Source organism: Ceratosolen solmsi, unplaced genomic scaffold, assembly GCF_000503995.2.
Source record: "Ceratosolen solmsi marchali unplaced genomic scaffold, CerSol_1.0 scaffold2, whole genome shotgun sequence".
Lineage (NCBI taxonomy): Eukaryota > Metazoa > Arthropoda > Insecta > Hymenoptera > Agaonidae > Ceratosolen > Ceratosolen solmsi.
Genome location: NW_011948422.1, coordinates 6,777,953 through 6,922,131, shown reverse-complemented (window position 1 = coordinate 6,922,131; position 144,179 = coordinate 6,777,953). Strand labels below are relative to the sequence as shown.

Sequence of the window (144,179 nt, the reverse complement as noted above, 5' to 3'; positions counted from 1 at the left end):
ATGGGCGCGAACTCACTCCCTCATGGCTTCGCTCCCATTTCGCCGACGACGTAGACGATCTTGTTAAAGAGCCCACCGATATTGCGGCTTTTACGAGCGAGCGCTCAGCTTGCATATCGATACGTCACTCTCTGGCCTTTCTCATCGAGCTCATCCCCCTCCATCCCTCCCTCCCTCCCCATCCCACCGGCAACCCCCATCCCACCGGCAACCTCGACGTCGCCGTCGCCGTCACCCCAACCCCGGCCAACGCGTTCTTTTATCGCTCGCCTCTTTGCGAGAGTGGCGGACCTTATGTGCTGCTGGTGGGGAATTCGCGGCTGGGACAATATGCGCGACTCGAGTCCACGATCCGAGACTCGATAACTGTTTGGATAGATCATACGAGCCTCGAAGAAGAGCTCGTCAAGCATCCTACGCGATGCACCTCCTTCAATCTCTTCCGCGATTTTCTATTACGATTACGCTTTATGCCCGAGTCATTCTCCAGCCGCACTTGCCTCCTCGTCGTTGTTGTATTCGTCTTTTTTCTCTCTTTTTTTTTCTTTTTTTTTTCTTGTTTTTTTCTTTTTTTTTTTGTCGTCGTAGTCGTCCTAGTCGTCGTAGTCGTCGTAGTCGTCGTCATAGTCGTCGTCGTCATAGCACAACGACACAACACTTTTGGCTCCTCCGTTACGCTCTTCTCACTTTTAATGATAAGAATTTGGTTCTGAACGGCTGCCAATTCACGAGCAAGTATTCCTGTAAAGTAGTAATCGTATTTTTATTTTTTTTTTTCTCTCTCCCCTCGATAATAGAAGACGTCGTAGAGTATAAGTATTTTCACGTGCAGTTTAATGGGAAATAATAATTTAATCTAATACGTGTTTTAGTACTTTTCAAAACGAGCTAGTTCTACAATAGTTATGGTTTGTTTAAATCCCCTTATCCGTTACAACTTCGTCTCAAGTTCAAACAATACCGTGGCAAGGGAGCGATACCATAGAAACTATAAAATATATGCTCATTTACTGTGAAATTATCAAAAAGAAAGAAAAGAAAAAAAAACGAATTAATACAAATGCCTTACGACCCTTCATTAAACATAATGTTATATTCCATTAGCATTTATGTTTGTTAGTTTATTAATCTATTACTTTAACAACTTAATTAATTGCTTTTATTGAAATAAAGTCTTTAAACAAACTATGGACATTCTAATTTTTAGATAATTATGTAACTTTATAGGAATTTATACGGCAATTTTTCACCAACTGTCTCCAAAAACAAAACAAAAACAAAAACAAAAAAAAAACAGAAAAAACAGAAAAAACAGTAGAATTAATATAAAACTACAGTAGGTAAACAAAAGTGCTACTTTGCTTTAAGCCGCCAAATACATTATTAATATTACGACTTTTAATATACTAGAATTTATAATGAAAATTTTTAATATACATTGAAAGAAAATTAAAAGTACGTAGATTATAAAATTAAAAGAACAAATGGGCAAATGTTATTATTATAGAGGATGCTTTAATTTACATAATTATTTAATATTAAATTTGCGCACGTCATTCATAAATTAAAGTATATGTTATTATGATGGTTATAAATTTCGGTGCTATTTAACCAACAATATAATTTACTCGAGAAAAGTTTGTAAGTTAAATTGCAAATTTATTTAGAGGGTGACATACCAATGTCGCTTTATACAGAAACGAGCACCATTTAATTTCATAATTATAATGGCAACAAACACAGCCATTGGCATAACACATTACACATTATTTGACGACTTTTTCGTTATAAAAGCTCATATTATAATATTACCTATTCGTATTTTGTTTAATTCAAAGTATTGTTAATGATTTTAGAATAATGTTTGCTTACAGTATGTTTGCTTTGTCGAGTGGATAGTTCCCCGGTGAAATATGCTAATGTGTTTATCGATGTCATTAGCATCCGAATGATTAATTTATTATAATTTGCAAGAAAAATAACTGCGATTGATTGTTAAATTGTACGTATAATTGGAATGAAATATTATAAAATTCTTTATTTTCCTTAAGCATAAATTATAACGAGTTCATTTTTACGATAATAATAATAGTGTAAGTCATGCGAAATTTTTCTAATTATAGTGGCACGACACTAACGAACCATTTACATTGATTTACCTAAATAATAAATATCGAATATAAATAATAATTGATAAAAGCTCATTTCTCTGCGAATGCTGCACTTGGAATACATAAGCCAAGATCGCACCAATCACAATGTTTTCTGAATACTAATAATTAATATTAAATGTCGCCGGCAGTTTTGCATCATAAAAGCGCGTCACAAATGAATTTCCCTTACGAGCATATAGTTAAAAATAATGACAAAAGTCAATTACGCAAAAAGGCTTCGAATTTGAAAAATTCAGCCAGTAAATAAAGTAGAACGACCGCGTTAATATTGATGGGCAATGACAGTGACTCGGCTCTTATCTGGCACGCGGATAGTTTGTCATTGCTCTAACGAGGTCATTATGCATCCATTAATCATCGATATTTATATTAGAGCGTCATTGAATATCAAATAGATCTTCGGACGTCATTTATGTAAGGCGAAACTCGTTGTGACTTTTCCGAGTGGAGACACAGCTTTACGAACGCGTACTCAAAGTATCGAGGGATGAAAATTTATTACAAGGACAACCGAGGACTCGTCCAATGAAAAGGATCCCAATTAGTCTCTATTCGCATTAAGATAGCTCCTGTGTTGCTTTAAAGACAACTATCCTTAATTACCAAATTAATTCGTTAAGAATGGGATTGAATGTTATCTTGAAGCGAGTATGATACAAATTCTGAATCAAAATAATCAATAAATAACTGTTATTAAGCCAATGTATATTTAATGTACGTGCATTTTTAAAATGTGGAATAATTTTCATTGCCATTTAATTATTAAATTTTACATTATGAAAATTCATACCAGATTACGACAAACAATTAAGAAAATTGATAATAAGCATGAAAGTAATGGTATTGTTGGAAGTAAAATATGTGAATAAGCTTGTATTTCAGGTAAATAATTTCACATGCGAATAAAAATAATGTTGACTTTGATTCATTAATTACATTTAGGATAATTACATGTAGGAAATAGTTGGTAAAGTCGCAAATCTATTTATTAAATTATATAACCTGATGTTAACGAAGGTGACTTTTATTTTCATTACAACTCTTTTTATTTATTCGATTCAATCGATCGGTATTAATTATGTTGGAGTGTTTGTAGTTGTTGTTTGATTTGATATTTTTATTTCGTATAAATTTATGGTTATATTTAACGTATATATATATATATATATATATATATATATTGTAACACAAAAACCGATGTGCTTACGAATAATTTATGCTAATTTTCAATTTATAAATCATTATTATACTTTTGTATAAATTATGATTGCCACAAGAAATGAAATTGTTTGAACAATTAAACATATATATATATATATATATATATTTAAGTATGCGTGTTGCAGTGTTTGTCCATTCTACGAGTACTATTATTATTTTCTTGTCTGCGAAGAAATGTTTCCAATTACGATCACTTTTAACTTTAAACAAAAAAACAAAAAAAAAACAAATAGATATATTTGATATAATCATAACTTATATTTATTCCGTATTAAAATAAGTCGGATAAACAATTGGTAGGAATTTTTAATTTAATTGTCTTTATTAGGTATTGATTATAGTGTTACAGAATATCGTACTATTGATTAATAATGCAAAAAACGGCTAGATGTACAATAAGTTTGAATGTAATTTAAGTTAATTACATATGTTAACGTCGTTTGATTACTCTGTGTTAAGTAATAATTAAACTTCATACAAATCTTTCAACACATTGGAAAATGACAAGAAAATGAAAAGAACATTGACGTGTGTTAATAATAATAAATTAAACAATGATTTTCCCATTGTAGTTGATAAATCATTGTTCAGGAAAGCCTACATAAATTTATGAATCGTGTATCATATAAGATAAGTAGATAATGCAGTGCATAACGTTCGATTTGTTTTATGAGCTCGTAACAGCTTCGCTAAAAATTCTATAACTTGGCGAATAAAATTTTTTTATGTCTTTCAACTGATCCCAAGTAATTTCAAGCGAAAATTAATAAACACAAAATACTCCGAATTCTCATCAGTTATGAGAAATAAACAATAAGCAACTTTATCCGCTTTCGTGTTAAATCTTATCTTATAAAGAATTGTATATACGTAATGTAATCGTGCGTATGAGAAAATTTTGCAACAACTTTTACGGCTGCCATACGGAACAAGAACTTGACGCCCTCGCTGAATTCAATATCGATTCGTCGTCCGTAATGTAACAGTCATTCCTCGTCTCCCACAATAAAGCACCTAATACAGAGACGACGTACTCGAGGAAATAAAAAAAAAAAGAAGAAGAAGAATCTAAGAGAGTCTCGTAGACTTGAGCACCAACACACGTCCAAGTAAGCTCCGCGAATCCTCCTCCTCCTCATCCCCCCCCCACCAATCCACCCGGCGAATCGCCGAGCAAATGACGAAGTTTATCGACGAGCGGCGCGGCTGTCAGTGCTCGTAATCATAAACAATTGCATATGCTCAAAGGCGGAACGAGAGATCGTCGCTTTTCGCGTACGCATCTTACCAAAACGTCTTATCCACCCTCGCGCATTCGATTCCTCCTCTATCTCCCACTCATTCGGCTCCATTTCCGGGAGCGCGCGACTCCACGCGAGTTTATGTCGAGTTGAGCTTACGAATTGCCACGACTTCTTACACTCGCTTCGGTGATTACAGATCCCTCGCATATTACTGCAATGCCGAGCGCAGATAATAAGAGAGCGGCGCGGTGGGTGGGTGTGGTGTTGCTTGGGGTGGGGGGGGGGGGGTCGGTTACGTGGATGGCGAATGGTGCAGGGGAAGAGTATGGAGGCCGGAGACGAAGCCCATAACCGTAACGCAACGCAGAAGGTCGCTTTAGTTCGGACGTGCACAAATCTTCCGTAATGACAAATAGATGTCGAGTCACCCTTCGACGCCCGTACATACACGCGCGCCATACCCTCACACGTACAGATATTTGTTCGCCTTGTCGCTATCACATCGCTCGCATATTATGTGCTTGTGGTGTTGGCTCCGGGAGCGGCTAAATATGACGGGGTTTCGGTGAGGTTCGGTGAGGCTCGGTGAGGCTCGGTGAGGCTCGGTGAGGCTCGGTGAGGCTCGGTGAGGCTATTGACTGCACCGATTAAATCCGACTCACTCGCTCTTTCTTATTTTCCCTCTTATCTATTTTTGTTTACCTTATACGAAGACCAAATTTAATTAAGAATTTTCGTCGTTCTGACTCAATTGCCCGGGTTAATGAGTAGAATATACGCGGAAGAGAATAACACAATGCCATCGTTGGCAAATACATTAACTTTTATCGCAACATACAGAATTTTGCTGCACCCGTATATCTGCCCATTATTTCAATTATTATTTTGCCATTACGCGAGCGCGCGTCTCTAAATGAGACCTTAAAATAAAATTGAAAGCTAGCTTGATACTTTTATAATTGCTATTAATAATAATCATTATTATTATTGTTAAAACGAAGAAACAGTAAAAATTATCAGATGAAGAGAGTAAATTTACATTGGAAAATAATCATATTGTGTACAAAGATTACAGATACTGTTTTGAGTTGGAATAGTCAGGATATTTCGATAATCGATTGACTTAAAGGATCAAAGCGATAGTAGAAGAAGCGGATGGATAAATAATGATTTAAAAAGCTAAAGTTAAAAATTTAATAATGGGGCATCTTCTGTTCAAGGCGCCATGAAAGGTATTGTTGGCTTAGAAAATAATCGTAGTAAAAATTCATGAATTGCAGTAGTGCGAATTAATTAATTGCGCACCGCTAGACACATTAAATATAATATGCAATGATTTTTTTTTTTGTTTCCAAAGCTCAAGATTCAATTAGGAGAGCTAAAATTTTCACAAAATGAATCGATGATACTATTCATAGATGTTGATTTACAGATAATTATATTGTATATGTTGAAAAATTCAGATATTTTTGTTTGAAACTTAAGGATTGCGAAATTCGAGTGAATAACATGAATCCTGCATTTTTTTTTTATAATTTGAAACTTCTTGAACTACACTCGCATTCAATTAAATGTGAAATGTATTACAAAAAAATTATAAACGTCCTGTATAATGTAGAATATATTAGGATAATAATCTAATTGGCGCACTATACAAAAATCTCCTTGAAACATGAGAAAAAAGTGTAATAATGAGTATATAATAATTATTTTTTCATATACAAAACTTCTTTAAAAGTAATTTGTAATTATTTAAAAATAAATAATATAAATTTAAAAAGAATAAAATTGTTTCGATAAGAATCCTCTTTGTCCGAATAAAATTTCCCGATAAACTTATTTGTATATATATATATATATATATATATATATATATATATATATATATAAATTTGAATATGTTCGTATAATTTAATGAATAAAATTATTCTTTAATTTATAATCGTTTCCATAATAAAATACTCACTATTTTAATGTATTTAATTTTTAATCAATTAGAAATTTATATTTTATTCATTTTAAATATTATATATTTCCATACGTTATTACAAAAGACTTAAAACTATAGGTACGGAACATTATAAAAGAAAAATTAAAAATTAAAAAAGCGAATATGTGATCATTGAGAGACAAAAGGTAAATAATTTTTATGTATTAGCCATAAATCCTTTAATATTTTATTAAATTATACGCATTCAAAATAAAATTAGATTTATCTAATTTATTATTCAATTAATGGCAACAATACATTGGAATATATATATATATATATATATATATGAATATTAATTATACTGAATTGACAATTAATTGAGATATATAAAAACGTTACTAATAATGAAATATAAATATTTGTGCAACTATTTAACATTATTAAATTTTAATTATTGGATTTAAATTTTCATAGCATACACATTGTTAATAAGAGATTATTGCGATGTAAATAATAGAATTTTTTACATATTTTGCATTGAACAAAACGTGGGTTTTGTAATATGTATGAAAGAAAATATTATCGAACAGTTGTTAAAATAAAATTAATTATATGTCAGTGAGTCCTCATTAATTTGTAAAATATTGAAACAGCTTAATAAATTTATTGTTAAAAAACCACTGATTAACGATTAAATATTATCATAACACTTAAATAATGAAAGATAATAATGAATATTGAATGCGATACCTTAAATTAATCCGGACAATCTAAAAATATTTATTTAACTCAATGCCTTCCAAACATGAATGGCCTCAACCAAATACACATCGCCCTTGAGAAAGAATATTCATACAATTAAAATATGTACTTTAGTAAAGTGCAGCTTGGTGAAAATCATATATTCTAAAATTTAATAATTAACAATAATGTGAATTAACAACGGCGATAATAGCGAACATTTATATCAATCGAAAAGCCCTATAATTAAGTTGAACATTCATTTGTAAAAAATGTTGCAAATGTAATAATACTGAGTAGCATTTGAAAAAGAATGTAAAAAAAAATCGACTACGTATTTAAAATCTCAATATAAAAATTATTAGCTTCAGTAATACATAAATACATTTACGACAATAAGTTAATATAAAACAATTGAAGTTTGCTCATTAAAAAGCATCGTTTGTTACTTAAAAATGGAGTGTTGGTTAATGATGGTTGATTGGAAGCTCGTCACGTAGCAATGACTTGTGATCGAAAGAAAACAAACTTACCTTATACCGAAATATATACGACACAAGTTTCCCCGATGAGAAAATAGAAGGAGTAAGTGGAATGAGGCATCCTCGCGCCTCGGTGTTGCCTCAAGATCAGAGGACTGTTTTAATAGTGCCAGGGAGGCACAGGAAGACGTCAAAGTGCGCCGGAAGGAGTAAGCAAGTCCGGGGATTAGATCCGCGGCTTTATAGGGTCGACGAGATCGTAATCTCTTTCCAAAGGTACTTTCCAAAGGGATTACGGGGACTGGTGACGGAGAGAACGAGTAGGACAAAGTCGATGACTACGTGACGCCTCCTCCACTAATTAATATGCGATCATGCCTTATCAATTTCAAGCCATTCATCAATCATTAATATTCCACGACTACTTTATGAGCGTCGCAATTTCTTTTCTTTACATTTCTTTAATTATCTTAATATAAGGTGTATTGTCTATGTATGAGAGCTCAGTCGCAATTATTGTACTGTTAAGCAAATTTCCGTATGGCGTCGCTATGTACAACACTAATAAATTTCTTGCAATCGTGCTTCCTTCGGGAGGGGACTTTATTTAAATTGCTTTGATTTTATTTACATTACGTATGACTCGTATTCTTACGTATAATAATATTTTTATTCGTTTACGAACATATGAACAATGCCAAATTCACCTCTTAAAAATAACTGATCCTTGCGTTATTCCGAAGTTACTTTTTAAAGTTTTAAACTACATTTGTAATATTCACAAGTTATTTAAAATTTTAGGCTTCGAATTTTTTATTAAAATAACTAACATAAACAATACTGATTCTTCTTGTAATAATAATAATAATAATAATAATAATAATAATAATAATAATAATAATAATGATGATGATGATGATAATAATAATAATGATAATAATAATGATAATGATAATGATAATGATAATAATGATAATAATAATAATAATAACAATAATAATAATAATAATAATAATAATAATAATAAACAATAATTGAAGATTATAATAATGAAAGAAATATAAAAGTAGGTGGCGAATTTCTTACGTCTAATCACACTATAAATGACGTTTGTAAATGAGATTCTATAATCATTTTACAGAAGCTTTTCAAGTTAATAATTGTGGATACGCATTTGGGATACAAAGGAAAGCTGCGAATATACAAATAAATAATTGCGACTAGCTAATAGAGAGCAAGTGTAGATGCGACTACCCTGGATTAGTAAAGTTAGGTCATCCGCACCGAGTCCAAATGAGCTTAAACGTAATTTGGAGTAACGATTTCCTTCGGATAAAATATTTATCCAAATTTAACTACTACTTAAGAACATTTGTCTACGTGTATTAATTGTTTTCTTTTTAGATATAAATTTTTTGAAAAATATATAACTATTTCTTATTAAAAATTCATTTATCCTTATCAATAAACAATTTTCCTTGAAATATTAACGTACGTTAAATTTGGACTGTGAAAAAATAAATAATTAAATAATAATAATCGTATTTTATGTGTGAAAAGAATTCATTCGACTCAACATTCATTCTATCATAGCGATATATTTATAAAAGAAAATTTTTTTTTAACATATAGTTCATATAAAATTGTTCATATACAAATAGATTTAAATTAATCGTTGATTATCATCAATGTTGCGTGAATTTACATGATCTCTATCCTATAACTTTCACATGAAGGATACTCATATAATCTCTAGTGCTAAGCTATAGAAACAGCATTTCTTGGGATATAAAATAACAGAGACAACACGAAAATCCTATCGCTTGAGGCGTTTGTGTGGTGTCTACGATTTCATGAATAATAATAGCACTTTCATAACCTAGACATGGAAAGTACTCAAAGCTGATATTTCCGAACCCATTGATTCAATAAAAATTGATAATATAACTATTATAGGGCTTTTCTCATAAAATATTGAGTAAATATGGTGAGTCAGGAGAATAGTGGGCTATCAGAATAATAATACAATATTGTACATTTTTATTGTATTTCATTGCGGGAAACAAAAGAAAGAAAAAAAGAAAAAGAAAAAGAAAAAGAAAAAACTAAAAGAAAAGAATCGCTACGTTGTTATCAATTTTATTATAATCAATTCTAAAGGACTATTGATTGGAATAGAGGCACTCTTACTTTCTTATATTTACATTTTTTTTTCTTTCTCTCTCGTATAACATTATATTGTCGTTATTATCGTTATACCGGTATCTTCGGTAGATAATACATTAATTAACGATGGTATTTCGTAATTTAATTATCCTATTAAAATTGAGAAAATTTAAAAAATTTCGAAAAATTGACAGTCTTAGACAATGTAAAAATAATTCTATCAAAATGATATGATAAAGTTTGTCCGCATGGAGTGTTTTATTTCGTTATTTCTACATTACATTTAAATAAACTTTTAATATGTTTAATTTTAATACGTTTGTATTTATGAATTTGCACTGCGCCCTCTTTCTCATGTAAAACTTGTCCCCTTAAAGAGCCGTAGAGTCCAAAAAAGTAAATACATGTAAAAATATCTCTCCCAAATGTCATATATTTTATTAGAAAAAAAAAAAAAAAAAAAAAAGGAAAAAGAAAAAAGAAAGAAAAGCGAATAAACAAGAAAAGAATAAAAAAGGATTTTTAAGTATCGAGGGGAAGGGGTGAAGAACTTTATTACGTGCGAAGGGTAAAAAGTGCGGCGCTTTCACGCGAATCGTTTAATTAATTCATCGACGCTGGCCGTCTGCGCGAAATGAGTTGTGAAACGTGATTGAAGAGCGTAATCGAAAAGTAAAGTTTCGCGGCGAATGTCCGTGAGCCGACTAACGATACAGCGATTGAGTGAGAGAGAGAGAGAGAGAGAGAGAGAGAGAGGAGTGCCCCCCCCCCCCACGTAATAGAAGACCAAGCGCAAATATTTTCATCGCGTGTAGATGAGTGGAAATCGGAAGGACTTTAGCCAACAGCGAGCGTTAAATAACACCCGTCTTCCTTCCTTTTTTCGCCATCCCGCCCCACAATCCATGGTCATTCTTTTTTCGCCCCCCTCAGGCCAGATTGACCATTTGACCATATTAATTCCAATCATACGAGCTACTGGATCTTAATTACCAATAAAAATACCGGGTAAACGGAGTGGGCGGATGATTCGGGACGAAATGTAATCGTCGGGATCGCGAGCGGGTGGTCCAGGCGGCTCCGCTTCATTTTACGGATCGCTTCCTAAATTTTCTTTTGCTCCCGGTTCCAAGAGCTCTATTCAAGTCGCGAAATAATTTTTCAAACGCCCCACGCGCCCTTCCACCATGGCTAATTATTGTCCGAGATTCTGCAATCTTGTGCTTGGCTGACGTTGTTAATAAATATCGCGTTGATAGAACGGAGATGCTGTCGATTTCATAAAGTAACGCGTGAATCGTGTTTAATTAAATATAAGGGATACGCGACATCAATTAAAGTCTTCGTTATTTCACATTCACATTCACGGATTCGCATTCAAAAATGAAAATAAAAAAATTCCCTTTTCTCTATTTTGCAATTTAAAAAATATGTATTTGAAGCGAAAATTCCCCCCCCCCGTGCAAATCGATATAAAATGTAATAATAAATTCCGTGTTTTTATTTTAGTTTAAGATAAATTATTTATCGAACATATCTAAATCCCAACGAATAAAAATATCTCGGTACGTTTATAAAAACATTATTATAATATTTATTGTACAATTCTAATAAGCGAATAGTTCTTTATTCATTCTTATTCCATACATAAGACAAATAACTCTGTTTTTTAATTTTATTTATTCCTAATGGTAAAATCATTGGCCAAATCCACATTTTTACCAACCCTAACATAGCAATTATAAGTATATTTCCATTTTATACGCTAATATAATTTGTGCTATAAAAATTATAATAAAATGAATATTTAACTTAACATAAATCCACGCGCGCACGCACAAACACACACACGCGCGCGCGTGCAGAAACAAGTAGACATAAGTGCCGGTTAAAATTAGAAATATTAATTTATTTATAGACCAAATGAATATCAAGATTTCATTTAAATGAAAATAATTTGAAATGAATTTTAAAATACCCACTTAGGTAATCACTTCGTTGAGACGTTAAAAATGTTATACTATAGCAAAAAGAGAGAAATAAACGTTTTTTATCCTCCCTAATGTACACAAACGTGGACGAACATATTTGCCAACAGCCTGATGAACTATAAAGCACCGGTGAGATTCGCGTATCATACTGGCGATTTTTCCCAAGGGAAAAATGGATATTCGACCAATTTTCAAAGATAAACATATAAAAAGTCCAAAAAAAAAAAAAAAAGTAGAAAAAAGAACTTTAACATAATGAATGATCATTACGGTAAAAAAAAGAATTATATCCATAACTAATTTTCATTAACTATTAAAGGATTTTTCAATAGCCGAAAAATAATTTTATCTTTAAAAATTGAGTAACAATGATTAATTATGCATTTAAGGTGAAATATAATGTATGTTGCACCGGTTGAAGAGATCTCTGTTGATCTTCAATTGTCAGCAAATACGTCATTTATGATAAAGCATGAGAAACTTCCCTTTTGCCTCCTCGCCGCAAATTTTGTTTACTTAAAAGCCATCATTATTAACATAAATTGTTTTACGCGGCTGTACGATACAGCGCCATAAAGCTTTAAACGAGAAATTCTAAATTCTCTTGTTCGCACGAATCGGCAGATTGTCTCGACAATTTACCGACGACGGGAATTAAAGATTGAAATAACAGTTGCCGCATAAATTTTAGACTTCGACATAACGCAATCTTAGCCTTGCTGACTCCCATAACCCCACACCACTCGCTACCGATACTCGACTCGATAACGACCATAGCTGTATCTAGTTTAGATACGCGTCTGGTAAAATGCCAAAGAGTACTTGGTGAAGGCTAAAGTATTCTCAGCCTCGTGGAAAAGTGCGCTGTCATCGCATACTACCTCCATAACCTACTCGTGATGTCATTTCCGACTCCCGTCACTTATATCGATGCCTCTCGAGCTGCATTCAATTGGTCGATGAAGTGCGGGAGGTGCGATACCCGCTCAATGTATAGGGCCAACCGAAGCTACATACACGCTTTTTCGCTTTGTTCATTTCCGAGGCTTTAATCCGGAATAAGTCATCTGTTTATCTCGATCTCCTCTTCCAAGTGCTACACTTCACTTTACGAAAAAAAAAAAAAAAAAAAATATGTTCCATCGAACTTTGACTTATTGTTGGCTGTTATTTCACTACGTATATTTTTATTTTATGTACAGTGAGATTCCACTTCCCTATAAACATTGTTTCCGATTCTTTTCTTCGATATTCCTATTTTTATTATTATTTTTTTTTTTTTGATACGTAGTATTCTTAACCTCTTGATTTGTTCAAATAAATTTTACTTTGCATTCCATTTAATATTCGCTTATAATAATTATGCAATTGGATAAATTGATTTTTGATGGGACCGTAATTATTTAATAATAATATATCAAGGGGAAGAAAACTGTTTAAACGAGCATAAAGATATTTTTACTTTATACGATTTTACGTTTAATCTATTTTTTTTTTTTTTTTTTTTTTTTTTTGCAAAATTATTTGTACTAATATTATTTGTAAAAGAAACAATGCAAAGGTAAAACCATCAGACATATCTAAACTTTCTTTACCTTGAATTTATAAAATTCATTTTTGAATTAATTATATATCATCTGCTGGTGATTACTTTTATTGAACATAATTTGAGAAACTGATGATAAATATAATGTCAATTATTGCGCTCAATAATAATTGATGCACAATCGATCATCTATTATTTATAAACAAGTAAAGTAAGACAATCTAACGATAAGAAAAAAATTTTAAACGAATGGAATATTATACAGGCAGAAAAGAATTTTTTGTAAGTTAAGACGAGCTCTGATTGAATATAAACTCCCTCGAGTGTACGAAAAATTCAAAATAATAAAAAAAAGGGAAAAAAGTTCACATGAATCCAAAATACCATGGTAATGCCTGATCGTTCGGAGCGATTACTCCTTTTCGTGAAACCAGTCGCACTTGGCACGATATTTGTCAGCCTCTCGCGTCACGTCGTTCCCCTCCCTTCGATGAAAAAAAAAAAAAAAAAAAAAAAAAAAGAAGAAGAAAAAAAAAAGAAGAAGAAGAAGAAAAAGAAGAAGAAAATCTCCTTTATCTCGATAAACGATTTCATAACTTATCTGAAATTAACTCGGCGCCTCGCAGCTTCATCACATTTTCCAATAACCGCAGCGGTATATCTCCTGCTGGGCTCGAGAGAAGGCCAAATAATTCCGGAAAACGAAGAAGAGAAAAATAGGAAAAGCCGGCGGGCGCGGCGGCAATCTCGATTTACGAACCGAAGAAAATTCGACACGCTTGCAGAAAGGGGCGCGCAAACGCATGCCGATTTCGCCATGTCCTGCCCCCCCCCCCTTCACACGCGCGCACGCACGCGCGTACATAAACATACGCGCGTGTATGCACGTGGATCGATTGTGAAATAACGGAAAAGACGTCGCTCGGCGCGACAAAGATCTTTCTGCTCTCGTGCAAGTGGTGGCGTCGCGACGAGCCGGCAAAATGCGAAAAGGGGAAAAACCAACGAGAGCCAGAGCCCCGAGGGTTCGTGGTTGAGTTGGGGGAAGGTGCCGCGAGGGAGGTGATCTTTATTTTTTTTTTGGGCAGAATTTCGTCAGGATGGTTTGGAGCTTTAATAGTTCTAAAAATACGGACGGTGCGGGTGAAAGAAGAGCGCGAACAAATGGCGTCTGTCCTTGTATAAATGAGAAAATCTATCTTGCGCGCGAGAGCTAATTTTACCTTGATTTGTTGAATCGAAGAGCGTACGTGTGCTGCATAAACTAATATTAACCGTACTAATTGAGCAGTATCTTTCCGTGTACATGGTTTTGTAAAAAATAATTTATCTTAAAGCTCACGTACTTAATCAGAGTTTGGGTTAACTAGAAACTTGATTAAGCTGTGTTGATGCAAAAGTGTGTAAAAAAAAAATCTTCCCTTACATTGCTAATAATTCTAATAGATATTTTATCTAAATTAATTTCGATGATTATACGTACTATTTATGTACAATTACCTTTCTTAACATGAACTTTAGTAATTACTTAAAGAAACAAACACTATATAGTTAGAATCGTGAATTAAAAATCCTATTATACAATGAATTATATTAATATAATAAATTTCACTTTATATGAATAATTATTAATTGACAAAATTGATTATAAGATACTTTATACTTGTAAATATCTCAAGACATTATAACGGCCAATAACACATAATAACTTATGATCTAATTTCAATAAAAACTATCGCTTATAATAATATATAATCTGTACTTTCGATATCTGTGCAAACGGATATTTACTTTAGTCTCCTTAATTCTCTTCCAAGTTTTATGTATTATGGCATAATAAGTGTATATATATATATATATATATATATATATATCATATTATTTTTTAATTTTCCCTCTTACTTTGCAACAAAATTTCGAATACTTTGCTACGATTGCCTATTGAATAAAAATTTTTCCATTTTTACTACTATTTCATATAATAATTTAAAATAAAGTTTGGCTATATTTCAAAATAATAGCGAATTTTAGATTCGTTCGGCAAGTAGTTACTTAGCCTCGGCCAATATGCACAAACATGCTCTCATATTGAAGCATCCATTTCTGAATATTTCATAATAAACAGCAATCAACTAGACAAATAACTAATTTATAGCATCAACGACTTTTCTCTCTGTGAAAATTCAGCGTCTTTTTAAAAGTTTCAAAGGCATGAAATTGGAGCAGTCGCAATGAATTCAACTAAAATTGAATTGAATCGCATTTAATGCATGTATATATATATGTGTGTGTGTGTGTGTGTGTGTGTGTGTGTGTGTGTGTGTATATATACATACATACATACATACATACATACATACATACATACATACATAGGCTATCCTCGTAAATAATAAAATCATTAAAAAAATAATATTATTAAAATACTAAACTTTTAAAGTGAGACGATAAATATTATTTGAAAGAAAAAAACATAATTTTAAAATATGTTGGCCACCAATTGCACGATATGAATAACAGAAATTTTCATTCGCAAATTTGCAATACTTTTAACGTGGCTTTTAAATTGCTGGTAGATGAAAAATTAGATTATCCGTTAAAAATACTTTTTCGCAAACAAGTGTATTTACTTATCATTGAAGCCAAGTTCATGCGAAAAAGAAAAAGAATACGAATCCCTTTTTTACGTGGCCCACCAATAACTTCTAAACAGTGCCGAAAAAATATATACTTCGAACCCAGACAATACATCGTAAGGTTATCCCGGCTCGGGCTTGGCCGTAAATTTCATTGGAAAATTCACTTCGCTCACACGTACATTACAGATATGGCAGGCTGAGCTACAAAGAAAAAGTAGCAACAGCCGAGTTGCGAATGCGCGCCGAGGCCGTGGGAGTTATTTCAATAAAGCGAATGAAAGGGTTGTCGCGGAGCATTGGGGTGGGGCGAGAGGGGATCGTCGCAATCGAGGGAGGTTTCGCGACGCTATCTCCCGTCGTCCGTGTCAAAAAAGAGAGGACGGGAGAGCGCGCGCGTATTTTGTCGCGCGGCTTGGCTCTATGTCGGCCGGGTCGGGTCCGAGTAGAGTAAGCTGAGGGGGGCTGGGCTGGTGAGCGAGCCGGGCGGAACGTGGCGAGGGGGCGAGGGAGTGCACGCGTACACATGAGCCGCCGTACCTACGCATCATGATCCACGCATCATCGACATTGACGACCTCCGTCCGCTCTTTTGGGCGTCGTCTCCGCGACCCCTAGGACGATGTCGCGCGCGATTTTACGAGTCCGGTGGCGAGGGTAAGCGAGCGACGAGGCACGCAAGCGGGGAAACCTTCTCTCTGCGGCCGTTGGAAGAAGGTGAGGAGGCTAAAGAGGTCACCAAGAGGCATCCATGGATGGATGAGAAAATTATATAAGGCTGGACGAGAGGTGGATGGGGCAAAATAGCATTGATGGTGGTGGCGCGCTCTAGTGGCGATACCGATGAGGAAATGAATAATTAGCTTTGGAAGAATTTGGGGATAGAAGGGATTCTTGAGGAATCGCTCGTTTTCCTGTAAATGCGTTGTGGGAATTAATTAGAAGCAGAATGCGGGCACAAATATATTTGATATGTAAAAATATAAACGGGTAAAAAGCTATTAAATATTCATAGGCCAAATGTTTATTGTGTAAGTGAAAGTGATAATCAATCTTTATTATTTGCGAAAACTTTCTCGTCGTTGCGAGTGTAATAAATGCTATTCCTATAAATTTCCAATACTTCTAGACAAATACTTGCTAAAACAAAACTCTTTGAAATTCTTTTTAAGTAAAGTTCCTAATTTATACATAAGTATGACCATTTTTATTCACAATTGATGTTATTTGAAATATTCTGCGTACTACCATAGAGATTAAAAATTTTAGATTTTAAATTCATGCTGATGAACGATACGTGTAGATATTTATATACAATTCATATAATAGACATGGTAACGATAAAATTAATAGTTATGGAAAATGGATTGTACCTATAAATAGTATTAACGCCGATAGTAAGTACAAATAAATATAATTTAATGTACGAATAATATAATGAATATGATTACGTTAAGAGAAAACGAAATTAAATTTGTTGTAATAATAACAAATTTAATGCATTCGCGAGCTATATAAAACTACACGGTATATTCCAAAATGTAATATATTTTTTTATTAATATACTTATATTTAATAAATGGAATATTGATGTTTAACGACGAATTTTAATTATACAAACTGTAATTTTTATTTAAAATTTGAAGAAAAAAAATTGTATTATTTAAGTATCGGGAGTTATTCGTGATCCAGAATATAATAAAAAATACAAAATTTGATTATTTGAATATTTATTGTGTTTCTTCATTATATCAATATTACTATTAAATGAGTTTATATGTTTAATTTGATGGACTCCGGCTTATATAGTGCTGGGAAAAATCGTTGCAAATAATAAATAATTATCAGTGTTAACGTACAATTATAATGAAATGTAGTCATTAAATTCATTAAATCATTATAATAAATTGTACTTCTAATTAAGCTTTGGATGTATTATATCATTATATATGTATGATATGTACTATATGTATTATTTTATATGTTCTATTCGTCATAAAGAAAATTTGCAATTTTATAAGAATAAAAGAAGAAAAGAAGAAAAGAAAAGACAATTCTATGAGTTATAAAATAAATAAATATTATATAGAAAATAGTAAAACAACGCCGAAGCAAATTGAGTCTAAAATTTCTAAAACTGATTTAACTAATTCAAACTCTATCATCGTCTGTTACACAAAAGATTTGCTAACTCATGCAGGTTTCGATAAAAATCTACAATGTCCAATCAGTAATGAAGGATCAAGCATTTTTAACCACCTCACAGGTAGTTTATTAACCATTCCATTACAAATACATAAAAGTGACTATGCTTGGCAGGTGGTAAGAATCCAATTCGCAATGGCATATGTTCGTTTAGTGAATCATAGCATAATGTAACATAATTAATGCACCACCCAATGTTAATTATGTATTTTAGGGTCGCATTAGGTATGTAAAACGGAAGTCTGTCACGCATATAATAAAATCAATTTCTCCAGTATTTTTCCTATTCGAAGTGAATAAACTCTTCACGTGATGTGATGTCTATTATTATTGCATCTACTGTATAGTTTCTTGTGATGTATATATAATTTTTATTCGCAAAACTAACATTAAATATTAATTCTTAAATAATAATTAGCCTTATACTGAATATTATGATTAATTACATCAATTTATAATTAATGAGTTAAATATTATTGCGTGTAAATTAGTAATTGTGAAGATTGCACGAAGTGAAATTGTATCTTATAAAACATTAATCCGTGTAAAAATTTCTTAATTATCCTATACAATCCTTCCATCCTAAAAATCCTTCCTAAAACTCTTAATTAGATATTAAGAATAACTAATTCGAAATATTGTAAATAATTCTGTATAAATAATTTTATCTTAAACGATTCACTTATGCTCTTTGTTGCAATAAAATTTCATACATACAGATTTAACATTGGCTTCAATTGTATAAAATAATATTAAAGTTAATTCAACAATTATGTTTACCAAGTTCTCAAATTTGATTGATTTTACCATACACATTTCATTAGTGTACTTGAGAAATAATACAATAAATAATAAAAGGTAAATGAAATTAATATATATATATATATATATATATATATATAAAGGAATTATATATACAAGTGAAAAGCCAACTGATCTTATGAACAACATAATTCATCAATCGAAAAATTTATTTTATCACTAAATTCAGTATTAATAAATTAATAGAAAATGAATTTCAATCTAATGAGTAAAAAATATTTAACTACTTGAGTCAAGAATAAATTTGCGTAAAAATATAGAATATAAATAATTTATTCAAAGAATTTTTTTTCTTCTTTTTTTTTTTTTTTTTGAAAATAAGATATAAAAATAAATATAAAACATACAATTTTTGTAATAGTAGAATTTAAAGTAAAAAAAAAAAAAACTACGCAAGTTTTATCTGTAATTGGAAATAGATAAATTCATGACATTGAAGCATTTCTTTAATAAATAAACGAATAACTTCAATTTTACAAATAACAGAGTATTATTACTATTTTGTATATAACGTAATTTCTCTTTTTATATAAATTCATTAAAGAATTATTTGAGAAATTCTTCAAGTATAATTCGATTTCGATTTTAGCACTAAACTTGATTAAAATATAATTATAAAAACTAACAGTCTGAGGCTATAATAAAATAATAAGATTATTTATGTGTTATTATTAAAGTCTGTATAAAAGTAATGAACACTATTATCACTACTTGCTAGTTTTAAATTAGTTTACATGTGGTAATCTTTTCATTGCTTTCAAAATGAATTTAACGAAGGTAAACCAAGAATAAGTATAGAAAGGCATAAGTGACAAATTAAAACTTTCAAGTATACTGTAGCTCTTTAGAACTTAAATAATAGTGAAGATACGATGAACTCAAAACTATGAACATCAAACGAATGATAAAAATGTGTATAAAATTTACGATAAATTTTGATAAATAACGTAAAAACCAACCTTAATTTAGCAAAGAAAATAAAAAAATAAAGTGCGACATAAAGTGAAAATAAAAACACAAAATAATATAGGTAAAGTGAAAAAGAAGACACATTACAGAACAAATAAAAATATATGAACCTGGTTTTTATGGACAAAATACGAATATGGAAAAGACACAATGTTATAATAAAAAAAAAAAAGAAAGATATAAAAATTATTACAAGACTCCATATACGATGAAATGTAATAATAAAATGATTACTAACAACTATTAACTTATTAGCAAAATGAAAATAATCTATACGACCACAACTTGAATAAATTATAATATAATAAAGACAAAATTCATCAACATTCGAATAATTAAATATTATTATCATAAATAATTTAATCGCCGAAAAAAGATCTAATAGTCTCCTCTTTATCGATCTCTTAGTTCTAAAACAACACTTTTCCCGCTAACTGTAAGCTCCTGTACGTGCGAAGGAGGCCACGAGAACTAACAAAACTCACAGGAAATAAGCCTGAAAAAATCGATAGATGCAGCAGAGACTTACGTAATAAAATAACAGAGAAGCTGTTATGTTTCTTAAAAATACCAATCATTGCGACAGTATTAATTAGAATTTTATGCAATAATGCTTAATAAACTAAAGAGTCTTTTGTATATCCATCTTCATAATACGTATATATACATATATATATATATATATATATATATATATATATATATTTATTTATATTTATATATAGAAAATTATGAAAACGTATGTAGCTTCGGTAAAAGATCTGGAATAACACTCTGAAGAAAGTGCATTTTATGGTGAGGAATATAAAACGGACTAATAGTATAAAAATAAAATATGAAATATCAATTTGAAAATGAATAATAAAATAAAGGGTTAAAATAACGAATAGAAACATTTTCAAACAATTATTTTTATAATAGGACTTGCAATTCTCAAATACTAATAAGCTTTATTATTTTTGCTTTAATGTTATTTTAGATTGTCATTGGTATTATACAAATTGTATGAGATTGATATCTATTTTGACGGAGCCAATAAAAGAAAAAGCTTTAAATCAAGATTGCTTACATTTTTATGATTTTGTTCACTCTCTCCCAACTCTCTCAACAATGAATTTTTGCTCAATTTCTTATCTATTTTGAACCTTGCATATAGTTAATCAAGGTTCTTGCGTGTCAATCTAGATTCTTAGTCAGCCTTGTAATCTAGATCGTATAACGCCCCATGAAATCAATCTTTCTTTCACTCATTAAAAACTTCACAAATTTCCCTTAGTAAGTATAAAGTTCACTTAAACACACATCAACTGTAAATAAAAAAATCTGTATTTTTCATTATCACTTATAAACTAGAATAGGAATTAATATATATATATATATATATATATATATTGAAACGATAAAATAAATTTAATCTTTTATTTTCTAGTAAAAGTCACTAGTAATACGAGCCAAGTCTCTCTTTTTATGTTCAATTCAACAAATTTGTAAATTATTTAATTTACTTAAATTATTTAACTTTGCAATATTAAAAATATATTAATTTCATACGATTCTCCTTAGGTATTTAAAAAATATTATTTTCACATTTGATGATTCAATCGAAAAGACATTTTTACTAAATATTAAAAAATTAAATATTGTTACAAAAACTTTAACTTTATTCAAATGATAAAATAGATTTACATATATGTATATTGATAAGTACACATCAACTATGACGTCTAATGGTCGATATTAGGATTTACGATTATAAATCGCACATTGAATATAATATTTAAGCCACATACTATGCAATTTATTATACTGGACTCGGAAAAATTGTAATTATGAAACTAATTATTGTTATTGAACTAAAATTTAATTTTTCATATTCAATTTGACGTCAATCAGAAAAAATTATATCATGGCCATGAGATTAAAGATTTGATATTGTAAAATGTATGAAATGATATCATTCATAATCAAATTCTAGATGATAAAAAATAACATCTTATCAAATAATGTCGTTCTATTATTAAAATACCCGAGTATGTATCTAAAGTAAAAATCATAAATTAATATAGAAATTAAATTTAAATAGTACTTCGATTTACTTTGATATTCTTTTAATAGTAAGAATAATCATAATAGGTACATTTTATAAACAAAAGGAAGATAAAACAATTCGATAAAAATCTATATTAATTACTAAAGAAAATTATTTTAATTTCTAATCTAAATGGACATATATATTGTCGACATTTTGTACACAGTCTAGAGAGAGAGAGAGAGAGAGAGAGACAAAACACACGTACAAGCTTATCGAGTAAGTCCCGTTATGCATGTCAGCTTTAACTTAGAATACAAACCTGCGATACAATTATACGATAAATGTTAAAAGATAAAAGCGATTCTTTCCGTTTAATTTTAATTTCAATCACGACATCCAATACTATGATTTAATATATTAATAAGATTATTTTTATTTATATGATCGTTCGTGTTCTTTACTGCAGCTCAATTAATTAGTTAATTCTCTGATATAAAAACATGTAATGACTATATAATTTGTATAATTTTTTATTCTATCGTATGTTGCTTTCGTAAAATTACGTTTATTAATATTTTTATTAATTATTATACTAACTATCAAATGATAGTAAATATATACGCCTGTATCATCAATAAATGCGATGATCAAATAATTAAAAGATTCAAAATAACTTTTAATTAGAGAATGACAAAAAAAAAAAAGAAATAGAATGATAAACAGGGGTCAAACTATTTAAAATTATATTTTGATAAAAGATTCGTTCTCATCTATTGTACTTTTCAATTTATAGTTCATTTCATATTAGTTACTTGGACTAACAAACTTTGTTAAAAATAAATATATTAAATATTGATAAACAAGTCAAACTTTAAATTTTAATTGCGAAAGCTCCGTCCGTATTTGATCAACATTCATTATCTTTTCCGTCAAAGTACTTCTTGGATTTCATTTATTATCAGCTATACATATGTGTGTGTGTGTGTGTGTGTGTGTGTGTGTGTGTGTGTGTGTGTGTGTCTGTGTGTGTATATATAGTAAAATACTAAAATAAAACAAAAATTAACAGCAAATAAAGTGTACCTAGTTTTTATCAAGAAATATTAAAAAGCCATACGTTTCTGCTTTCGCGTGCTTACGAAATAATTGCCGCCCATACAGGAACTGACGAATGTGCACTGATACATAGATGAATGAACATGTACGGTATAATTAACAACACATTCGACTTTTCAATCTCCCGGAAAAACTGGACGACTATTCATGATAGCGCTTCCATGAATCGATGAACAATAGAATAATAGAAGAATAGATTAACAAATTTGAAGTAAAAATAATTATGATTCGCATTCATTATTATAATTATAAATACTATTACTGAAAGTAACTTGCAATACTTTCATAAATGAATCTTGAAATTTTCATAACAAGCTCAAAACCATAAAAATGTTATCTTCCATATGAAATTTCGTACGAAATAATGGAGAGATGTTAAAAAGAAAAAAAAAAAAAAAAAGAAGAAAAAAACTTTTATTCAGCATTAATATCCCCATTAACTCTATAAAAATAACAAAATCGACGAGACGGTATACATAATAAAATATAGGCATTTTTCATTATCTTTATATAATATTAATGAATATATTATAGTATAAATATATTAAATATATTAAAGATACTGATTTTAAATTAATAATAAAGCAAAATATAATATCTTAAGTTCAAGAATATTATCCTTATAATAGTATGAAATTATTGCAATAACGAATACTGCAAAATATACTGTGTATTCAGAATAAATACATTTAATGATAATTTTAATTAAAACTCTATTATAAATATAAAAATATTCCAAGTCAATTATTCGTTTTAATTAATTGGAAGCATTTTCACAAAGAGAAAAATCTTAATATAACTGTTATTATAGTGTGCGATTACTCTGGCCTTTCCCGACAAATAAACTTTAACTTTGCTGCAAACTTGCTCCACGCAACAACAGAGCAAACTTCATAAAAGTTAAGTATAAGTAAATTTTATATGTCACGTATACATACAAGAATTATACTAATAGAATTAAATTTTTACTTGCTTTTATGAATCCTACTCAGCCATTCTAGAAATAATCATCTCAAGATCTTCTCAAACTTTTAAGTCAATCAGTTCAAAACTAAATTCACGATTCTCCGCTCCATGAAAATGGATACTAAAATTTTCGATTTAACATTTCAAAGAATTATGATACAGCCAAATGAGACGAATGCTCCCGCAAACTCTTAAGACACTCGGATAGTAATAACATTAAAAATTGATCATCGAGTGATTAGTTATATATTTTATATTGAATATTAACGTTTAACATACAACTTCTACTCCCCCATAATATGTAATTCAATTGCAATTATCATCTTGTCATATCGTTCGTATCGCTACGTTGTTTATTAGTGAAGGCCCGTAAAAACTTTTAATTTCTTAATATAAAAGAAATATGGTTTATAATGTTATCAAACTCAATAAATAAAATATTGTAATAATCCAACGTACAGGGCTTAACTTTACGTGTATCGCATCACTTATTCAAACGATAATTGTTATCTTTAATTCAGCTCGTACTTTTTAGACTAAAGCCTGAAAATATGAATCCTATGTTTTTAAGGCTTTTGTCCGGCATATAAAATTGAGTGGAAAGGCCGCGTATGCAGTGAGGACGTTAAAAACAATTACGACTCCATTTATTTTTAACGAAGACGCTGTTTTCGAGATTCTTTTTTCTCCCTGCGCGCATAGCGATTTTATGATTGTTCGACAATAAAACGAGTAAGCTGCGCTCGTTCGACCTGATAAGCAAGTCGTTACTACACGGGATTTACGATTCTCCTACCGGTTTTTGTGCTGTCAAGATTTACGGCGAGGTATACTCGCAAATTAGTATAACGCGCGCGTATGCGTTCCTACATACATAGGTAATGTATCGTGGAGGACCATCATTTTACATTTGTCGCCATACTTTTTCGAAACATGTCGTATCTGCGAAATGTCTGAGAAATGTATGCAAATGTACGCGAGAATTACAATGAAATTATTACGAATGCAAATATCTATCTGTTTCAAAGCAACGTGCCAATCGCCATTAGCTAGCTTAAGCGTACTCTAGTAGATAATAATTTTATTATAAACAACAACGTTGAATTAATCGCGATTTTTTTCTTCATCAAATCTCCTCGGCTTCTACGTACCTTGAATTTTTATAAATAATCGAATAAATATCGATGGAAGCGTTAACTATAAGCATATACTACACTGATATAACGTCTTATTCAATTTTACAATGATTTTATTAGCACTTCTATTCCTTAATAACACCAACGTAAGTTTTTATAAATATCAATGTATAAATTTCATAAAAATCAATATTAAAGATAAAAAAAAAAAATAAATAAATAAAAAAATAGAAAATAAAAAATTTAAATTATCGGAAATGACACTGGCTAATAATGGCACTATGTATAAGTATTTCCATTGGAAATGCCATTCAATGTAATAATACTTATTGATTTTCAAAAAATTAAAAGAAAATTATAGCTCGATCATTCGTGGATCATTTTTGCACTCGCTCTCTCTCTCTCTCTCTCTCTCTCTCTCTCTCTCTCTCTCTTTATATAACACCAAATAAACTTTATAAATGCTAATAAAATCGTAATATTTCTTTTACGTAAAGTAAATCAATAATCATAATTTTCGCGCTGTAATTGTTAATGGAAATACTTTGACGATCACAAATCAATTTAAGCTTTACCTTTTAATTGTCAAGTATATGATATCAGTAGGCAAAAGATGAGCAAAATATCACAGTCTCCCTCGATTCACTTCTCATGAGCTTTTCCATGTCTTGCGAAGTCTGCCTACCTGAAAAAGCTCTTTAACCCTCAAGTATTTGCAAAACGGAGCGAAAAAAATTGGCTACCACGAGAGTACGCGATCCCTTTTTCTTGCCAACGTGAATCGGCATGCATGAAAATTCAATTAAAATATTTTGTCCCCGTGGAAAAGCGGCTCCGGAGGCAACAGCGCCCGCGGCAAACCGAAGACCGAAAGACAGGGAGGGGAAAAATTGGGCACTACGCCGGCAAACGATTTAATTGCCAAATTCTATGTATTGGCACGTTAACACGTTGCTGGACTTTCATTCGCAACCCGCCGGGCATTTCACTAGACACACGCGAACGTTTGGTTCTCATCCTCTACCAATCGAATCCCTCGCCCCAATAACCCCTCATCCACCTCCTCTTCCTCATCCTCATCCTCATCCTCATCCTCATCCTCATCCACGTCATCATCCTAATCCACCACCACCTCCCGCCATTCAATCCCTAGGAGTTGCGCAACTCTACCCATAGTCAAGTTCTTTACACGTGGCCACTATTTTTCTATCGCATTGGCCGCGCTGCGTGACCGTCGGGGCGATGCAAATTCGCTCGTCCACGCGAAATTTACCCGAGTCGCAAAGGAGAAAGTCCATACAATAGCGTCCTTCGTTAAATTAGCAATCTTCGTAAAATTAGTAATAATTAGTAAAAAGTAATCGTTAAATTCTCATGGACCTTTACAACTACGCTCTAATCAAGTCGAAAGTGATATAAAAGATCTTTGCACAAGATTAATTCGTCGCTCGAAATTCAAATAATAATTCGAATTACCGAACGAAATCGAACGAGCTAACTTATGAAGAAAAAGGAAAACCTTAATTTCGAAGGACAATTTTATTATATTTCAGCATCCTATAATCGAGCGTTAAACATCTAGATGAATTACTCTGATATACGCTATATTTCTCACCTTTTGTGCACGGTTTGTAATTTTTGGCCTCGAGACGACACGCGACTCCGAGGCTTAAATTTGTATTCACATATATAACATTACGTGATCTTTAATAAAAAATTAAATTAAATTAATTTTTGAAATTCTTTTAAAAAGTACATTTTTAATATTTTTAACGTACAATTATTTTAAAAATACAAGCTTTTTAAAAAGTACATTGAAGGGTTACGCGATCTTTTATCGTATTCACTGAATAATCACCCTTCGTGCAAACATATTTCGTACGATAATATGTTTTTTTTTTTTTTTTTTTTTTTTTTTTTTTTTTTAATAATTTTGTTATTTACCGAAACGTAATGAATAGCTCGTGAAGTAAAATTAGCGCGGATATTGCGTAGAGTGAAAATAATCTATATATAAGAGTTTCATATTTTTAATAATTTCATCGATTTTACTGATAACTTAAATTTGTAAAACAATGAAATATCAATTACAGAAGCACTTGACTGTAAACCGTTGTTTTAAACATTCGCCGTTTATCCGGAATCTTAAATTTCAAATATATCGCCAGTAAAAAAAGTCGCGGGCGTGAAAATTGTCATTGGTATAGAATGACAATTAGCAATTAACAATAGTGCTTTTCCGCGATATCCATAGATGATGGAAATAATCCATTATTGCTAAAGCACTATTTAAAATACAAAAATAGTATTTAAAGGACGTACAATTAGGTGCAATAATTTACATCAGTCGATTGCTCAATATCACCTCTTTGCACTCGTTAAATGGAAAACAAAATGGAAGCGGATGGAAAATTGTCGACAAATGTAGCTACAAATAGCACATCCAACGACTTGCCGATTATCGCCTCGAGAAACCGAATCTCGTTAATTCGGCCATTTTATTTATTTATTACGTCTTTCGGCGCGATCGCTCATAATAACGTGCAATTGCATAACGCCGTTACAACGTCTGCGCTTCTTCCGTCGAGCGACCCTCTCGTACTGTCTCTCGTCGTCTGACCTATTCTCGCGGGTTTATATCGCGTGTTGGCGCGAATGTAAAGAAAAGCCGTCACGTGCGCTACATGCACGCGTAATTAATGAAACCAATAAAGCCGAGACTATTACTACTACTGTCGCTATTGCCACTGCGCCGCTACTCTGCTCCTGCAAACGGCCACCCTCGTCCGCTCGAAATTCGTTAAATTTAATTGGACGCGAGCAATTCAGCGGACGGTGCGACGACTTCGTGTGCGTACACTGGCTCTCGATCCTTATTCCGACCTTGTCGTCGAAGCCTCGACCTTTCGATCCAAACTCTTCGACTTAGCTTTACTTATTTATTTTCTATTGATTTTGTTTTGTTTTGTTTTGTTTTGCTTTGTTTTGCTTTTTTTCTCTTTTTTTTTTTGTTTTTTTTTTTTATTTTGGCCGCCTCTTTCGAAGGCAGAAGAAGAAAGCGAATCGTTAGAAAGTAGAAGATGTTCGACGACGCGTTGATGACACGAAACAGCTCAACAAGAAAATCCAACGACATAACACTTGGAAGAGTTTTGATTTTACTTCCTGGCAAAGACTAAACGAATTCCATCATTATTGTGGATTGTTTATCGCGTCCTACCAAAGCAAATTCCATAATTTTGTTAAATTTACCGTTAATCTGTCGATTTATTTTTGTCATTGTTTTTTTGTTTTTGGTCTTTGGTTTTTGGTTTTTGGTTTTTCTTAATGCAATTAAATCCTTACACAAGGGTATATGAATGCTTTTTACATAAACGAGAGCTTCTTTCTTTGCGCAGAACTAAAGGTAAAATTGATTAAAGCCTTTACAGCTTGACTAAATGTCATTTCAATGTACAGAAAAGGTAATTAAACTGCTTTTATTCAACGGGAGGATACATTGAATTGAAAATGTACCTAAGCTCTTACGGAAAAAACACTCAACTTGAGAGTCATTTCAGATGCTTCAATATCGTAAAACTTTATTAACGCGGCAATTTTAGCCGAGTGTCCAAAGTGACACGTAACTTGAATTTTCTTTTCGTAAGTGAACCCAGCACATTAAAATGTCCGAATTAAAATTTTTATTTGCCATATACAAAGGAAATTTCACGGACCATTATTTTTAAGGATTATAAAAATAAAGTACAGTATTAGAAGACGTAATGGATGATTTAAAATAAATATTTCACTTATCATCTTCCAAATGTCAATTCTTCATATACGTTACAAACAACAACAACAACAACAACAACAACAACAACAACAACAACAATTAGAAAAATATATTATTTTAAAAAGATTGGACGTTGTTCTTTATAAAAATAACGAATAAAATGATTTGCCTATGCATAGGTGAATTAATGCGTTTAGAAACATGACACCATCGAGGCTAATGGAGTTAACGCCACAAATCAATAATACGTATTAATGTTTGTAATGCGAGAAAGTTTATCTCAAGTAATCAATAAGCTTAAAAATATAATATTAGTTTTGTCAAGCGTCGCGCTTTATTCAATCGCCACAATTCAATATAATTGTAATGAAAATCGTAATTGAAAAGAAGATAGAAGACTTTGAAATAAGTATAACATTTCTCGTTTAACAATGAGCGAATTAAAAATGAATTAAAAGAAAGGCCGTCGACTTTTCTCCTTTTTTTTCTTCTCTCTCTCTCTCTCTCTCTCTCTCTCTCTCTCTCTCCTTTTTTCCCTTTTATAAGGGAAGAACAAACTATCGAGCTTGAAGGTAACCTGCGAGTTAATCCTTTAAATTATCTCTCTTCGCGCGAGTGCTTAGACTTTCAAGTAGCTCACACACTCTTATTTTGATACGATTTCACCACGCGATACGGTAATTCCGCAAAATCCATCTCGTCGCCCGATTCTTCGTATATATATATATATATATATATATATATATTATCTTAAAATCCTTTCGTTTAAACGCGCTATTGATGGCGCCAAGCCTCCCGAGGATCCATCGCTTCGTCCCAAGTGCTTAAGTCAACTCGAATCTAATTTTAGATTATACTTGGGCATAATGCAATTGCCCATCGTTAAAATGTCTCTAATCCAGCATTCGATTAGGCGATTCCCAAAGCCCTGGCGACCTCTTCCCCAAACCCATTAGAAAGAATATCGAATATACGGACTTGGGCAAACTGCCGAATGTCGCGAGGGTTGTTAACGGCGACCCGATGCACCGTCGTGCCTCGCTCGACAAAGCCGTTAATGTAGCCGCGGGTCAGGGGATGGAAAGCCGGCGCCGCGCGCGTCGTAATATCGCGCCATTGAAAATGTGGCCACAAATTCGCCGCGAGGTAACACGCAACGTGAAGTCTCGTGTCCCCGTCGTGTTCCTGTCGTCATAGACGTAGCCGAGGGGTCAGAGGGCGGTGGTGAAAGAGAGGAGAGAGGCGTTGAGATAGCCGAGCCTTTCGAAGCCGTGCGCGCTTATATCTGCACTCGGCTGAACTGAACGAAATCAAACCTAATTCCAACCGTGGCCGAGGGCGCGTCTTTGTGTACGTGCTGGGCCGCTGCATTAGCGGATTAATGCACTCTATTCCTGGTGGACCGAGAAACGGGAGAGATAGGTAGATGGACGTACGTACGGTCGGACGGACGAACGGACGAACGGACGAACGGATGGACGGATGGACAGTAATACTGAAAGTGAGAGAGTGAGAGCGAGCGAGGGCGCGGGAGGGGCGGGAGGGACGGGTAAGGGAGGTATATTGTATATTTGCATGGTATTAGCCCTCGAGGTCCTTCCTATAATACCACTTTATCCCTTTGATTATATGAGCTAGCGACAATTGCATTATTGGCCGCGCGCGCGACCTGCTTCCATACTGCAATGACGACGACAATGGATAGCTGGAGGCGGGTACTTAGAATGCATTACAACGCGCTCCTTACATTTTCTTTTCTTTTTTTTCTTTCTCTTTTTTTTTACAGCCACTTTTGAAGCTCGCGACTTCCAAGTTCCAAGTCATGAGAATGTGGAGGAATTGGGGTTTGAATCGATCCACTGCTTATTGTGCGACTAAGTAGGAATGCGTCTTGAAGTGAAGTAGGAAATGGTGGTAAGCTCGGGAAGAGAAGAATTGCGATAGGTTTTAAACGAGAAAATTCTTGTCTCTTGATACCAATAATATATCGTTGGAAGAATAATAATCGAACTATTCGATCAATGCAGACCGAAGAAAGCATATTACGATTCGTATAATTTGTAGATATTGGTGGGGGAGTGTATGCGTGTTGCGAAAATCGCTCTGTCCGCGGTTCATTAGAGCGTGAAAAATCTGGCGTGAAAGACCTATCGTTAAAAAATGTTCTAGTACTCTCATAATGATGGTGGGGTAGGCCAATTAACGGGGCGTTGGATCACGCGCAATTAGCATTGTTACAACTTGTTTAAATCGACGCTAATAAAGTCCCGTAGATTTCTTGAAATGTAACAACGAGCGCGCGCGTCCGAGCGCTTCTGTGCAAACACATTTACATCTACGAATGCGCGGGTAGTGCACTTCGCTTACGGGGTCAGTTTCCTTTTGTGTGATTATGCCCCCAAGGTTTTCATGCTATCGGCTACACGTCGTGGAATTTTCAGCTTTGTGTGAACGGATTTAATTAATTCCGCTGTTGGGGCTACGAATTAATTTATATATGATCGATATGAAGATAATTGAAATTGCGATGCTTTTTTTTTTTTTTTTTTTTTTACGAGAGAGAGAGAGAGAGAGAGAATGACCCTGATGATTTGATCGATAGAGAAAGGAGGCGTGTAATACTCGTGATATATTTATAAATTACAATACAATTTGGCCTTTACTACGATTTTAACGAAAAAGAAAATTATTATCTTGTATACTCGAGACGTAAATTAACGCTATTATCGTTATTTTGGTATTTTGTGTCCCTCCTCCCACTACATTATAATTTTTTTTCCTTTTCCTTTAGTTTTTGTTAATCAAATAATTACACGACACTAGCCGAACCTGCGCACTAAAGCAGCTCGATACGAGAGTTGCAAAGCACTGTGATTCACACTATTCGAGCGTCCTACCAACCAATATTGCGTAGAAAAAGTCCTGGTGGCTTTTTAACATGAAATCGTTGTGAAATTCATGTGCGCGCGGACGAACTCGAGTGGCCAATGATTTTTTACAAACTAGGATTTGCATTGTAATTAAATTGATTAATAAATCACATTATCTGATAAAAGTCCGTTTAATAATCTCCTGCGCTGATCAATGTGGAAGAGAAAGCGATAGAAAATATGAAAATCAATTCGATGTAGGGAATGTCGCAGGACATTATAAAAGAGATGGGATATCCCCGTCCATTCGTAATGCTCTCTAATTCGGCTCTTAGTTTATTCCTTAAAAGGCTAAAATAAGACGATGGCCAATTCGTTTGCAAGCTAAATGCAAATCAACTCTTGCCGAATCGATTCTACTTCTCCAACCTCTATTCCCCGACCGGAAATTCTACTCCAACGAATCCCACCAACACAGCGGGCGTTAAATGAAGAGAGCGCTGAAAGGGTCGAGGTAAAGTACCTTTCATACACTCGAAGCAATAATATCCGCTTCTCGCAAGCACTTTGAGTTAAGAGAATAGTTGGAAAGTTGTGTGTATCCCCGTGGTGCTTCGTCCTCCTGCGAAACTGTCGTCTGGTCGTCGGCCTCGACGTCGCGACCGCGTCTCCGATGTATACACCTAATTTCTCGCGCGTATCGATCCGGAAGCCGCTGTCACCTATGGGCTCCTCCTACACCTCTCGCGCGCCACTTGTCTCGACGTACACTCCCTATACCCCTCCCCCAATCCCCCCAATCCCCACCCGACGGGTACCATCGATTGATCCCCGCTGAATATCTGCGGCCTCGAAATTATGTAATCCCGGCCGTTTGATAGGGCGCCTATTAAGACGATACGCTTTAATTAGATATCGACGGAATCGATCAATCGCTAGTGTCGAGTTGCAAAGCCAGAGATTTCATCAGAGGCTCGAATGATCCCGTAGCCATAGAATGTACAAATGTACCAAGGTCGTGTTTTATGCGTACAATCGTTGCGCGCGTTCCTCGACTTTTACGGGATATTAACAACGATAGCTCATGTTAATGCAACTCGGCCACATTTTCCTTACTCGTCTAAGCCCTGTCGCTCACCTATCCAACCTAGAGCTTAAATTATTATCGATTTATGGCTTACCGCTGCCCGCGTTAATTATTACGTTAATTATACGGCAGCTTGTTAAATGACGATTGCTTGTTTTGAGATCTTTATACTAAATTCAATAATTAATGGAGTCCTGATGCATCCCCTAACTTACGTTTGCACGCTCCGCGACGATTAATCTTTCATTGACTTTAATTATTTAACTGATAATTGATTCTATCATTTATAATTAATTAAGAGCCGAGCTTGTATATTAATCTTAGAGCAATTGTTTGCAATGTTGTATTAGAGACATACGCTTACGAAAATTGACGAAGGTAATAAAAAAAAATAAATAAATAAATAAATAAAATAAATAAAACAATTATTTATGACTGAAAACCATTTTACAGTAACATTTAGTTATAAATTTATCATCTAAATGATCTGATTCAAAGGAGTTTAGTCAATTTTATCATACAACTCCTCGACAATATATGGATTTTTATTAAATTTCAATTTTTATTTAATTTAAATACTCTCTGCACTGAAAGATATGAATATTAAAATTCAAAATTTGCTAATACAACATTACTCCGCTATCACTGAATCGCGTACGTGCGAAAGTTCACTCGATTAAAGATGATTTAATTACATGAGTATTGCTTATCATGTAAAATAGCGTTTAACACGGACAATGAAAAATCAAAGACTTCAGCTAAAGATAGACTTTTCTCTAAAGATAGACTGACAGAAATTTTGCATTTATATTTGCAATATTAACAAATCTCTAGCTTTACACTGAGATTATAAATAAAAAACAAAAAAAAACAAAAAAAAAAAAACAAAAAAAACAAAAGATAAATACTTTAACAACAATTACGTTAAACAAGAACAATTAGGTATAACTAATTGTTGAATCTGTATTGAACTAATTTTGTCATACACGATTACAAAATCCGCTCAATTTTTAAAAATTATATTTTATCGCATGTAACTCAAAGAGAGAGCAAATATCTTATTCTTTATCTACTCAGTTTTTAGTCTGAAATCTTTTGTTTTATCCATTCGATATTTTATTCATTCTGGAATTAAGCTTAAAAAAAAAAAAAAAAACAAAAAAAAAAACCAAAAAATCTTTCTTACCATATACATTATGTATGCATTATTTAAACTTTAAAGTGCTACTTTTTTCATTCGCCTGCCTAACTAATTTCACTGCAGATTAAAGAGAATCTATGATTTAGCATTATATGGTGGAAAAGGTGGCGCATATCCCACTAATTACATCAGGGGAAGAATTGAGTTGGCTTCCCTAAAAAAAGTAAAAAGGTAAAACAAAAAATTAAAACAAAAAAAAACTTGCAACCGGAGCGCAACGAAGGGCTCGCTTACACGCAATATGCAAATCCGCGAAAAGCACAGGAGATAAAGTGCACGAGCCACATTGGCAATCCAATGTATTCCATACTCGTAAATCACATGCTGAAGGAGCGTTGTAAAACGCCATTGTTCCCAATCCAATCGCGTGCTTTTCCTTTCGCGCTACTTACGTATAATTAAAGAGACACGAGATCGAGAATACAATACTGATTCGAGAGATATAATAAAATTACTTTTACTTTCTCGCCACATATTTCTCAAAATTGGAGGCAAATTAATTTCTTGTTTCCACTACGATTCTTTGATAAACAAATATAAACATCCAGCGCTATATAACTGTTTGAAATGTTTATTATATTTTAAAGTCCTGAAATGAAACTAAGCCGTGAATTTATAAAGTCCAATAAGTTCGGTAAAATGAAAAGCAATTTTCAATATCATAATAATTATAATTTAACAAATATACTGTAAAATATTCGTGAAAAATACAATGTATATATATATATATATATATATATGCGTGTGCGTGCGCGCGTATGTACAAACATATTTTAAAAATATATAAAATAATGTAACAGAAAAACAAATACATTGATGAATTCAATTTTGAAAAATATTATTTTATAAATTTACATGATACTGTAGAGTATTGAAATTTTTAAAATTTATTTAGGAAGAAATAGTACAATTATTTTATTATCAGTGCCTACTTGAAAAAAAAATTTGAATCAAATGAGATATTATAATTTAAATACATTAACTTAAAAGCAAAAAAATTAAATATGTCAAATACATAATTTAAATACACGATTTCCTATCAAATTTTCCTATAGTCATTTGAATGATTCAATAACATTTACATTTTAATTATTTCCAATATATGATTTTTCCTCATTTTTTCTGATATCCCTAAATACACTATAATAACGACTTAAGAAAAAAATATTACGAATGCATATCGTTGCACATCTTATTAAAATATCTGTTTCGCGATTTCCACGTAAATAAAAGTAAGACTAAAAATAGTTTAAATATAAGTAGATGATTTAGCAATATATAAAAACATTGTATAGCTTAACTAGTTGTAATAACAAATTAAAAAACAGTATTACATTAATAAGAATTACATTTATAACTTATATAAAAATGATACTACAAAATTCAACAAACTACATATCTTATGGCTTTATAAATTTTATAAATATTTCGCAGAAACATATTTAATTACAACCAATCCTTTTCATAAATTTTAAAAAAACTTTGATAATATTAATTTAAAGGAAAAATTTTCTTCGACTAGTTTCCATTTGATGTCGTCTACCTTGAATAGTCCATTCGTAATCACCATATTTACTATCAAATGTTCCATGTTGCAAATACCTTAACTTTAAGGTAAATCTTGGTCCCAATTCTCGTAATCTTGGCTTACCTGTTTTCTTGTTAAATTCATATCTAAAATTAATAACATTGTTATTAAAATTATTGTTAATAACTTTATACTTAATATGAATTCAAGAGAAAAGGAATGCGGTATAATAGATTAACAAATTTAATCTCCAACATTAAGATGACAACGGCAATTCTAATTGTAATCTTTAACATAAAAAATTAATATTTTCCATATTCACATTGTAATACTTATGTAATAAATTCTAACATAACGTTTAAGAATGCTTTTTCTAAACAATTAACTTATAATTTAGATTCGAAATTTGAAATTGTTCATCGATAAATGGTCGACATATTTGTTTCATAAAAATTTCATTGCATTAAAAACAAATTTATATCGAATATACCTATGATGTCTGAAAAAAATATAATCACGTTGATTATGAAATGTTACAACTCTTCGTCCTTTAAATTCAGGCTGGTAGTGAAAGAGAGCTCCAAACATTCTTGAGACCGTGTGGCCCAGTCGAGTTGTAAAATTATTTAATATAACTTCTGGACGATGTTCGGTTATTTCTTTGTGACTTCGTCTTAATTCAGGAGTAATTTTTACATTGCTTAATTTGCAGTTTATTGTAGGACCATCGGGCAAATGAATTATTAACATACCATCTTGACATATATTAAGGAAAATGTTAACTTTGATATTAACTTAATGGTCATTGATATAAATTGAAATAAATTTCAATTATCAAAAATATAATCTTAAACTTTTGTAATATAATTTTTCTAATCTTAAATAACATTTATAATATGAAAAGTTAAGTTATTGTTGAAAAATTAAATAAAAATTTAATAAAGATAAAATTTTTCTTCTAATTTTGAAGGTGAAAGATAGTCAATGTGTATTGCAAAATAATTAATACCTATTATAACAAATTGATTGAAATTTCTGTTTAAAAAGGATACTTGGTTTACACTGATTTTCATTGATAACAATTATATCTGTAAAATTTTTCTGTACACAACTTTTAACTATTTTTTTTATTCCGGAACGATTTCTATATAACGACGTTGAATTTGGTATGATTCTAGTCAACTCTCTTCCAAATATTCTCGTCTTTGTATGAGGATTGTCCGAATAAGTAATTAAAACCTTAGGCTCATATTCCTGCCTATAATAGGCAGCAAATTCATCATGTTCCATATCAATTCTAACTTCTTCATTTTCTTCACTATTGATATCTCCATAGATCATAGTCTCATCTTTTTCCCTTAAACTTTCTATTGTATGCGGAACTTGTTTCGGCTCATTTGCTTCTATTCTTGCTTTTCTCCTCAACTTTTTGATTTTTTTCTTTTCCCTTTGTAGTTCCTCATTCTTTTTTAGCCTAATGGCTTTACATTTTATGTGATTGATACCAGTTTCACGAGGCAATATAACCTCTTGGGACGTTCCTTCATCGTTTTCATCCTTTATTCTTTTTTGTTTAACACGTTTCAAAGGATTAAGCACTAAATTATTCAGCTTCATTTTGAACTTTTCTTTTTCTTTTCTTTTCCTTTTCTTTTAAAACAATAATTCCATAATAATTCTGAAAATAAGCGAATAAGTTAATATCTTAAATACGCAAAGGCAGCAATGTATCGTTAAATAGTACGCGAGACACTTTGTAATATCTTACATTAAAGCTTACAATCTATATATATATATATATATATATATATATATTCATTATAATAATAAACAATAATAATAACAATAAAAAATAATATTTATTTACAAATATTTTATCAAAACGTCAATTTTGCGTTATGGAATCACGAACACGTTGTTGGATTTTCACTTTTACCTTTGGAGTAGAAATGGGCATATGGATATTCGATAAGGTAATGGAATAAAGAACAAATTATAAGAATTAAGGAATAGAGCGTTAAAAGTGAACTTATCACTAATTATTGGTACCCTTTGTGTACCAATAATAAAACTTATGATGATACTAAATCCATAATATAAATGTGATATAATATTTTATTAACTAAATGCAAAGTAATTGTAATTTAATAAAATATCGAGATAACATTAGAAAGTAAAAAATTCATTCACATTCAAATTGTTAATTGCGATGTTTTATTTTCATAAATTTTCCTATTTTCATGTGTCATTTTACGCAAACATTATTTAAATGTACAGTTCTTTTTTTTCAATTTAAAAATTTATTTGTAATCCAATATCTGATGACCATGATAATTATTAATCTTTTATTATGGATTATTAATTGCCATATCAGGTTCTTTGATTCAAAAAGTGTTTATTCAAATATGAACGATAAAACATTGTTATTTATTTATTTATTTTTTTTTTTTTTTCAATAAATCTCGATTTGAGACTTATTATATATTTAATACAATAGTATTTCTTCAGTTTTAATATTAAAAATTATATTTAATTAATATTTAACTGTTAATGATAATAGCTATAAGCGCATTTAAATTATATGGCTTAAAATACTTTGAATAATTTGATATTTAAGGTTGTTTAGAAACATAATTGTATTATTTAAAATAAAATTCTTGTAAGAAATTCCATAACTCATTGTTGATAGAAATATCCAAATTTAGTATATACGAATAAATTACTTACTGCTTTATTATTTATGGAAATAAAAATCATTATATTTGTAATATGATAAAGAGAACAAATTGTTTAAAAATAAATAATAACATCGTGAATATTATACTTTGTTTTGAAAATTAGCCTTTTCAATGACGTATATTGTAATTGGAGTTATTCCATATTTGCATATTTTATTTATTATTTATACATTATGGTTTTTACTCGATAAAATCTATAAATATCTTACGACTTCGAATATTTCGTATGATCAAAATATTAATGCATATAAGTAAGAAATTATAGATAACAATTAAAATTAAGCAATGATGTGATGATCGCATATAAATATGTTTAAATTGTCAAAAGAATAATCATAAGCTTACTTTAAAATTTTTGAAAATTTACTTGTAACATTTTTTTCAAAAATAGTCGTCTTAGACTCAAGTTCACTCATATAATTGATTAACAATTGCATATAAATAAACAAATTAATAAAGGAATAGAATCAATGATAGAAATTAACGAAAATTACGTGAAATATTTATAATTTCTAAAGATATGTACTTTGAAAGGGTGTATAATGCAATATTGGCGTTACATCGTTTGAAGGGAAAAAATCAAATTAAAGGAAATATTCTCAATTGATCATATTATTTTTTGAAGTCTAATTGATAAAGTTAAATAAATAACAAATATAGATTATTGTTAATCTTGATTAAAACTATTTTTAAAGTATGACGGTAAATAAACAAGCTGTATAAAATAAGTAACTATAGAAAATATTGTGTGATTAAGATTTAAAAGTAGAATTTGGTTTTTGTCTAGCAATTTTTTCATAACATTAAACATTTTTATAAGAATTAAACTTTTTATAATGAAACATCTAATATGAAAAACATTTTATGTGAAAATGTCTTATATTATTCACTCGCGCTTAACTTTTAACACCGATTGTTTAAAACCACCAATACATTTTATCTACGAAGCTTGGCATTGCATCTTTCCATTGTTGAAAAAATACAGCAATGATTAAAAAATCATAACTTAATTTTTATTTTTTATTCCTTATAGGTCTTATTTCTGTTTTTTTTTTCTTAGCTTTGGGAAAGCTGCAATATATACGAAATACAAATAACTACATAACAGAATCGTTCAAATTTTCGCGCCCCAGTTTATATTAAAATGAATATGAAATTTATTTATATTTTAATAAAAAAAAAAAAAAAAACAATGCTTATTAAATACATTCTGTTTATTTAGTTTTAATTATGTATTGATATACAAACTGCACCTTTCCAGTTTCATTATAATTTTATTCTTTTTCGTTGTTGACATTCTGTGTGACACTTTAATTTATTATTACCGTTAATTGCAATATTAAGGGTATACAAAAATTATGTAAAAAAATACTTATTTATTCAAATTCATGATTTATTCTTTCAACTAATATATTTTACTTTTTAACCAAAATCTAATATTATTAGTTGCTCTTATAAGATAATCTTATTAAAAATGGAAATATTTATATTGTAATAAAATAGCCAATGACGAATAAAATATTTCCTTATATTTAAATTTTTATATTTTATTATTTTTTAATTGTTTTAGATTTTCGTTTTTTTTTTTTTCAATTTTCAATTGCTTTTCAAAGCAAAAAATCATGGGATTGAAGAAAAGTTAAGAAGTACGTATATAATATAAAGAAACCTTTAAAAATATTTACAAATGTCTGAAAGACTAAAATAGTCTTAATCCTAAAGGCAATAGGAAATCTTTATTTCATTTTTCTTTAATTAGATAATAATTAAGCTTCTATTTGTTTATATTTGATTGTTTGCGCATGCGCATAACGTGAATTTTAATTATTGACGCTGTATGTATATAATTATATGTTAATTTATGTTTTAAAACAGATTAACTATTTCCTATTTATGATGATAATATACACAAATTGCCTTGTAATTCGCTAATTCATCGGACTAATAAATATAACTATTAACCAAACTTTCGAAATGCGAAATCAATAATACTTTTGACTCCAGGTTATACTCAATTGTATATTTAGTTTTTAAGGTAAATATTGCAAAGTTTATCTATGCAAAATGTAATAATATTCTAATACTGTTTACTCGTATCGAAACATTCGGTCACACGGGGGCGGTACGGGGGGTAGGAAAGATAAAGAAAGTAAAGAGTGCATGACAAATTATTTTTGTTGACAATTAAAATAAAACGAATAGCCGTTTTTTTAAATGATAATTTATTTCAACCACGCATCAATAAATATAGGAAATGTGCAAAACTACGGAAATTATTGAAAAGAATCAAGCACACAATCACTTACAATTGTATCCACCCATCCCCACCCAGCCATCCACCCCACATACACATACGGACACGCGCCAGCAAATGTATGCGCCAATATTTCATATATACGTGCCTATTGACATATAATATAATGTGTGAGTTACTTACGCACACGTATGCATCAGTATGCAGTGCATGCATGGCATATGGGCACATATGGGCGCTGGCGTGTACGTGTGCATATGCAGAGAATATCTGAAGGAGCCGGTGCAATTTCTTGTTCTTTCGCTTGGAATAGTGAGGGCGAGGGCGAGGGTGAGTGAGTAAGAGGAAGATAGAGAGAGAGAGAGAGAGAGAGAGAGAGAGAGAGTGACAGTGTATAGGAGAGTGGGAGTGAGGGAGAGAGAGAGAGAGAGAGAGAGAGAGAGAGTGAGAAAGACTGAGAGTGGGAGAAAGAGGGAGAGTTTGATCGTGAGGGAGGAAGGGAGAGAGCGAGACCGCGAGCGCGAGCCAAGCGCAGTTGGCCGCCACAGCCATGCGAATGTGATAGAAACGGGAGTCGCGAAAATACGCGCATGGACGCAGTCTAAGTCCGAGAGTTGTATGCAAATTATGCGAAAGCGTTATACATGAATGTGCATATAGTGAAGGGAGGAGGGCGCATGCAGTAGGTACAACGAGAAAGAAGTGGTGAGCAGGTCGTGAGTCGTAAGCGGCGAGAGTGCGAGACGGACAACGGCTACGGGACGCTGCAGCCGTTCGTGTCTCTCCCCGCAAAACCTTGAGTGTGCGCGCTTGCTGGCAATGTCGGGAAGTGACAGCCCAACCTTCTTTCACGGCCAGCCCTGGTCTAGCTGGATCGAGAAAATTGGCCGTGACAAACCCTTGAGTAAGTCGCCCCTTACGTGGACATTCCACCTACTTTATAATCGAGCGGCTCCTGTGCAATTTTTGGCATACGGTGATAACATAACCTCCACAAACCAGCTTCGAGCCTTTCTTCCCTCTCTTTCGCTCTCTCGCTCTCTCTCTCTCTCTCTCTCTCTCTCTATCTATCTATCTCTATCGCTCTCTTGTTCCCGGCCTTCCATTTCCTCCACCTCACCTCATCTCACCGTACCCTACCACACCATACCACACCCCACCACTCCGCACCGCACCTTACCTCACCGTACCTCATCGTACCTTACCGTACCTCAGCATACCTCGTCTTACTTTACCATACCTTATTATACCTCGTCATACCTCGTCATACCCCATCATATCTCATAATATCGTATCGTACCTCGCCTCGCCTTCCTCGTCTAGCTTTGCCTCCCTCGCCGCGCTTCTCCTCGCCGCGCTTCGCCTTGCCTCGCTTCATCGAGTAGCACCACATCCCACCTCACCCTACCCCACCCTACCCCTTCCCATCCCATCCCATCCCATCCCATCTCATCCCAACCCAACGCTCTCTTATCTCACGTGTATCTATAAAAATGAGTGTGCAAATGATGGGAGCACACCCCTTATATTCATCATCGTACATATGTAGATATACTCACGTACATGCCCATATCAGTCTATATATATATATATAAATGACAATGCGCATATGTATGCATGCGCGTGTACATAAGTATGATGCATGTATATGCGACGTAGAGCGAGAGGGAGCTTGAGGGAGGAATGGTTTATAGGTCGTTTCTCAGATGCGTATACACGCACACAAACACACACACACGCATACACATTATGAATGATGGTTAAGTGTAACCGAAGTTGAGAGTTCCGTATACAATTTTTTTTATATCACGGACGAACGATTTTATACAAAACGATTATTTCGATTCCAATGCAAATTACACATGCGACCTCATTATTCCATTTTTTTTTCTTCACCACATTTTCCATGTTTGCATCTATTTGTCTTCTTTTAATTTTAAATTAATTAGCATTGTTTCTACTGTTAGATGATTTTTCCAATTATTTTCTTTATACATATGTAAATCATTCGGTTATAAAATAGATTAAATTTTTTCATCAATGCTTTCTTCTTATCAAATTCATTTTTTCATATAAATTTCCAGTCACATGTTTTCATATTGTATAAATCAACAGTAAACATGAAATATTAAACTTTTTTTAATCACTATATAACATCATATTACTCATTACAGTAGTAAGTCGATTCCATTTTAATTGATAAAAATATTATTACGGCTTATAAATGAAATAATTAACGTGAAATTTTAGGTGATGATGAACCAGACACAGAGCCTGCAAGTTCAGTTATGCGTCTTTCCGTTGATGGTAAATTGCTTTTATCAATAAAAATTATAATATTACTTTACTTTATAAAGTTGACGATAATTTATTATTTACTTTATAAGCTTTATTATAGACTACTAAATCATATTTACTATACTTTTCAGATATTGACTTATATGGATTTTGCCCCGAAAGGGATACTTTTTATGGAGTTGTATGTGAAATATGCAATTCTATTGTCAAACCGCAAGCTTTAATACAGCACATGGGTACGTTAATTAATTTTATTAAAAAATTCTTTAGATATTTAATGCTTTTATGTATAATATGATGATTAATAACCTATTAACTATTACTTTATTTTTCTTAGTAAAAAATTGTGAAATTTTTAATGCAGTTTTGTAAATTATTGATATATCTATGTACAAAGTAATTATTCTGCAGTTTTTACTTTTCATCTAATATCTTTACTGAATGCTAACTTTCAATAAAAAATGGGGTATCCAAGGTACTTCGATATAAAATCTGTCTGGAAAGTTTCACATGCGCCAGCTGAATTTTATGCAAATTGTAGCATGACTTACCCCATTAACGTACTATCCCATTTTCAACAAAGCTTATTTATTTTTCTTATAATTTATGCACATTTATATTCATTTTAGATACATTGTATTTTTCATTCATTATAATATGTTAGATAGATAAAAATTATCTTGTTTATTTAATAGTTAATCGATCAAGAACTCTACAATAAGATTTTATTAACAAAATGAATGCCACAAATGAAATGAGGCAAGCATATTCTAACTAAATTACATAACTATTGTACATTATTAAACATTTTTTACTAAATGATATTTTAAACAATAAAAAAAGTAATTGTTTAACCCTTCAAAGTTCAATTGTAAAAATATTATTAAAAATAGTTTGTATTCATAAAATTTTAATCATAAAAATATCTTTGGCTTTCTCTGGAAATTCATATAGTCTTATAAATTTCTAACTAATTACATTCTTTATCAATACTCTGTCAACAATACATTTTAACAATAAAAAAATATATTATATGCACTTTTAAACATTATAGTAGTTCAGTTTTGCTTTGCTTATTTCAATTACTTCTATGAAAATTTGTAATTTCTATTAGTTTTATATTTTTCTAATCTCACCTTTAAATGGGAAAATATTATTTAAAAATATTCAAACTTTTGCAGTTTGAATATTTTTTATTAAAAAATGTTTAAACCTGAATCCCATCATAAATATATAATGCAATAAATTATAGACAATGGAAAAAATAAATGAATCGATCAGTAACTGACGATACTAACGATATCAGTAAATGAATGTTTGTGCTTTTAATTACCAAACAAGGAATTATCAAATGTTAGCCACGTAAACGTAAATTAAACGAGTAAAATGAAACGTGATATTGCAGAAAGCCGACACCCTTCCGGCAGCACGAATCTTCCACCGCCTTCAAATTCGGCAACGAAGCCGTCTATGAAGACACCCTACTGCAAACTGTCAAAACTGAAGAAAAGTCAATCCTCGGGTCAGCTCGCCGCCGCCGCCGCCGCCGCCGCCGCCGCCGCCGCCGCTACTGCCGCTGCCGCTGCCGCTGCTGCTGCCAACAACACCAACAACAATTGTAACAGCAACAGCAACAATAGCAACAACAACAACAATAACAACGGCAGTAATTCAGCCGGGAGTGGCGGTGGCGGTGGCGGCGGCGGCGGCGGCGGCGGCGGCGGCGGCGGTGGCAGCAGTGGCGGGGGTGGCGGCGGCAGCGGAGGCGCTAACAGTACCAGCGGTCCTGGAGTTGGCCTCGGCATCGGCGGCAATACCAGCAACGGCAACAATCACACTTCGGTCAAGCAGCGGACTATCGAGCAACAGCCGACCCTTCACTCGGGCGTCTCTGGCACCTCGCCACGATCTCCCCTCGAGCCGTCCGGGGGCCTCGGCTGCGTCCAATCGTCCGGCGGCCTGGCGAGCACCCTTGGCTCCTCAGGCAGCCCCGTCAAAAGCCCCGGGAGTCAGCAGCCCAAGCGAAAAAGGCTCAAAACCGAGCGCTCGCTACTCAAGGATCGGGAGTACGACCCGGACCGGCACTGCGGCGTCTGGAACGAGGAGACCGGCAAGCCTTGCACGCGCTCTCTTACCTGCAAGGCCCATACGGTCTCGCTGCGTCGAACCGTCGCCGGCAGGAGCAAGACCTTCGACAAACTGCTCGCCGAGCACAGGGCCGCGAAGGAACTCCCGAGCGCGAGGGCGCCGACGAAAATAACCGGGTCCACGGCCGCGAGCGCACTCACGGGCGCCCTCGGTCTCGGCAACTCGGACCCGAGCCTCGGCGGAACATTGGAGTCCAGCGTCGCACCCGGCCTGGCCACAGCCACGGCCCAACCCGACCTCGAGGCCCCGAGCTCGCCGCCGGTTCTCTCGCTTCCGGATACTTACCCGCTACCACAGGTAATCACAGGGTTATCCCATCCCCCCTCCCCCCGCCTGGTGGCCACTCTCGCTCTTTCTCTCGATATCACCACACCGCCGCCGACCCCACCCCCAACCCGGGAGACTCAGCTCCTCTACTGGCTCACGAGATCTTTCCTTCTCTGAAGCTCTCGAGAATATTTCTCATGATATTGCGGCACTGGTGTCATTCGTCATCGTACGCTGTGCCGATTAAATAATTTTCTTTGCGAATTACGTTGAAAGCCTGATTTCGATAAAGCTAAAGCACCGCTTGAAGAACATATATTTTACGCTACATTAACAAAAGCACTTTAAACGAAACTTCACCATTTTATATCTATTTTATTATTGTTCCTTTTTTCTTTTACAATTGTCGCCTGTATTGCAGTATTGTGAGTTTTTAAAAGTGACGCATCGTTAGACTTGAGGATTTTTCTACTTGAATTTATGTCTAAAAAGTAATGCAGAAACTATATAACCATTATGTATATATGCATATGCATATATATATATATATATATATATATATCATTTGGGCCAATTTTAAAATAAGGAAAAAACTTGTTCAGTCGATAAAATTTGAAATATTGCATTCCTCGAAAGCAGTCGCTTACGTTTTTGGATTTATTGTCAAGATCGCTACAACTTTCATAATTATAATAACGATCGTCTCTAATTTAATTAGATTTTAAAAGTATTAATGTTTTTCGAAATAAAGCATTAATGATCATGTAAATGTATACATAGGTAATTCAATAAATTCTTGAAACTTGTATATTGTACTGATAGTTTGAAAATAGTACGGAAGCGTACATATCACTAATCTAAATAAAATGCCCAAAAATCATGAATTTTAAGATAACAATTGCAAACAATGTTGTGAAGCCTGGCTGTTTTTTCTTATCGTCGTTGGCATTTGTATGAATATTTTCAGAGTTAGATGATATTATCGAAAATTTTCACCGTTTCTCTTTTGTTTCGGAAAGTACATTTTGAATTCTTAACACAAAGAGCTTTATTAAATGATGCCCTTCAAGTTTATTCATCGATTACCTTACCTATTATGCAATAATCCAACCATTAGATTGAAAAATTGATTTAAAAAGTCATATATATATATATATATATATATATATATATATATATATATATATATATATATATATATAAATAAATATTGATATTATTTAATTACTTAATTTCAACTAGTTAAACGACGCAATTTTATGAATATTTGCCCTAAGCTATGTTTCATATCGGATTGCACATTGTGCCAAGACCTTTGAAATTAAAATATAAATAAACATTCAGAACGTTTAAAAATAAATTCATAAATTCAGTGGCCACCATGGTTTTTAAAAATTATTTTAAACAAATATGTCGTGTTGCTAAGAAAGAGTTTTTTTTTTTTATTATTATTATTTTTTTTTTTATTTACCATAAAGCCATACAATACATAATAATAAATACTTGAATGCTATACATCAGATTTTAGAGTTAAATTATTTGTAGGAGTCTTGACCTTTTTTTATCTTTCAATTTAGCTTTGTCCGTTTGAAGAAGCCATGAATTCAATTGTACATATTGAAGGAGTAAGAAAAATGTGTTTATATCGTACGTTGTCTTATTTATGTTTAGCATTCTTTATTAAAATATATTCAGTTAATATATAATTTGCATGTTTATCTAAATTCTATAAAAATAAATTTTTTTTTATTTTTATTTTGCTTATTTGATTAATTTTCGATTGGAAAGTATATTTGGTGTCGATTTGTGATAGTAAAATACCGTTGAAGGCTTATAAAGCATAATAATAATAATAATAATAAAACTCCTATCAATTCCTAGATATAGTAAATGAAATGCCAGCTGTGAATATTAATAATAAAAATTATTATAACTACACCAATTTATTAAAAGTTTATTTTTTAAGTGTAAAATTATTATATTACTGCAATACATATTTCTCATTTATTACTCTCGATAAGATCGTCATTTTATGAATTTCAAGAATTTCATCCTAATATTGTGAAAATAATACAAAAGTTGTTCTTCATACATTCGTCATTTCCTTAATAATTATTATCTTTTGATTTATATAATTAATTTATATGAATTACCTATTGATGGATCTTTATAAAAATGATATATTTTATTACCTTCAATTTACATACACAGTATGATATTAATTAAATTATAAATTCTACCTACACGAAAGCATTTTTTTCAACATGAAAATTAAATAAAATAAAACAAATCTGTACTTCGGTCCTTATTGATTATATAAAATTTTGATTTGTACACACACAATTTCGAAGACTATGTTTTTAACAGTTCGTTTTTAATTCGGAAGATTACGCGTGTACTACTGCTTTTTATCATCAAACAAATTAAGAATTTAAAATAATACTGCATTAAGTTAACAGAGAAATTGTTTTATCAAATATACTCTACACAATCCTAACGACTATTGTAACTTTAGAAGTCTCTCGAAAACCATACTTGTTGAAAATTATATTTTAAATTTTGAGTTTCACTTAGTGTTATACCATTAATATAATAAAACTCTGTTCTCTTCGTATTTGTGATAATTTAGTTAGTCGGTAAAAAAAAAAAAAAAATTATTAAGGCTTCGAAGTGTACTAAAGCTTAATTTGCGTCTCAATAATTTTTACTCAGCTTTCATGGATAACGTTTTTATAAAAACTTAAAAATTAATGAAAACAGATCTTTTGACGTTTGATTATAAAGTAAAAACAAAAACAAAAAACAAAAAACAAAAACTATAAAAGGATTTATCTTCGTAAATAGTTTGAGATTAGACTTGGTATTAATGATTTGAATGATAATTATTCACAAATTGCTATGAAAGAATAATATTTTTCATATTTTTTTCTCATATTTTTCCTGGGAAGATGTTTATATTAATAAATAATTAAATGATCTTCGAGTTATCTCTCATGAGCCAAAGGATTCAATCCAAGAGTATACGAGAAAAGGCTTTTGGTTGATACGTGTTTTTTCTTTTTTATTATTACAGGCTGTTGATTTGCTTTATCGATGTCTGGCCCCGCATGGCTCCAATAAACCTGTAAGGCATGGTTTCTTTGAGTTCTCGCAATCGTTATCAAATGAAGGCTCTCTCAATCTCCATTATCAAAAATTTTCTTGTATTTTTTAGACGAAACTGGAAGAGGACTTTGCCAACGAGCTGGAATCTAATGGAAGAATCGAGTCGTCGGTGGTGAGCGGCGTCGGGGGCGTCGGCGGTGGTGGAGCCGGAGGCGGCGGTGGCGTGGGCAGCGGTGGCGTTGTCGGCGGTGTCAACAGTGGCATAAACGTCGGGGGCAGCGCCATTGGCGGTGGGAGCAACAACGGCACTGGTACCGTAACCGGCAATGGCGCCTCCACTATGGCACCCATCTCCGTGGTCCTGCCCTCGCTCTCGCCCATAGCGACGGGCGGCATGTCGCCCCAGGCCTCCCTCTTCCAGTACAATCGCGGCCCCGGCTCGTCCTCGCCCCTCGGCGTCGAGCACATGGGCATGAGCAAACAGTCGCCGGTCTCGGGCTCGGTGGCGCCGGCACTTCTCCCGGTCAGCCACCAGTCCGGCCCGGCATCGACGAGCCTCGCCCTCGAGGCCAAAACCGCGCCCCTCGAGATCGACGCCGGCCAGAGCCTAGCCATGTACGCCTCCTCGCCCGCGTACAAAGACAAATCCCAGGTCACCGTCCAGATATCGCGCGCGAGCATGATGTCCCAGTCGCCGATACCGAGCAGCTATCCGAGCCTCTTCGACTCGGGCCTCGAGCATCACCACCACCATCATCACCATCACCACCACCATCACCACCAGCATCACGCGACTCAGGATGCCGCGCGGACCGCCAGCCACGCGATGACCAACGGTAAGCGCATCGGCGGCCATCACGCCCAGCTCGGCAGGCCGAAGCACGAATTCCCCCAGGAGTACTCGACCGCGATACAGCTCGAGGCTACCGCCGCCTCCACACCCTACGCGAACTTCAACGACATATCCTGGTCGAGCTGCCACCCCGAGCCCCTTGCCGTAAGTAGGTGGTTGCGCATCACTTCTAGCCGTAAGCAGTACAACTTCAATATTCACTGACACAACGCTCTGCCCACTCCAGGCTGAGGACACTGCGCGCCACCTTCCAAACCCGGGAAAACAAAATTGTTCACCCCTGTCTTTGATTATATACGATTTTTCTGGCGGAGTGGCGAATTATTAACGTTAATTTATCATTTAACTCGTATTGGCCTTTCGTAGCCGACTATTTAGCTTCGCCCGATTGATAATCCATTTCTGCCAATACTTGTCACCTTCTGCTCATGGGAATGAGCACCTTCACCTTTCACCTGACTTTTAACGCCACTTTATCATATATATATACATCCAACGAAATCAGATCCAAACTTTCCCAGAACTGAGTCCGCATAGAGTACGCGTTACATTGCATCAGAATGTGTATATAATTTTTTTATTCTTTTTCTCGGGCACTTACCTACCTCTCGTTTTATTTGTTAATTATTTTATGTCAACAGCCTGTCGAGAAGGGATACATAATTTTGCGTAACTTTCATTTATCTACGTATGCTTACGCATATGGTTGTGCGAATGTATGCGTCCACGCGTGTGTACGCGCCCGAGCGTGAAAGAAAGCATGAGAGAGAGAGAGAGAGAGAGAGAGAGAGAGAGAGAGAGTGATACATTATATAGGAATTCTACTCACAAAGATTTTTCAGCCAATCGGTGCCCATCATTATACATATACTTCTATAAAAAAGAAAATGTGTAAATTATGCCATGGATCGAGGCACCAAACCTGATACCTGAGATTTTTATTTTAACTCTCCAAAGTATCCAATACTTAATTAGATAGAGCATCGAATTATTTATTTTTTTATCATTTCTTCATCTAGAATAAGTTGGGTTTTTGTTTTCGTTTTTTTTTTTTATAATTTGTTTAATTTTTTTTTATTTTTTATGTCCAATAACAAACAAATTCTTTCACCACAATGCATGGCAAGGCGAACGTCTATGTTCAAGAACTGAAACAATTAAGTCTGAGCACTACAAACTGTGGTAATTTCTTTTAAATTGGCTTGAAAAATTAACACTACGTATCAATACTTAAAATATTCATTTTCTACGCTTCCTTAATTTATTTTGGTATTTCACAATTCAATAAATTAACATTAGCCCCATAAGGCTGATCTCACGTTTATAAGTTAAAGAATGCATTTAGTCGTTGAGTTTGCTTAATTAACGAACTGTAGATTTATAACTGTATATATTCAATTTTTAATAACTTAAGGAATTGATTTTAGTAGACTTTCAATTAATTAAATTATACTTTTTACGCTAATATTAAAAATTGCTTTTATTGATTTATTACGTTTCAAATGTCTTAATAAGCTTAAAACAATATATTTACGTGCTCTTTCTTTCAATTTTTACAATAAAAAAAGTTTAAAAACTTAATTTTTTTTGTGTTTTTAAAGTCTTATGAATTATTTAATAAAATGTAATAAAATTTTACGTACACTAAATATCAAAATTCCATTTTTTTTATTTTATGCTAATATGTATATGCGAGTGTGCATGTGCGTGCGTGTATGCATGTAGGTATGTGTGCAAGTGTGTCTGTATGTCTGTATGTCTGCATATATATATATATATATATTTATATTTATATATATTATGAAAGTATAAATTTAAAAGTCACAAATAATTCGATTGTTATAATTTTTGTTTATACATAATTTAAAAAATACGACTCAAAAAGGAAATTGCGTAAAAACTCGCGGTTGAATGAAAATATTTCGTTTCATAATTGTATATAAATAATTTTTGTATTTTACGTAATGATAAATTTATAGATCCAAATGAGAATTTTATAGAACCACACGTTGAAATTAATTTCAAATAATGTATTATCCATCTGTTAATGTTTAAAATAAGAAATTATCTTTTCCATGATAAAATTAAAAAAAAAAAAAAAAAAAAAAATAATAAAAAACCATGTAGATATAACAAAAAGTTTACGCATAGAAATGCGTGTAGCGTCACATACTATGTGAAGCTCTCGTCTTACACAATTAAATCACAAAAACTAGAACTGTAACCCCACACATCTCAGGGATATGATTTCAAAAGTCTGTTAAGGCAATATCAGAATAAAGCTTACATATTATGGTGTATGACAGGGCTGAAGCTAAAATTGCAAAACTCATTCCATCGTCAGAAAATGAAAAAGTAAGATTATTTTTAATCCGAAAAGATTACCATTGAGTTCGCATTGAGAATAATTGTTGATCCAGAGCAAATGAGCTTTATATACCGAATGTTGTTAATTTTTAGTTGATCAATTTCAAGTCGGCAGTCATTGTTATTGAAGATATCTTGTGCTATCGGGTTTACTCGGAAGGAAAATACGAGAATATTTTAAAATGTTTGTTAGAACAAACCGCGATTATTTCAATTTGTCTCCAATAGCAAAACAATAACTTTCCAATTTTGATACGCGCGATATTATCGAGCGCTACATGCAAATTTTAGCACGATTGGAATACACAATAAATGAAGAAGATAAAATCTTGGTCTCATTGTTCTTGGCATGTGTGGTCTCCATAAATGAAATATGAAAACTGACGTTTTAAAGCAATGTGCCGACTAGATTAAAATTTGAAGATTATTTATCTTTAATTATCTACTTGTTCGATATTGAATCACCGAGCTCCATAATATATAATATTATATTACTATATCTATCATATACTCTATCTTGGAGTATAGATTTTCTTGCTAATAATGCCATAAGAGGAGCATCCAAGGCCTTAAAATGTCTGATACGGGTTAAACAATTATAATTTTACCAATAATCTACTCAAGAATAATAGGATAGTTCAATTTCGATGACATTTTTGGTTGTTCTAATTCTAATAATTGGTACATCGAAGGGAACTAATGGGCCTAAATAGCATCCCTGATAATTAATTAATTGACAAGCAATGACTGCTTTATCCATAAATAATATATATATATATATATATATATATATATATATATTAATTTTTAACATATTAACTGTATAATATTTACGGTGTTAATATTGGACTCTTCGTTACTATCAGAAATATCCTATCAGTCTTTGGAGACGATCAAATTTGTTAATCACTAAATCGATTTCAAAAGTATACAATAGAGCATTGATCGCATGTAAAAGTACAATATACGACATTTCGGGCTGCATATTCTTTTAATTAACTCGATGAAAGACGAGTTTTCGTAAATTTTTATACTTTAACCTTTACCTATACTCTTGATCCTTCATTATTTATATACGTCACTCACGGGTGTATATTTCACGGACGTGTATCTTATTTCTACTCACTAACTTGGTATTCGAGGACAACCATCTTTATTATTCCACGATTGCGATCGATTATTATGAGACTACTTATGATAATTGTCAAATATCTGCAGTGATGAGAGATATTGTTATTTGAGGTCAACTTCCTATCCTCCTGTTTTGTAATACCCAATATCGACTAATATAACCAGTCATGCGCGGTACGTCCACCGGTAAATTAATTGTGACGAGAAGTACATGAGAGGCAACTTCTTATTTTACTTATAATAAAAATCACTAACCAATTATTTGAAATTACTTACAATATGTGATTATATAAGTTATTTAAGACATATATATTAACATGTAACATTGCACAAAATTTACATTTGAAAACGGTGAATTATTTAAATAATTCAATCAGCTCGTGTGAATAACTGCAAAATTTTTAATTTGTCAACGATAAATCGCAAATAATTATTTCGAAAAAAAATTAACAATCAGTTGGGGAAAAAAATGCCTAAAAGTATTAAAACTTAAAGTAAATTAAGATTACACAAACAATTGATAATGTAAATCGTATATAATCTTATATATAAACGTAAGAAACTGAAAAAATGAAGAAAAAGCGAAACCCAAAAAAAGTAATATCGAAGCTCTAAGAAATATGTAATAATAACACGTGTTAACGACAATACTGACAGTTTAGGAATTGTAATAAATCATCTACACGCGTTTGCGTAATTACTCATAAATTAATCGTATAATCACAAATAACCTGTTCCATATAAAACAAAAACAAAAGAAACAAAAAGCAATGAAAAACACCCAATATAAGGAATAATGAAGAATTGTTATTGTTCAAGGCAATTGAAAAATCGACTTCGTTTTACGAAATTCCTTTTTGGTAAGGTAATTGTTAAAAATATATTTTTAACATACTCTATATAATTATTATGCATTGTTTCTATTTGAAAAACTCATCGATATTTATAAAGAAAGAACGAGCGAAAGAACGAGCGAAAGAACGAAAGAATGAACGAAAGGAAGAAAGGAAGAAAGAAAGAACGAAAGAAAGAAAGAAAGAAAGAAAGAAAGAAAAATTACCGTGAGATGTTTAATAATCAGTATTAATGTTCATCTATTTATACAAAAATTTTTTAATAAGTTCTTTTTTATTACCAAGTCTGCATTATTCATCTCAAATATTAGTTTTGGATGGGTTATTGAATTCAGTATGTGTGCGTATGCGCGCGTGTGCTTTTGAGGGAATGTCACGTCGAACATTACAAAGTTATGACTTCTCATCATAGATTGTGATATTTAATATGTAAATGTACATTTTATGCATATGTAGGTTTATGAAAAGTGGTATGTCGTACGCCACTGTTTTAAATGATGTCGCAGCCTAATTGCCGCGACAGTATTACGGATTTTTGTTCCGTTTAAAAACGCTTATACACATTACTTATAGAAGAAGAAGAAAAAAATCATGTATTGTTCGATTCACTTTGGAATATGTAAAAATAAAAAAGAATAGAAAAGAATTCCTGCATTTCCTTATGCCAATGCAATTTAAGAATCAAACCAACATCTGTATACGTTTTCTTTCAAATTCAATTATAAACGAGTACACTTCCTCATAATTGTAATTATAAAAGTAAGTGTAGGAAAATTGCATCTTATAGATTGTGTATGTATTCTCATAATTTATATGTACTTAGATTTTCGTAAATAAAAGACTATGATTTTAAATGAAGCATTGACTTGTGGCGTTTATTGTGTAATGTAATGCTTAAAATTTTAGACATCTTAAAGATTTTATAAGCACTCTGTTATAGAATTTATCCAAATGGAGACAGCGAAGGCTCCTGCGTCGATATTTTTTAAATATTCTCCTTGTTTTACGTAACTCGCTCGCCCAATCCTAAAAATAAACGATAAAGCGTATTAATTAAAATAGTTTTGCACCCGTACGTAGGTGTGGAAATTTTTTAATTACTTGGGAATCATATTTTTCGTTTCCTCGGCCGATTTGGTAGCCACTTTGGCCACTTGCACTGCCGCTTTTTTATAAGGAAGCGTTAAGTCCTTTTCCAGCTCATTTAACGAAGGATATAAAACGTCAATCTGCAAATGTATTTTAGCACCGTAAATTAAATTACATTCGCGTAATTACCATTGCGCACAACATGAATTCTTACGCATACACGCGTGTGTATGTAATCAATGAATTGATTGACGAATAAATGCATGCACTAATAGATTACACATTACCATTAAAAATACTTACTATACCATTAGTATTTATAATATTAAAAACGCTCGCTGCGAATGAATACGAGTTCATTGCCATGAACATATTTTAAAATAAGCGCTTTAACAACAAAGGATTCGGCGATATGAACTTATTTTTTTTTCCATCATATTTAATATCATGATTTTCGTTATGAATTTTATTTTATTATTCATTATTAGCCATTTTATTATTCAGCTCACCATTGTTTTATCTCCTGGTACAGCTTTACTATATTTCATAATGCCATTAATTCCTGCACGCCAAGCTCGAGCCCAAATTTCAAGCCAACTTTCCGTATTATCACTATTAGACAAAGCAGACCCGGCGGCTGTGAACATCAAACTGTATAGAGCACCCGATGTACCTCCCATTCGTTCTTCAGCAATATTCGCTAACTCGGACATTAACGAGGATGGGTGAGATACGATTAATTTATCAATTGCCGCTAGCACTCCTGAGAAGAACGAAAAAGTCCTATTTAATTATCATGACATTGGTATTCCCGATTGATTTCAATATAAATCTCTTGCATTATTACATTCAAATGTATTATCAAAATAAAATAAATTTTCTTTTCAGACAACTTTATGAAAAGTGGATTGATTCGTATATCGGACCCTATGTTCCAAGGAATTAATGCAAAATCTTATCCACATTATCGACCACCAAGTTGTCCAATATTAATGATTTTAACAAATAGGGAATTCTATTTTATATTGTTCATTAGTTTCGAAACATTATCATTCTTATAGCATACCTGCAATTTATTTAATTCGACATGTAGATTTAGATTTATCTTCATAATATGTGTAGAATACTTCGGTACGTGAATCGACGAATAAATAAATGATTTAATATTTATAACAAATGCTTGAGCAATCACATCAAATTTATATTTGCACTAGTTGTTGTTATTATTAATAATAACATAATAAGCTCAAAGTAATGCACAAGCAAACAATTACAAATAGAAATGGTTTATTCGACAGTAATGTCTCTCACACTTCGTATTATCGTTGTACTTGACAATTCAGTCAATTAATTAAAATATAAATATTTATATGAGAGAGTGAATTAAGTTATTGGATAAATTAATTTATTTTGTGTTTTTAAGAGTAGCAATGGAAGTAATGGGAATGTTTAAAATTAAAATAGTTTCTCTGAAGAAATAAATAATTTTTTTTTTTTTTTTTTTTTTTTTTTTTTTTTCTTTTTTTTTTTTTGTTCATTATTATAAAATTATCTCAATTTAATTATAGATAATAATGCTTAAAAAGAAATTTTACATTAACAAAATTGATATTATAAATTACCTTCGCCAAGATTTTTAAGTGTTGTACCGCAATCCCCGTCACCGCAACCGCTATCTAACTCATTAATACTCCGTTCTTTCTCAATAATTGCTTTACAACTTTTTTGCAAACAGGCCCTTAATAGTTGCTCCTGGTAATTATTTAATGATGGTCCAACCTTCATTTGACTCATTTTTTCCTGCACGATCATTATATCTTGATGATTCGAGAGTGCAATACTATAAGAACAACCTGGCCATCCAGGAGCTTCTGTTTTTTCGTCAAGAAAATATAAAATTGACTTTATATCATTTTCCGGAAGCTTCAGAATAGATAGATGCACGCCTGCACTGTCTAAAGATGTCATTAGGAGTCCGGAATAAACTCGAACAGGAATTATTTCCATTTTCTCTATATAAAATTGTATGAAATTATATGAAATTTATTCATTAATCAAATCATTAATCGCAGACCATTCAATCTTTATTTTAGTTTTCTCATTTAGTGTATTAGAAAAATATATATCACTCAAATTTCTTTGATATATAATAAATAAGAATCATTGTAAAAATATTATTAAAAATACTCGAAATTTTAATAATAAAAATAGTAAAAAATATAGACTACTTTGAGTATTTTCAATCGCATCGGAACATTAAAAAAGTATAGATATCTTCTGTCAATAAATTTTCCGATTTCTTATTAAATTCTGAAATTCGCTAATGCATTAAAATAAAGTCCATTAATATCATGTTCTATTACGAACAAATATTTTATGTTTAATAAAAATGCGTGGATCTTCAAATTTTTCGAAACTTCATTTCTAATTAAAATGGCTGCGTTATAAGTTTTTAATTAATGTCCGCTATCTATTGCTCTGAACGTCCCGGGCATACGAATTAATACTAAAATTTGCTCCATGTGGCAGCCATAACTACAAAAGAAAGCGAATTATGTAAAGCTCATTATCTTTTAAGCTCTTCAAGCATCTGTTAAAATATTTCAATGGCCTTTATTAAAAACCCCGCGAGTTGACGTAAATATTTAAAAATTTGTTCCCTAAAATTTTTAGGAGAAAAAAAATTTACCTCGAGTCTCTTTAAAATACGCGACATTACTATATATGATACCCTTACGATCTTATTACTCAGAAAAGTATTTATGATTAATTAGAGTATTGGTAAATAAATAGTTGGAAAAACAGATTCTGTATATATATTTTTGCAATTAAGCATTCGATAATACATACTAAGTATGGTAAGTATTGATTTGAATTACAAAAATTCTTTTTACTTTGAATTAACATTATCGCCCTTATACTTCATAATACTTAAATTTTTATGTAAGAGACATATAAAAAAAAAAGGAATTTATAATGCGAGGTATAGTTTTTATATAAAAAATAAGAATAAATAAGAATAATAAAAAATATATGAGAATATAAAAAAAGTAAGTATAAGAATATCAAAAATATTGAAAATTATTTGGAACAAATATTTTAAATAATAAAAATATTATTTATATATTACCCAATGGCTAATATTAGTATAACATTAATGCTACTATATATTTAATGAAAACTTGCGTGAAAAAAAGTATATCATTTAATAAATAATACAATAAAACTAAAAATAAATTTATATATTAATTAAGAAAAAGAAAAAAAAACTATTTATTAATTAAATTAATAATGTACGTCAAGTAGCTATGTGTATTAGAATGTTTTAATGTTTTAATGGTGATACATTCTACATTTTGTTTAACATGTGAAACTGTTGCATATTCATTTTAATAGAATATCAACGTATGTCGTATTTAAATTTTAACACAATGACCAGTGAACGAATGATTTGACATTATTATAATCGCAATAAATACCAATGATTAAACGCAAATAGCTACTTTTCTTATGATAAAGAAAAATTTCAATAATGACAATCAGCGTAGAGGAGTGTTAGCATACAAATGATAGAATATGAGTGAGAAAGATGTCTCATATCTCCAGGACCATAGCTCGTAAAATAAACTAATGTTGTATCCTGATAACTGGACTCTACCCCTACTACTTCCTCATATTCAATCCAATCATAATCTGCAATATATTTGCAAATGGGACGAGGTAATCCTTATTCAAATTAATGTATCGTTACCATTATTGACAAAGCCGCTTTCACTGCTTTTCTATTACTAATCATGAATTTTCCTCATCTATACGCAATATAAAGGAAAGTAAAAGCTTCGTTAGCCGGATAAATTAAAGATGCAATAGCATTCGAGCAATTTATCACATCCTTTACTTTCTATTCATACGTCTTCTGCCTTCAATAATAGAAAAACTTTTCTTTCTGCCTGCTCGTCTGATTGTTGCTTTTAAATATTGATAATTTCCCAACCGAAGCAACATTGTGCGCTGCCAGTGTGCGTCGAATTAAATTGCTTGACCCAATCGATACCTACTCATTACTGTTTTATATTTAGTTTATTTGTAAACTAGCTCGCCTCTTACTAAGTAATTGCAGCTTACCCTCGCATATTTAATAACATTATAAAATTATAAACTTTAATTTAATATGTAGTTTGCCAATGTTTTAGGTTTTTTTTTTTTTTTCTTCCAAATTTATTACAACTTGTTATTGACCCAGAAATTCTTTCTAAAAATACATTATGCTCGAAGGTTTTTACTTTACTTCACCGATGCTTTCACAATCGTATCTAACGTATTTCACATAGTTTATAACTTTTTACTTCTTCATGCTCATTTATATTGCCTAGTATGCAATATATCCTATCCCCACCAACTATATAATCATATCCCCACCAATTATATAACACATAATATATACATAAAAATGTGATTTAAATTACTAACCCCCATCCCCACCCACATGCACAGTAATTCATTTCACTAAATGGAAAGATTTATTAAATAGCTAAGCTTTTTATATAATTTTAATGATTCCGTACTTTTAAATATTTGACATTTCAATTTTTCATGTAAAATGATCATAATGAATGATGCTTAAGAGTTGAAATGTTGTTAAGCATTCATATTTATTTCATCAAGTACAAAAAATTAATTTTTATATTTTAAACATATACATAAAATGATAAATTCTTGCTAAATTTAATTTTGAGATTTAAAAAAAAAAAAATTAATTAACCAATCATTTATCTACATCTGGACAATTTATATTCATTTTCATTATTTTAACGCAATTTTAATAATGTTTACCAATTTATTGTTTGTATTTAGGATATTATTGAGTAATTTTTAATAAATCAGCAACTATAAATATGAAGAATAAAGAATCCCTTGCCATTATAATTAAAAGATACTTCTTTCGATTTTATAAAACTTTCAACGAACGATAACAAATAAGAAGAATTGTTCTCTTAAAAGATAAAAAATTTAGAATAATATTTGCTTTCGTCTATTCGCTTTAATAAAATAAATAAATCTTATTCAAATTCAAAAATCAGAATTTCATCTTAAAAAATATCTCAATAAACTATATATATTTTTTAACTTACGAAGTTGCGTAACGACCTCTTTTACAACAATTCCTTGTTCCAATTGACTCAGCCCACCAAAATTGTTTATTAATATAACTACCGAGTCTCTTTTGACAATCTTAAGGGATTTAATGATTACATTAATCATAAGTGATACAATTTTAGAAACGGGCTGTAATTTTATTCTTTTATATCCCGCTTCACCATGTATGCCCTGGCCAAATTCAATTTCATCGTCTGGAAGCTCAAACATAGGACCCTCGCCTAAGTCATTAAATATAAGAAGGCTATTTTTACTTAAAATTTCTTAATTACTCGTCATTAAGCCATAATGTAGTTAATGTGTAATACAATTACCAGGAATTTTGCATGCCGTTAAACCAATTGAACACGATGCTGTATTATTAGCTATTAATTGAGCATTCTTCGCTACTTCGTCGATAGAGTAACCGTTTTGCGCCATAGCTCCCGCAATTTTTATCACCAATATAATACCGGGCAAAGCTCTTTTTCCTACTTTGCCCAATTCATTATCGGGAATACTACAATCATCGCCAACTGTAACTTGCACAACCTATATCATAAAATATAAAATATAAAATCATGAAATATACTAATGCATCTAATTAATATTATGTATGTATGAATCGTGTTCATAAACAAAAACGATCAATTATTAAATTTTTATGTAAAAACTCGAGAAAATTTTGCACAAAAAAAAAGAAAAAATCATTGGTGATGATTTACTAGAAAAATACCGAATTTCAAAGTATAATCCAATGTAAACGTATGTATTTTTAAAATATTTTTCAATCCTTATCTTTGCATTTCATTTCCAATATTATCGAACTCAAAATATTGAAATACTTTTCTCATATTTAATAATTTAATTATTCTGCGCGTGTGTATATATGAAATTTTTAATTATAGACTTCTTGTTTTGTTTCGTTTTTTCTTTCTGACTTTTCTTAAATTATGTTGATATAAATATATATATATATATATATATATATATATAACTGAACGTTTAAGATAATGTTGTTTTTATGTAAAAATAAAAATAATCCGCTATTTAAGGCGAGAAAAATTTTAATAAAAATTGTAATATCTCTTAGAAGTTTAAATATAAAATTAATGGAAGAGAAAAAATTAAATATTACTCTCCTTCGTTAGTCGATTTTTGTTAATTATTATGAATGCCGAATATCAAAATGATTTTCTATAATCAATATTTGTCACATTATGGACATGAAATTTCTTAATATTGATAAAGATTTTGAATATTTTGCCCTATTTTGCGATATTAAGATAATTATATTATCAAGAAAATGCTTAATAATTATTATAATATATAATAAATTGCCATTTATAATAAATAAACCTATACATAAATTAAATTTATAGGCGTATGGTGTAATCAACCATTAAAAAAGATTATTTAATGCGAATTCGAAAAATATGTAAATGTGCATTCAAATTTAAGGGAATATTATTCATATTTATCGAAATTTTACAGCCTTAAACAGTACGTGGAAAACGAATTAAAATCCAAATTTTATCTGTTAATTGATTTGTAATACTTTTTTAACGATATGCAACGAGCAAGAATTATAAAATTCTTAAAAATAAAAAATAGTTTTTGTGCAAAACCTTTAACATATACCGATTGATGCCGACTATCATCAACATGTGCATTAATCTTCTACTTCTTTTATGATAAACTTATATTAGAAAAATATTAATTAATAAAGTCACTGTGTAATTTACTTTCAAGCCTTGCCCCAGTGCCTTTTCAATAGCTAATCCAAAATTTAAGCAATCTCCCGTATAATTAGCGATAATTACGAGACATCCAGCTACAAATGAAATAAATATTTTTAAATATTAATGTATCGTCTAAGTGCAAATTATAATTATTCTTCATTGCAATTAACGAATTTTGTGTACCATTATTATTGTTTGCCGAGGCACACTTAATTGCATGAAGCACGTGACCCGAAGGTGGTGAAGCAAATACCGAACCAGAAATTGATGCCGACAACATACCAGCGCCAACAAAACCTGCTCAATGATAAAATAATATTCATAATTTTTGAGTAAAATTACACGAGGTAAGATTTTAATAATGAAAAAATATCACTGACCTGCTGAAAATGGCTCATGGCCACTACCCCCTCCACTTACAATCGCTACTTTGTTATCCAATTCATTCCACTAATAAGATTATTTAAATATATTTTTTAAATATTTTAAATAGTAAACAATTATATTGCATTCTATTAATTGATTTTATAAATTTAATGAGTATTTTATTTGGAATTTATTACTTTAATGATAAAATTTGTCAAAACATCTTAAATATTCTTTGTCAAATATATTACCGATAAGGATGGAATTTTTGTTTATATCAAATTACCATTTTACATTTTTATTTCAATTAATTATAAGAATTACAAACGTACTTTTTAATTTGTTAATTTTTCAAAATTTCATTTCGCATAAATATCTTTTGACAATTAGTTATTAATTTAAGCTGCATAATTATTAATATAGATACAAGATTATAATGTACATATCCTTAATTTTTCTCCCTTCAGATTAAATTATTAATTATTAATTTGTCCCCTTGTTAAATTTCATGAAAATGAAATTCACCTTTGAAATGCAAATGATAAATGTTCATTCATTGGTAAAAGACCTGATAATATAAACACAATTATTATTTCTAAAATCTATATAACCTCAAAAATTTATAAAACAAATTTGAATTTTGTATAAAAATATAGTTTGAAAATAACATAATAATTTTTATATAATGATATATTTTGCATTACACAAGCATAAATTGAAACCAATGACCTTATATTGAAATTGGTAATTAATTATTCTTTGGCATCTAAAATAAGAAAAAATTTTTTTTAATCCTTTCACATAATCTCAAAATGTACCGCATAAATCCTTAAAATAACATTGATTTCATAAGGCTGAGCTTTTTTATTCCCTTCTTTACTACAAACAAAATTGAATATCATATGTTTGATGTATTTTTCTAAGATTTAATCTATATGCATTATGTCATATATATATATATATATATATATATATATATATAATAAAATTTTTTTATAAAATGCTGAAAAATATTTGATAAAAATAAAAATACATGATTACAATAAATAATATACTCACTCCAGCTTTTAAAACAACTCTTGGTGAATGTAATTCGAGTTGTGGATATGCTAAAGTATAACCAATTAAAGATTCATTCACCATGCCATCAATAGAATTTATCAAACTCTTTTTTGCCATTTTTCAAGCTTAAAATAATATTTAACTAAAAATCATAAATCGCAAAATGTATTATTTAAATATAATCACTGATAAAAAGAAAATTTGGAAAATAATGAGTCAAGTGAATTGTTATCCTAGATATTATGAAAATTATAGAATAAAAAATATGCCAGTAATTCTGGAATATACTTCAGAGACCTAGAAATATATATCTATATATAGTTATGTAGGACATAAAAAACTTATGTAACTTTAAATAATAATGTTATAATCATTTCATACAATTATTGATTTAAACTGAAATTCATTAGTATTAATGAATAATTTAATTATCTAAATATATGAAGATGCATAAAGTCATTTATATTTAAAGAGATCTTAACATAATCGAGAAAAGAATATTGACATTTACATTGATATATAAATAATTTAATTTTATAAAAATAATATGAGATTTTTATTTTAAAATATATAACACATTTTTATAAAATATTGTTGATAATTTCTTCAATTTTAACAGAATTTTAATACCAATTACATAGTTTTTTTTTTTTAATATATTTCAAATATAATTAAAAATTGTCTATTTAAAATAATTGATATAAATGCAAATATACAATAACATTTTAATTTTTCTTTTTAACGTGAGATTACAATTTCTGTCCTCTAAGAATTTCCATCTTCTTTATTCGTTTTCAGTTGCTTCGAATATTCGGTAGCAATAGTTTTAATTTCCTGCAAATCATCTTGTAAGAGTTTTTGTAATACTTCTTTATCAGCTGCATTAGACGAACTAAGAAATTTTAATAGTAAATCTAAAACAAATATTCATCATTAATTTAAAACATTTAATTGGTTTTTTTTCATATTATTATTGTTATTGTTGTTGGTATCGTTGTTGTTACCGTGATATTTTATAAGGGAAGAAGATGTCGAGGATTTTAAGTAATACTGCAGAAATGAAAGAATAGATGATACGTGTCTCCCAGATATATGGATTGTATTTTGCGTAGCTGCTATAAAGAGTATTATTGTTGTCAAATGTAATACTAGAGCAGGATCTTGCGTACAACTTAATTCCTTTAGAAGAGCTTCCCTATGATCAACAATGATAAACCTATCTTTTTTTTTATCATATTTCCTTAAAACTAAACAACAGGCAGACATAGCTGGTTCAACGGCATTAAAAAAATCTTCCAAATTGTTTCCTGCAACAACTTTATGCAAATTTGCAAGTGGTTTTTTTACATCGTTAGGTAAGTCTTGGAGTATTTTTTCCCTTGTTTCAGTCGTTAAATTAGGCGAATGTTGTATCACATTTTGACGAGCGCATAATTTGAAGATTTCTGTTATAAAATCTACGACTAATGTTTTCAATAAGTATTTTGCCAGTGCTTCCTGAGTATATTTGTCTACAAACTTTGTTCCCTTATCAAAGACTTTGATGTTGGTTATTAACGCATTCAGATGATTATCAATTTCACTTAAATCTATTGTCTTATGCTTGGGTAATAATTGTTCCATTATCTGTAGAACCTGCTTATTCAGTAGAGGACACAAGTATATTGACAATTCATCCGTAAATTCATCCATATCCGCTAAGTTCTTATCTTTATTTAATTCCTTTTGAATATCATCGATTTTTAAAAAATTCATATCAACCTTTTCATTCTCTAAGCCAAGCTGCTCATTATCCGAGTCATTATCTTGATTTTTAAATTGATTATACTTCTTCTTAATTGATTTGGTTTTTGTTTCTCGACCTTGACTACCGCCACCAGCCTTCCCACTATATGCCTTTTTTCTCCTTTCAGCTTTTCTATCAACTTTGTTATCTTCGATGTCCATATGCTTATATTTTGTCTTACTTTCATTAGTAGGCGGAGGCCATTTGCCACTAACGACAATCTCCTCTGCCTTTTCCCTAGCTAAGGGCTCTAACTGCTTTTGTAACTCTTGCAAATAAACATCCGATACAATAACCGTTAATGCAAAAACGTGAACGGACGATTGCGATTGCTTTTTTAAAGACGTTTCTTTTAAAAATAATTCAATATCTTTAGGATTAAAAACTGTTGGTATGATAGAATTAATGTCTGTGAAGGATCTAGTTGCTATAACTTCTTCAATAATAACATCGACTTGGTCAATGAGTATGGGATTTATCGATATTGCGCTAAGATGCATTATATCCCTATTTGTAAAATGGCGTTTTACAAAATTTTTTGGATCCGAAATACCCAGCCTTAGTAGTACATCATATTCTGTAACATAAGCAATTATAGGATTAATTAATGAGTACATTAATTTCGGATGTAAAAACGAAAACCATATAAACAATACGATATGTTTAAGATTTTTTGGGGGAAATAAAGTAATAAAATCTTACCAAGATATCCATTATGCTTATAAAAGTTTTCAACCCATTCGTTTTGGCTTTTGGAATATATACTAGGGACATAAATACTATTACTGCAATGTTTGCCAGTTATAATACCTGGAACTTGACATTTTTCATGCAGATTCTCCAAAATTGCTAAAACAAAGAATGTTAATAATGAAAGGTTTGTATTGGTAAAAACCTCTGCGTGCATTAACAATTCAACTACCAAAGAATATTTTCTCCGGAATAGAGCATTGTCCTAATATTGCGGAAATTTGAGTTGGTTTTGTAATTGCTGAAAGCGCACCCCTTATTTTTGCTTCAATTCTGGCTATATAATTTTGATTATAAAAAATTCTTGGATCCTCTACATCCTGTTTACCTAATATAGTTTTGCCTAACTCCTTTTCAATTACTGACTGTAAAAAATCTGCCGGCAAATCGTAATACAGCATTAAGTCCACAACACTAATAAAGCCATCTTTACATAATTGATTGTTAATTTCTTTTGCAATCTTAGAGATATAATTGTTATCTATTAAATTGTCTAATATTATTTTTATATGTTTATTGCTTTTTTCCATATCGCTGGCAAATTTAGTTATTAGCGATAAATCGACATTCAAAATACTAGATAATTCGACTAAAGTTATACGACCATTATGTTCGAATAATTTATTCTCAATTTCAGTAATTAGATATTCTGGTGTGATATACTCTTTCCTCAATTGTAAAAATAACATTTAAAAGCTTCTTCTCGATTAATTTCGTTACGATCTCTATACAATTCCGTTCCGATAATCTGAAAACATTATTAATATTAGTTGAAAGAATGAAAAAACAAATCTTCAATATGTATATATTTTATGTATATACCATAGAAGAGAAAAGAATGAATAATAAAATTTTAAATGATAAATCATAATGACGATACTGTTTTAATGACATTTTAAGAATAATTGAAGATCATTAAATTAGGCACATATTACGCGTGTATTTCACACGAGTGAAACTGCATTTATGATAAAAATTTATTATATTAATAATTAGGTGTATGCCTATCGTTGTGCACTAGTGTATCGTGTAGGCATGCATGGACATATGTGTAGACGGTTTTAAGGATACAAGAAATTTCTCTTGTAAAATTCGAATTAAGCATGAAAGTAAAATAAAATGAAAAAATAATGAACATGGTTACCTATACAAAGCACAACTTAGTTGCATTTTTTGAAAATCAAGGGCTAGCCTCTTCACTTCGTCCCAACTTGTGTTCTGCGTCATTGTTAATTACTATTTTGTTACAATTATAAAATAATATAAAATATTCACTAATCGACCAGATAACTCCAACCTGTTATTAACAATATAACATGATTTAACAACAATTTAACAATAAGGATTATTTGTCATTAAATGTATGTACACAATAAGGTCGATATACCTATCGTCGTCAGGCTTTAGGTCACTGCATCTTCTCTATCATTTTATTACTCTTTTTGGTGATCTGCAGACGACAAATCTGACTTTCACCTCGGGATGGCCTTAACAATGTATTGGCCACGATGTTGTGAAGGGGGTCTGTGATAAGGACAGAAAATAGGCAACAAGTGTGAAAGTTTAGACGAACTATGCTCGATGACACGTCGACGAGGCCGGAGATGCCGAAGGTCAGCCGAAATTATAAAATAGCGGATGGTTAAGCCGATTTGTAATGTCTGCAAATGGCGGATAAGCTTTGGATTTCCTATGCTTCCTTATGACGATAGGTGGTGCAGTTGGTAGACATGCTGCTGTGACGAAGAGGAGGTTTGAAAAATGGATGATTAGAGAAGGATTAGGAATTGAGGGAATATCAGCTGGATTTGACGAATGAATTTATCTTGATAAATAATTTCTCCGCCTCGATGATTGGATGATACACGTAATGATCGATCAGTTTCGTCGAATTATTACGTAAGGCGGATCTGCGTTATCAAATTGAATTTACAGTCGAGACGAGAGAGAAAATGTTGTAAGTTAAACGTTCATTCGCTTAACGATCAAATTCATACATAATAAGTAATTTTTTTTTTTTATTTATTTAGTTTTTTTTAATATAATTTATAAATCATGCGTGCTATTTCAAGATTACATTATGCATTTATTGGCGACTGTCTAATGGAAAAGCTCCAGTGACGGGGAACAGCTGAAATTTAAATGAAAATTAAGAGGAATCAGGGACATGAGGTATATTGCAAAATCAATGCTTAGACACAAGGCAAACGTTATTACAGACTATTTGGGAATATAGCGAAGGTGCGATAGAGAGTTAAGAAAAATCCTAAGTAAAAGTAAGATTGAAAGTGAAAATAAAGGCTAGGAAGACGAAAACGAGCATTTTTCTTGTAACTTTTTCAACATCGGCGGCGGCGGCGGCGGCGGCGGCGGCGGCGGCGGGGGCGGGGGCGGGGGCGGGGAATGCAACGGGTCTTTACATACTTCACCTTATTAGTTACAAAAATGGTAAAATGTTAAATCTCCTCGATTATACAAATCACTAAAATGTTTGTAAAAATCTTTCTAATTGTATTGTTTATAAGGATTGATTCGATTAAGGGGAATTTTCTTGTTGTTCTTGTTCTTATTACTCTTTTGAATAATCAGCCTAGGGTTTATTGTCTATTGAGGAATTTATGAGACTCGAATTGATTATTTTTACGCAAATGCGAGTTTGATTAGTTGCTCGTTATATGAGTGGAAATGGAAAACTATCAACAAAGTTTCATTGAAAAGATTTAATTTAAACTTACAGAGCAAATACACGAGCCATCGTTAAACTAATGCCAATATCTATAGAATCCCATTAGTTTAGTTTAATTAATTCTCATATTAATTTATTTACCTTTGTATTTAATTGAATACTACATCGTTCTCGGCCGTTAAAATTTATTTTACACATTAGAAAATAAAATGTAATCTTCGGTTAATAACAAACGAATATATTCATCCGCATAATTAGTATTAATATTTTTTAAGGATTAATGGATTTTTTAAGAAATTCGATCGGCTCATTTTTTTAATAGAAATTTTTTTCACAAAAATCTATTCATTTAATCCAAAAATGTCAAATATTAATAATGGCATTTATATTGACACATTAAATACATTTGTTATTATTTAATTATTTATTATAAATTTAGTAATTTACATGTTTAATGTAGTGTGATACGTGATTATATAGTGAAATACGCTACAGTAACACCACTGCATTATTTTAAATTCCTTGGAGCTCTCGTATGCATAAGCAGCTTGATACACACAATTTATGTATAATTATATATAATATTTACCCACAATATAATTATTATAGAATTAATAATACAAATTATACGACGGTCGCCATTAATATCAATATTATTGACAATTGTCCAATTCATAAGATTATTTTATTTTAATATGTTTGCGATATGGTTTTTGAAAACTTATTTAAACTGTAATGAATATTGATAAGATATGTCTTACTACATCGATCTAGCTATATTTATTTTTCTCCTCGAAATCTATATTATTACGTGTCATTCTTCATTAATATGATAAATAACATTGTAAATGTAAAATGATACAAAATATAATTAACTCTTAATTTTTGTAATGTTTAAAATATAAATACTTCCTCGTGAAATAAATATTTATAATTAACGATAAACGAATATATAATATGAAATAATGTTGAAATTGTCATTTGACTACATTTTATGAACGACGATGTCGTCAACTTTACCAACTAACAACTTCTTCATAGAAATTCGATACATAAAATGAAAGGTAAGGACCACTTATTCCAATATCGCTTCTAGTTTGTTCTTTGAATGATGAGATTATGTAGGTCACCAATGTGAATGCATTATCATTTTAAGCTTATAAGTTATGACTGCAAAATATATACGTACAAGAAGAATTCTTATTTTATGCATCACGCCACATAATTACTAACGAAATATGCGTCATACAAAAAAAAAATATATATATATATATGTATGCATATGTATGTATGCATGTATATCGATTATATTCTTTAACAAGAGGTTTAATCATATACAGCTGAAATACTTTTTTGAATAATTTTAATGATGCGAGGAGTATTTGATGGTAAATTTAAAAGTTACTTTTTTTTATTCTTTTTAATAAATTGCATGCTGATTTGTTTCTATTGATTTATTTATTCGGTTTTATATTTGCGATACCGAAGAGTAGTAAAAATACTTTTGAATTTAATAATATTTAATGAATATTTTTCCCAGTAATATGACGTTTTTGAACATTTAAATTTATTAAATGTTTGTTGATAAACATTAAAGTTTGATATTAAAGGAAAATTGAAAAAATTAAAATAACGTTATTTAAAAAACTTTAATTATACTTTACAAAACAAATTTAGTTGCAATGGAAAATAAGATTACCATTAATTCATAACTTCGTTATTATTAATTATTATTATTATTATTTATTATTAATTATTATTATTATTATTATTATTTATTATTAATTATTATTATTATTATTATTATTGTTATTATTATTGAAAAATGATTTAAAAATTTATTTAACAAAAATTGTCAAAAAATTGATAATAATTTTAAAGTTAAATTACACATATGTAACTTAAAAAATAATAAATATCTTGAAAGTTAAAGCGAGTGTTCAATATGACCTATCTATTATTGTATACAGTTTTTTTTTATCTTTCTAAATATTACTCGTATTGCATGACTAATTTAATTAATGACATGGCCTATGTAGTTAGTGTACCTACTATATATTATATTGATTTCAATAACTACTTACTTTAGGTCAAATAGTTGATTCTACTAATTATTTATCATTATTTTGATTAAAATTAATATGAGCAAGAAATTTTTATAATAAAGTAAAATAATATGATTGATAGTTATCAATAGTCTGAAACTCAAACGTCATGTAACTAATGAGCATTTTTCGATAAAAAGAACATCACATAAGCTACGCCTTATTAAAAAAAATCGTATATAAACATAGTGTTCGCTTATTTTTTATTTTTTAAAATATCTTATAAATTTCGAATCATAATAAATTATATGATAAATTAATAAATGTGAGTGATATATATTTAGATAAAAACATTTTCTTTGTAAACAATTTTATAGCACAGCTCTTTTCAAATTAAAAATAGAATTTATCAAATAAATTTTATCGACATTGTATTAATTATTTTACTGCACAATAATATATACATCAGAATCTTTTAAAAATATTTATAACGAATTATATTATTTATACGCTTATAAACACCAATTTATTACAATTTATCTATCGCGCAATGTCAGTATCATTGTATGTATTTTTGAATTATCGCGGTTTTAGAGCGCATGCGTATTGTTGTGACGTAAGTAAGAAAATTAATTAAAATGGTTTCCTGTTTATTTAGATTAATTGTTGAGCAAAATATCGTTATTTTGTATTTATTGTAATCGAGCGATTATGTGTAACTAATAAATATTATTTAAATTATAATACAGTTCAATACATATATATATATACATATATATATATATATATATATATATATAAATGCTAGAGTCGGACGTTAAGTACAGCTGTAATAAAATAACATTTCATAATCAAAAAAATGTATAATTTTTTTTTTCTTGCTTTTAACGTGATTACAGAGCCACTGTAAAATGCTATAATCTAATCTCTTAGCGTAGCAAGTTCACAGAGGTCTTTTGATTCTTGTTACCAAGGTCCAAAAGTCCAAGAGTACTGTAGGTGTATAGTTTACCTCGGGAATCAGTTTGTTTTCATGTCAGCTGTCACAAACGAGTTGCTTTTCCGCGAATTTCCATCGTAAACTAAGTGTATAAACTTGACTTGTGCGTCTAAGCGTAAAATAATATACGCAGTGTTTATTATTGCAGTATTACATTCGAAACTCGCAAATGAAAGATAGTAATTGCCGATTACTGGCCTGGTAAGATAGAATCGTTAAATAAATATTTAATAATGCAGAGTGATCATTGCTTTGCGTCTGATCCGTTAATTCTTTTTAGTAATTTGCGTCACTTTAAAGGTGACATACATACGCACACACACGCGCGCGCGCGTAGAGAGCTGAACACACATGCACTTGATACGTCAAAAAGCGTTTGACTAATGCTCTTATGAAATTGTCGTCTACATGGTTAACGTTATCCTTTCAGTTGAGCCTTGTCTATCCATGGAATTGTCGTTGGAAGTTTCTTTGTACGTTTCTCTCATAACATTAGATAACTTGTTGTAATGCAAAATAATAAAAAGTCAAGTTTTGTTCATTTTATTTGATAAGAGCTACACGGTTAATTTTTACTTTTGTTGACAACAGTTCCAGTAGTTTTTTTTTTTAGTATTAACCATCAGTCTCGTTATGATAACACAATAGCTATTGTTTGTTATTTTGTTTGTTTAGCATAATTCATATCGTTTACGGGGACTCTGAAGCTATGAAGTTAAGTGTAGTTTTTCAATTCAAGTGATCATACTTTCATTTAAAAATTAATCTAATTTTGGAATTATAAATTGAAGTGTTTTTTCATAAATTCATATATATATATATATATATATATATATATATATATACTTGTATGCATATTTGTATACGTGTGCGTGTGCGTGAGCGTGCGTGCGTGCGTGCGTGCGTGCGTGACTTTACGCATGCATACTGAAATAATATAAATTAAATTCGAAATGGAATAATGTTATCTTATGGTTTTCAAAATATTTAGATGTTAGAAAATTAAAAGTGAATTAAAAAATTATTTACATTGTGCCTTTGTATAAAAACGTGGGCATACATAAGAAGTGCAACTGCGTGATTTTATAAAGTGGTACGTTTGCATGCGCGCATATATGTCGTGTGCACTTAGGTATAATTAAAATGTTATTATATATACAAATTTTAAGTATAAATAATTTCTTAGCACATTGTGAAGTTGTCGTATCTATTGGTATTTCATAAGCTATTTACATAATGCTTGGTTCATAAATTCTTTTTAAAGCAAATAATTGATGTTTCTCTAAGTAATCAAGAGGCGAAGAAGGCATTTGCGAAACAAAGTAAAATGAGCTGTCTCTTATATTCCCAAATGTCCAAACTTGAATAGAATTTTCAATCAAATTTCAGTCTAAAATTGTAATATATATATATCTATGTTTAATTAATACGTTGATAAAGCATGAAAACTGTTTTTAGATAAGTACAAATATTTTTTATAAGTTAGTAGATACTTTTGCAGTATCTATAATATTTATAAATTGAAACGAATATCTTTCAAACAAAAACAATGAATGATCGAAAATATTTTTAATACAATGCTTTCTATATTATGCAATAACAAGATTTTTTTAATTTCTTACGTATATGATATTGACATTATTTAGGTATTAACAAATACTTGAAAGCTTGGGCAGATCAAAGACTGCAAGATGTTGGAGCACGAAAATGATATAATTGAAGAAAAGGATTACGAATCCAATGTTCTAGAAGAGAGTACTCTTCGTCATCGAATACCATGGAGCGATAGAGTTTCATTAAATAGTGACATTCCAGGTTTGCACGAAGTTAAGGAGTTACTGGAAGATGATGACACAAGTTGTTTAGCTGAAGAAGAAGATGGAGTTGGTTGTCCATTACCATCCACTCCAGAAGATGATCGTCTTTTGGATTGTGAAGTACTGTTGAATTAACTATTAAGCTCCTTATATAATTTAAACAAATTGTCTATTGAATGGAGATAAAAAAATATATATTATTTATTTCAGATGACAGAAGTATTAAAAGCTGGAGTCTTGAGCGATGAAATCGATCTTGGAGCCTTAGCGCATAATGCTGCTGAACAAGCGGAAGAATTTGTTCGCAAGGTAAGCAATGTCGAGACAGTGTGTATTGTAAAAAATGTAAAAAATTTCTACTTACTCGTTAAATTAGTTAAATAACTTTGTTTTCTTATTCTAATTCAATTAGTAGCAATTTTCATTTCTTAAAAACTACTTTTTAAAATATTTCTACTTTAAACGATATATATTGTAAAGGTTTGGGAAGCATCGTGGAAGCAATGTCATTTCAGAAATTTACCTAAATGGTTACAAGACAATGATTTTCTACATGCTGGTCATCGACCTCCATTACCATCATTTTACGCATGCTTCAAAAGTATTTTTCGCATTCACACCGAAACAGGGAATATTTGGACTCACTTATTAGGTAAATAGATTTAGAGAATAAATATTACATCGAAAAATTCTTCATTAAATTCATTATTTCACAGGGTGCGTGGCATTTATTGGTATAGCAGTTTACTTCCTGACACAATCTCATATGGACATAAGATGGGAAGAGAAATTAGTTATTGGTATTTTTTTCGCCGGAGCTATTATATGTTTAGGCATGTCTTTTGCATTCCATACAGTTCACTGTCATAGTGAATGCGTAGGAAAATTATTTTCAAAATTAGACTACTGTGGAATAGCAATGCTTATAATGGGAAGTTTCGTGCCATGGCTCTACTACGGATTCTACTGTGATTATCAACCGAAGCTGATCTATTTATCAGTTGTTGTTGTGCTTGGTATAACTAGTATTGTAGTCTCATTATGGGAAAGATTTGGAGAACCAAAATATAGACCTCTTCGTGCTGGAGTTTTTATGGGTTTTGGCCTTAGTGGAGTATGATTCTTTTTAAACTAATGAATATTCGTAAAGTATTATTAAGTTTATTTCTATCGGTATGAATGAATAATTGAAAATTTTATAGATAATACCAGCTGTACATTATGCTATTGCTGAAGGTTGGTTTAAAGCTATAAGTCATGCCTCACTTGGATGGTTAATATTGATGGGATGCTTGTACATATTGGGAGCAATGTTTTATGCTTTACGTGTTCCTGAAAGATTTTTCCCTGGAAAATTCGATATTTGGGTAAATAATATTTTCTTTTAAGAATACATACTTACGATGATATTTATTATTATGAATAGATAAAAAGCTATAGATAAAAATATAGATAAAAGTATAGATAAAACGACTTCTTGAATCATGCTTAGAACTAAATAAATAAATTTTTTAATATTAATTATCAATATAATACAGAATAATCAATCAATACAAGACAGAATAATCTAGAGATATCGACTTGTTTATTTAAAATAATTACATCACCTTTATCAATTTTAGTGATTACTTAGATTAAAACTATTATGTACATAGAGCAATAGAAAATATTTTATTACATATTTTCCTAACTTCATATATAATACATAGACTAGAGAATTATTTTTTAATGTTGCTTTATAATTTAAATTATATACATTTTTATGTAATGTAAAATGCAAGTATTAAATAAATAAACGTAATATTGATTTCGTATATGATTATAAGAGAAATTCAGACAAGTACAAATACAAATGTTATAATAATCATTCTTTTTTTTTCATTTTAAAATGTAAGTGCCAAATTTATAGTATTTATTAACAATTAAAAAATATTATAATAAATTTAATATTTTAGGTAACAACGGTTAGATTAAATTAAACCATTCAATTTATAATTTGCTATAATTCTAATACTGTTTTAACATCTAAATAAAGAAGAATGATTTTTTGAATTATAATTTATTTATTGGATGAGGTAGATTATTATTATGCATTATATAATGTAAATGATAATGTAAATTGTTGATTATATATTTTGTATTACGTATGGCTAACGTATAGATAACGTATAGATAACGTATCAAGAGACTTATTTAGAAAATATGTATTGCTATTGATTTTGATATGTCTCCCTCTTTCTTTTCTTTTTGCGACTACGTATGACGACGTATGTCTGTGTGTATATATATATATATATATATATATATATATATATATATATATATATATATATGAATACATAGTAATTTATTAAATATATAAAATTAATAGATAAATTTCGAGATTCGTTTCATCTTGAAATTCTGCATCATCTACAAACATTACGCCAGACATTTCGTTTAAAGACAATATTTTTAATTTACAATATTTTTCATACTAATCTACAAAAAATTATAATTATTTTTTAATAGATATATAATTTATCTTTTAATGTTAAAATAATTTTAATAATGTTTTTATTTTAGTTCCAAAGTCATCAAATCTTCCATGTACTGGTAATTGCGGCAGCCTTTGTACATTACCATGGAATAACTGAAATGGCAATGCATAGAATGAGTGTTGGTGATTGTGCTGTACCATCGCAAATGATGGCTTTTTGAAAGCTGATAGTTTTATTAAAAATTTATTACAAATTAAATGCCTTGCAAAGGCACCTAATTTTCTTATTTTTATGAATGAAAATTATGAATAACATATTTGAAAAAAAAGATTTAAGAAGTGTTATAACCGAGTGGTTCAAACTAATATGAGCAAAACTTTGCAATTATTTAAATAATTTTTAAAAAATGTAGATAATTTAAATTCGAATTTTTTATCAAATTATACTATATTATTTGAAAAATAGTTGTATAATTGTATGCTTATACGTTAATTTTTTGTTGACTAATTTACACATCACTTAATTGTTACGTAGTATTTTTGTTATTATTTAATACAGAAATTTTATTATAAAAAATGAATACAAATATTTATAAATCATTGATCTTATATTTAAGTAAAAATGGTTTAGCCTACTAATATTATATTTGCAAAGCAAAATAAATTTTTTATATTTCATTTATAAGATTTATGATTTATTTTTTCATTTAAATACAGATACTTTTTGGTAAAACTCAAAACTGTCTGTACGCACGAAGTGAGATAACAGATATTAGTTTACTATTTTATTTTAGTTTCACAAAATCATTTATGTAGTGAAAAATGAAGCTTAAGTAAATTTTGAGTTTTTCTAATTTTTATTTTTATTAATGGAGAGTTTGTATATTTTTGCAATCTCACTCGCGACTTAATGAAACGGGGTACCAATTTTATAATGGTAATTATGTAAAGCTAATACATTAAAAAAGCACTTTTTATTCTTTATGGGAAACTACTTAAATATATTTAGCATTGGAAATAGAACCGGCGCTGCTATTTAGTCGCAGACCGATAAAGGAGCAGCACATTTCATAAATAATCTTTGTATCTTTTCTACAAATTTGTATATTTAATCATTACAGCTATTAATAATATTGTATCTTCATCGCAAAATTATCATCTAAGCTACATCAGTGTATATTATTAAGTTACAAAATGATGAATATTCTTTTACGTATAGTTCACAATTCTTTTATGCATTGTTGTGGAATTCGGTGTTTATTAAAACATATGCTGTTGAACTTTTTACACAATAAAGTGGAATGTTGTTAAATATAAATCCAAATTCTATTTACTTCAATATAATTCATTTTCCTTCTAGTTATAAGTACTATATATATATATATATATATATATATATATATATATACAAATAAATTATATAATTAAAGAGAATATTGTTGGAATATTAAGCATACCTCTTAAAATTAATAGGAGCGATAGAAAATGCTGTAAATTTTTAATATCTCATCAACATTATTTAATTTATAATATTTTAACGATTTTAATACAATCCTCGATATAATAAAAAAATGATAAAGTCTCTTATATTAGGAATTTTAAGATGCATTTTTATTATATAAAATTTTTCGCATATATTGCTATATATTAATATATGGTATAATTAATATATAATGACACTTGTTCAAGACAATATTTATCACTTTTCATCTACACATAGTTACATAATTATGTACATAAAGAATCATACAAAAATTGTATTTTTTGTGTTACTTAACCAATGTATATATATATATATATATATATATATATTGCAAAATATGAAAAAAAAAATGTTAATCATTCAACACGATATTTTTTAAAAATTTTTATTTTACAAAGTATAGTAAACGCGTATTTGAAAAATTTTTACTTTCATGTTTTAATGCATGAATATAAATTATAAAGTTTGATTAAACATTATTTAAAAATAGCAAAGATTGTGAGAAAATTGTATAGCAAAATATATTTATAAAAATTGATTTTTGGTTTTGCAATTTTTTTTTTTATTTTATTTTTAAGAAAAACTACGATATCAAATTATTCGAATAAATGTTCATTTAGTGAAAATATTCTTCGTATATATTTTTATACGAGAATAAAAAAAAAAAGAGTAACTTGTATTTCTCATAAATATTGAAATAAAATTCCTAATTCAATATCATATTTTATTATAGGATATTTATTTTAAAAAGTCGTATATAGTTGTTTAGTATTAGTAAGAAATATATGATTTATAAGATAATCACGAATTCATTAATCTTCTACGATGCATAATTGAATAAATGTTATAAGATCCGAGAAATTTGATTAACGTACAATTTTTATGTTTTATAGAAAATAAAACGATTCCATTAGTTTTGATCCTCGTTTTAATAAACAAAATTTTATAATTAGCCAGCTATAATAATTTCTTAGAATTAAACGCTATACAAAGAAATTTTCTATTTATTTATTAAATTTATTTATTTTATTTATTATTAATTATTAAAATAATTAAAATATTCGATTTTTCAATAAAGTTTTATTTCAACGAATAAATTCCTATAAATGAATAATATATTATTTGTAACTTAATTTTATATTATAAATTATTTCAGTAAAAAGATATTAAGGACGAGTCACACGATCATATATAACTATTTATAGATTTATTTCATAGCCTTTATCTTTCTCTGTAAGAAATTTCTGATTTCTTTTTCATTCTATCATTGCCTAAGGATACAAACAAAAATAACTTAATGCATAACCGATCTATTTATGCCCTACTAAGTAGTATTAAGTGTAATTGTGCCTAATGAACAAAAAAAAGAAAAAAGGAAGATCTTTGATTTATGAAAATTAAATTTTACAATACTTATATATGTATGTGTGAATTTTTTTTAAATGCTCTATAAGCAAAAAGGAGGAACTAAGCCTTTCAACTAAAAACTAAGCCTAAACAAATAAAATTGCACAAGTATTAAAATTTTTTCATACGTATATAAAATAAATATTTCAATGGAATTTTCAAACGAAGTTATGTTGTTTTTAAAAATAAAATTACTATATTCATTTTTCATACTTTTTTTAATTACTTTTTAAAAGTTTCCCAATTGTAAATGAAATTGTGAAAAATCAATGTGATATAAATCAGTGATTATAAAATTGCTTCATTCAATTATTCAAACCTGTACATTAATAAATAATTGCAACGCATTTAATACTATTTTAGATATAATTACGTGATTTATTGTATGATATTTATAGAAACTAGACAAATTGATTATTATGTCTATAAAATACTTCTTGTTCTAATTCATATGAAAAAAATTGATGTAAATCATACTTTCTTTACAAAACCTTGCAATACAATATATTAAAAAATCTATTAATATTATGAAAATTTTGTATATTTAATAAATTTGTAAAGTCCTACTAGCTTTGTAAATAAAATTTTTTACGCGTAGTAAATATTTATGTATCAGAAAAATTTACAGTTTACTTATAAATGTGCACAAAGTATAATTCAAAGAGAATAATATTAAAAAAGGTGAAATATTTACTGAAATTAATTTACATTCTCTGTCTTAATAATTAAATATAAGAGAATTTTATTATACTGATGATATTAAAATAAGATGTTTAATAAATAAGTAAACACAATTGAAAAGTTTATGAATTCTGGTATTTTTTTTTTTTTTTTTTTTTTTTTTTTTTATAAGATGAAATTGTACAGAAAATTCTATTTTTAGTCAAGAAATTACGGAATCTATTTTTTATTTTTTTATTTAACTATTTTTTGAGACTAGTAATGCAAATAATGTGCACATTAAAAAAAAAAAAAAAATTAAAATAAAAAATCTGCCTAAAATGGTTTAAAGTAATTTTCACGTCAATATTTCAGATTATTAATTATTTATCATTATTATTTTGATTGATTTATGTTGTCCCGGTGCTTACATAAATTACATAAAATTAATAGTTTAGCATTGTTCGTTAGTTAGTTATTATTATATTATCATAATATACAAATTCAATTAGTTATTATCAAATTATTATATTACATTCTCGTGCTATTATCATTACATAAGTTGGTAAATTAGAGAAGTCTTGATTTTCGACTTGTTAGCTTGAATTTGAAAAATAAAAATAAATCCTCAATGTATTAAAAGAAACTGAAGACTAATGCTCTATCTTTATCTAGAAGAATCCGTCTATCTCTATCACCCTCCCCCTTCATCACTTTCATTCACACTTTTTTTCAATCATTCATAGTTATTTAAACTTAATTATGTTAAATATTTTTAATTCGTTTAATTATTATATTTTGTGATAAAAAAATGTTAAAATTCTGCTCGTAGAAAAGAATGTAAATTTTTCAAATGTCGCAAGAAGCACTCCATAGCCTCGCATCTAAGCGCGTGGCTACGCATAAGTGTGCGTATGGCACATATATATTACGTGCATGCGCATACATATTCGCGTGCATATATATATATATATATATATATATATAAGCGCATAAGCAGGCGCGAGCGCGTGGGTATGCGCGTGCATGCGTGCGCAATTAATGCCTATGTGTTCGGTAACTGGAAGAAAAATAAAGATTATAGATTTGTTAGATGAGTTACTAGAAAGTGATAAAAGGCAAATGCCGCTGATATGATTACGTGCATTTGGACGAGTACATTGACGTCTGATGGATTGGAGAATTTTTTTTTATGAATGTCAGCTTATCGGTTAAGTAACTAGGCTCGATTGGAGTAAATAACGACATTGTGGGCTATTGAACGTTGCTGAAATAAGCGGACATGGAAATTTTTAGCGAATATATTATTGTAATGAAATAATTTATTTCCATAGCAGCACGGCAATTTTAAATGAGACATTCTTTTGAAAATTTTGCAAATCATTTAAGAGTAGGCACGCGTAAATTGAAAATTGTAAATTGTCTTCTGACATTAATATTTATTAATCGATTGAAATCTATAAATTTAATATGAAAAGAATAAGAAAATAATGAAATGATTAAATAAAGAATAGGTATATAATTGTTTTTATTAATAATGAAAGAGAAGTTTTTTTTTCGTTAACATTACATTGTTTGCGCGAGAGCCGTTTAATATTTAATAATAATATTGTTCGATAACTCTGAATGATGAGAAAACCTGGATAAAATGGGCAATTCAAGTTTTCAAATAGAATAGCCTGTAAAGGTCGACAAATAATTAGGTTTATAAATGGTTTTTTTTTTTTTTTTTTTTTTTTTTTCCTCTCCACACCTTTTAGATGCATTGACGTCATTATTAATTTAAATTGCTCTCGATAGAACGAGGTCACAGGAGAGGATGTACACGAATTACAGTTGATTTAAACGTTGAGAGCTGAATCGAGTTGAGAATAAAGCCCAAGTAATATGTTGAAGAAAAAGAGAAAAGAAATGTGTGCTCTCGTAGGCCTAGCCGAGATGCAGGCATTTAACACGAATCGGACCACGAATCACGAAATCACTGGGCTCCCATCCTATTTCTCCTTCTTCTTCTACCTTCGTATCAGTCAGGGCTTAGATGTTCACGTCGAAGGTTGTGTGTGGCGCTTTCCCATCGCGCCTGGCGCTAAAAACTCGTGAGTTTCGAGATTTTTACTTGTTTTCTTTATTTACAAATGGATTTTGTGCGATAGCGCTTTGAGGAGGACGTTAAACGTAACTTAATCATACATAATTTAACTGCTCGTTTAATAATACAATTCTTCTACTTTTAATATTTTATTCGAATACTAAAGCATAATCTAAAGATTTTTAGTGGATAATTAAATTGGAGAATTAAATTATATAATTGATATAGATAAACCCATTGGCGATAACACTTGTAATATAATGTTATTTTTTTACAGTTTTACAATTGGTTTATCTCGCTATGCTTATGATCTATGAAAAATTTATCGATAAATTGCAAATTAATTAGCTGTAAAATTCTTTATCGATGAAATTATCATTTTCTATTTTATTTAGAGGCCTTAGATACCACCAGAAAAGCCTTCATCTAGCCAAACATGCTGACTCAACAATTTTTAGTGACATAAATGTGAATATTTGTTAAGGAAACGTATGTTAAGCATTTTTACAGCATTATATGTATCTTTCATGCCCAGTTTGGACTTTTTAAATACTTTTTATTGTACAATCTAGATCCAGTTGATTGACAAGATTATTATAAAATGACAGAATTGAATAAAACACTGAAAGTTTCAAAATGGTATTTTGGTGGTTTGGCATCTGCTGGTGCTGCTTGTGTCACTCATCCCTTGGATTTATTAAAGGTATAAAATATCTGTAATATAATCAATTACGCTTGACAAAAATTAGTTTAATAGATTGTATAATGATACCGTTGACATAATTAACTTTATCGTTAATTCTACATCTTTGTAAATACTATTTTCCTGTTTTGATAAATTTTTCCTTTTTTTTTTATTTAAGAAATTGAGAGTGAATTTATAATCAGATAGTATTTTTAATTTATGGTCAGTTAAGACATTGAAATTTTAACAGCTGAATTTGAATAATTTTTAAAACATATTTTTTATGCTCTTTTTAAGTAATTAATTTCAGACAATTTTATCATAAGTATTTAATTTAATGTATTGCATGTTTGCACTTAAGGTCCATTTACAAACGCAACAAGAGGGAAATTCGTCGATTATAAAATTAACAATGAATATTATAAAGAAACAAGGAATTCTAGCTCTATATAATGGACTATCAGCTTCTCTATTACGACAACTCACCTACTCTACTGTACGTTTTGGCGTTTATGAGGCAAGTTCATTTAATCATTTAAGTTCTCTTTTATATATATATTCTTTATAAAGATCTTAATCAATACATATAAAATTTAGGTAGGCAAACAAACAATCGAGTCGCCGGGTAATCCAGCCCCATTTTATAAAAAATTTTTCTTAGCTGCATTTTCTGGTGCATGTGGTGGTATTGTGGGCACTCCTGGAGATTTAATAAATGTAAGAATGCAAAATGACATCAAGTTACCAAAAGCAAATAGAAGAAAGTAAGTAAATTAACAGTGCCTAATATTCTTAAAAACTAACACTATTTCATTTATGAACAAAATGATTGAAAAAAATTCAATTTATTAAATTTAAAAAAAATTTTATTTATACTTTCTTTTAATATGAAATTCGAATTACTTATAAATACATTATAAAGACATATCGAAACTGCTTAAAAGGCTTTTTATAAAACATTTATAAGATATTTATGATAATTTTATTTATAATTCATGTATAATGCCTTTTTCTTCTTGCGCTTAATAATTATTTTTCTATTAAATACTGAATGTCTCTACATACTAAGTTTGTAGTAATATAAGTATCATATTAGTAAATATCATTGATTATCGATTAGTTATACTTGGGCTGGAAATGGCCTTTTGCGTATATACAAAGACGAAGGAATAAAAACACTTTTTAACGGATGTACAACTGCTACAGCGAGAGCGGTTTTAATGACAATGGGCCAATTGAGTTTTTACGATCAAATAAAATTATCTCTCATAAAAACTGAGTACTTCATAGACAATACAACTACACACTTTTTTTCCAGCTTACTAGCGGTACGTACTTTTTAAAAAGCAATATAAAATAATCATTTATTAAAATTATTTTAATCTTATTGTTGGATGAAGCTGATAAAGCTGAAGTTTCAATATAATTCTAATGTAATATTTTCATCCCTGTTAAGTCATTAAAATGTCTTTAAAATAAAACAGATCTTTCGATTGTAAATTATTTAAGGTTAGAATAATCAAAATTTGAATAATTATAGTGTGCAGGTTGGATTTGGTGTCACGTTTACATTACGTAACCCTCGTATATTACTTGACGAGCTAAATAGAAAAATTGAATATTCGACAGCACGAATGTAACATGGCAACAAAACACACACGCGCGCGCACACACATACGCATAGAAAAAACCTTATTACAATTTAGATTTTATGCGCAGATTCGTTACTATTTAGAACCAAAATTAAAAAAGGACATTAAAAGATTAGTAAGCTAATATTAATTAAAATTAGACCAAATGTAGAAAAATGTCATTTGACTGTAAAATCATATAAATTTACATTAAGTACATAATTATTGCTCAAAAATATTTTTATTTAACTATAAAGTATCGTACTCTTAAAAGTAAAACATTCATATTTTAAATTTTTATATTAAAAAAATTATGTAATGACAGATTCATAACCAAAGGCTCATTGAAATTCATTATTTTTAACATTTCAATAATTGCATACGATATTCAATCAGTTATAATTTTATTTAAAATAACAAACTAACTTATAAACAACAATAAATAGAATAAAAAAAAAGATAATTAATTTGGCTTACCTCTGAAATTCCATTATAATTACGTAAAACATAGAAGACATTGTTGCTACAGTAACTTTTTACTTCATGACGTTTCCCTTTGAATACTACTCTTTTAATTTTCCGAATTCTAGAAAAGTTTAATTTTCAAAATAGAAAAATTAGACTCACCCCTAATTAATTATACATCGTTAAATAATTATATTTATTCGAATATTAAAACGCAAAAACTGTAAATAAGAAAAAAGATTTCGTAATTTAATATGACGATATTTCGACAAATTTTAAATATGCCAATTAGATTGTATCCTGTCGTTTATATATTTTGAATTGCATTATAATAATAATTTATTTTAATTTATTTTGTTTTTTTAACTGACAAATGCTGCTTTCGATTATATATAATTTAGAATATTTTTAATGGCCGAATGTGAATAATTTAAACCCGCGATATTTAAACTTTAATGTCCATTCTAATAATATGAAATCCGTATATAAGAAAAAAGAACAATATGCTACAGTTTTATAATAATTTTACAAAATGTATTTGTTGCTAAATCTAAAACATATCGACTGAGTTTTCGTTGTGAATAACTAGCATAGTCCCTTTTCGTATTGAATTATACATATTTTTATATTATTTTTAAACATTAAAAATATTTATGATAAATATTAATGAACTACGATATTCATAGATCTCATTTATATTTTTTTCATTATGGACTGAAATATTTAAAAAATTCCCTGGTATGTAATTTGATGTGTGGGAAGTTGTGAGACGTCAAATATTAAAAATAGACATAAGTAAAAGAAGTCTTTTCTTTATATATATATATATATATATATATATATATATATATATAATTCCTCTTATACCGTTTTAATTGTATTTTAATTTAAAGAAGATATGTTAGAATTAGACAAATAAATGAGTAAAATTAACAGTTAAATATAAATAAATTTAATGCTAAGTTAAATATATTAAACATTTATCAAATAAATTAAAAATTAAGTATTGTATGTAGCATAAATTTTAATCTAAAATTAATATTTTACATTTTCCTATTTCATCGATGAATAAATAACTTAATGAATATTGTTCTTAATAAATCTCAAAATAGAACATTTAATTTCCGATTAAATCTTAATTTTATGGAAGAATTTATAAAATAGTTTACTTTCAACGAATAGTGATTATGCTTTGATTCTATCAAATAAATGAACAGAAAAAAAAACAAATAAAAAAAAAACATAAAATTAAAAATAAGCCTTTTATTCAATTAAGGAGGGGATTATTCAAATTTCAATAATATAAATATAATATATCTAGCAATTTCATTAATAAACATAAAATTGAATAAATAATTATTATAACAATTTGCAATTATCAACCTTTACTGATTTTATTAAATGCTAAAATTTTAATACTATTAAAATATATATAAATAATAAGCGAAAATCAAAGATTAATATTTATATATATATTGAAATATGGCATTGATGACCGACTATAATGGTATTGATGAAATTAATGAATTAATCTTACAAAATATATTCATTTTGAAGTGTATTTCAATTTAACAACAGTATCAGTCGAACACATTATTTATATTTTGTTCATTTTAGACTGTCAAATATAGTGTTCTCTCGCAAATATCATTATATTTTTTATATTCCATTTAAGGAAAGAGCTTCGCAATCAAACATTTCTATATTGTTTAAAAGTTGAACTATACTGTTTATCTAATCAGTCTATTAAGATTATTATATTTATTGATATGTTTAGGGTGCTATTGCTACAACAATGACGCAACCTCTCGACGTATTAAAAACCCGAGCAATGAACGCTAAACCTGGCGAGTACAAAGTAATCATCATACTTTTTATTCATTAATATTTATTTTATTGTAAAACTATATTTTAATATTTTATATATCTTGTAATACAGAATTTCATGCATCTTGTGTTATATACAGCAAAAATGGGACCTTTAGGGTTTTTCAAGGTAAATTATAGACTAAATTTTATCTATATGCATTTATACTATGCATCTTAATATGTATATTGTTATTTTATTTTTTTAACAAATTTTATAACATCGTATAGTTATCATAATAGATTAGATAGTTCTAAGAAATATTTTTTAAATGTATATTATTCTATATTAGAATTATAAATTAATAAACTAAAAATCTTTATTAATCTACTTAATTATGATTAAATTAAATACAATGTTCAAATAAAATGTTTTAACTCTCAATATAATTGAGTGTATAAAAAACAATTGAGTATAAAAAAATTATCAATCAATGCTTATATTTGTTATAATTATTTAAATATGCATAATACACGTTTATTTTTATGTTGTTTTATAAAATATTGTTATGATTGCTTTCGCATAATAGTTAAATTTTATTTAGATAAAAAAATAAAATTATAAAACTGTAGAATACAGAAAAATATGTAATCGCTAATAGTTTGTAAGTAACTGTCGAATATAATAAGTTAAATATTATTATTATTATTATTCTTCTTCTTCTTCTTCTTCTTCTTCTTCTTCTTCTTCTTCTTCTTCTTCTTCTTCTTCTTCTTCTTCTTCTTCTTCTTCTTCTTCTTCTTCTTCTTCTTCTTCTTCTTCTTCTTCTTCTTCTTCTTCTTCTTCTTCTTCTTCTTCTTCTTCTTCTTCTTCTTCTTCTTCTTCTTCTTCTTCTTCTTCTTCTTCTTCTTCTTCTTCTTCTTCTTCTTCTTCTTCTTCTTCTTCTTCTTCTTCTTCTTCTTCTTCTTCTTCTTCTTCTTCTTCTTCTTCTTCTTCTTCTTCTTCTTCTTCTTCTTCTTCTTCTTCTTCTTCTTCTTCTTCTTCTTCTTCTTCTTCTTCTTCTTCTTCTTCTTCTTCTTCTTCTTCTTCTTCTTCTTCTTCTTCTTCTTCTTCTTCTTCTTCTTCTTCTTCTTCTTCTTCTTCTTCTTCTTCTTCTTCTTCTTCTTCTTCTTCTTCTTCTTCTTCTTCTTCTTCTTCTTCTTCTTCTTCTTCTTCTTCTTCTTCTTCTTCTTCTTCTTCTTCTTCTTCTTCTTCGTCTTATTATTATTATTATTATTATTATTATTATTATTATTATTATTATTATTATTATTATTATTGTTATTATTATTATTGTTATTGTTATATGCTGATATACTTATTTTTTTTCTTCTAGGGATATGTTCCAGCATTTGTTCGCTTAGCACCACAAACAATTTTAACATTCTTGTTTCTTGAAAATTTACGATTAAATTTTGGATTTTTTCCGCCATCTTAGATTGTATGCTTTAAATCTAAGTAAGACGTTATTTGTTGATTAAAATCAATGCATTATTGAATAGCACAAAAATTTGGTGCAAAATCCCATAATTAAATTATTATTACCGAGATAATGTCAGCCTACAATGAAGTTTCGTATTTAATTTGTCCAACAGACATTTTCCCATACCTTTTTACAGATTGTCTTTGTATTTTTCAAAGAAAATTCATTGTACACGTACAAAATATTCTTAAGTTTTTCTAATTTTTGGCAAATATGAGTTTGCCGTGCAACTATTGATTAATACATTCCATTATGTGTTTTATTCATACTAAAACATATATTTTTATAATTGTTTTTTAAATCGAAGACATAGCTTTTTATGTACATATTATCGATTACACAATGATTATATAATTATTAATGGATAAATGCTTGTGTTTTCCAAAATTACTTAATTCAGAATACATGTAGAAGCGAAATTTTTATTTTGCTTTTCACACCGCGCATAAGTATAGTTCAAAGTAAGATTTTGAAGTACAATTGTGAAAAAAAAATTGTAATAAAACTATACAAAAAAACTAAGTATCACTAAAGTGAAAATAAAATTATTTATTTTATGACATAAGAATTTTATGAGAGTATATATTATGAAAAAAGATAATAATTATAGAGACTTCAGGGTTTATTGTATAATATGCAAATAAAGATATTTTTATACTTTGACCGAGAACATTGTAAGGTCATTGTTTTCTTTTATTTATTCGAATGTGGCACATGTACTATATTTTTAATATTGATACAAAATATAACTATTTGAATGTTATTATCTGTTTGAAATAAATTTATGTATTGAAGAAATAACAGTCTTTACTTTTATTTATGCTAACGATAATATTAAAAATTCAATGAATACTTGTAAAAGGTTTCGCTTATTTGCAAGATACCTCATTTGAAAAAATCAAATTTACATAAAATATAATGTTATTATTTTTTAAATTAACGCAACGATAAATTCCATATGTTTTTGTTTAAATGCGTAATAGTATAATAATGAAAACAAAAATTAATAATAATAAATAAATGTACATATAGTATCAGAAATTGCTTTTTATCTTGCATTTATTTGATAAAATTTAAACAAATTTTAAAATCTACTCAATGATCACACAGAACATATATATATATATATATATATATATATATATATATATATATATATATATATATATATATAATTTTTAAAATGAAATTCAATAATTTGATGTATATTTTAGATTTATATTTACATTTGTCTAATCAACAAAAGTTCTAATAATAAAAATAATATGCAGAAATTGTTGGTAGTAGGTAAAATACAGAAACGAGAGACGTATATTTTTGCGTACACTTTTTATTTTTATTATTCCATACACCTCAAACTATTGATACAATTGACTGGTAAATAATTCACACACATTAAACCACTCGTTTCTTTAAAAATGTTAAAATGATTTCATAATCAGAAAATATTGCAGCTATTTAATATTTCGATTGAATGCGACAAAAATCAGAAAAACAATTTTAATTCTGTAAGGCACATCTTATATTTTATGAAAGCATAAATTATTAATATATATATATATATATATATATATATATTGGTATTACTCATATAGAATATTCATCAGATAGTGTTTATTTGTATTTATTTTTTAAAAATTCGTAATTTGTATATATATATATATATATATGCATCGAGTATTCGACGTAATAAGCTAAAATATAAACGGAAAAACCTTATGGCTAACAAATTCGCATGAAGTGCTAATAGATTTATACATAAACTATAACCAAATATGTATTGATAACTTTGGAAGTTTTATATTCGTATATGAAATGTGCAATTTTATTTAAAACAATAGTTGAATTATTAAACAAAATATTTTCTACGCACGAATGTAATAAAAATTTTGAGTATTATTTGTTTTAATCCCATGCAAATAAAATATATAGTCTGAGTAGTATAGGTAATATAAGTCAGTAACTTATTTTGTAAAGTTATTTTGATCTAAATTTATTTTGATAAATATCGCTTAACTTATTCCTTGAGTATGTTGAATTCTAAATTACTGACTTAAATACTAGGCTGATACGATTTACTATTTGTCCCTTAAACAATATAATAATCTATATTATATTACTTTTTCGCAAAAATCAAGACTATCTTTTATAAATTTATGTTCTCATTAAATGACATAATATACAGCAATTAATTCAATCTTAATCCATCTAAATCTTATTCAATCTAAATCGGTAATAAATAAATCGATAAAACGATACTATGATTATTTATGCACAAGGTATTAAATAACCCTATCGATATGTAATATCCTGTTAATATGCTAGTGAAAAAGTACGAATGCTGTTTAGGTATTACATAATATTTCCACTTTAAAATACACGATTATACTCGCAAATAATTTTCTAAATATTCGCTGAGCATCGCATACTAATTCTAATCTTTGGACGGATTCTTGTAAGGCATTATAAGTCTTTTTCAGCGCAGTGATTTTAACACGCAAATGCATTATGGCGCTTGTCGACTCACTTGCGATTATTAACTAACTTTTACGTACATTACTGCTACTTTATTATATACTTTACAATTAATAGTATTGGATTCGACATTTTCGCTCTATTTACAAAAGTTTATTAGCTGGACGATCGGATGGCATAAGAAAATCAACGTATCTCCAGATTTCTCGATTATTCGTAAATACGTAGTATTTCACGACAAATGATTTATTAGTATAATATTTTCCTAATTACAATGCATCCTTAGATTTCTGTCGATAAACGTTGCAATTTTTAATTATTAGGAAAAAGTTAGAAATCATTTTTTCACAAACATATCAACCTAAGCTTTGTCGAAAATGTTGGTGATTATAATATGAAAGTATGTATAATTGTGCACTTCAGAGCCTAAAATTAATTTTTCCTTATACAATTTAAAAGTATTTTTATAATTACTGGTAACTAATTGAAATCGTATCAATCATTTTAATTAAAAGTGCGATACTTTTAATGAATATTTAAGAAAAATAGTATACTTTAATTCATATTCTTCATTATATAAATAATTAAATTATGAAAAAAATTCTAGTTTATCAAATATTGTATAATTAAATTCATTAATTATATATAGTACAATGAAATTATTTCATATATTTTATAATAATAAATGGTTTTACCCTCGATAATAGAAATAAAATTTTTTCAAATTCATCGATAACTTATAAATGAAAATACGCACTTTAATGTTTAGAACGCAAATATTTTACATTTCATAACAATGTAAACATATAAATTGTTTATATAAATAACAAAATATAAAATAATTTTTAATATAGGTTCTCGATTTTCAATTGCCAATTGAAAATATTCTATAAGTTGTTTCATAAATTAAATTTACACGATAAAACGCTGAAATTCTATTACCAATTAATTAAAATTTAAGATAAATTGTTAATTACACTTATTATTTTATTAATATTTTGCTCGTTCCAACTATTTTTAAAAACTCTGTACAAAAACAATTCTATGAATAAATTACAAGCTTTGTATATTTATAAATTTAAAATCAATTTCGTGTCTAGGAAATACATGGTTTTTCATTTCTTCAAATTTCCAGTAAATGAAAATAAATTATCTTTTAAGGAAAATTTTATTGGCACAAATAGAAAATAAATAATTAAACTCCACTATTGTTTAATTATATTACGAAAGTAATTATATTAAAATTATATTCATTCGTTAACATAAAACGAGTTGTATTACGCAATGCAAATTTGTAGCAAATCAACTATGTAAATTTGTTCGAAATTATCATTCTCTTTATCGTTCTGTCCTTAATTAATATATCAAAAATGTCAAAAATTATCATTGCGTGAGAACTCGAAACACTTTTTATTATATGCATTTATTAATAATGTATCTATTGATCCAAATTTCTTGCAATATATACACAATTTTGAAATAAACTATAATTATGCATAAATTTTTTGATATTCTTATCGAATTGTATTGATAAGTTTGAAAAATGAGGTTTTTATAATTGGCTTTGTTGCCCAAATCAACGGCCGATTTTACGGTATTTAATTTAATGTCATTGATCATTTAATTAATCGTTCTTATTAATTCGTTTTCATTTACTGGGGCTTATCGACTTACAGAATTTTTGAAACATGTATGACAAATGTTATACCAGAATGTACAAACAACGAGTCATATTTGTAACGTAATAAAAACATACTGCGCGAGTGTGTGATGGTGGGAAGGAGGGAGGAAGAGAGAGAGAGAGAGAGAGAGAGAGAGAAAGTTAAAGCATATCAAGAACAGAATCTAAAAGTGCAAGCTGATTCTCAACCCCATCGTCCCAGGCTGCGCTTTCTATCAGTAAATCTGTAAAGTCTTCCTCGCTGATGTTCACCTAAGTCAGATAAAAAAAAAGTCAATTATTCTCAATAAGATGTTTTAATGAAACATTTATTGATATATTTTCTATTGAATTATTTTTATGCATTTTTTTATGAAAGTGTAAGTGAAGACAGTTTAAATTTTTCTTTCGACAATAAATTTTAAATAAAGTTTTTTATTATTGTCTACGAAATTAGTATTTGATATTTTGATTATTCGGCATGAATTTTAAGAATTTGACGCCGAACTTTCACTTTCAAGCGTTTCAAATGACCTTAAATACAGCCATATTGAGGAAAAAAGAATTAAGCGTTTTTACATAAAGTCATAATGAAACGAATAAGTAATAATTATTAATATTATACATTTTTTTTAATAAATTGAGATCTCGTATCTCATGTATTATAATAAGATAATAAGATTTTTAAAATTTCGCTATATTATTAATGAATTATAAAACGAGTTTAAAATACTTTCATCTGAAACGATCATGTATGATTTCAAGAAGATATCAAAGTTAGAGTTATTAAGTAAATACTCATACTTATTCGATGAATTCTATTATAATATTACTTGTGCATGAAAGGAAATGAAGCAGAAATATGTAATGATGTTCTCGAGAAGCTCTTGAAATATTCAAAACTATGTTCTTAACAAAATTCTAAAATTTCAATTTTTTAACAATAAACGGTGTATTGGAGTTTTATCGAAGCACAATTAATCCAATAACAATGATGAAAATAATAATATAATAAGATAATATTGAATACTATTTTACTTAACTAATAAAGTAGCGATTACCATAAGATAAAATTAATTAATACATTAATACATTAGTGCAAGTGGCTTGAACAACCCGAATCAAATGGCAAAATAATAATAAACATATTTAGATGTACAATGCCATAAATCATTGATTAATATACAAATATATATATATATATATATATATATATATATATTAAAGAACCCATTAAAGTATACAGTATTATGTTATTAATAATAAAATATTAACCTAGAAATTTATCTAGATGATATAGATAAATAGATGAACGAAGTGAAAGTAAATTTCAATCAATAGCGAAGTTGTTTTAATATTCCTCATAAATCAACAGTTCCGATTATGAGTTTTAAGTCACAAATAAAATATAAAATTGATGAAATAAAATTGTAAGCAATATTTGAATTTTTCCAATAAAAAATTATAGACAGACGATCAGGACAATTATGCATAGAAATTATCGTGACGATTACAATTGATATCCTACACTTTCAATCGTAAAATCAAAATAAAACGACAAGCTTTACCGAAACCCGACTATTTTCATCTGTTCAAAGAAAGCATTTCTTCTCGGCCAAAGCGACATAGTGCAAGCCCTGGAGCTGTAGTGTGTACAGTCATGCCGAAACACCGGGAATACGATTATAATGGAATACGCACCTGCGTGGACTCAGGCACCTCGGGCAGACTGTCGGGTATCGGCGGCGAGACGCTATTGGGCGGCGTCTCGTAAAGGACGATGCATCTCGGCCCGGATGCGGCCTCCGTCCCTAAAATCCTCGCCAGGTGATCGGTGGCCTCCTTGGGCTTGGATTCCGGAGCCGCTATCGGCCCTCGATTCGGCGGGAATCGCGATCGTCTTATGACAGCACTGCGACGCCGCGTGCGTTTACCCTCCTCCAGCCGCTCGAGGTCGAGTTTCCAGAATCCGCCCTTGCCTGGCTCGTCCTTCGACCGGGGCAGCTTTACAAAACACTTGTTTAGCGAGAGATTGTGCCGGATGGAATTCTGCAAATAATATAGAAGATGCATGAACGAACGGGATGAGACAGGATAAATTTCGTATTTAATAATGGGATCGGCGTGGTTTATTAATTATCTAATATAGCTGCGGCTTAGGAAAGGTTATCGCAACTTCCGGTACCGCGACACTTCAATATTTTATGAATAATACCTACAATGTTCTATTTATTCTTACTTGGAATGAAGTCGCTCACTGAAGCTTGAGCGAACTTCAATTCAAAACTTACCTTTCATTCTGTTTGTTTTTCTTTTTGTTAGCATTACAAATTAAAATCTTGCATTACCTGCCAAGATGGATCAGCATTCTTGTAAAACATGAAGTTCTCTCTTATCCAAGCATATATGTTTGACAGAGTGACTTTGTTATTGTTAGCCCGCATAGCCAAACATATTAGCGTTGCGTAGGAATAGGGTGGCTTTTTATGGCAATCGGTAAGATATTTTTCGCCATTTTCCGCAAGATCTAAACACAAATGAACAAGACGTCACAATATGAAAACACTTGCATTAATTAACATTACGTAAGATTTGTATTCAAGGGAGTTTAAAAAGAAAGAAATTAAAAAGAAAGAAGCATATATATATGTGTGCTTTTTAATATCTAAGAAGTGCAGAAGTGCATGAAAATCATGACAATATAAAATGATTTTAACTATTTCTAACAATTATAATATTTACATCATTTACATTTTATCGATAACCGTTACATTAATAATATACTAATTAAAAAATCTTATCATTATATCGAATAAATAAATAAATAATAATATTCGCGCCTGCGATACAAAATTGAATAATAAGGGCTTTCAGTGTTTCAATCATACTGAAATTAATGACAAAATTAATTTACCATCATTTTCGTTTTTTGTTTTTTTTGTTTTTTTTTCTCTTATACTTATGTGCAAATGTTTTTTTTATTATATTTATGCGAATCTATGAATGTCGTTTTGTATACGAATATATACGAAAAAGAACTGTTTTTTCTCTTGAAAATATGAAGTCGGTGGCATTTAAAAATAATCGTTAAATGTTAACGGTGAAATTATTTGACGGGCGGCAAGTTTTATCGAACATTAGCAGTAATTAATTATCGGATCAAAGTTTTAATAGTGCAATTATAAAATACGTCAAACTTAGGTGAATGAACGGACGAACCGAGGCTGACGTGAAAGCTATTGATCTGCAAATATCGGAATTACTTTGGACGGCTGCATTCGGAGATAAAAGGCAGGAAAGAAGGATCGGGAAGGAGATGTTGGGCGTGAGTGGAAGCAAAAAAGTTGGGATATCGATGTGAAGGACATTGGCTGGCAAATGGGACGAAAGTGAAAGCAGTGGAGGAGACGAAAGAGAAACCAACCGAGCTGCGCCTTGAGCAAGGGCGACATCTTCTTCGGCTGCTGGCGCGGCGGTGGGGGCGGGGGTGGCGTTGGCGAGCAGGGAGGCGTTGGGAGCCCGGAGGCACTCGTGATGTCGAGGGACTGGAGCCAAGAGAGGCTCGTGAGCTCGGCCTCGACCCCGTAGTCCTGGACCTCCATGGCGTCGGCCGCGAGGGCGGCGGCGGCTGCGGCGGTAGCCGCCGCCTCCGACCTGTCCAGCTGCTCCCTGAGGGCTCGCGCCTCCTCTTCAGCGGCTGCCACCGCCGCTGCCAATCCATTCCTCGTTCTCACCATCTTTCATGACAGGCTCGCACGACCTCGCCTTTATCTGAAACAGAGAAGTCATCCGACATTTATTAATTGGTCCTTGCGGTGGCTCGATCAACTTCCTCCTCCCATTCCTCCCACTTCGCAAGCTCTCGGCAAGATAACCAAATCTAGCGTGTAAAGGATTGTTTGTGAAAGGGTAAAGGCTCGATCGCGACGATACGGCTAATTTCAGGGATTATATGCTTGGGATCTCGAATTAACGCTCGTCGCGTTTTATTTATCGGCCTCTTCGAGCCTGACGCCATCACTTTATGACAATAATAAATTACGACATACGAACGCCAGTTAAGAATCATTGCTCATTGGCTTAATTTAATTTACAATAAATGAAAGATTCCCGAAGAAGAACCCGACTAGTCGCTACTTTTATCCCCTAATAACCTCGTGGTGGCATTTTCATCAAGACTTGCCTCGTTATTCAAAATCGACAAATCCAAATCTGTTCGCTTAAGGAAAATGCCGGGGAATGCGAAAGCTCTTAAATGAAACTGCGAAATGTTTAGCGAAACGCTTATACTTCGCGAAACATTCGAAATGTCATTAGACTTGCGCGAACATAATCACAGAAACGGAATGGGAATTGGCGATAAGATCCGATGGGAGTTGGAGCGAAAGGCGGCCAAAATTCCCAATATTTTAGAGCAGATAGATGAAAGTTAAGGTGATTGATAAAGCAAGTGAATAAGTAGTTTGTTAAGTAATTAGTTGTTAGTAATTAGCTTTTACATGCAGTCGCGCTATTCCCAGCGTACCGTCAAAGCACCTTCCGAAATTCCATCGCCCGGTCATTCGATACTTTAGTTGTTCAGCTGTTTATCGTCTGAGATCCGAGGGAACCGAGGCAGCCAGTAATTTCCCACCTGATAGATCCTTATCGAGCAGCAGCACCTGCCCGTCAACTTTAGGGAGCCGCAGACGGATTAAGGGTACTAACGACCGAGACTAGCGTTCTCCGGGAAGCAAGGATCCTCTGGAGGACGGACGCAGAACGCGAAGTGAACACTCGTGTGTTCCAAGAGCGACTGACTCGGGGACGCGAACTTCCCTGGCAGGTGCTGCCGTCGCTGCCGTTCGCGCCACCATCACCACCATCGTCGCCGCTTTCGTCGCCGACGCCGCCACCGCCGCCACCGCCGCCACCGCCGCCACCGCCGCCACCGCCGCCACCACTACCAGTCTTCCCTCGCAGGTGGATCAGAGGACCATGTGTTGTCGACCAACCTGACGGCGCACTTTTAGTCGGCAATCGCAATTACCACAATAAGGGGATGCTAATTGGGGCCCGTAATTTTCCAGCCGATATTTCGAGCACTCATTCTACTACCCTCGATGCTCTACTTTTCCGTCTTTATTCTCATCCGTTAAACGAGGCTACGTTGTCGCTCACTCAAATTTTCAACGATTGAAATATTAAGACAACGAAACAAGAATTATTATTACAGAAATCCCACATTGTCTAATTTTTTTATTATCGTCATCATTATTATTATTATTATTATTATTTTTTTTTTATTTTTTTTTTCATTCAATTGCGTGCCTACGCATAAGGTATTAAATTCGTATAGAAATGAAAAATCGATCATTATTCAGAGAATTATTTTTTACGCATTAGAATAATCAATTTGATATTGAATCTGGATAAACTCTATTTACCTCAATAATCATTTTATCGGGAATGCGTTAATATGCCAAGAAGCATATAATGCATGAAGCCATTAAAATATGTCGAATAAAGTAAGTTAATGTAATGTTTTACGGGTTTGTTTTTTTTTTCAGCGGGTAACGTGCGGATAGTTTATCGATTAATTTGTTAAATTTGGCATTGGCTGTGGCTGTTTGTAAAGACGAGTGACAAAATGAAAAATTACAATATACTCGCAGCTCTACGTGAAGCTACAGTCGCTTCGCACGCATACGCCAAACGATAAAATTAAAAAATAATGTTTATTTAATAATACTGGTAACAGACCAGATCACCACCTTGGCAAAAGTTTTATTTACGTCCTTATTCGCCGCTGCCCATCATGGAACACAATTACCAACTACACGTACGCGACTGAATTACAAACAATTGGAAAAACTGTAAAACCTTGCCGTCGTCACCCCTCCCCCCACCCTCGCCAATTTTAACGTACACATCGAGACACATTACAAGAGAATGCCAATTGATCTAACGATGACGAATTTTCCCCTAAAAAGAGTGAAAAAAAGCTTCTAAAAAGGTGCAGGGAGCCATAACGGGCTCGTGGAAGGGCGCAGCCACGCGCCGATGGCTTTTCGCTCCTCGTTTCCGGCCAGCGAACAAAGGCATTTCCATCGGAGCCCACGCGCTCCGTCCCGAGGGGGTGGCGGTCAGCCCCTTTTCCTCGATCGCCGTCTTGGCAGGCCTTCCGACCCCGAGTTCCCTGCCGCGCCAGCAGGAGGAGAATCATGCCAAGTTCCGCTTGGTGCGCAACTCACCCTCGCCTTTCCCTCCGAGGCCGCGCGTTCGGGGCGAACGAGGCGACGATACTCCCCGCGCGTGCGTAACAGCCAATACGTTCGAATTTACCCGAGCACCTATCGCGAGACATTCGCTCGCCGGTCGGAACCGCTTATCTAATTTACCATGGTCGTTCGCTAATATGCCACCGCTCAATGTACCAGGAGAATTTTTATGAAACGTGTACGTATCCGTTTGCGGTGCTCGATTAACGATTGCACATATCACTATTATATACCGATGATATTGCCAATTACATTCCAAGTTTCACAAGCCACGCACTGGATTTGCGATTTTATGGTAGAAGATTTAAATAAATTGCAGATTATTTTTGTCATTCGTAAAATTAACGGAAATTATAAACATGCTATTTGTTACGTACATAATGAGTGGCGAATATTGAAAAATTGTCATTGAAATCACACGTGGGATTAAAATTTTTAACGACATTTGTAGCCAAACTACTAGTCGAATTAATTTAGATGTTATCTACCTGACATTAAGTATATTATCGATATAAACTGTGCATACATAATTCAAAGTAATCAAATATAATTTCTCATCGATTCTCATCTATTATAATGATATAAATATAGCTGAGTAGCGAATATTTCTGAACTTTGAAAATGTCGGTAAATGTATGAAGAATAAGAATAATATTTAGAGATATCAAATTATAAATATGAAACGAACAATTGCAACTGCGAATAAAGCATTGAAGTGAAATTTTCATACATTACATTAAAGCTCCTTTGAATCATCTAAGCGCTTTATTGAAATTGAAATTTTAGAGACATACCTAGACAAACAATTTTCCGTCATTTAATAAAACCATAAACATCGTTCTTTCGTATGCAGAAGCATACCAATGGGAAATTGTGAGAGTTGGAGGAAAGCATCGAAATAACCGACCACTCTCTATAATTTATTAATTTAATCGAGTACACTTGACTCTTACGATTAAGAAATAATATAAGGGCAATTAGCCCTCGATCGCGATCTAAATTGAATAACAAGTTCCGAGAAAGATTTTGAGAAAGAAAGAGAAAGCAAATACATTGGTCATCCGAGCAGCGAGTTGACCGAGCTTTCGTGTCTTATTACTCCTTTCACGTTTTCCTGATGCATCACTTTCGGCGACACTAGAATTTCATACAAGGCAACGTTTTCAAGTGCACGGCAATTTCGTTATCACCGACCGATGAAACGAACATTCCGGATCACCAAGGCCGGCGCCTCCTCTCAAAGCCTAAATAATAAACTCCAACTCTCCACGACATTTTCATAAAGTCTTACAATTCCTCTCCCCCCCCCCCCCCCCCGCCGCGACCATCCACCCACCCTCTAATCCTTTACTCCCAAAGCGCCATTGTTTACCTCCGCGTGCAAATAACTATCGTCCCGGCCCATCGTCTTATTCCAACGGTACGTATGGGCAGCCCTTGTGATCGGGGCTACCTCAAGCCGTTCACATGAATCATTCGGTGTGGCGCGAATTGCCAGGATATTCGCACTCGTGTCCAGGTGGTGGACGGAGCGAGGGCGCAGGCCTCGCTTATTTTCACGACTCGCACGAAGCCGCGACTTCCTATATCCGTTCCAGCGTGGAATGGACTCACGGTGATTATTTCAGCTTGTGGCTAATGACTTTTGGAGCCCGTGCACCACCACCACCATCAACATTCATGACTTTAAGATTGGCATTGGCTCCGTTTGGCGTTAACGACGTGACGCCGATATTACGGCCCGCGATGCCAGCGATCCTGACTCTATTATTCTTGCAAAAAGCTGGATTTTCGCAGCTTACTGTCACGATGTTAGGCTTTTGTAACTATTAGAATCGGTTACAATGTGGGATTGTGAGAGGTGGACAGTTTTGCTAAATAATGCACTCGTCCAGGGCCATTGGTAGTGACATGTAAATGTACTTTGATAATGGAGCTCGTACTAGTCGTGGTAACGGCTAATGCTATCAATTAGCAATTAGCCACTGCATCGTAATGGTAATTTCTCGATCATTCCTTGCATTTCGGGTAACTAGAGTTATAAGTTGTGAATGTAATAGTGGACGGATGTAAATCGGACTTTCATTGCTAATCGATCGAACGAATTTCAAATTTTATAAATTTAAATATTAAGAATAATAAAGAATTTATGAAATAACGTGCAAAGTATTGGCAAAAATTGCAACAACAACAAAAAAAAAAAAAAAAAACCGAATATTCAGCTTATTCTTTTATAATTGCAATTTCGTCAATTACATATTGAATATTTATGCAACATTCGCATAATGTTATTTTGCAATAAGCTTTATAGTATATCATGTGAACTGTCCAATAATATCCTTTCACCAATGATTCACATTTAATAAACTTCTTATGACGATTGACGCGTGAAACTGCGTAATTGAATACGCAATAAATGCATTTAATTAGGGGAATAAATACTCTTGTTACGCAATAGATACAAATGTATTGTAATCTTACTTGCGTATAATATTAAATTTAATTAACGACATAAAATAAGCTTACCCCATAGTATAAAAAAAAAAAAAATAGGATTGGAAGATAAATGATTTAATAATTTCATTTAATTGATTATTTAATTAATTTTAATTAATTATTTATTGTGTTTGATCTTATAAGACGCAAGTAGACGCAAGTAGACGCAGTAACTCGCGTGGGCTTTGTTCTTTAAGATAATTAAAAATTGCTGGCTTCACTTTTTACATTGGATTTTATGTAATATTCCGTTTTATTCATTCATCGTTAAAAATTTAAATGGTATATGGCTGCACACACTATTATATTGCATTATAGCATAATAGCGATAGAATATTGCCAGAGTGCCCATGAAAGTTCAACGATCAATTACGATCTTAGGGAAGAAGTTTTAAATACAAGGGGCAAAAGTAAATCAAGAGTAAGTTGAAAAAAAAAAGAAAGCAAGCACGGATCGCGTGTCTACACAGATCAACGACAAGTCCGGGATAAACCTGCATGCTCCAGACGAGCGAAGAAAATCTTATCGTGCGACAGGTTTGGATGGGGGCCTGAACGAGCTGTCGGGATAGGAGGTCGAGAAGGAGGGTATCCTTGACCGCCTACAATAGTCACGAGGAAATAGTAGCCTAGTGACTCCTAGGGCAAAATGGTGCTAAAGAACTAAGGTTAAAATCGATCATCGTAATAAAAGGCTTTCTATCCTCGTAAAACATGAGCGCTGAAACGTCAAAATGACGGTAATAATCGATTAATAATTTCCTCGAACTTGGTGTACAAACTATACCGAGCTAAGGAAGAGACAAAGAAGATAGTAACGAATAGCGTATGTATGACCCGGGTGACTTGTCATTGTCGATTTATTCTCCGCGGAGTCAATGGCATTTAAGTGGAAAGAATATCAAGTACTGAATTGCGCCGTTTACAAAAAAAATTGTAAAATGATGGGTTTCATTGAAGTACTGATAAGCTTGAACTCGATCAACGATTTACGGTGTCGAAGGTCGCGCTTTGGTAAACCGAGACTATCCGGAAGTGAACGGACGCTCCCGAATCGCTGCATGTAATTGAAATTGAAATTACAAGGGCCATTTACCTCTATCATGCCCGCTCAGTTTCATTAATACTCTTCATTTTCTTTCTATATCGCCTTACTCACCGCCCACGCCCTCTGTTCCACACTTTTGAAGACTCTTTTCTCCCTATACTTTGAGATTCCGTAAAAATCGCGCCCCCCCCCCTCCTCCCCCTCCCCCCCCTCTCCGCCCCACACGAACGAGTTCGCCGAACTTTATTCCAATACAGAAAAACTCGTAGAAAAAATGTCTCAGGGGTTCTATATTGAAATGGAAAAATATATGTGCATAAATTTATATTAAATGTAATATATTAATGTTTTTAATCATTGTGTTTATCATACATAGAGAATTTAATCTTATTTAAGCCTTCCATCGCATATTTAGGGACGTTAATGATTTTTGGTAAATTTCAAAATAAATCGTTAATATGAATAATAATTTTTAGTATGTATTGAACTTTATCTAAAAGTAAATTCGATAATTCCTATTTTATATGGGCCAGAACTTTTCTCACCCGCAAGCTTAAATGAGCTGCAATTTTTTTTAATTTATTAACTTAGGCACTTACGGAATGCTAATATTATGCACTTATAACTCGACGATCATAAATTATAAAACTATGTGACACGTATTAATAATTCTTGATTCTGTAACGTAATTTCACATTTAATATGAATAATAAAGAAATTTGTAACGAGTAAGGGCCTTCTACAAGGCATTTCTGTTTCATTGACTATGAAAACTTGAAAGCTGATTAAGATTTGAGTTATTGTTTGATGATGTTATTGTTCTTTATTTCACATTGTATTCATACATGAAATTCAGCTGTACTTTCATTTTATATCTAATTAGCCACTTTTTTCATTTCTATTTTAGTCTTCACGTTCACAGATAAATTTATATATACATTTTTTTTTTTTTTTTTTTTCATTATAATGCCCATACTTAATTGCACGGTATTTGTGTATGAAGCAATTGTAAATTCATGTTAAACAAGATATAAAAAACAGTTACTATGTAGAGTTGGTAGGAGTATAGAAGGTAAAAATAATTAGATAATTGATTAGAGAGATAGAAGAAGTAGCATAAATAATATATCGATGGGAAGAAATGGCGAATGGATGAATCAAAATAAAAATAATGACAACAACAAATAGAGGCAGTAAGATGATCGAATTCAATGCCGATGAGATAACCAATTGAAATGAATTATCGATAAACATACGCGAAACTCTTTATGCATTATAAATTACTGTTCTTGCGAGGACACATACGAGTGTAATTTTATGTGAGAAATGGCGCAAATCCTAGATAAAATAGCTAAATTCAACTAAACGAATAGTGTTAATAATGTTAAAGAGAGAGAGAGAGAGAGAGAGAGAGAGAGAGAGAGAGACGAGTCGAACGAATATTTATCAACTTGAAATTCTATCATTGTCTTTCTAATGGACGACTTCGGTGCTTGAGTCTGACAATTCCAATGAGTTTGAGAATGCAAGAGGACTTAACGATTAATGTCACCCGGCTCTCCCCGTCACACTGTCCATCCAAATATCTTCGAAATAATCCAGTTGGAGTACTCTCCGTACAACAGGACGAGGATCGATACCGTCGCAGCTTTTTCGTAAGCTTTTTCGTAGCTTCTCCGAGGCCGAATGTGCTGGCGATCGTAACCGCAGCCATTTTAAATGAAGTAGAGCCACGAGACGAGGCGAGAGCGAGGCAATACTGGTCAGTCCTAGCCCGACTTTTCCGAATCTGATGATTTTTCCGGGCCGGGCGCTATTGCCGAGCCACCTCGTTTTCCATCAAGACCGACGAGGGTTGGGACGCCGCCTCCATTGATCGGGGACCTCGCCAATGAACGGGAGGCGACGCGGCCACGAGCCATTCGCTCGCGCGACCCACGAATGGCGGCTTACCGTGGAGATGCCGAGAACTCGCGCGCAGACTCGCTACCCGAGACTCCAACTCCACACCCGACGATAATCTCGACATTCGTACCGACGTCCGTGACGCGGGGTAGTGGGCGGCAAGCCAGCCCGAGTGATTCTGATACACAAAGCTTTTTGCTCGGAGCTTATTGACCCGAGCCCCTTCCCATCCACCTGCCCCTTTACGCTCTATAAATGCTGCCATTGGCGATCCGAGGATTTTGAAAGCCTCGCTTAATGTCGCTGAATTTTCTGCCGCTAGACTTTAACGTTTATGGGAGCTTTATGGAGCTTTCTTCACCGCCGATTGCCCTTTCTATCCAATAATTGTTGATCGCTAAGCGCGCTTGCGGAAATCTGTTGCGGAAAACTGTATGGAAATGGATTATTCGAGTAACAAATTAACTATCTACTCATGCCGATGCTCTGTGTCGTTCGGATGCACTTGCACGCACGAAAATTTACAATTGAAAGTAATTGATCGATGCTGTTTAGGGGAGTAAGAGGAAACTCTGATTTCAAAGTACAAAACTGTGGCGTATTTAAAGTTTGCTGGAAATTTGAGCTTCTCGGCTTCAGCTAGCTATTAAAATTGCCAATTACGCGTGTTGAAAGGACAATTGTGACTTGTTAATAGAGGAACAGACATAAGAAAAACGTACTCGATTTAAGAAAAAATAATAGCTACTTTACCCACTTATAGTTTGTGTAGTAGTCAACGTATGTGTATAAATCATTGGATTGATCGAAACGAATATATAAGGAATATCTCATAGATATGAAAAATACGTGAAAATGGCCAGTTCATGTCTTAATTCGGACTTCCATGGAGAAAAATTGTAACTAGATATAAGGGAAACCGAGAGGGTGGGACTTGGCCGGACGTTGCACAGCCCTTTTCTACTTACTGCGCGCATTACTACTTCTGTGGGCGGGAGTTCGATTTCTCTCTCTCTCTCTCTCTCTCTCTCTCTCTATCTATCTATCTATCTATCTATCTCTATCTATCTCTATATATCTCTATCTCTCACGACGCGTTCGCCCTATCTCTATCTCCGTATCTCCACCTCTTTCACTCGATCTCTATCTAAGATCACCCCATTTCTACGCCCCTCTTTTCTCTCTCTCTCTCTCTCTCTCTCTCTCTCTCTCTCTCTCTCTGTCTCTCTGCTACGCCGTCATTTATACACACACGCACGCGCGCGCGCGCGCATATATATATGTGCGTGTATTTCATTGTTCGGCAGGGATTTTTAGCAGCTGGATGAATCAAACTCATACTTTTGTTACTAATAATTCGCTTCCTTATGCTGAAATGTGAACGTTAAATTTTCAAGAACAACTTTTTCGATGTACAAAGAATATTTGTATGCAAGTTTCATCCCACATTATTAATTTGATTAATTCGATGTTGGCTAATATTTTTTATGCTGGAACAAAAAAAAAAAAAACGTTAATATTTGTCATTGAAAAATAAATAAGTTTTGTAAAATTGCAAATAATTTTAAAATAAAAAAGGCATATGAATAATAACTGCGATTATTTTGATTTGCAATTACGCGAATAAATTATCAATTCACTATTTGATTATTTTATTGGATATCCTTTAAAGATATAAACAAAATTAATTCCAAATCCTGACAAGACCAATCATATACAAGAATTTCTTCACTCTCTATATGCACTTAAATTATGCTTATTTAAATTGTCTTATCGCATACGAAATATTGTGTTAAAAAAATTTTATATTAATTCACAAAAGTTATTATATAAAAAATAATAAATATTTCATCTAATATTATAATATACATTTAATATCGTTATTTATTATATACTATTTGCCCTTTATCAGCTGGATTGTCCAGCACATTATCCCTTATGTCGTTCTTTGCACAATTGTACATATAAGTAATATGTAAGTGAATAAAATTCTTCCTTCTCCTCTCCTCCCCCTCTTTTCTTTTAATTCCTATCCGCATACCAGTAACATGGACTATTGCCGAAGGTACAGGCTTGAACTCTATCTGTTTGTAGATCAATAATCTGAAGGGAACATCCGAGAATTTCATCCACTTCGTTTACGCTCTCTCTCTCTCTCTCTCTCTCTCTCTCTCTCTCTCTCTGGTTTCTCCCGCCCAATTTTCAAATTCTCCCTATTTTCATTGGTCGTGCGCTTGCTCCAATTGTATCCTTCGACAAATTAAGTAAAGACGTACTTTATCCTTTGCTTTTGGAAAACAATATTTTCTTACACAATTTTGGTCTATTTTTTAATCTATACTTGCAATGCAAATTCACAACGAGCATTTCTATAATTCGTTTTGCAACTAAAGCAATGATTACAAAGCTTTTTTTCTTAGATTCTACAAGTAATTCAATCATTTTTCAAATATTTTTCTAGCTAATTGGAAATTGAATAAATAATATAAAGTTTATTTTTGTTTCTTCGAGTTGTGAAAATGAAAGATAAATTATGCTTTTAATGAAGTTCTTTTACTCGATGTATCTTTGTACACTATTATATAGGTATTTCTATTTCGTTCCTGCAATTAAACGTTTAAAATCAATAAAAACTGAATCAAATAAGAAATTAGGCGACGAAAATAATTGTATAATTTAAATTTTCAGTTTAATAATTAGAAAATATTCTTCCTTTAAGTTTTAGTTTTTCATAGAGTTTATAACATGACAATTTGAATTTCACGTAGTAGCGAGTTTCTTTGTTGTTGTATTTTTTCCTTACAATCAGAGAAACATTTATTAAAAATATTCAAATTTTGTCATTGCCTTTCCATTGTAAAATTCTATATGATGAATGGGCCATTAAAATTTTAATTGAAAATTCATTTATCATATAAACCGATCGATAATAAACGCAAAATCGCAAGCATGAAAGAGACACTGGGCGATTTAAAATAGAAGATACGTTCGTCGGACGTAAAAAAAAAAAAAAAAAAACGGACGCGAAAAATTTGTCAGCTCAATATCAGTGTGGATGGGCCTCGTAATTGTAATATCTTCTCTTATTCTGGAAAAAATCAACATCAATGATCCTCACCCGATTGATTGACCGAGTAGGGTTGATCGAGGCAGGCCAGGCCAGAATGCCAACGTGCAATAATTACCCTCGAAACGGCCTCAAAGAGCATAATAATCGCTCAGCCGGAAAAACTCGGCATATGCATAAGAGGGACTTGGAAAGTGTGCGTGCATATCGCGACTTCGGGGGGGGGGGCAGACGTTCGCGGCTCTTACGTGGTGCGCTGGAGCGTGATGGTCGGCGCATGCAGAAGAGGCTCGTGCCGTGCCAGTGTCTACCACCATATCTAATGTCTTTCAACCATCTGCGCTTCCGCCGAGATACTCTCCTCCCACCCGTTTGCCCTTTGCCTCGATCTGCCGTTAGTAGGCCTCGAGCAAACGTATTTATGACTATTTTAAACAACCAAGTCTTCTTACTCCGCCACTAAGGTTAAGTAGATCGCTTGCGAGGCTCCGACCTAAGCTCAAGTTTCTTTTACCACGATTATCTCGTAGGCGCGAGCGAATGATGGAAAATCGGATGATCGATAGCTGAGTAGCTTGAAAATGCAATCGATCGCTCCTCGGGCTTCTTCTTCCGGCAATTCCTATTGGCTTTCTGCTTTGCCCTCAAAGTTCCAACCTCCTTAATAATACGGCATATGCGAATGTATCATTTTCCAATATCTACGTCTAATCTCTGCTATGACTCGTTATTCAATGACATGAAGTTTGGAGGATACGTAAGGTCGCACCAAGAGCCAGACTGTCAAAAGTTACGTTCAACTATTAGAGCCTAAGTAAATAAGAAAATTAGAACACGCTGGCCTAGCAAAGGTAAGGGCAATGGATACAATGAATCGGGCGCGTTCCAATCGAAAGCTTGAAATTCAAGCTCCAAGAGACCCGAGGATACGAATAATCACGCGGATGGAGGAAGTATCACGGGAACATGGAAAAATCCAATGACCATGAAGAGAAAAGCTCGAGTGCCGTGGGGCCGAGGATATGGAAAGGGGTGGCTTTACGGGGGACAGGAAGGGAGGGGATGGACGATCGTAGAGTAGGTGGTGGCGTTGAGGATATTACGTAGATGATAGGAGGTAAGCGCGTAGTGGTGGCAGCACCTGCCTCCAACAGACAGACTGTCAGGTTGTCAGGTGAGTCAACCGGCGCACGTACCTCGAGGGCCTTCGTTTGTTTTCCTATCGGTGGGGAGGAGCGATCGTACCTGTGTGAACTCTACCGACCCACCGGACGCACTACGGGCGTGCTGAAAAGTACACTCCGGCTAACCAAGGCGCTGGGGCCATGGGTGATTATAGCATTTTCCTTCGCTCGCGTTATCGTTTTATGGGCGGCTCGATAATATAATACACATGCCGCTGGCTTGGTATATGTATTTGCGGAAGGACTTGACTTTGGGCTGCTGCTGGCTTCGATGGACATTTAAATAAATCCGGTTGGATGGACGAGAGTGTTATCGAATGCGAACGATCGATGAGAGTTCGGCCCTTTCGTTCATTTTCCGCAAGCTTATTCTTATCGCAAAATAAATTCTCGTCGCGTGGTTAAAGGAAACTTTCTTGAAACATCGTATCTCCCCTACAGACGTTGGTCTCTTTGTGTTGGCGTGAATTGACATAAAAGGACATTGTCTGATGATCGATACTTTTATTATCAAAGGCTTGCCGCGGAGATGTTCCAATTTATCAAATAAACATGAAAGTTGTTAGTTTTAATATATTGCTAGATCAAGGTATATTGTGCGCCTGTCTCTGAGTTTCGTCAAAATTAAATTAAATTATAAGTGCTGTTGGTAAAGTATTGCAATACATGAATAAATGAGTAATATAGATGTTTGTATTGTGTATGTCGTTATTTATTATGTCTATTAAAAAAATTTCTTAATACTTCGTGTACATAGACTAGAAATTATTAAAAATTTCTCTTAAATATCAACCGAAAGTATTTATACAATATGTAAATAATAGTATTTCGTAAAAATATATTGTTATAATATCAATTTTCTTGTATTCATTGTATTCATTAATGAATACTGATCAATTTTGATTTATTTATTTATACCATTGTTGTTTTGTAAATACGTTTAAGAGCATACGGCGAATAAGTATATATTCGCTATAAATAAACTTGTTTCTAGCATATTTTAATAGCATAGTTTAATAGATTGTTAAATTAAAAAAAGGTACGCATTTTTACAAGTATCGTAATGCTAATATGTATTTTCCGTAGTAAAACCAAAGCTGATTATCATATGTGAGATATTATCTGTAATGTATTAATTTATGATTGCATCAAAGGCTGTCCATGTTGATAGGTTGATTATGAAAAGTGTGTATAATAAGTAATTGGCGTATAAAATATTGATACGGAAATAACATTTCCGTAAATCGTGGTATTAAAAAAAAATTATAAATACAAAAGTCTGACAAAGTTTATGAAATGTATGGAAACGACATTGCAGAGGTGTTTTATAGCATCATTTCGTAATTAATAATTGTGAATATTTTAAAAGGATAAATGTTATGAAAAGCATGAATATCATGAAATCTAAATTAGTTTGCAGAATTTTTGTGTGAAGTAGTCAAAATAATAAATATGAATAAAGTTTCGTTCATAAATTACTTAAATTGGATAGGAAAGAAATATGGGCGTTTATCTGAAAATTAAATTTTTTAATATAATTTAATTTATATTTATATAATTCATATTTAATTGTTCTTAAAAGATTGTTATTTATTTAATCTTCTTTGCATTTTATTGTTATTTTTATACAATTTATACGCAGATATATATAAGAAGATTATTTATCAAAGCTTTTAAAATTAAAGCTTTTAAAATGATTTAAAATTTATATTAAAATAATTAATTTTTTAATAGAAATCTATTTCATCTGAAGAGAATTATTTTTTAATTTTTTTCATGACGCGTACAAAAGACATGAAGATTAAGTTATATACACCATTGCATTTTTAACACATTAAAAGAAATGTTTAGTTATAAACATTCTAGTACTAATTAAACATGTAACAGCTATATAACAAATATATGTATGTATATATATATATATATATATATATATATATATATATATATATATATGTGTGTTAAACATAAATCGTGTAAACATAAATCTATTTTTTTTGTACATTCAATTAAACATTTAAGTTTTTCAGATATGAATATGAATTACATAAAAAAATAATTTAATTAATTAATCATATAGAAAAAAATTTAAGAATCACTTGATGACATATTATAAATCATGTAATTATTAGGGTGTTTTTAATCAGTTTGATAAACATTCGATTAGATTAGTTATATTATCGATCACGCTTTTAGAATTATTCGGCAACATATTTTAAAATATAATGTTTAAAATGTAATTACATAAAGTAACATTTGTCCGTGAGGATAGAGATCATAAAGATTTATTATTCTCAAATTGCGCAAAGAATAATTATGAATGAACACATATAATTATTTGTAATAAATCACAGCTATTATTGTTTTACATTAGCAACGCTCTTAATTGTATTTAAATTGAAATAATTAAGCTGAGGTTGACACGATCGATTATACACCGATTACCTCGGCAATAAAGTCGAATTATTTATAATCGGGTTATACGCGCTATTAATGCTTTAAAAAATCTTCTAAATGTCGTATAATATCTCTATTAACAAGCATCTGCGTACATATACATAGGCAAACTAAACTATTACCTAGTCGCAACTGACACCATGTGAACACATTCAAAATGCTAAGTGTGCTTGTATCACGACGAAAGAGCGACATTGAATTCTTCACTTCAACATGACTACGAGGCTCATCGTATTATTGCATCGCATCGTCGCAACATTAGTGACTCCTCTTTAAATTGAGAATTGAGCAAGTCGAGGTCAGTCCACGACCTGTCGGCGTGGATTAGAGAGGTCGAAAAGTCGGATAAAAGTGTTAAAGTCGTGGGATATACGACAGCGGCAGAGCGCGCGGCTATAGTTTCCGGGAGGCCAAGAACGAGCACGTATCCGGTATAAAATATGCAAGAGAATTGATCCCTTGCACGCGGAGAGAGCGACGCAGCGACGCCCCCGAACCCCCCTCCCCCTCCCCCAATCCCCCAATCGCCCGATCCCTCGCTACTGACCCCGGAGGGGACCGGCAATAGGCTGCTCGATAACGCGTTCTGTGTTCTCTTTTCTTTTATTGTCGCTCGCCTAGATTACTCTATCTTTCATTTACTTATTTATAATGGACGTAACTGCTGCATTGGACATTGCTGACAGGCAGTTTTCGGATTCGAATGGATAGGAATAATAGCAATTTATTCAATGGAGATACGATGGATATTGTTAATTACCTTTACATTTTAGCACGATGATAAGAATAGGACAATTTGACAAATAAGTCGTATAGGTAACTGAAATATTGGGAGCAACGTTAATAAATAAGGGATCATTTTTATTTTTCATGTGAAATTTTATAGATAATATATGCTTTTAAAAAGTACTTTAATATGTAATAGAGTGTACTGCGTAGAGACTGTGCTGCGTACGTCACAAGATATCGAGAAATTTAGATGGAACTTAGGTAACGTCATTGCTTTTAATATTAATAATAAAGCATCGTTATACGCCTCAAATATTTGAACTTACAATAGATTATAATTAAGTGGTTGATGACTGTAAAATAGATTGACGATTGCGAGCGCGTCATATAAAATTAATTATTTAATTTCAATTCACAAATACACAATATTTCAAATTTTAATGCCTTACTTATTTGCTCTCATTGCTTTGTAAAATTGTGCTTTTAAAAGAGCATTATTTAATAGGATATCGTTAATGTGAAATAACTCATTAATAATAGGACAAGCAATTAATTGATAGACTAAAAAAATTCAATAAAATTGTTTATATATGTATATATTAAAATTATTATGATGTCTCGCAAATTTAATTTATTACAACAGCATTCAATCGATAAACTTTATTCACTAGAATATGAAAATCGATAAATCTGACTATATTTCAAACTTTATTAATTTATTTTCAAATAATATCTAATTTTAACAATATATTACATTCAATTTAATCCATACTTATGTCATAAATTTCACGATAAACATAAATTGAATTAAAACTTGAACTTGTGTATAAAATAATCAAATGAAAGACTATGCACAATTATTTAATATTATACAATTTATTTCATTTGTAGTTTTGCAGCAAATACATATTAAATAATTTTTTTATTTAAAAATGGTGTTATTAAAGATATTAATAAAATTATAATATTTACGAATTACTCAAAACCAGCGGATTAAATTTAATTTGCAAAAAAATTTATAAAAAATTATAAAAGTCAATTATTGTTAGTTTATTATTAAAAATGAATATATTTGAATAATATATAAATTATACTATTTACATAAAGTTTTTAATTATATATGAATATATATATATATATATATATATATATATATATATATATACATTTAAAGTTTTAAGAAATATATAAAATAGATAGAAGAATTATATTCTTAATCTATTATATTAATTGACTTAAAATATCTTCAGTTCATCGTTATTAGTTATTTTAACTAATGAAATACTAAATACTAAATTTGTGAAAAATTTATAAATGAAATGATAGTTTTAGATGTAAAAGAACAAAGTTAAAGACAACACGATATAGTATACTAAAATTATGTAATTAAAATACTGTTGCAATTATATTTTAACGATTAGATCAATGTAAGAGAGATTTGTTGATTTTGGAAAGAAGGAAAATTGAATGAAATACAGACTTTCTTTACCGTTTAATGATTAATGATAAAATTAAACACTTATGTATGAAATTAAGAGGATAAAAAAATGTTTAAAATAAAATATCTTCGTAGTAAATTTACTTGAAAAAAGATAAAAATCCGTTAATTTTATTATGGTAATTAATTGTTATTATTTACGATAATAGTAAATTTTAATACAATAATGGTAACAAAATACTGTATTATTATCGAACAAAGCATTTACACTGTAAAGAAATTATATTCGAAGGATCTTTCTAGAAAGAATTGAATTTTTTACGTTTAAACCGACCTTGGCATAGCATTGAATTTGATCAACTATATGCATATACCGTAATAGCAATATATTGTAATTCTATTATAATTCAAGACAAGTCTATGATAAATTTCCATAAAATTCATTTTTAATTATTCGATTATTTTAAAACGAGCCATCCCTTATATATCCCCATCCCTTAAATACGATTAAGCGATTCTCTATGAATCGCCTTTAATGACGTCGGACACAAATATTAGTAGATACCACTCCTGGGAAAAATGTCGAGTATCCAGATAATTTATTTCTACAGTATTACCGAATCACTCGAATCCGGCAAATTATCAGTTCATCCGTAACGTGCGAGACGCATCTTATAAAGTAAAATCCATCTGCAAATAGCAGCGCTTACCTTATTCGTCTCGTTATCGCGTGATCTCGTCGCGAGTACTCCAAAGATTCCTATTGGCGGTCAGCCGTCATCGCAAACTCGATGATCGCAATCAATATTGGCAATAATGAGCGCAGCAATGGACAATGAATGACTCAGTGAAAGTCGCGCGCGTCGATAGGACGAACTTTCCTCGCAAGCGAGTGGCGCATTACGTCCGAGCCAAGCGTTTCCGTATAGTGTGCGGCTAATTAGGCGCAATACGTTGGATTGCGCGTATCGTACGAAGCTTGGCGAACGTTCGCCACCACCGGGGGCAGAATCGACAGTGACGAGGAGCTTGGACGCAGTCCGTCCGCGATGCTTCGTATTAGCTTAGGAGCCGCCATCTTCTCGGCCCGACTTAACAGGTGAACCAGCCGGTGAAATTATCGATTCGATCGGCCAGGTTGTGTTGCCACTGCTCTCGGCTCCCCAACCGTGAACCGCCGCTGAGGAAATGGGAGGGTGATAGAGAGGGTTGGCCACCCTGGATAGGAAGGGGTAACCGCACGACCCCCTGCGACACATAATGTGAAAGGAAGGCTGTTGAGAGTGAGAGCGAGCTTATGAGATAGGATCGTGAAAAGCTTGCGACGACACAATTTCGGCCATTGGGTAATCCCCGGCTTTTATTATTACGAATTGGAAATTTTTGGCCAAGAATAATGCTAATGTATATGTCGATTGCCAACCTCGTAGATTAGATTGATGTCAGATGTACGCTCGTCAGCCCATTTTCATAGCGAATTGTACGATATAAGCGACTCAGTTTCAGTTTATTCGTTACAATATGTGCTTACCGCGTGAAAAAAAATTAATCCGATGTAAAAAAAAAAAAAAAAAAAAAAAAAAAAAAAATACGTACTTTTAAAACATTCTTTATATAAAACAATATTTATATCAATACTGTAAAATTAATTAAACGTGTTATTTGGACTTCTATGTGCAAATTCTATGTACAAATTAATGAAAAGATGGGCCTAAGTTGAAAAAATTCCAATTTTATTTTTAAGCAGTGTTGACACACGGAACAATAAATTATATACTTATGTGAGTACGTTATGGTATTCCCTATAATTAACTCGGCACTATTATATTGTAATATACTGTATCTATTTTTATCTGCTCGTATTTTTGTTATAAAAATGGCTTTAAACGTACAAAAGCCATTATTATATGATTAAAAATGTACGATTTTTCATGTCCAAAAACAACAAGAACAACAACTAACAGAATAAAAGAAGTAAGATACTTAAAAAATTCGATTACTTTGATTTATTTTTCGAATGATCTATGATAACCCTTCAACAAATTTGTATCCATTCAATTTATATCCATAATTCAGCCTGTTATTGAACTACATTTACAAACATGAAAAATATTGATCCATTTAATACATTGAATAATAGCATATAACGTTTAATTAGCGTGGAATGAGAACAATAAATGTTAGGTCTAAAAATATAATTATAAAATTTTCAATATAATATGACGCACTAAATTGACGCGTATTTGTCGCATTCGTTTTCTTGTTAAATAAATAATGTGTTTCCTCATCTTCGGAATTCTTCAAAATTTGTCAAATGATAATTTGAGATTTTGAAATACTAACAGATATCTTGACTTTTATTTCAATTAAATTACTCTTACACGCATCTTCTTTAACCTCGTTTCAATGCAATTATTCAATATTACATTTTCATAATAAGATAATCAATATAATTATCTTTTTCGCGAGTATTTCTTCCCAGTTTGCAGTTAGACAATGCGTACTTCATATGCAAAAGGTAATAACGAATATGCAAAGTACTCGTTATAATTTAATGGTAAGTAATTGTTCATCTGATAGTTTTGTATTCATAAATTTAAGTCATCGTAAAGTATGTTAAATTTTGATTTAATGTATAAATGAATAATTTAAGCAATCTGTTAAATATATATATATATATATTTATAAATATTTATAAATATAACAATGGGAAAGAATTGGGCATAGTAAGTTATTTTATTAGCCAAAAATGTTATTTTTAAAGCGTATCAGGTATTATAATAAAAATATTTATTGAAAGTGATTAGTTTTATGGATAATGGGATCAATAGGTATAAGTAATCATAAATAATCATAAAAAGATATTTCAACTGATGTACTTTGAAAAATCCACTTTATTATCAATTTATTTTTTAGCGATAATTTTTATAAAGGAGCTTCTGACTTCGAAATTCTTTGAAATAAAATATACATTGATAATTGTAACATATAATAAAAATTGTTTTATTAGTTAAAAGTGCTTTATCGACGAAATTGACATTTCATAAATTAAATAGAATAAATTCCCGTGAAAAAAAAAAAATTCATAATCTTCTGAATATTCTAAAATTAATAATATATTGATTAAAAATTTAATTTATCGAATTATATTAATAGAAAAATTAGTTATTTAAAATAGCACATTTATAAATAAATTTACATTATATTTATTATTTACTTTTATACTATTTGAAGCACATTATTTTCCTACAACGTGCATCTCACATCATAAGATGCCATTAATTATTTTAATGTCACTTATTGTCCATTGCATAAAAATATATTTTTTTTTGTATATTAGCTAAGCAACCAATTCAGAGTTGTTTAGAACCTTTTTTAGTCAAATGTAAAATAGCCTCTCGAGATAATACAATCACTTAAAAATTAATATAATCATAGATAGTAATTATAATGTAATTTTTCGATTTGATTATGATACCGACAATGTTAATTTTTACATATTTTAATATAAAAATTATATCCAAAATATTTATAATTTATGTAAATGTAATACAAAGGAATGGAGGATTGATTTTAATTCTATACTTTTACATAAATACTTGATAGTTAATTTAAAATAATTTAAGAATAAAGTATAAAAATGTATATCTAAAGATTTGAGGACACGCTATTTTTGTTTTTAGAAATAATAATTCAAAAAGGTGTAGAAATAAATCTTTTTCTCTTTTTGTCATTTGATATTTATATAGCAAATAACTATTTTGTACAAAACATTGATGCACAATTTTTTCTTTTTTTCTTTCATAGAATAGTGGGGATAAAGTACCGAATTATCCGTCTGGAAATTTAGATTATAAAATTTTTGAAAGAATTATTAAAAAATTTAGAACATCTAATTCGAATGAATATTTATGTTTATTTATAATATTAAAAGTTTAATCTATAATAGTTAGATAATGTGCAGAGTTATTGAAGAATTAACATTAAAATTTAAATGATAATTAAATGACATGTCGAATTCATATGTACAACTGTATTATAAATTTAAAAACTTGTTTAAATATAATATGATTTATGCAATTGTTTAATTATTTTGCATAAATCTTACAATTTTTACACTTCATATTTTGAATTATTATATGCGATTGGAACTGTAATATAAAATTGTTTCATATATATATTAAGAAATTTGGGAGTTGCATTAATTGTTTGATAAAAAAATCTCTGCCTTTCTTTATTTTGTTTATAATTTTTTTTTAATATACCATACGGCTATAAGATAACATAAGAAGCGCTATCTTTAAAGAAAAATCTGCCAATATTTTTCTTCGATTGGAGTTATGTACAGTCTATTGGTTGTAATTATATCGGACGGAGATAATGAAGGATTTTTCCAAAGAAAACTGATAGTTAATTTTTCATTGCGTCTGTAAAAAAATTTAATAATTTGATTTGTTACTTAATATAAGGACACCGTTATTTACAAACTAACGTATCAGCTGTATTATTATTAATGTATTCGTAAATTAATTAATGATAATTCTATAAAATAATTGGAAATATAGAAATAAAATTATTGTCCACGATAAAATCCAACAGTTGGGCAACAGTAGAGAGAGAACATTTTATAAATTCAACATTTATTATTATTTATTTTTATAAAACTAGGCTCTATTAAAAAAAGAAACTTTACATTCAATATAATCGATAATCTATGGTGTTTTTAGATTTTGTTATCCTAAAGTCTGTTTGGTTGAGCAATTTTTTCTGTTATATAATAGAAAATATATCTATCGAGAATTCCATGATGTTTGCGCATTGTGTTTTAGAGATCTATAAATTCTTATATTTCATAAGGTCAATTTTCGAAGGATTTAAAAATCTGAGAAGTAATTTTAAAAAATTCATTTTTATTAAAAATCATTTTGCTACAAATTATAAAATAAAAATAAAGATAAATTTTAAGCATTATTTTTAATCGTTTACACAATAAGTTTTCTTATTTGCTTTAATTGTAGCTCTTTTACTGAATTTTCATCGAGAGTAATATTATCTCAATTGTAAGTATTGCAGTGATTCTCATGTTAATTTTAAAAAAACACCATAACCATAATTATAACTTATCTATCAAAAAATTTTTTTAGTCTATTGTAATTCTTAATATATAATTAATGTACTTTGACATCGTTTTCAACAACAACAACAACAACAACAACAAATATGCATACCACAAAGATTTAAATGCCTAAATACACCTTAGAGATTAAGTAGTGAAAAAATTCAGTTGAAATTCCAATAATACGTAAAATAGTTAATTAAATATCGGCTACTGTCATTGTATGTGGAAAATCGGGTCGTATAAAGAAATATAAAAATATAGTTTTAAAGTCTTAAATTACCGATTTACAATAAAATACAAAAAAAAAAAAAAAAAAAAAAAAAAAAAAAAAAAAAAGGATAGGAAGAATAAGTCATAAAATAATAATACAAAAAAATTTTATCACAATTCATCGATTTGTAATCGTTTATTTATCTTAAATTACAGTATTCAATTTTTTTTTATCTGTTACTGCATGCTGTAAGAAGCTTTGAATCAACTAAATCGCCAGATCAAACAATTACATAATTTGACTTTATCCTCCATGAAACTGTCTCAAAATAGTTTAAATACGTCAACAGATATATATATATATATATATATATATATATATATATATATTGTTTTAATAATTTATGCTCATTAAAAACAACACGAAAATTGTATGCATTTAGTCTAGAATAATAAATAACGCTTTCATCAACAAATCGACTTTTATATCGATTGCTTTGGAACAAAACGAACGCACATTTTCGTTCTGGCGATATTAATTATTTATTATTGCATAGTGGAGTAAAAATTTAGGGTACTTTGAGATGTCAGAATAAGCATTTTGTGGCCATCGAATGCTATACTCTTCAAATAACAACATCAATTGCAAAAAAAATTAAAATAAAACTAAGAGAAGCGTTTAATTTCTTGGATGTTTGTTCGCGTATTAGCTTTTCTCCAGTCTTCATTTCGGCTTCAATAGAATAAGTTTCACAAGGACGAAAAGAAGTAATTTGCTATATGCAGATTTTAAGTCGTGAGCTTATTTTTGCAGTATTTGAAAAAAAATAGTATTCCCAATTCAAATGAATATTCGTTCTAATATTTCTAAGCATACATTAAATCAAAAACAATATACATATATTAATTTTCAAAAAAAGTTCCTTTCGAACGAATTCATCTTTTTAAATATTTGTACACTGTTCTTAATAAATATATTTATTACTATCAATATTTGAACAAATAATTTTCTAAATTTAATACAATTTTTAAGTATGAATTACATTTATTTCTACATTAAGGGAGGTGAGAATAACTTCATTAAATCTTACATTTTCTTTTAGTCTGTCTGTATTTGAAACATTGTGGGTAGTGGGTTTTCCCTAAGAGGCTCGCTCTATGCATACGAGTATTAGAGAACACGGAGGTAGAGCTCTACATTTACCTCGCGTTAATTAATTAAAATTACGCTAAATTGGAGCGTTTTCTTGCCCCCTACACATTACACATCGCAACAAGGGTGAGAAACGGAGGATTGCCATAACGAAGGAACGATCTATCTTTTCCATTTCCTTCTCTCTCTCTCTCTCTCTCTCTCTCTCTCTCTCCTTTACTTTTCTTCTATCATTCATCTCCTATATGCTTTTGCACTTCATTTTGACTCTTTGTTCATAAAACTTTATCGTCATTTCTTTCTTTTATTATTTTAAGGCTGATTCGTGGTGAAAAGGGTAACACCATTATTAGCCATATTGTCCAAAATGCCGCTAATATAGGCGGCTACGTCTATCGTTGCCTCCTCGGATTTTCTAATAAATGGATGCTCTAAAAGTTTATTGTACTTTGGACGCTGAGTTTCCTCTTTGATTAGACTGCAACAGATAATAAATTTAAGTAATGCCTATCCTACATACAAATATCACAAAATCGTTAGATTTTTCATTAAAAAAACTATTTTCAATATTAATTAATAAGATAGATGATGATGATAAATTTCTAGATTAACATTTCATAATTATTTAATAATAAATTTACCAATACTTTACGTATCGTCGTCATAATAATATATTGTGATTTAAACATTTTACCATGTATTAACGAAATTAACAAAATCCATTGTAAAATGATTTCCATTTTCATTAGGGGACAGCCTTGGTGGATCGCCTTGCACTACTTGATAGAGTTGCTCAAATACAGAATTCCATTTTGGATAAGGAAAGTACCCTGTTGCGACTTCCATCAGCGTTATACCAAGAGACCATACATCGCTTCTTACGTCGTAACCCCTTGCTCGCTGCGGATCTATTCTTTCAGGCTAAAAAAATCAGTTGGTTGCTCATCAATGAAAGTAAATTTATGAGCAATTAAGTATATATGAATAATTAATTCATAATAAATATAAAAAAGCTGTCAAAAATAATTGTACTAACAGCCATATATGGTCTGCAACCTGCATCACGCGTTCGTGCAATTGAATCAACCAATTGTCCAGATATACCGAAATCACAAAGTTTTATATTGCCCCGTCGATCTAGTAATATATTACTAGGCTTAACGTCTCGATGGATGATCCGTAATTTTTCTTTTAGATAATTCAGTGCTTTAACTGTAGCTACTGTGATTTTACCTAAGATACATTCGGGTATCCTCTCGTTTAATCTCTCGTAAATAAACTTGTAAAACTTGTCTAATGAAGTGTCCATTAATTCCATGCATATCCAACAGTCTCCCTTTAAATAAACAATGCAATTACTTGCTCGAATGGTCTTGTTATGTAAATTTTGAAATTTTGAAATAGCTTTGAGTAACATACTTCTTTAAATAAAGCCCCATAAAATTGCACGATGCAAGGACACTCGTTGGATTTCATGACAACTTCTAGATCCATTAATAATTGCTTTTGTTCCTTTTCGTCGACCGTCGAACGAATTCTCTGAAATTTAGAGTATTTTCATTAAATACGTAAATATATTTACAAACTATTGAGCAAATAATCAATGTATTTTTATGCTTTCTTAATAAAATCAATGATCTTTATCAATAATACTGACTAACTAACAATTAATATAAATATCATTTAATTCTTAAAATCCATTCATTTCATCGGCTGTCTATATTTCGACATTTATAATTAGCGTGTTACGAAGCTTTGCTTGCTCTAATTCTTAATTCTTCGTCTTTCGTTTAAGTATAAAACCTGACTTACCTTCACAGCCATAACAGTATTGCTTATCCTATGTATCATTTTATTTACAGTTCCGAAACCTCCTCTACCAATTTCCCCCAAGTCTTGAAGATCTTCACTCGTAAAGTCATACACCGTATCTGGAGTCAGTTGTAGTTTTCCAGTACTTTGCATTGACTGGCACATTTTAAATTTATCTCTACAAAAGTTATATTTATTTAATATGTGTATTATAATAATAAATACATCTATAGTTAAGCGTTACAGTATTAGTTGGAACTTATTCCATTTTTACCTTGCTTTATCAGGTAAAAATTCTTGTTGTGTTACAGCACGAGGTCTTGCAGGCAGCTTCGGTAAAGCTAAAGGCAAACTTGGGCGTATAACCCTATAAATAACGTTATTTTTAGTATTTTTCTGCAGAAAATTCGAACGCAATGTAATAAGTGCAAAATAAAAGCAAAAGAGTCAATGTAATTAATTATTAATCAAAACTTACGACATTGGTGGGCATGCTGATGCCATTGTCAAATTAGAAACAGAGGACGTTGTTGAATTAGAGTGTATCAAGTTTCCACTTGGAGCTTGAAAACTCAGTTTTAATTGTCTTCGCTTTTCCGCTAATATGAAAATGATAATAATTATTATATAAATCATTTTTATATATAATATTTTATATACAAACAACATACCAGATATATCATTTTGAATATCAGTGTTAGTTCTAAGATCCAAACATGGAAAATTAAATGGCCTGCTGCTGGTACCTAAAATCAAATAATTTAGGAAATCTGTATTAATAGCTCGTTGACTATTATCATCTATGTGTTAAATAAGTAGAAGATTAATTTTAAATGATTTTAAAATTGTCAAACAAGTGCGTAATGAATAAGTATTTATGATTTTACAATAAAATTTTTTTTTTGGTTTTTTTTTTATTTTTAAATCGCTTAAAAATTATATTAATGATGAAAAAGTCTTATACAATCTGTTTCAATTTATATTCATTATAATGTAACATAATATGTATCTCAAATTACAAAAATTAATTCGATTATTAATCAATTAATCAATTTAAATTTCATATTAATTAAAGAAATTTTAGCCTTACAGACAATAAATTATATTTGAATAAAAAGTGCTACGAAAAAACATTTTCAATTTCTTAAGATAAGTATTTGATATTTTGAAATACTTCTTTCGATTCAATAGTTAATATAATTCTATAATTACTCGTATTATTATTGGATAAATGAAGTTGCCAAGCAAAAACACTAGATAATAATTGCGATTTTTTAAATTTCACATTTAAATGTCACATTATCGCATGATAAATGCTGAAAATGATCAAGTATTCCATCATAGGCAAAACTTGTACTCTCAAGCATAAATGAAAAGTGAGTTATTGACTCTGAATATTTTATCCAATGGTATTTACGAACAAGCAAAGTCTCCTGATACATTTACTCTTGTCACCACCAAATACATCCGTTAAGACACGGTCCAATTCATTTTTTATCCAAGCGAGCAATCCAATTAAAAAAGGAATGTTAAATCAAGGATTATAATCGTAGATTTGTCGATAAAGTCGATAAAAACTGAAATATTTATGGAGCTTCTGTCCAGGCGAGGCCAAATAACAAATTAAAGTTCTAAAGTACATCGGGTACTTTACTTTAATAAATTGTAAACAATGACACTAAGCGCCATTAAGGGTAGGAGACGTTGTTTTCCAATATTGCGCAACGCGCTTTAAGCACAGACAGCACACTTGGCCCGTAAGAACGCAATCGGAAAATGCAAATGATTAGGATGCAAATGATGCTGAGCCCTAAAGGATTGTAAAAGTAAAAAGTTTGACTACGAAGCACCGAGTCGGTGAGTGCGGGCGTTCTAGGTTAGGTTAAGGAGGTCGTCCAGTTGTAAAAGGTCAACCGTGGAGAGAAGAGAAAGGAGAGCAGTCCGAGATCCCATCGGAGCCAACTTGCCAATGCCAAAGAGTCGGAGAAATGCGAGATGGTGGATGGTGGGACGGGTTGGGGAGGGATAGAGCGACGTACCTTGGCCGGCCTGCTCTAACGAGCTGAACGAATTGTCCTGATTCTCAGCCATGGCCGCCTTGGGCTCCGTCGGCCCTCTCCGGGCAGTGCACAAGGGGCAGGGCGCACGACCACCTCAGCTAGATAGCTCCAAGGAAGCCAGTGTCACGCACCCCGTCAGCCCCCTCGGCTCTTAGGATCCCATGCAACGGCAGCCCGTCGACGTAGCGGCGCTCGCAGTCAGCCCAGCGCAGGCACTCTGCGTCGAGGACATAATTTCCTCTTCGTTGTTATTTCTACGTGCCCTCCCTCGTTTACCGCGGACCACCACCGCCTCGAGGGAGATGCGCGCGGTGCTGCGGTCGGGGAGGCGAATCCCGACGCCTGGTGCTCCGTCGTTCCTTTGTGCTCCTTAATAGTACCTGGACACGGCACTCGGCCTGCACCTGCCCGGATAGACTCCGAGCACGATTAACTCGCGGCGCGGAAGCAACGTCCGCGGAGTCGTGTGCGGATTCCGTGGGAAACTCAACGTGATCGCGGCCCTGATGAATCGTCATGCATCCGCCTGCGTGCCCGATCCTCTATATCGAGAGTATTCCCTCGATTTTCCGCGACGAGCAGCGATGATTGTGCCACACACATGTACGTGCCGTAGGCGCATGCGCGTGTCCCGGGGGTCTTCTGCTACGTGTTAGCCGATGCGACTTGCTGAGTTGGGAAGCCGTTGGGAAGGAGCTTTTTTGGTGGCAAAGCGAACGATGATATTACCTCCGTGTCCATGATAAATGTCATTGCGCGCAAATGGCAAATGAATGAATGCGGATAAAAAAGTGCACGCGCCCTGACCCCCCTTGATCATTCTCGATCATATATGTATTTCAAATGCAAATTACGAAATGTCGTAAAACTTTGATGTTTGCTACCAGTAGTTACTTATGTATAATAAATAAAGGTGGAAGATGCACATTTAGTTGCTGTTAGCCTATCGATGTGTTAATTATATAATAAAATTTAATTCAATTAGTTGCTTCAAATATGTAAATACAAAAAATTTCAAATACAAATAAGTATGTTCAATAAGTACTAAGCATACACACACCTGCATATAAAAATTTGTATGCATATATATATACGAATATACGTATATAAATTTAACACATCAACATTTTCAAATTTTATTAAAATCCATATATACTCAAGAAATTCATTATCTTGAGTAAATATATAATATAATATTTAAAATCCCTAAGGCATTAAGATGTATATTTCTTTTGGATATCTCAAAATATCTCCATTGTTGCTCTTTCCCACTTTTCCAAAAGAAGTTGCAATTATATTTTATAACAATATTAACTTTCTAAGTACAGCTTTATTTAAGCCGCCGTTGTCGAATCGTCCAAGCTTTTCAATTTTATATTTTATAAACATTAGCTTTTACATAATAATTTCGACATTATAATTTAAAAATCATTATAAATCGCGGGCTCTAACTGAAAATAATGGAACACTTTTAAGAATATTGCAAATGATTGAATTCGGTATAGCTGTATAACCAACAAAAAAGTATTTCTAAATTTATCTAAAACTGTATAGAATATATATTTTATGCAAAAATTAATTTAATTAAAATTTATTGTTCGTTGCTTTTGTTGGTGTATATTTGCGTATAAACACGAGTTTAGTCATTTATATGTAAATGCAGGTATATACATTTTCAGATATAAATGAAAGTTATGATTCATAATTAAATTCTATAACTTTCAATCCTTTTATAAACAATAATAAAAGATAAACAAATAACTTTCATACTTTTGTTCCCATAAGTTGTATAGGTTATTTACCCGCTATAGAATATATGTGACATGAGAATCATTGGTTGTGCCTAATATGCATTAAGTTTTATTTATATTATTGTATATATTACATTTCTAGTTTATTGGTTCTTTAAAATGATACCACTACGTTTTCTTCGAACTCAGTTTTCCAATTTAATGAATATCGAGTCTTTTTTCAGGTAATCATATAGTCATTATCAAATGACTATTACAAATATTAATTATAAATATGAATTAATAATTATAAAAATTATTATACAATAAAATATTATAAATAGTATGATGTAACGCTCTTACCCATTTCATTTCAATTGTTTTTAATTGCAGATCAAAAGAATCTATAAGATGTTACAGCGTTTTTCCTAAGCATTATACTAAACCCATATTTCGAAAAGAAGAACAAGACGAACTTGTAACAAATGAAAAATTTCAAGCTGCCACATATTTGTCTTTCAAACCAGCATGTATAGATGAAACCTCTTCTGAATTTTATGATCCATTAGTCTCGTACGCTGATCATTCTTATAAATTATAAATTATAAATTTGTAGTATTGTAGTATGTAATACTAAAGTATTAATCTTATGTTTTTAGAAAATTTATAAATTATTTAATAAAACAAGGGAAAAAATCAAGTGCTAGATATTTACTAGAAAGAGCCTTTCTAAGTATAAAAATGATACAGTTACAAGCTTATAATTCTTGTGATTCCAATGATAAAGAAAAAATTGAATTAGATCCAAAAGTAATTTTAAGAAATGCCGTAGAAAATGCAAAACCTGTGATGGAATTGACTCAAATAAAACGAGCTGGACAAGTATATAAGGTAAGTTTTTTAAACCAAATATTTAACTTATATTTTATCTTTGAAGTTTTAGAAAATTTGAAACAGATAACAAAAATTGAAAATTTTTTAAACGTTTTAATTTTATTTGTTATATTTAGAATTATTATGCAAATTTTTATTAAATATTTTTAAATCCTAGTGAAATATTTTTGTCATCATTCCTTATATTCTTCTTTCCTTCAGGTTCCAATACCAATTGATAGTAGAAGATCAAGGCTTTTAGCTATTAGATGGTTAATACAAGCTGCAAAAGAGAAAACGAGAACAGATTTTTTGTATGATCGACTTGCTCATGAATTAATTCAAGCACATAATAATCAGGTAAACTATACTTTAATTGTTAGTATATAATGAATTTTTTGAGAAAATACAAATTTTTTTTTTGTTTCAGGGACGTACAATCAAGAAAAAGCAAGAATTATATAAGCAATGTCAAGCAAATAAATCTTATGCCCATTTCCGCTGGTAATATACAAAAATATGAATTTGTAAAATATAGATTTTATTAAATATAATGTTACTTTATAAAAGTTGTTCAACTAATTTCTGTAAACTGAGATTTCTCCTTTCATTTTAATATTAATTTTAAGTAATTGAAAGAATATTAATTATTAAATCTCTATTAATTTGGTAAAATAATTTTTCGTTAAAGCTTCATTGAAACAGTATAAAATTAAAGAATAATATAATTAAATTATACCTGTTGAAATAAGTTTTTTATTCAAAATTATTGAAAAAAAATTATAAAAGTTTTATTATGAATTAATTAAATAATGTTTATAGATGTGTGTATAGATACGAAGCAAAATAAAGATTTACCGATGAATATTCTACAAATTTAAAATCTATTTAAAATTTATAAATAAATATGGTCATTAAAAAATCTTAATTTAATAAATATTTTATTGTATACATTCCAATTCAACATAAAGTTGACACAAATTTTTAATGAAATTTCTTCATAGGGATTATAATTTTCTATTCGATCTACACTGAGAAATTAAATATTCATGATTACAATAGAATATAATTAATGAAATAATTGATGTATATGACAAAAATTTTACATTTTCGATGTTCTAATACTCTTTATTTGTATTTTAAATTGATAATTCCACGTTAGAATTTGTTAACTAATGTAAAGATTTTTTATTCTTTTTCTTTTCTAAGGATTTTTCTTTTGTCTAAAATTTATTCATCGAATATCTATTATTGCTGTATCACATTGAGAAAATATTTATAAAAGAAGATTAATCCGAGTGTTATAAGAGTTAAATTTGATGACTAAATTTTCATAGAATAGATAAATTAATTTATTATATTTAATTGATCTGAATTTTTTTGTTTTTATTTTGTTTTTTTTTTGTTTTGTTTTCTTTTTTAATACAGTTCTTATGAATATTCTCAGCAAACTACATAAATAATATATACGTATTATAAAATAATTATGATAATTAATAAATAACAATTGTTTAAAATACGATGTTTTGACTATATAATGTAGTGCGATTTATATGCATACAAATAAACAAGTTGACCGAATAAGTGAGAATAAATGAATTGAATGAAAATCTACAATTATAAATTAGTTTATTACTCATTTAAATATTAGCTAAGATAATAGAATATTAAAAACAAAAACAAAAACGGTAGTTTTTATGTTCTAATAAATCTACGTTATAATTAAAGCCAATAAAAATACTCCTTAAAATGGAAAAACATTCGCTTTTAATTATACATTTTATACGATAAAAAATAAATTTATGAAATTGTGTTTCATTACTAGCACATTACTAGCCATAGCCATGGCCGAGATACTGTCAAATTGTATTAATGTACAAGTTTGTCTTCTCTCTGAACTTTCATTCGTTAACGAGAACCTCATCAGACAATTCTACATTTCTATAAAACGTCTCATCCTTTACATTCATGGTATTGGGGGTATGTCAAGTAACTCAGACACAAAGTGTTGTGTCACTCACTCTCCACTCAATCCACTCGAAAGCGATAGTCATCATACAGGCTCACAGTCTTAAGGCATTAACATCGGTAATTCCTTTCTTTGAACAAACTCCACATGATTGGCCACATTTGAGAAACTTAACATTGGCCGATCCACAATATCTTACACCTGGATCAGTAGGTATCATTCATTATACATCCTGGAGCAGACATGTATGGTCAGATCATCAAGCCTCACGTCATCACCCATTCCCTATCAATGACAATGGCGCAACTATCCATTTTTGAATGGCTCGTGCTAGGACCTGTCAATTCCATAAGGACTTCGAAGTTCACAGCACACCATATATCAAAACAGAATGAAGGAGAATACATTAGAAGAATTACTGGTGAAGTATTGGGTCCAGGAAGAAGAACAATCAAGCGACGCTCACAAAGCATACACCTGAACAACAGTAGTGCGAAGAGCACTTCCAGAGTACTCACCCGCGTGATTCAACTGGGCGGCACATCGTTCAGATTCCTCTAAACACATCTGTCAAGGGCCTCGGTAATACACTCAACACTGCCCGTCGCTGCTTACAGAATCTATTAAGAAAATTTTCGAGAGACAAGGAATATCATCGTCAGTATCAACAATTCATGAAGGAATACGAGGATCTTAACTACATGTCGAAGGCTTCACTGTCCAAGCGTCAAATTCAATATTATCTGCCAATTTCTATATTATTTTATATATTCTATATTGTTCACTACTTTATTTTATATCTATTATTCTATTGTAATATATATATATATATATATATATATATTATTTCTCAGAAAACATAGATATTTGTAGATTTTATAATTTATATACCTAATGTCTATGTAATAGAAAATGGCCTAGAAAATGGTCTTTTCATAAATATTGTAATGAATAATTGTAGTGTAAGTATTCACATATGATGCAAAATGTAGATGATACAACCCATTTAATAAGGCGCTTCATTACTTTCTCAATTATTTATAATAAAATTTCAATTTTGTAATTTACATTGTTATAGTTTAATTTTTTATTAAAATAGATTTATATTACATTACATATTACATTTCAGATGAAATAATATCTTTTAAAATGAAAACATAAATATTTTTTCAATTATTTAGTTTATATTGTTTTGAAACTATTATTCTATTGTATTATTCTTTTCATTATCTGATATATAGTTTTCTCGATTATTAAAATGAAATTATTATTATTATTATTAGTAGTAGGAGTAAATTTAATTAAATAGTATATATTATTGTTATTACATATTTACAATTGATAGAAATATACACGAATAACATTTTTATCTAATTTTCAATCATTCTGATTATGTATACATACAGAAATCTAAAATAAAATAGCTCTTTTAAGCATTTTTTATAATTTTATGTTTCATTTTTAGTATTGTAACATTTATATTATCGCTATTAATGTAATGTAGTTGTCATATACATGTTTCTCTCTCTCTCTCTCTCTCTCTCTCTCTCTCTCTGTATATATATATATATATATATATATATATATATATATATATATGTGTGTGTGTGTGTGTGTGTGTGTGTGTATGTGTAATACAAATACAAAAATAAATTATATAATGTATAATTATTGATGATAGAAAAAAATAAGGTTTTCTACTTAAAATGTCATTATTGTTTAATATTTTCATTCATTATTTCTTTATGGCTAGCTATGAAGTTATTAAGATCCTTTTACACAAAAATATAATATTTTGGTATGAAAAATATTTCTTTCGTCGAAATTATTAAAATATTTATTTATATGTATCTAACAATTAATTTAAGACTGTAGGTGAAATGATTATATAAAATAAAAATTTTTAAAATCCATAAAGAACGAATTTTTCAAATGTAATTGTTGAACGTGGTAAATTACTCAAGAATTGATAATTAATTTTTAATGAATTGATACTCAAAAATTGATAACAGAGTTGATGAAATCGAGGTGTTTAAAAATGTTGCTATGCCTATCAGGTTCATCTGAAATCCATGGAAAACCATAGGAAATAATACCAACTAGTTTCCCATCTCCAACTACTGGACCACCGCTGTCGCCCTATTAAAATTTATAATATTATTAAATATATTATTTTTAATGAAGTACATTTATGAAAAACTTTATAATATTTGTATCTTTCACGTATATAGGCATTAGTTATTAGATAAAAATTAGACTTTCATGAAAATTTTTTTAATAATTTCTTTTACAAAGATATTGAAGCTTTTAGTAAAATATGCTTTCTCTAAGAGACTTAATTTCTTATTTTTATTTTTTACTACGAAGTAAACAATATTCCTCTTAATACTATAAATATAAGTTTTAATAGTTAATTCAAAGCATTAATATTATTTATAATCTTATTTATAAAAAAAAAAAAAAAAAAAAAAAAAAAAAAAAAAAAAAAAAAAAAAGAGAGAGAGAGAAAAAAATCCGATTATACTCACATGTATCGCTCTTTTTTCGTGGTCAAATGTGCAAATTTGGTCTTCGCTAGCAAGAATTTGGCAGTTGACTACCGTAACCTTAGCTTTTTGTAATACGTTGGAGAATTGTGTGGGTGGATATGAAGTCGCACCCCATCCACATAATATAACACTACTTCCTCTTGTAATATCTTGCGTTGGGAGATCTATTTTATTTATTTGTTGATTAAAAATAATAAATCCTCTAACCTAAAGAGTTAAAAGTAAATATGAAATATTATAATTATTTTAACGTAATATTGTTAGCAGTACTATTCAATCATAATATTTCGTAAAATTGAATCGAATGATTTATGCAAATAAAATCTTTCACCTTAGCACACTTATAAAACATTGCTTTATAATATATTAAAAGTAAAAGTACATTGTGTAATCTCTAAATGTTATAGTTTGATATTTTTATACTTTCTTTTATTATTCTGTAAAAAGCAATTTTACAATTTCTATATGAATATAAAATATTCGTTATGAAATGTAATAAGGAACTCTTATCGTCCATTGATGGCAAAAAATTTATTAAACATTTATAAGAACGTCACAAACGTATGCATAGCGTCTAAATAAAATATTAAATTCAATAATCATCCAGAATAATTGTTTAACTCACAGCAAGAACAGCAATATCGTTATGTTCCGGTTGCGATCCAATAGTTAAACCTTCAAATTCTGGATGTAGATACATTTCTTGTACGTAATATGATGTGCCCTCATTATCCGATAATTTTTGACTGCCCGCAATAATCCAAATATCCGTTTTACCATTATCTAATTGAAAGATACAATGAGCCGCCGTAAGTATATGTTTATTGCTGATTATGGAACCGGCACAAAAGAAACGATTTACTGAAAAAAGTCGTAGTTGGACAATAAAGGAAAACTCGCTTATACTAGCGACTTCACTGCCCTGAAGCCTCACACTTTTAGTCGTAGCGCCTGAAATATAGAATATTGTTGTTAAAAAGCTAGGGTTAGCAGAAATAAACAAATTTACGTTTGACCTCATGAGATCTGACTGATAAAGCCTAATGAAATATCAAGGTTTTTATATAAATACGTAAGATAAAGTAAGTAAATATCAAAATCATATAAAAATAATATAAAATAGAGAATGTAATATTAATTTAAATATATTTATTTTATCGAGATAAAACATAAAATCAAATTTCATACAGAAATGAGAGTTCTAATCCTCTAATCAATGGTTACTTTGGTATTATATTTTTATGAATACGACTCACTGGAAATTAGTATTGCACAAAAGAAAGTCAAACATAGATTTTTCATTTCCGTATTTCTAACTGAATTATTCGAACTAAAACTAATCATTTGCTTTTATATATAAAGGAATCAAATGAACAAAAAAATAAATAAAAAAAAAAAAAAAAAGAAAAAAAAAACAACAAACATTTTATTTAAATATTTATTTCCATTTTCTGTATTATTAAAGTATTGTTCACAAAAATCGAAATGTACGCAAGAATAAATAAAAAATAGATATCATTAAGTGACATATAATAGACTTGTATTTACAATTATATTTAATTCAAATGAATATAAAAACAAACTTCAAAATCTTACTGGCCTACGTGATTAAATTCAGATAATTATATGCTAATTATTAAAAAATATCAAATTAAAAAATTTTTATCCTTCAAGTCGATTTTAAAAGAATTATTGAATGGCATCAACGTTGAAATATTGTTTTAATTCTTTTAATTAATAATTTATTTATTTCCATATTAGTACTATGATATTTTATGTCATAATATATAAAAACGAGTAACATCTGATACTTTAGGAAAATTAATTATTATTATTCATACTATTTTTAAAGATTATTAATATTGACAGTGTACTAATTCAAGTAACATATCTAAAATAAATTAATAATTATTTAAACGATAGTTAAAAAAAAATTTAATTATGTATCATACTTTTCATTAAATACGCAAATATTTCATAACTTACAATAGTAATAAGAAATATATTCGAAATAACACAATGATATAGTTAAAACAAAATATATATATATATATATATATATATATATAAATAAATAATTAAAAATTAATTATGAAAGTAGTATAATTAATGTTCAATAAATAGTATAATTGAATTGATATTTCACGATTCATTATAACTGCCACGTTTATAGTATAATAATAAAAGGCAATATAAGACATTAGAATAACAATTGTCTTATATTTATAATAATCTATAATAAAATGAATGGACAATGGGAAAAGTAGTAGAAATTTCATTAAATAAAATGTATTCTTAAAAATATGGGCATTCAAATTTAATTTAATTTTTAATTATTTATCCAATAACGATACGATAATATAAAATTTATGATTTATTAAACACTTGTACAAATGTAGATAATAACATCGAAACCTGACCAAATAAAACGAATTATATATACACATTTATAAAAAAAAAAAGAAAAAAAAAGAAAAGTTTCAGCAATAATTAAGAGTAATTATTTATATGTTTAATAGAATAATTTTTTAGACCCTTAAAAATCATATACAGTAATAAATTTGCAGGATTTCTTAGCAATAGCAATATAATTAGCAATTATTACGTTAAAAATAAAATATATAATTATTCAAAATTATTGCCTATGTTCTTTACATAATAACATGCATTATCATATTTCGATATTTCGGTAAATATAAATATTGATTAAAAAATAATATAAATAAAAATTTTTTTCTACACTATCAATTTGCCTGAACAACCAAACGACGAAGGGAGTTATAAATAAAAATTCAAAAAAACAATTAAATTATTTTGAGAATTTTATTTTTAAAATAATTTGAATATTTATACAGTTATATTACACGTTTTTTATTACATCGCTGGCTAAGTCACATGTAGAAAAAATAAAACAATTTAATGAATTTACCACGTAAACAAGTAATAAATATATATAAATTCGAATGGCGATACAATATTTTAATCTATCGTTTGTTATCATATTTTTATTTCACAAATTATTTTTACATTAACTAAAAATTACCTTTCAATCATTTTTAAAACACTGTCATATTATATAAGATATAAATTTTTTTATGTAACAATATAATTATTTATAATTACATAACATTTAAAAATTTTCTTATTATTTAATGTGGAAGGCTATTGCATTCATAAAAGATTTTATCTTTATTATTGTTTACAATAATAAGAAATATTGTTTGCACAAAATTTATTTGAATTATGTATATTTAAATGTACAATGGGAAATTATACAAAACCATGAAATTTTGACAATTTTACAATAAACAGAGAGATAAGGGATTACTACATCAGAGTACTAACATAAAACATTTGTAACCGTTCATGTTGGTGTTCGACGTTGCTTTAAATGCTTTTTATGCAATAAAATCGGTGTCTGTTCAAGCCCTTGCGATAGCGAAATTCTTCTTTTCTTTTTTTTCTTTTTTTCTTTTTTTTTTCTTTTTCTTTTTTCTTTTTTTAACTATACTGTCATCTCGAGAAATCACAGAGGCGATTTAAAACTTCGTATATTCTATGCGTGGCGTACTAAACAAGTTGGTAAAAAAAAAAAATATTTAGTTTTGAGTTGAATTTGCAAAGTCGTAGGAAATTTTCAAGTTTCGAACTAGTATGCACGTTTATGTGTTGCGAAATCTATTCGAGTTAAATGAGTACATGGACTTTTCACAACAATATGATAGTTTAAAAGTTTTCGTGACTTTAGTTTTATAATAAATAAGAACTTGTTTCGTAAGAACAGTGCTTCGTCGCAATATTAAAAAAAAAAAAAAAAAATGTCTTATCAGACAGATACATTAAAAGCCTAAGGTGACCCATATGCAGAATGGAAACGAACTATTTGATTTAATATATGCTTAACTAATAATAAATTGTGTTTGTAATCAAATATTTATTAAGTTTCATAATATAAATTACTTTGACATATAGCGTCAACAATATTATCGATCAATCAAATTTATTCTCGATTATCTCAAATAATAGTATGTTAAATTGTGTTCCGAGTAATTAAACTAATTGCCGTTTGAAAAATAATTATGTTAATAAAATTTATTCAAAATATTTCAATGTACTTTTCACTCAAATGTTAAAAAACATGTTTATACGATTAACGTAAATATTGGTAATTATTATGTAAACATTATACCAAAGCAATTTGTCGATCATTAGCTTTGATATTGTTATCCTTTTATTTTCTATGTACGTTATTACTTACACGTTTTATTCATCTTCATTATTTAATGTTAAGCTTATGCTTAGTTTACCTGCTTAAAGTTTTACTTAGTAATATAACTTGTTAGCTTAGCTCTGTTATCATTAAAATTTCCTTTAATTCTTATTCTTTATTTTTGTTATCTTCATTGTCCGAATGTCAATGTCAGCACGCTTTATATGATTACGTAAAGACACATTTGTCAATTATTGTTCAATTTGTTTAAATCATCGATGTTGATAATTTGACAATTTGCAATAATCGTTAATTTAATTGAGAAAGTATCGATCTACTATTGGCAATGATTTGTTGAGATGACGTTGAAAATAAATTTTTTTAATTAACTGACCCATTATGCAATCACAAATTCATTTCTTGCGCCAACTCCGAGCCATTTGAATCGAATTACAAATTTTGTACACATTGCTAGCTCTAGCACCTAACATAACCTTTAAAATCATATTCTACAATCATTTTCCAATTTTACGCAGACTGCATGATTGAATAAATGGATATATATTTTTATTAATTTGTGGACGGATAAATAATTGTATATTGTTAAAAATGTTATTGCGTACGTTTTTATGCATAAGCCATCGTTTGTGTAAGTGAAATTTTATGCGTTGTTACCGACTATTTTTATTTTACAAATTATACTTTATTAATATTATTTATACTCCACAAGGTTCTCAAAATGGTATTAATAAACTGGGAATTACAGTACAAGCGGCTGGACTAAAACATTTTGTTATTCCTGAAAAATATAGTAAGTTAAAATAATCACAAGTAATTAATTTATTAATTTCATTAAGGATTTATTTCGTTCACTTTTGTCGTCATATTTACACTTACTAATTAATTGTCAACGATAATAAAAATCCGAACGATAACAAAATACAAAATATTTTTTATTCAACAGACTATGAATTGCCACCTGATAATAAAGGAAAACGTCTGCCAATACTTCCGAAAGTACCGCTTTATCCAAGTAATTTGAAGCCTTTTAAAATGCAAAAAAAGCTCAGACTTATGAGGGGACCCGAATTAGTTCATAACAAACTTTTACATAAGCAATTTGGAGTTATAGTAGGTTCAACTATTTATTATGTATATACACGCACGCACGCACGCACGCACGCACGCACACACACACCCATGTGTATGCATATGTATATATTATATTTAATTTATTTTGCTTTGATTGTAAATGTAGGCATTATCGGGTGGAAGATTGAAATATGGGCATTTTGAAATGGTACGTTGGACATGCGTGAGAAAATTACCAGAGAAGGCTTCGGTAATATGGCGAGTCCCAGCTCCATGGCAACCTGTTACAGCTAAGGTATATTCCAATTTTCAATCCTAACAATCAATAACTAATGAATACTTATTAATATATATATTTAATAGAATAATATAATAAGATTCATATTTATTTTTGTATTTATGTATTGCTTATAGACAGCTGGTCAACGAATGGGTGGAGGCAAAGGCGCTATCAGCCACTACGTTACACCTATTAAAAATCAAAGAGTAATTATTGAAGCATTTGGACCAATTGAATTTATAGAGGTAATCTTCATTTACTAAGGAAAAATAATTTAAAAGATTTTTTTTACCTAATTTCTGCATCATTTTATTAGGTACAGAAGGTGTTAAAGGAAATAGCGGATAAATTACCTTTTAAAGCAATAGCAATCACACAAGCTAAATTAGATCAAATTCACGATGACGAAAAGTATGTCGAGGAGAATAATGAAAATCCATGGACCTTGAAATATATTATTCAAAATAATTTGGGAGGATGCGATAAATGGATTAGACCTATTGACAAATATTGGTTTGGTAAATACAGGTAGTTTTATAATTTTAACTTAATTGTGTAATTAAAAATGAAGAATAAAATTTTGAAAAAGAAAATGTAATAAATTATTAAATTCACAATTAACTAATTAAGAATCTCCCAATTTTTTTATTTTACTGAATTTGTGTTCCGCTTAAACAATATTTTAATATATTTAATATATAAAATTTGCATTTATACATTCATTTGCAGCTATTTTTCAGAAATATATTTAAAGTATAAAAAAAGGTATTTAATTTTTACTCGACAGGTATAGAAAGAAAAAAAAAAAAATTCCTTAAATTACATATATATTATTTAAAAAAGCATGTTTTTTTTTTGTAAACGAATGTACTTATTTTATTCCTATTTAAATATGGGTGTGTTTGGCTTTGCGAGTGCATATATATCTACTTTATTACCTAATTGGAAATTATTCAAAATAATTATAAAATTACTATGTAAATTATCTAATTTGATAAGATTTATATTATTTGCTAAAAGCCAATAATGTATTTAGAATTTATAAATACAGAAGCTACAAATACCAGAATATATATTTGAAACAGCTTGATTAAAGAACATAAGCATTAACTATTTCGATTATACAGTCAATCGAATCAAATTCTATAATTGACAATTTTAAATTAAAAAGAATCACAGTACAGTAACAAGGTAGGGTAAGAAAAAATTAAAACTTTATATGATACAATGACAATATTTTATATATCTTTGACGACGGTTCGGTGGTAACAACAGGTAAATACTACATATTGTACATTGAGTAGGCAATAGTTGTATCTTAATAATTAGTGACGATTTTAGCGACAATAACAGCGACGACGACGACGACGACGACGACGACGACGACGACGACGACGATGACGACGACGACGACGACGACAACGACGACGATTACGACAAATTTGAAGAGCGATGGGCGACATGTAATATATGTTTGTTTCCTTTTACATATTTAAATATGGCGCAACGACAGCGATGATCAATGATAGATAGATAAGGATTATCAAATAATATTATTCAAGGATGACATCGATTTATCAAAGGACTTTAAAAAGTAATTATGGGGGAAAGGAGAGAAAACAGCACTGTAGTCATCGTCGCTGCTCTTGACATTATTTTTTTTTTTTTATTTTTTATTTTTTTTTTTTTTTATTTCCGGCGCATTGTAATAGCATATCAATAATTGCTGTTTTGGATTCGCTTATTTTTCTTTATTTCTTTATTTCATTATTTCATTATTTATTTTGTTCTCGCTTAATGTTATTAGGTATAACGCGCGACTGGTCGCGTCGAAGGAATGATTAAATTAGTCTTCTCATTTTGTTTATTATCGTCCCTCTCGAGTCTCATCCCTCGATATGCTCGTATTTCTTAAAATTACTTTCTCATCCTTTTCTGCATTCAAGGATAGAGCGCTGATACAAGAACGTGGGAAAATTCGTACGCGACCTCTTTAACTGCTTTAATTTTCTTTTTTATAACGAGCGACCCTTTTTTTTCTTTAAATAAGATTGTTTGTCCCCTTTTTTGTTCGATAATTTAAACGATCACTTTTGAAATGAATTCGTTTCTTTTCATTTAAACGTATTATATTGCATTAGAATGTTTTAAAGTATTAATTTTCAAAAGTTTCCTTTAACATTATAATAAAAAAAAAATAAAATAAGTGAATTTGTTTCAAGAAAGAGATCGTAGACAATTTTTCAAGCAAAAAAGGAAGAAACGTAACGTGGCATGGTTGTAAGGGCCGGAAAATGGAGCTACTTTAACTGAAGACTATTACACTTGCCAAAATATTTTTATCGGTAAAAAAGAAACAAAAACAAACAAACAACAAAAAATTTACATACGTCGTCGCTACTTAAATTCATGTAACGATATGTCTTATTTTCACTTTTTCAGGATATAATAGAAGGCTCTTGTTAATACATGCTGCGCCTACGCAGTGGTATTATCAATTTTTTTCTTTTTTTTCTTTCATCTAATTGCCAATGGAAAATATTTTCTCTTCACATAAGCGCAAAAGTACAATTGTTATCAAGGATCATACCGTAGAATGAAATTAAATTCGATATATATATATATATATATATATATATATATATATTTTTAAAATATACTTCTTACATAATAAGTTGGTCAATCAAATGATTCAACAGAAAAATATTTACAATTCATATAGCTTTTCCTTAACTTTTATAAAAATATATTTTGACCAATTTAGCATTCACTAAAATTTGGTATTATCAAGCTATTCCTTTTTTCCTTTGCTGTTGTCATACGAATAACAATAATATAAGATATGAAATAAACAAAATGAAGTATCTCAGTTTCTAGATTTCAATGTACGGTAAGCCCTCAAGTCATATTAATGGTAATGAATATCGGTTAATGTATATAAAATTGTATATTTCTTTTTATCTGATAAAAAATAATTTCGAAATTTCATCAATTATAATTATCTAATTAGACGTGAACGCATTAAAGTAATTTATAGAAGGTCGCGGTACGTACAAATAGGCGATAGGAGAACTTATTCTCATCTCATATATATATATATATATATATATATATATATATATATATATATATATATATATATGTATACGTACACATACATATACATTTGCGTATATATTTATATATAAGGAGCTGTCGTACAACTCTTTACGATTAGCGAAAACATAAAGATGCGTGCTACAACGACACTGCGATCTACAATATGATTATTTCATTGATTTTTAATTATATTTTCTTATTATTTCTTTCTTTCTTTCTTAAACTCCACATTATTATTACTGTATGAGTATGAAATCGCGCGATAGCGGACGGCAACGTGTCACGTCGCACATAATATTTGCTGCTGTTGCTGCTTTTGCTGCGGGACTAGAGTCTCATGTATTATACGTACACACACCCACGCAATCACACGCGCTGGCAAACACACACGCATGCACACGTACAAAATTTACATACATATGTCTGCACACACGCACACACGTACACGCATGCAAACACAGATGACACACACACACACACATTGATTTATTTATTTAAATTAATGTAGATGTGTAAATGTGTGCATTAATATGTACATAATTTTTTAACTATAGAAACATATTTATTTATCTTCCAAGAAATTTTTAAGCGGGATGTGTTAGACATAAAGTCGAATTACGCCGATTACGTGCGAATTTAAAACATTTTGTGCTTGTCCATGCATTCGTACTTTTTATTGATTAATATAATTAGACTCTTTAGTTAACTTATTGAACAAATGTATATAAATTTGATCTGAAATATATACAAATAAAAATACGTGAAACAATATTTATCATATGTAAAGAACATGCACAATGCACATGCAAAATACAAGTAAGCGCACCCACGCACGCACGCGCGCGCGCACAGACACACACACACACACACACACACACACATGTATATATATAAATTAGTATACATCAATTATCAAGAAAAACTTTTTATACTGCATATGATTTGTACAATTTTCATACAATGCCTATAATCTTAAAAGTGCTTTAATATTAAAAGTATATTATCACTTATAAAAAAAATTAGATATACGAACAAAATAGAAATAAATGAATTGATATTAAAATTAAGCGATTAGTGCATATGTTAAAATTTTGACCGAAATCTTTTTTGGCGGAGAAAAGGTATTTTGTATTTATTCGTAACACAATACATATACAAATAAACCAACTGATCATATTGAATCTTAATTAATAAATAATGTAATCTATCCATTTTTGGGACCATCCATTTAAAATAAATATTAATAACTATATAAACAATTACGTATTAATCATCATATTATATAAACTTTATACTTTCATTTATGAATATCAACAAAGTTAATGTTTCCAATAATTATAATATGAAAAATAATTGTTGAACTTTATGGATATATGTGGAATGAAGTTAGATTTATGCAAGTTCAATATAAATTGAATTCTCATAATTAAATTTCATGTATTATTGATTCAGCAACTAGTGAATAGAAAATGTCAACAGGTCGATATATGTGTTGTATTTAAAAATAATAAAGTCACTTATGAAATAGGAGAATTAGATCGAATATTAGCGATTTTATGTTTATAACGCCGAAAGCAGTAACAATGATCAGTCGGTTTAATCCACGAAATCTCCCTCTCGTATATCAGAGTAATTACATATATGGGATTAAGGCGATAAATAGATAAATACTGTGGCCATCTAATCGATATAAATTGTTTGAACATACAGAAGTATTTAACTATTTGACAATCACGGCAACATTAAATATAAAAATGACTTTGTTCATACGGTTGATTGTTGTATTTCACATTGTCTTAACAAAAAATTTCAACGCTTCGTTAATATCGCCAGATTCGTAATAAATCCTCAAATGAATATATTGTACAACAAAAATTTCAAATAAATATGAAAATTGTTTTATGATAATATTCTTTTAATTTATTAGCGCATTTAATTACGCATTACCATGGTAGCTATTAAGTAATTATTTTACGTCTTTCCCATACGGACAAGGACGCATACATTTTGTAAAATACTACTGGTATTCTCGAAATTAAATTGAAGATACAAACAACTCCAGAGATTGTCCAAAGGGAAGCAAAACGGTTCTGATATTTGCAAAAAAGCTTTTATCAGAGTATCTACAAGCTTTTTCAATTCAAATAACGTACAGTGATGTGAATTTTTATATACTGACCATGTGATTGTGTTTGTGTGTGTTAGTGCGCGGGCGCGCGCGCTCGTGTGTACACAGATTAAGTAAGTAAAATTTTAAAAACATCACAGCATACGGGAAATTAATTGGTAAGAGAACACATTCTTATCAATACGAATATTAATTAATTTAAATATTTAATTTCAAGAATGATATCGTCTGTATAGATTACTTCTTTTTATACTCACTATCAACATGTCAAAATTAATAGTTTTAATCATTCAAAAAAAAAAGCTTTCAACTTTTTTTTTTCCATTTTAATATAGATTAGTTTATCGTTAAATTATTAGTTAGTGTTGTTTATTAGTTGTAGCTGTAACAATATATTTTTCAAAATGAATTTCTTTTAAGCACCCAAATGTTTCAGGTATTTTAGGATTCTTGAACAAGACTTTCGGCATTCAAAGAGTTATGGATAATCTTATAATAAATTTAAAAAAGTATTTGAAGTTTGTTTAAAAACAATTTCTTATATGCAAGGATTTAAAAAGAGTTTATAAGAAACTATCTAAGATAATAAATCTACATTAGGTACGCTAAAGAAAATAAATTTTCAGGCTCTCGAAGATTTTGATGATAGTTGTAACAAATTTACGAATTACTTAAAATATTTACGCTACACTTAAAATCTTTAATAATTATGTAATTTTAAAGGAGAAAAAAGGCAATGTGAGAATACGGTTAGATGATGAAACGATTCAAGCTCGATCAGATATGTACCTAGCAATTTTCCATCAAAAGTACATGCTCTGCAAGCTTGCACAAGTTTAAAAAAGACAGCTTTTCACGAAAGTTATATCGATATTTTGTAAGATTAATGAAACGGCGCCTTACACCATTTGATACCTTGCGAAATACATCTTTTGTCTTATTTACATCATATTTTTTAATTATTAATTATTTCAACGAACTTTTCATTCCATTTAATGAAATAAAAACTATATAAATAATATAATTTTTAGAAAAAAAAAATTGTATCTTAACGAAAGGATTTTTTTATCTATTTTTTTATTTTGTTTATTTTGTTTATTTTTATTTATTTATTACTTTTTTTTTTCTTTTAAAGAAAGTACTTCGCTTATATTCGTTGATTATCAATGAAAAATAAATGTAAAAATAATACAATTATTAGCTTAATTAACGTTTACATAGTAAAATACTGATTACGAAAAACTCAATAAATCTATGAATAATCTTGGAAAAAATATATGGAAATTTGTCATTAGCAGTTTCACGTAAAAAGTGTTTCATTTAAAATTACCATTGCATACAATTTAATATCTCTGCATCTAAATATGGCACTTATACATAACTGAGATAATATACTTTTACATAAAGTAAAGAAAAAGTATGCTGTAAATCCTACAAAAGTCTTTCTCCAAAGTACTCTTCAGATGTCCAGCACCAGACTAATGGGTTAGACTTTGAAGGATTAGCAGTTTAAAAAACATTACCATACGCAAAATGAATTTTATAATATGAATAACGTATTTTTTTTTTTTTTACGCATTCGTAAATGATAAACAAAGTGGTTTGCATCATATTATACTGTCATGCATCACTATACATTAAGATGCCGGCAGCTTCACTCACGGTTATACCTAATCAAAGTCATCAATTTGCAATAACTATTTCCGCAAGAATAGATTTAGAAACTTGGGCATGGAGTCATTAGCGAAAATTCTTTTCCCCGAGCGAAAGATTGAAATCAAGGGTAGAAGCGATATCGCCGCATCTATTATAAATTTCGAAAATACATCTGTCGTGATTGGGAACATTTGAAAATTCAAAATATAACTTTCGGCGCTACATTCATCGTATGAGCTTCCATGTCTCATTATCGCACAATACAGCGTAGCCTTGTTGCACAATAGTGAAGTTGCACACAAGTTGCACAATAGAGAAAGTTCGAGAATATTGAAACCGAGACATAAGTACTTTTTTTTACCAATGTTTAAATAATAATGCATCCAAATGAATAATGACTGTGTACATTTGTTTAAAATACAAGTGAGCGAGCATACATAACGAAGACGAAAATTTATTAAATATAAGTAAATATTCTTTTCTCTCATTGCAATTCTCAATTGCAATAAATATTTTCCGAAATTAACATTCCGATGCCTTAAACTGAATCGAGAGCGTAAATTTTGTCAATAATAAAAATTTAATTAATTTCCATTTAAGGTGTAGCATGGTTGTCTATTTTGTTTTTTGTTTTTTTTTGTTTTTGTTTTTTTTTTTTGTTTTTGCCTTTTGCTTTTGTCTTTTGTTTTTTGTTTTGTCTTTTTCTTCTATCAAGTAAATATAACGTTAACTTTTAATGTTATTACTTGCTACGTACTACGACGCTCAAAAATATGTATACTTATATCTAATAAATTTTATTTTCGATGAGACTTCGTTGCGCGAGGGCAATCGGCGCCACTCGTTGCGGCGCGATATAATTCTTAAAAACGAGCGAGCATTGTTCATAAGACATATTGATTCGCGCTACTTTACTTAATTTAATCTCAAGAACAGCAAGAGCAAATTCAAGTGCATTGAGCCATTTTTACGATTAGCGCGTCAAAGATCTGTCATCTGTCATCCGTAATAAACACTTACATTTATTATGCTTTTGAGTGGGAAGAGTTAAATCGAGCAGACAAGATTTTCGATTATTTAATTGTTTTTGTTTTTGCTTGTGAGCCACGATTAGAATAATTGTGATCGAAGCTAGTGTAAGTGGATAGTAATGCTTACGACTTGATATGATTATTAGAATAATGAGGGAAATAATGAACTTGCTCTTTGCGATTACGTATATTTGTAACGATTAGCTTTTCCGTGGTAAAATATTTATGGGAGTATCGTTAAAGGTCAGTCGACCGAACAACGTAAGTACAATTTGAGCGAATCGATCGTTTGATGTTGAAGGAAAAACAAGAGAGATGAAAGCGTACTGGCAATGCAGAGATAAGTCGTTGCTCGGTCAGATGGATAAGGGTGGTCGTTCAACGGCAAAATAATTTTCGATGACTGTGACATGACATTGTAAGAATGGTCGACCAACACTTGACTATTTCATTGGCTATTTTTAAACAATCGTGTAACGAGACTTCAAATTCATCGAATTACGAGCTGACTAAAATACCCCAAATTGACAAGGCTTGGCAAGCCATTTTTTCATGATCGACGGAACAATCCAATAGGCCAATAGCCATTTATCAGTATGTGCAGCTTCGAAACCTTAACGAACATCAGCCACCTTCGATTGTAATAGAGAGACGAAGTGGAACTTTATAAAATATATCGTAATCGTACTAGCACTAACCAACTCGTACACGCTTGTTTCACAAAGGTCGTCTCAAATCTTAAAAGTACAGCATTCTAATATATAAGCGCTGCATGCTCTTGGGATGGAAACATCTTTTTCATCGTAAAAAAGCAATATATCATCCATTCGTCTCCAATACTAATATACTTAGCCTGTGTGCGTATGTGCGTGTGTGTTTGTGTTTGTGTGTTTGTTTGTTTGTTTGTTTGTTTTATTTTTGTGAGC

The 144,179-nt window shown here is 30.3% G+C and overlaps 11 protein-coding genes and 1 long non-coding RNA gene across 18 annotated transcripts; 5 read left to right on the top strand and 7 right to left on the bottom strand.

Annotated features, from left to right (window-relative positions):
* Nucleotides 1-35,777: 35,777 nt before the first annotated feature.
* LOC105361956 (probable ribosome production factor 1) lies at nucleotides 35,778-37,485 on the bottom strand. The gene is made up of 3 exons (XM_011499278.1): nucleotides 36,894-37,485; nucleotides 36,332-36,596; nucleotides 35,778-35,987 (listed from the first exon to the last, which is right to left on the bottom strand). The coding sequence occupies exons 1-3, from the start codon at nucleotides 37,456-37,458 to the stop codon at nucleotides 35,810-35,812; spliced, it is 1,008 nt and encodes a 335-aa protein (XP_011497580.1). The 5' UTR covers nucleotides 37,459-37,485; the 3' UTR covers nucleotides 35,778-35,809.
* A 3,856-nt stretch (nucleotides 37,486-41,341) lies between these two features.
* LOC105361955 (ataxin-7-like protein 1) lies at nucleotides 41,342-49,916 on the top strand. Its single transcript, XM_011499277.1, has 6 exons — nucleotides 41,342-41,737; nucleotides 43,084-43,140; nucleotides 43,263-43,367; nucleotides 44,537-44,653; nucleotides 44,924-45,576; nucleotides 48,761-49,916. The coding sequence occupies exons 1-6, from the start codon at nucleotides 41,653-41,655 to the stop codon at nucleotides 49,706-49,708; spliced, it is 1,965 nt and encodes a 654-aa protein (XP_011497579.1). The 5' UTR covers nucleotides 41,342-41,652; the 3' UTR covers nucleotides 49,709-49,916.
* A 4,842-nt stretch (nucleotides 49,917-54,758) lies between these two features.
* LOC105361954 (bifunctional ATP-dependent dihydroxyacetone kinase/FAD-AMP lyase (cyclizing)) lies at nucleotides 54,759-63,433 on the bottom strand. The gene is made up of 10 exons (XM_011499276.1): nucleotides 63,249-63,433; nucleotides 62,204-62,273; nucleotides 62,007-62,120; nucleotides 61,827-61,915; nucleotides 60,417-60,633; nucleotides 60,078-60,323; nucleotides 56,568-56,957; nucleotides 55,455-55,708; nucleotides 54,958-55,085; nucleotides 54,759-54,882 (listed from the first exon to the last, which is right to left on the bottom strand). The coding sequence occupies exons 1-10, from the start codon at nucleotides 63,366-63,368 to the stop codon at nucleotides 54,777-54,779; spliced, it is 1,734 nt and encodes a 577-aa protein (XP_011497578.1). The 5' UTR covers nucleotides 63,369-63,433; the 3' UTR covers nucleotides 54,759-54,776.
* A 503-nt stretch (nucleotides 63,434-63,936) lies between these two features.
* On the bottom strand, nucleotides 63,937-67,325 carry Ufl1 (UFM1 specific ligase 1). Its single transcript, XM_011499274.1, is given in 6 exon segments — nucleotides 63,937-64,165; nucleotides 64,256-65,614; nucleotides 65,740-65,886; nucleotides 65,960-66,456; nucleotides 66,458-66,535; nucleotides 66,932-67,325. Coding segments are annotated over 6 exon segments (2,313 nt in total). The 5' UTR covers nucleotides 67,015-67,325; the 3' UTR covers nucleotides 63,937-64,016.
* Nucleotides 67,326-67,534: 209 nt separating this feature from the next.
* LOC105361949 (uncharacterized) lies at nucleotides 67,535-84,358 on the bottom strand. 2 transcript variants are annotated; one of them, XR_912863.1, is made up of 3 exons: nucleotides 84,247-84,358; nucleotides 67,851-67,918; nucleotides 67,535-67,697 (listed from the first exon to the last, which is right to left on the bottom strand). It is a non-coding gene; the product is annotated as an uncharacterized LOC105361949 (long non-coding RNA). The 2 variants fall into 2 exon arrangements; XR_912862.1 differs by lacking the exon at nucleotides 84,247-84,358 and adding an exon at nucleotides 71,531-71,593.
* AdipoR (adiponectin receptor) lies at nucleotides 71,356-76,229 on the top strand. Of its 6 annotated transcripts, none has more exons than XM_011499271.1 (7): nucleotides 71,356-71,719; nucleotides 73,195-73,455; nucleotides 73,546-73,644; nucleotides 73,816-73,987; nucleotides 74,052-74,449; nucleotides 74,538-74,702; nucleotides 75,901-76,228. In XM_011499271.1, the coding sequence occupies exons 2-7, from the start codon at nucleotides 73,210-73,212 to the stop codon at nucleotides 76,033-76,035; spliced, it is 1,215 nt and encodes a 404-aa protein (XP_011497573.1). In that variant the 5' UTR covers nucleotides 71,356-71,719; nucleotides 73,195-73,209; the 3' UTR covers nucleotides 76,036-76,228. The 6 variants fall into 6 exon arrangements, with proteins under 6 accessions (XP_011497573.1, XP_011497569.1, XP_011497570.1 ...); XM_011499267.1 differs by having other exon boundaries at nucleotides 71,357-71,719; nucleotides 73,165-73,455; nucleotides 75,901-76,227; XM_011499268.1 differs by lacking the exon at nucleotides 71,356-71,719 and adding an exon at nucleotides 71,901-71,991 and having other exon boundaries at nucleotides 73,165-73,455.
* On the top strand, nucleotides 81,825-87,872 carry Dic1 (Dicarboxylate carrier 1). Its single transcript, XM_011499273.1, has 7 exons — nucleotides 81,825-82,156; nucleotides 82,500-82,655; nucleotides 82,736-82,902; nucleotides 83,259-83,466; nucleotides 86,012-86,092; nucleotides 86,174-86,230; nucleotides 87,417-87,872. The coding sequence occupies exons 1-7, from the start codon at nucleotides 82,055-82,057 to the stop codon at nucleotides 87,516-87,518; spliced, it is 873 nt and encodes a 290-aa protein (XP_011497575.1). The 5' UTR covers nucleotides 81,825-82,054; the 3' UTR covers nucleotides 87,519-87,872.
* Nucleotides 87,873-91,625: 3,753 nt separating this feature from the next.
* On the bottom strand, nucleotides 91,626-95,452 carry LOC105361948 (forkhead box protein J1-B). Its single transcript, XM_011499265.1, has 4 exons — nucleotides 95,123-95,452; nucleotides 94,047-94,225; nucleotides 93,400-93,747; nucleotides 91,626-91,971 (listed from the first exon to the last, which is right to left on the bottom strand). Exons 1-4 carry the CDS (start codon nucleotides 95,433-95,435, stop codon nucleotides 91,861-91,863), a joined length of 951 nt encoding a protein of 316 aa, XP_011497567.1. The 5' UTR covers nucleotides 95,436-95,452; the 3' UTR covers nucleotides 91,626-91,860.
* Nucleotides 95,453-118,676: 23,224 nt separating this feature from the next.
* LOC105361947 (dual specificity mitogen-activated protein kinase kinase 4) lies at nucleotides 118,677-122,881 on the bottom strand. The gene is made up of 9 exons (XM_011499264.1): nucleotides 122,616-122,881; nucleotides 121,248-121,322; nucleotides 121,055-121,175; nucleotides 120,851-120,943; nucleotides 120,577-120,754; nucleotides 120,184-120,303; nucleotides 119,801-120,100; nucleotides 119,459-119,685; nucleotides 118,677-119,242 (listed from the first exon to the last, which is right to left on the bottom strand). The coding sequence occupies exons 1-9, from the start codon at nucleotides 122,665-122,667 to the stop codon at nucleotides 119,077-119,079; spliced, it is 1,332 nt and encodes a 443-aa protein (XP_011497566.1). The 5' UTR covers nucleotides 122,668-122,881; the 3' UTR covers nucleotides 118,677-119,076.
* A 1,873-nt stretch (nucleotides 122,882-124,754) lies between these two features.
* mRpS7 (mitochondrial ribosomal protein S7) lies at nucleotides 124,755-125,783 on the top strand (the record flags this gene model as incomplete). The annotated part of the gene is made up of 4 exons (XM_011499384.1): nucleotides 124,755-124,939; nucleotides 125,026-125,257; nucleotides 125,462-125,599; nucleotides 125,670-125,783. Coding segments are annotated over 4 exons (633 nt in total), but the record flags the coding sequence as incomplete, so codon positions are not given.
* A 3,379-nt stretch (nucleotides 125,784-129,162) lies between these two features.
* LOC105361946 (chymotrypsin-2-like) lies at nucleotides 129,163-134,076 on the bottom strand. Its single transcript, XM_011499263.1, has 4 exons — nucleotides 134,016-134,076; nucleotides 130,383-130,708; nucleotides 129,737-129,964; nucleotides 129,163-129,347 (listed from the first exon to the last, which is right to left on the bottom strand). Exons 1-4 carry the CDS (start codon nucleotides 134,032-134,034, stop codon nucleotides 129,204-129,206), a joined length of 717 nt encoding a protein of 238 aa, XP_011497565.1. The 5' UTR covers nucleotides 134,035-134,076; the 3' UTR covers nucleotides 129,163-129,203.
* A 371-nt stretch (nucleotides 134,077-134,447) lies between these two features.
* Nucleotides 134,448-135,925, top strand: LOC105361945 (mitochondrial ribosomal protein L16). Its single transcript, XM_011499262.1, has 6 exons — nucleotides 134,448-134,616; nucleotides 134,698-134,778; nucleotides 134,932-135,098; nucleotides 135,226-135,354; nucleotides 135,474-135,584; nucleotides 135,656-135,925. Exons 1-6 carry the CDS (start codon nucleotides 134,577-134,579, stop codon nucleotides 135,869-135,871), a joined length of 744 nt encoding a protein of 247 aa, XP_011497564.1. The 5' UTR covers nucleotides 134,448-134,576; the 3' UTR covers nucleotides 135,872-135,925.
* The last annotated feature ends 8,254 nt before the right edge of the window (nucleotides 135,926-144,179 follow it).

Excerpts from the sequence above, each read along its gene's own strand:
- LOC105361956 (XM_011499278.1), bottom strand. The coding sequence starts at position 37,458 with ATGAAGCTGAATAATTTAGTGCTTAATCCTTTGAAACGTGTTAAACAA. Across the intron at positions 36,597-36,893 it reads TGAAAATCAGTGTAAACCAA|ATGGTATGTTAATAATTCAT; the intron begins GTATCCTTTTTA and ends ATATATGTCAAG. Across the intron at positions 35,988-36,331 it reads ATTTTTTTCAGACATCATAG|ATATGAATTTAACAAGAAAA; the intron begins GTATATTCGATA and ends TATTAATTTTAG.
- LOC105361955 (XM_011499277.1), top strand. The coding sequence starts at position 41,653 with ATGTCGGGAAGTGACAGCCCAACCTTCTTTCACGGCCAGCCCTGGTCT. Across the intron at positions 43,141-43,262 it reads TATGCGTCTTTCCGTTGATG|ATATTGACTTATATGGATTT; the intron begins GTAAATTGCTTT and ends TATACTTTTCAG. Across the intron at positions 43,368-44,536 it reads AGCTTTAATACAGCACATGG|AAAGCCGACACCCTTCCGGC; the intron begins GTACGTTAATTA and ends GTGATATTGCAG.
- LOC105361954 (XM_011499276.1), bottom strand. The coding sequence starts at position 63,368 with ATGGCAAAAAAGAGTTTGATAAATTCTATTGATGGCATGGTGAATGAA. Across the intron at positions 62,274-63,248 it reads GAGTTGTTTTAAAAGCTGGA|TGGAATGAATTGGATAACAA; the intron begins GTGAGTATATTA and ends TAATCTTATTAG. Across the intron at positions 55,709-56,567 it reads ACTTAAAAATCTTGGCGAAG|GAGTGCTAGCGGCAATTGAT; the intron begins GTAATTTATAAT and ends CGTTCTTCTCAG.
- AdipoR (XM_011499272.1), top strand. The coding sequence starts at position 73,210 with ATGTTGGAGCACGAAAATGATATAATTGAAGAAAAGGATTACGAATCC. Across the intron at positions 73,456-73,545 it reads ATCGTCTTTTGGATTGTGAA|ATGACAGAAGTATTAAAAGC; the intron begins GTACTGTTGAAT and ends TATTTATTTCAG. Across the intron at positions 73,645-73,815 it reads CGGAAGAATTTGTTCGCAAG|GTTTGGGAAGCATCGTGGAA; the intron begins GTAAGCAATGTC and ends TATATTGTAAAG.
- Dic1 (XM_011499273.1), top strand. The coding sequence starts at position 82,055 with ATGACAGAATTGAATAAAACACTGAAAGTTTCAAAATGGTATTTTGGT. Across the intron at positions 82,656-82,735 it reads TACGTTTTGGCGTTTATGAG|GTAGGCAAACAAACAATCGA; the intron begins GCAAGTTCATTT and ends TATAAAATTTAG. Across the intron at positions 86,231-87,416 it reads GACCTTTAGGGTTTTTCAAG|GGATATGTTCCAGCATTTGT; the intron begins GTAAATTATAGA and ends TTTTTCTTCTAG.
- LOC105361948 (XM_011499265.1), bottom strand. The coding sequence starts at position 95,435 with ATGGTGAGAACGAGGAATGGATTGGCAGCGGCGGTGGCAGCCGCTGAA. Across the intron at positions 93,748-94,046 it reads ATGCTGATCCATCTTGGCAG|AATTCCATCCGGCACAATCT; the intron begins GTAATGCAAGAT and ends TATTATTTGCAG. Across the intron at positions 91,972-93,399 it reads AGGTGCCTGAGTCCACGCAG|GTGAACATCAGCGAGGAAGA; the intron begins GTGCGTATTCCA and ends TATCTGACTTAG.
- LOC105361947 (XM_011499264.1), bottom strand. The coding sequence starts at position 122,667 with ATGGCTGAGAATCAGGACAATTCGTTCAGCTCGTTAGAGCAGGCCGGC. Across the intron at positions 120,304-120,576 it reads ATACTGTTATGGCTGTGAAG|AGAATTCGTTCGACGGTCGA; the intron begins GTAAGTCAGGTT and ends TCTAAATTTCAG. Across the intron at positions 120,101-120,183 it reads ATGGGGCTTTATTTAAAGAA|GGAGACTGTTGGATATGCAT; the intron begins GTATGTTACTCA and ends GTTTATTTAAAG.
- LOC105361946 (XM_011499263.1), bottom strand. Across the intron at positions 129,965-130,382 it reads ACGATATTGCTGTTCTTGCT|GTTAGAGGATTTATTATTTT; the intron begins GTGAGTTAAACA and ends TTAACTCTTTAG. Across the intron at positions 129,348-129,736 it reads ACGAAAAAAGAGCGATACAT|GGCGACAGCGGTGGTCCAGT; the intron begins GTGAGTATAATC and ends AAATTTTAATAG.
- LOC105361945 (XM_011499262.1), top strand. The coding sequence starts at position 134,577 with ATGTTATTGCGTACGTTTTTATGCATAAGCCATCGTTTGT. Across the intron at positions 134,617-134,697 it reads ATGCATAAGCCATCGTTTGT|GTTCTCAAAATGGTATTAAT; the intron begins GTAAGTGAAATT and ends ATACTCCACAAG. Across the intron at positions 135,585-135,655 it reads GACCAATTGAATTTATAGAG|GTACAGAAGGTGTTAAAGGA; the intron begins GTAATCTTCATT and ends TCATTTTATTAG.